This window comes from Oncorhynchus mykiss, chromosome 11, assembly GCF_013265735.2.
Source record: "Oncorhynchus mykiss isolate Arlee chromosome 11, USDA_OmykA_1.1, whole genome shotgun sequence".
Lineage (NCBI taxonomy): Eukaryota > Metazoa > Chordata > Actinopteri > Salmoniformes > Salmonidae > Oncorhynchus > Oncorhynchus mykiss.
The window spans coordinates 26894937-27011412 of NC_048575.1; the positions used below are offsets into that span (position 1 = coordinate 26894937).

At 42.3% G+C, this 116476-nt stretch overlaps 1 protein-coding gene across 1 annotated transcript; it reads right to left on the bottom strand.

Moving 5' to 3' along the window:
* Positions 1 to 7049: 7049 nt before the first annotated feature.
* odad2 (outer dynein arm docking complex subunit 2) lies at positions 7050 to 75612 on the bottom strand. Its single transcript, XM_021620611.2, has 20 exons — positions 75529 to 75612; positions 74976 to 75236; positions 67496 to 67653; positions 66908 to 67106; positions 66587 to 66693; positions 65666 to 65802; positions 64647 to 64763; positions 60314 to 60531; positions 59565 to 59693; positions 56653 to 56806; positions 43796 to 43942; positions 43155 to 43364; positions 41891 to 42124; positions 41565 to 41675; positions 41260 to 41414; positions 33845 to 34087; positions 29970 to 30084; positions 25128 to 25316; positions 24617 to 24838; positions 7050 to 8122 (listed from the first exon to the last, which is right to left on the bottom strand). The coding sequence occupies exons 2-20, from the start codon at positions 75197 to 75199 to the stop codon at positions 8009 to 8011; spliced, it is 3183 nt and encodes a 1060-aa protein (XP_021476286.2). The 5' UTR covers positions 75200 to 75236; positions 75529 to 75612; the 3' UTR covers positions 7050 to 8008.
* Positions 75613 to 116476: the final 40864 nt, after the last annotated feature.

The window sequence follows — 116476 nt, forward strand, 5'->3', positions numbered from 1 at the left end:
CATCTGCTTAGATTACCAAATGCTTCTCATTTAAACGTTTCCTAAAAATCTGTTTTCATATACGGTATGTTTTTTGAAAGGTCGTAAAGTGTGTCTGCATGAGTAATAAAAGTGCCATTAATCACCGGGTATTTATTTGTTTTGAATCGGTTCGATACTATGTCTCAGCCTTGGCCCAGCTCCTCGTTGTTGGAATATTTGGAAGGAGTTCCCTCTTCAAAGTAATCAAGTCAAAGTTCACTCTCTCTCTCGCTCTGTCTGTCCGTGCTCCCACAGTAACCCTCAGTCACAGCTGGTACTGTTTACATCACAGGAGTGAAGATTTCTTAACCACATATTTTTGATGTTTTGCTAATTTTTTACTTTAGCTCAGCCAGGCTGATATTATTAATCATGTCCCTTGATGTTTTATGGGAGTCAGGAGGAGTAAGTAGTCTCGGTGTGTGCGTCCCAAATGACACCCTATTCCTTATGTAATGCACTAGTTTTGACCAGAGCCCTAAGCACGACATAGAGAATAGGGTGCCATTTGGGACACACCCAGTGGCTCAGTGGCTGAGTTGTGGAGTGCTACAGTAAGTCTGGGAGGCTAATTAGGAGCAGGACACTTGAGCAGACAGACCAGAGAAGAGGAGAGGAAAGGAGGAACAGCACGGGCCTGAATGCAGCCTATTGTGCAGGCTGGTCTCATAGACTAGATGTAACATAGTAAACTAATTAGTATGATATGTTACATTTGGTATGGTTACATAAGACAAAAGGTTACTTAAAGCAAAACTGAAAGGAGGGTAGTCGGTCTGGGCGGGGAAAAAAAAGGGTGGGCATATAACACAAATGTCTAGTAACACAAAGGTTGTGTGTCGAATTTCACCATGGACAACTTTAGCATTTTAGCTACTTTGTAACTACTTAGCATGTTAGCTAACGCTTCCTAAGCTAGAGACATCTGTTTTTTTTTACATGGGCTTCGTCTCAATCCACCACATCCAACAAGGGTGGCCTTCTGTAGTGTGACCACTCTATGGAAAGATGAGACTCGCACGGACACGATAATGATCTCCGTTTTTCCTCTACAACCCTCACAAGCATCTCATCACTCATCTGACGTCGGTACGGCTGATCTCCCAACGTCCGAACAGTTTGGGCTACACACTAATAGAAAGTTGAGGCTCTCACAAACACGTACATGTCGTTTTGCATTAGGACGCCCACAGGCCTCACATGACTCGTCTGAAAGTAGCCCGGTACCAGTTTTAAAAATGAATGGAAGTATACACTGAGTATACCAAACATTAGGAATACCTTCTTAATATTGAGTTGCAACCCCTTTTGCCCTCAGAACAACCTCAAGTCGTCGGGGCATGGACTCTACAAAGTGTCTGAAGTGTTCCACAGAGAAGCTGGCTCATGTTGACTCCAATGCTTCCCACAGTTGTGACCATTCCATTCCTGATACACACGTGGAACTTTTGAGTGTGAAAAACCACTCAGCGTTGCAGTTCTTGACACGCTCAAACTGGTGTGCCTGGCACCTACTACCATAACCCATTCAAAGGCACTTCAATCTTTTTGTCTTACCCATTCACCCTCTGAATGGCACACACTCCATGTCTCAATTGTCTCAAGGCTTAACATTTTTTCTTCAACCTGTCGACTCCAATCATCTACACTGGTTGAAGTGGACATCAAAAGGGGATCATAGATTTCACCGGGTCAGTCTATGTCATGGAAGGAGCAGGTGTTCCTAATGTTTTGTACACTAAGTGTATACAGTGCCTTGCGAAAGTATTCGGCCCCCTTGAACTTTGCGACCTTTTGCCACATTTCAGGCTTCAAACATAAAGATATAAAACTGTATTTTTTTGTGAAGAATCAACAACAAGTGGGACACAATCATGAAGTGGAACGACATTTATTGGATATTTCAAACTTTTTTAACAAATCAAAAACTGAAAAATTGGGCGTGCAAAATTATTCAGCCCCCTTAAGTTAATACTTTGTAGCGCCACCTTTTGCTGCGATTACAGCTGTAAGTCGCTTGGGGTATGTCTCTATCAGTTTTGCACATCGAGAGACTGACATTTTTTCCCATTCCTCCTTGCAAAACAGCTCGAGCTCAGTGAGGTTGGATGGAGAGCATTTGTGAACAGCAGTTTTCAGTTCTTTCCACAGATTCTCGATTGGATTCAGGTCTGGACTTTGACTTGGCCATTCTAACACCTGGATATGTTTATTTTTGAACCATTCCATTGTAGATTTTGCTTTATGTTTTGGATCATTGTCTTGTTGGAAGACAAATCTCCGTCCCAGTCTCAGGTCTTTTGCAGACTCCATCAGGTTTTCTTCCAGAATGGTCCTGTATTTGGCTCCATCCATCTTCCCATCAATTTTAACCATCTTCCCTGTCCCTGCTGAAGAAAAGCAGGCCCAAACCATGATGCTGCCACCACCATGTTTGACAGTGGGGATGGTGTGTTCAGCTGTGTTGCTTTTACGCCAAACATAACGTTTTGCATTGTTGCCAAAAAGTTCAATTTTGGTTTCATCTGACCAGAGCACCTTCTTCCACATGTTTGGTATGTCTCCCAGGTGGCTTGTGGCAAACTTTAAACAACACTTTTTATGGATATCTTTAAGAAATGGCTTTCTTCTTGCCTCTCTTCCATAAAGGCCAGATTTGTGCAATATTCGACTGATTGTTGTCCTATGGACAGAGTCTCCCACCTCAGCTGTAGATCTCTGCAGTTCATCCAGAGTGATCATGGGCCTCTTGGCTGCATCTCTGATCAGTCTTCTCCTTGTATGAGCTGAAAGTTTAGAGGGACGGCCAGGTCTTGGTAGATTTGCAGTGGTCTGATACTCCTTCCATTTCAATATTATCGCTTGCACAGTGCTCCTTGGGATGTTTAAAGCTTGGGAAATCTTTTTGTATCCAAATCCGGCTTTAAACTTCTTCACAACAGTATCTTGGACCTGCCTGGTGTGTTCCTTGTTCTTCATGATGCTATCTGCGCTTTTAACGGACCGCTGAGACTATCACAGTGCAGGTGCATTTATACGGAGACTTGATTACACACAGGTGGATTGTATTTATCATCATTAGTCATTTAGGTCAACATTGGATCATTCAGAGATCTTCACTGAACTTCTGGAGAGAGTTTGCTGCACTGAAAGTAAAGGGGCTGAATAATTTTGCACGCCCAATTTTTCAGTTTTTGATTTGTTAAAAAAGTTTGAAATATCCAATAAATGTTGTTCCACTTCATGATTGTGTCCCACTTGTTGTTGATTCTTCACAAAAAAATACAGTTATATATCTTTATGTTTGAAGCCTGAAATGTGGCAAAAGGTCGCAAAGTTCAAGGGGGCCGAATACTTTCGCAAGGCACTGTATATATATATATATATATATATATATATATATATATATATATATATATATATATATATATATATATATATATATATATACACACTGAACAAAAACACAACATGTACATTTTTGGTCCCATGTTTCATGAGCTGAAATAAAAGATCCCAGAAATGTTCCATAAGCACAGAAAGCTTATTTCTCTCAGATTTTGTGCACAGATTTGTTTACATTCCTGTTGGTGACCATTTCTCCTTTGCCAAAATAATCTATCCACCTGACGGGTGTGGCATATCAAGAAGCTGATTAAACAGCATGATCATTGCACAGGTGCACCTTGTGCTGGGGAAAAATAAAGGCCACTCTAAAATGTGCAGTTTAGTTACACAAAGCAATGCCACAGATTTCTCAAGTTTAGAGAGAGTATGCAATTAGCATGTTGACTGTAGGAAGGTCCACCAGAGCTCTGGTCAGAGAATGGAATATTATTTTTTTGTTCATTGTAGTTTAGAGACTTTTTTTGTTGTTAAATATAAATCCATTAAATATGGATCCAAAAAAGGAAAATAATGTCCTGATCTTTCTTATATCTCTCATGCGTATATAGGTCACACATGTATATTTTTTAAAGAAGTCATTTTTATTTGTTTTCTGACTGTTTTTCCATGTACAGTATGAATCTGTTATTTAATGTGTTTTTATGGGCTAATAGAAGTAATGGCTTAGACTCTAAAAGATCAGGGGAGCCCAATTGAGAACAGGGTCTCATTTTCAATGGTGCCCTGAGGACATGACATAAAAGGTAAAACTACAAGATAAAATAACAAGTACATTACAGGCATCATAAACACATTTTTAAAGTCAATCAATCAAAACAATTGCACACCTCAGTGGACTCATTTATCATCAGGGTTTTAAACTGCCCTAGTGGCACCAAGGAATCCAAAGGTTTAAGAGTAGTGGCTGCTGCATTCCCATAAATGGTGTCACCGTAGAGAAGAACTGGCAGGAAATTTGACTGTACATATCATACAAATTTGAGTGTCCCAGATTTTTGTTTACTATACTACGTCTGCCCTGAGTCCAGGTTGCAGGGTGAAACAATGAAAACTGAAATGTTTGTTTTTTCTAAGGACACGGGACACAAGACGGAGGTGGTAAAGGAGGTCACACTCACTCATCAAGTTTCCTACTACAGTGGTAGGGATGTCTGAGCTTAAGCAGAAATCCATTCTCATCCAATCCCTTCTCTTTTGTTATGTTTTGTATTCTCTTCAATAAAAAGCAATCTATTCTCTCTTTATTAAGTTCATGTTATTATTTGTATGAAAAAGCAGCAGAGCAGTTATTGTCTTTAATGGGAAAAAAAATGCAGTTGTTTATGAGTCATTTAAAGGGTATTGTCGAGCAGAAGCCACACTAGGGTTTTGGTTCTGAGATGTGTATATACACTACCGGTCAAAAGTTAGAACACCTACTCATTCAAGGGTTTTTCTTTATTTTAACTATTTTCTACATTGTAGAATAATAGTGAAGACATCAAAACTATGAAATACCACATATCATGTTGTAACCAAACAATTGTTAAACAAATCAAAATCTATTTTATATATGAGATTCTTCAAATATCCACCCTTTGCCTTGATGACAGCTTTGCACACTCTAGGCATTCTCTCAACCAGCTTCATGAGGTAGTAACCTGGAATGCATTTCAATTAACAGGTGTGTCTTGTTAAAAGTTCATATGTGGCATTTCTTTCCTTCTTAATGCGTTTAAGCCAATCAGTTGTGTTGTGACAAGGTAGGGGTGGTATACAGAAAATAGCCCTATTTGGTAAAAGACCAAGTCCATATTATGGCAAGAACAGCTCAAATAATCAAAGATAAACGACAGGCCATCATTACTTTAAGACATGAAGGTCAGTCAATACAGAACATTTCAAGAACTTTCAAAGTTTCTTCAAGTGCAGTCGCAAAACCCATCAAGCGCTATGATGAAACTGTCTCTCATGAGGACCGCCACAGGAATGGAAGACCCAGAGTTACCTCTACTGCAGAGGAGAAGTTCATTAGAGATAACAGCCTCAGAAATTGCAGCCCAAATAAATGCTTCATAGAGTTCAAGTAACAGACACATCTCAACATCAACTGTTCAGAGGAGACTGCGTGAATCAGGCCTTCATGGTCAAATTGCTGCAAAGAAACCACTATTAAAGGACACCAATAAGAAGAGACTTGCTTGGGCCAAGAAACACGAGCAATGGACATTAGACCGGTGGAAATTTGTCCTGTGGTCTGGAGTCCAAATTGAAGATTTTTGGATGCAGAGTAGGTGAAAGGATGATCTCCATATGTATGATTACCACCATGAAGCATGGAGGTGCTTTGCTGGTGACACTGTCTGTGATTTATTTAGAATTCAAGGCACACTTAACCAGCATGGCTACCACAGCATTCTGCAGCGATACGCCATCTCATCTGGTTTGGGCTTAGTGGGACTATCATTTGTTTTTCAACAGGACAATGACCCAAAACACACTTCCAGGCTGTGTAAGTGCAATTTGACGAAGAAAGAGATCACCTGACCTCAACCCAATTTTGGTATTTGGTATTTTATTAGGATCCCCATTAGCTGTTGCAAAAACAGCAGATACTCTTCCTGGGGTCCACACAAAACATGACATAATACAGAACATCAAGACAAGAACAGACCTACATATATTTTTTTTAAAGACACACAAAGCCTACATATCAATACATACACACAAACTATCTAGGTCCAATAGGGGAGAGGTGTTGCTTTATCTGTTTTTTGAAACCAGGTTTGCAGTTTATTTGAGCAATATGTGATGGAAGGAAGTTCCATGCAATAAGGGCTCTATTTAATACTGTACGCTTTCTTGAATTTGTTCTGGATTTGGGGACTGTGAAAATACATGTCTGGTGGGATAAGCGTGTGTTTCAGAGCTGTGTGTAAGTTGACTATGCAAACAATTTGGGATTTTCAACACATGACTGTTTCTTATGAAGAGAAGAAGGGATGCAGTCAGTCTCTCCTCAACTCGTAGCCAAGAGAGACGGGCATGCATAGTATTTATATCAGCTCTCTGATTACAATTAAGAGCTAAACGTGTCGCTCTGTTCTGGGCCAGCTGCAGCTTAACTAGGTCTTTCCCTGCAGCACTGGACCACACGACCGGACAATAATCAAGATTAGAAAAAAGTAGAGCCTGCAGAACTTGCTTTTTGGAGTGTGGTGTCGAAAACGCAGAGCATCTCTTTATTACGGACAGACCTCTCCCCATCTTTACAACGTAAAGATGTTTTGACCATGTTTTGATCATGACAGTTTACAATCTAAAGTAATAGCAAGTAATTTAGTCACCTAAACTTGTTCAACAGCCACACCATTCATTACCAGATTCAGCTGAGGTCTAGAACAACTTGAGATGGTTTGGGATGAGTTGGACCGCAGAATGAAGGAAAAGCAGACAAGTGCTCAGCAAATTGTAGGAACTTCTTCAAGACTGTTGGAAAAGCATTCCAGGTGACTACCTCATGAAGCTGGTTGAGAGAATGCCAAGAGTGTGCAAAGCTGTCATCGAGGCAAAGGGTGGCTAGTGGTTACATAAAATATATTTAGATTTGTTTAACACTTTTTTGGTTACTACATGATTCCATATGTGTTATTTCATAGTTTTGACGTCTTCACAATTATTCAACAATGTAGAAAATAGTAAAAATAAAGAAAAACCTTTGAATGAATAGGTATGTCCAAACTTTTGACTGGTACTGTATATACATACATTTTCCCAATTACTTATAATGACTATGCCTACCCATAATGCAACAGGAAAATACATTAAGTAATTGTGATTAATAGGAAACTGCGTGTACCAATTACACGTTTAGATTCATATTTTTAGTGCAGGAGGGACCTTCTATTGCATTATGCAATGTTATCGCTGTGTTTTGCCCGTTTATGTCAATGTTGATTGAATTTCTGAGTATCTTGAGTTGCATACAGACAGACCCACTGTTGAGCAAATAAGCTCAGCTCATATAATATACTGACACAACAATGCATTGTTTCCAATATCTCTCAAGGGCTCATTGGAGGTTGTGTCTGTGTTTCGCAGACATATTTACAGTTTTAAGGTGCTTGTGTTGAAGTGAGTAACACAGCCAGATGTGGTCTTGTTTAGATATCAGTGTCTCATGTGGATTGCGTAAGGAATGTGACTGCACAGTACATGCTCTAAACTGCTTCACTCTCAGGAACAGTGGTGGGGTATCTGGCATGGGCACAAAACAGGAGAAAGAAAGCATTTATTGCTATTATCAAATTGAGAGGAGACATAGTTTTCCTATACAGTATGTTTGTATGAAATCCAAATGAAATAATCATCCAAATTCATGGGTAGGATAGAATAAACGCTTCCTGCTATTACAGATGGAGGCAGAAGGAATCACTCTTATATTCTGTGGGATGGGTGGGGAGGATAGAGGGATAGTGAGATGAGTCTCTGTGGATGGAAGGCTACTGGAGTAGATCTGGAACCATGACATCCAATCGTAACCCAGAAAGTGATGATGAGGTCATAGTAGCATCTGGGGGGGAGGGTTCATGGTGGTTGTTTAACCGTACCGTGCCTTTTCATTGGCCAGGGCCAGGCGGCGGATGTTAGCCACACAGCCAGCGGCAGCTTCCTGAAGGACCTCGTCAGTGGAGCCCATCATACCCAACAGGAGCTACAGTACAGGGAGAGAGGAGAGGACAGGTTAAAGATGCTACTGTAACAATCAGAAGCAGGGGAGATAGGGGAGACAAAGTCGCTAATGTGGGAGACAAAGTCGCTAATGTAACAATCTGTTCATTCTCATTCAATATCATGATGAAGCTGTCGGTAAATCAATGGGGATATGGCATTTACATTACATTTATTAATTTAGTGGATACTGTAAGTATCAAGTAGTTTGTACATGGTCAGCACTACAACTCACGATTGCTGAGAAATGCAAAGTCTGTATACAGTAGCTGTGAGTAGTCTGTCAGGCTGCAGTGGCGTGTCTTTCTCTGTGTGTCCTGTTTTAACCTCCTAACCAGGCCATGAGCATGGGGCATGGGTTACAGCTGCAAGCAGCACATGCCTGCCCGTCTCTGCAAAGTTTGTTTAGATGAAAGTGTTTGTCTAGCAGGCAGCAGTGTGGCTACGCATTAAAAACCTGAGCACGAAGCAACCACACTACTTGACATCCTTCCACTGCTCCAAAGGTCAGATTATATCCGACTATTACTGCCACTTGTATAATGGATCTGCTGTTTGATCTGTTTGCAGAACATTGGGTTTTTCTCTCCCCAGAAATTCTGCTTTTTTTGGGCCCCACATTTAGGGTTTTACATCAAAATAATACATTAAAACGTTTTTATTGTGTTCAAAAGAGTTACTTATTATACTGTCACAACATGTAAACCTTTGGAGATGGAAAAGTCTGCCAATAAAACCCACTGTGGCTATGGTATAGCATGGGTTTTAGTATGCTATCTTTGCCTATTTTCGTGAGCAAAAAGTGACTACATCAAGCTTGTGGGCAGCTGCAGTCCCAAATCAAAATAAAAGTAAATACAGGCACAAACACTCCGGCGCAATGGGCATTTTAAATTTGTTCAATGTGTGCTCCTTCATGAAATCACAATGTTGTACCATTGAGCTCTCTTAAGCCACACTCAACTTAGTTTGGAGGCTTTCTGGTTTGCATCAATAATGAACGAAACAGGCTCATTTAGATCTCAAAGCTAAACACTCGAAAGCTCACGAGTCCCAAACAAAATTATTATTTGACAGTGCATTAATCATACAGTATATTCTAGATATTTTTCAGGCTCTACATTGAGTACTAACTCAAAAGTAAGCTTTAAAGCTGTAAAATGGCAAGTTTTGTTTTTGAAGTCTTGTATACCAAGAATATTGACGTAGGCTTGGCAGCGGTGTTTGAACAGCCAACCAATTGTGTCCCAACTTGTCAGTGTTGAAATGACACATCCTGTCATCTGAGGATCCTTTAAGCACAGCAAACAATATTCTAGACAGTATCCTGTGTACAAAGGAAATTATCCTTAAGACCTTCTTAAACAGCCAAATCCATGGAATAGATTCAGACATTACATGAAACAGTCCTATGAAGGAGAGAGCTTTAGATATTCAGTCTCTCTCGGGCTGTATAGGCTTCGATAGGCTATGAATATGACTATATTAAGAGAGGACGACGCAGCAAATAAAGCCATCGTCTCTCTGTCTCTCTCTCTCTCTGCGTATAACGCAAATGTCTAGCGGCCCAAAGGTTGCGTGTTCGAATTTCATCACCACAACTTTAGCTACGTAGCATGTTAGCTAACCCTTCCCCGAACCTTAACCCTAATCTTGACCATTTAACCTGACTCTAAACCATAACCCTTTCCCTAGCTAACGTTGGCCAGCTTGCTAACGTTAGTGTTTGCCAGTTAGCTAACGTTAGCCATAAGAAATTGGAATTCGCAACATATCATACATTTTTCAAATTCAGATTATATTGTACAAATTGCAATTCGTAACATATCATACAAACTCTAATTTGTAACGTACACTACATGACCTAAAGTATGGGGACACCTGCTCATCAAACATCTCATTACAAAATCATGGGCATTAATTTGGAGTTGGTCCCCCCTTTGCTGCTATAACAGGGTCGAGGTCTGGGCTCTGTGCAGGCCAGTCAAGTTCTTCCACATCAGACTTGGCAAACCATTTCTGTATGGACCTCGCTTTATACTCAGGGGCAATGTCATGCTGAAACAGGAAAGGGCCTTCCCCAAACTGTTGCAACAAGGTTAGAAGCCCAGAATCATCTAGAATGTTATTGTATGCTGAAGCGTTAAAACAGCTCCAGACCATTATTCCTCCACCAAACTTTACAGTTGGCACTATGCATTGGGGAAGGTTGCGTTCTTCTGGCATCTGCCAAACCAGATGGTGAAGCGTGATTCATCACTCCAGAGAACGTGTTTCCACTGCTCCAGAGTCCAATGGCGGTGAGCTTTACGCCACTCGAGCCGACGTTTGGCATTGTGCATGGGGATCTTAGGCTTGTGTGCGGCTGCTCAGCCATGAAAACCCATTTCATGAAGCTCCCGACGAACAGTTCTTGTGCTGACTTGGAAAGATGGCATCCTATGGCGGTGCCACATTGAAAGTTACTGAGGTCTTCAGTAAGGCCAATTTAATATAAATGTTTGTCTATGGAGATTGCATGGCTGTGTGCTCAATTTTATACACCTGTCAGCAACAGGCGTGGCTGAAATACCTCAATCCACTCATTTGAAGGGATGTCCACATACTTTTGTATGTATAGTGTATCATGCGAAATGGATGGATATCCACAAATTAAAACATACAGTTGAAGTCGGAAGTTTACATACACCTTAGCCAAATACATTTAAACTCAGTTTTTCACAATTCCTGACATATTATCCTAGTAAAAATTCCCTGTCTTAGGTCAGTTAGGATCACCACTCTATTTTAAGAATGGGAAATGTCAGAATAATAGTAGAGAGAATTATTTATTTCAGCTTTTATTTATTTCATCACATTCCCAGTGGGTCAGAAGTTTACATACACTCAATTAGTATTAGGTAGCATTGCCTTTAAAGTGTTTAACTTGGGTCAAACATTTCGAGTAGCCTTCCACAAGCTTCCCACAATAAGTTGGGTGAATTTTGGCCCATTCCTCCTGACAGAGCTGGTGTAGCTGAGTCAGGTTTGTAGGCCTCCTTGCTCGTACACACATTTTCAGTTCTGCCCACAAATTTTCTATAGGATTGAGGTCAGGGCTTTGTGATGGCCACTCCAACATCTTGACTTTATTGTCCTTAAGCCATTTTGCCACAACTTTGGAAGTATGCTTGGGGTCATTGTCCATTTGGAAGACCAGAGGACATTTCTCCAAAAAGTACGATCTTTGTCCCCATATGCAGTTGCAAACTGTAGTCTGGCTTTTTTATGGCGATTTTGGAGCAGTGGCCTCTTCCTTGCTGAGCGGCCATTCAGGTTATGTCGATATAGGACTCGTTTTACTGTGGATATAGATACTTTTGTACATATTTCCACCAGCATCTTCACAAGGTCTTTCACTGTTGTTCTGAGATTGATTTGCACTTTTCACACCAAAGTAGGCTCATCTCTAGGAGACAGAATGCGTCTCCTTCATGAGCAGTATGACGACTGCGTGGTCCCATGGTGTTTATACTTGCGTACTATTGTTTGTACAGATGAACGTGGTACATTCAGGTGTTTGGAAATTGCTCCCAAGGATGATCCAAACTTGTGGAAGTCTACAATTTTTTTTCTGAGGTCTTGGCTGATTTATTTAGATTTTCCCATGATGTCAAGCAAAGAAGCACTGAGTTGGAAGGTAGGCCACAGGTACCCCTCCAATTGACTAAAATTATGTCAATTAGCCTATCAGAAGCTTCTAAAGCCATGACATCATTTTCTGAAATTAAAGGCACAGTCAACTTAGTGTATGTAAACTTCTGACCTACTGGAATTGTGATACAGTGAATTATAAGTGAAATAATCTCTCTAAACAATTGTTGGAAAAATGACTTGTGTCATGCACAAAGTAGATGTCCTAACCGACTTGCCAAAACGATAGTTTGTTAACAAGAAATTTGTGGAGTGGTTGAAAAACAAGTTTTAATGACTCCAACCTAAGTGTATGTAAACTTCCGACTTCAACTGTAACATATCATATTAAATCAAGTGTTTCAGATTTACGTACAGAATAATACGAAATGCTCTGAGACGAGGTTGGATTCTTCTGTCTTTCACATCCTCCATGGAGATCCTTAATGGGGTTTGTACTGTATCAATAATATAATAGTGTGTGTCTGTGTGTGTGTGTGTGTGTGTGTGTGTGCGCGCGCGTGTAAAGTACGTCACCCTGCTTGCTTAGCGAGTACCAATTCCTCCTGATTCGTCTCAGACCCAGAACCTCTGGCTTACTAGCACACATGACTGCCCTCCTGAAACATCTTACCAGTCGGCACGAAAAGCTAGCTATTCGCTGGTGCAAGTGTGGACACCTCAGGATGAGGACTACGCTTCACGAATCCCCATGTGCTGCATGTGCACGTGTGTGTGTGTTTGTACGTGTGTTTTAACGTGAACATCTGCCTCGAAAGTAATCTAATAGATCCTCACATCATGCTTCACTGACTCTTATCTCCATCTATTTCAACCAGCCTGCCCTTGGCCCTGACGGTGAGTTTACCACTGGTCGGGACATTACAGGACATTACAGGTCTCTGTTCTGTTCCCATGCTATCATTGTGTTCATAATGTATGTCAGTGTGAGGTTGAGGTTGAACTCTGACTCTTTTTGTGTTACATGCAAACTAAAAAGGCTGCGTCGCACATTTGTGTGGTTAGCTAGCGGCCTAGCGCAGTGCCAGAGAGTGGAGAGAAAGACATTCCCAGAATGTTCTGCTCAAAGATAAACAGTGAAAGGAAAACAGATGAAAGACGAGGCTTCTATCTCCTCTCCGTGTATGAGCAGTGAGCACACAAACTGACACACTCCGGGAGAACATTGACAACCCTCAAAAAGCTGAGAAAATAATACCACCAGTCCATTCCCTGCATTGGAAAAAATAAAAAAATGGATGTTGGCCTATGAATACGGGTCTCTTTCAATGCATCAGTGTATCAGTTAGTATTTCTGTGGTAGTAACATCAGTTTATATGGTTTTTATACGGGTTTTTAAATAGCATCCAAAACACCTCTGAAACGCAAATGTTATATACACAAGGTCCAGAAAACATGCAGCTAGGCTCAGACACAAGTCTCTTTTGTGAAAAGAGAGGATGCCTGCAAAGTGCCAGAAGCAGCGTTTTGCCAACATCATAGCATGTTATTCAGACGAGGCCAAATAAGGTCTCCCCAAGCGCACAGTTATGGGCTAAGATAAGCGTGTCTCTTTGCATTTTTTCTCTCTTCCTCCTCCCCAGCTGGGATCTCAAAGACTATAATACACCACTTGTTAGAATATTCCCAACCATGGTAACATGAACACTTGCTCTCGCTCGTTTGAGAACCGAATCAGGAGAGTGAGGTTTTTTGAACTTCAGAGGGACTCTTGTGAGTCCTGCCCTCCTAAAAGAGAAGCTGCAGAAGCAGAGCACGCTGCCGCCCCTGGCTGCTTTCTGGCTCTCAGGCTGAGCTGGGGAGGGGGAGGCCTGCCCTGCTGCACAGTGTTGCATTAGCATGTGCAATGCACGAACACACACATCCCCTCCCATCACACATGGAGGTGTCCCAGTGTTAAGTGCTCCGGTGTTGGGCTGCTGCTTCCTGAGGAGTTAGGATCTCTAAATCCCCCTAGAAAAGCTCCTGGGTCTGACAACCAACCAGGCATTACAGACTCAGACCCCTGGCCCAGCGTTCCCTTGGATACGTCCCAAATGGCACCCTATTACATTTTGACCAGAGGCAAAATTAGTCGACTATATAGGGAATGGGGTGCCATTTGGGACCGAACATCCTGGTTCAGCCTCCTGCTCTTTCCATGCTATGGGCAAACAACACAAACAGGCTGCATTTAGCTGAGCTGAGCTCTGGGTCGAGGGGAAGAGAAGTTACTAAGGGAAGTCAAGGTAAACAACGTTCCCTATGGCCTCCAATGAGCCAGGACCATTTAGCTGTGTTCCCCTCATCTCTTTCTCAGAAGAGAAAAACCCAGCTTCATATCAATGATTTTGGGGGGTTTGACTCATGGAAAGTTTACTGTACTCTAAGACTACTCTAAGTTTACTGTACTCTCTAAATCTATGGTTTCACACACACACACACACACACACACACACACACACACACACACACACACACACACACACACACACACACACACACACACACACACATACACACACACACACACACACACACACACCCACACACACACCCACACACGAGGAAGTCCAACCTGAGAGGGCTGCTGGAACTGGACATTCCTCCTCCTTCCAGACAAGACTTTAGAGAAAGGCTTGAGTCATATCGTCAGACAGGCCTAACACATAACACACTAGGTATTTCATACATACAGTAGCTAGCTGCAGAGAGCAGCACCAGTGGTGTATGCTAGCGGTATCATCTGCACACCACATCCAGTCCACAACCTGACATTCTGTTACAGACAGAGCATGACTAAGAGGAAACTTCAGAAATCTTTCTTCTGAGATGGTGCTGTGTTTGAAATTCTGACTGCTGCTCTCACTCTCACTCCTTCCCTCCCTCTATTTATTCTCTTTTGAGATTTAAAGCCTAAAATACATACGAGCTAGGAGCTGGCAACGGCCATTCTCTGGAATACCTACCACGCGCATTTTGTAATTTACATCATTTTACTTCACAAAGCTTGTCTTATGAAAGAGCCCCTTTAATACAGAAAGCTAGCTGAAGCTGTCCACAAGGATTTACGGTTTCAGCAAACAATCCGCGGCCCTCTGGAAGCGACGTAAAGCAAAGAGGAGGGCGTGTTGATTTTGTAAAAGGGACAAAATAAAGCACCATCCTTATAAAAGTGTGAGATACCAAGTGTAGATGTCAACTCAAACAGGAAGGACAATTCATCTTGGCGCTTTTTCTGTTTAGCTCTGGTAGACACTTCCTCTGGGAAAGCTAGCAGCCCCTGAAAGCTCCACTCTCCTGAACAAGGCTTGTTCACAGAGCTCCCCAACAGAACCAGGGAACGAAGGACAAAACACACATTAACACTATGACAAAACACACACTAACACTATGACAAAACACACACTAACACTATGACAAAACACACAATAACACTGTGATAAAACACACACTAACACTATGACAAAACACACAATAACACTGTGACAAAACACACAATAACACTGTGATAAAACACACAATAACACTATGACAAAACACACAATAACACTATGACAAAACACACACTAACACTATGACAAAACACACAATAACACTGTGATAAAACACACAATAACACTATGACAAAACACACACTAACACTATGACAAAACACACACTAACACTATGACAAAACACACAATAACACTGTGATAAAACACACACTAACACTATGACAAAACACACAATAACACTGTGATAAAACACACACTAACACTATGACAAAACACACACTAACACTATGACAAAACACACAATAACACTGTGATAAAACACACACTAACACTATGACAAAACACACAATAACACTATGACAAAACACACAATAACACTATGACAAAACACACACTAACACTATGACAAAACACACAATAACACTGTGATAAAACACACAATAACACTATGACAAAACACACACTAACACTATGACAAAACACACACTAACACTATGACAAAACACACACTAACACTATGACAAAACACACAATAACACTGTGATAAAACACACAATAACACTATGACAAAACACACACTAACACTATGACAAAACACACACTAACACTATGACAAAACACACAATAACACTGTGATAAAACACACACTAACACTATGACAAAACACACAATAACACTGTGATAAAACACACACTAACACTATGACAAAACGCACAATAACACTGTGATAAAACACACACTAACACTATGACAAAACACACAATAACACTGTGATAAAACACACACTAACACTATGACAAAATACACACTAACACTATGACAAAACACACACTAACACTATGACAAAACACACACTAACACTATGACAAAACACACACTAACACTATGACAAAACACACACTAACACTATGACAAAACACACAATAACACTGTGATAAAACACACACTAACACTATGACAAAACACACACTAACACTATGACAAAACACACACTAACACTATGACAAAACACACAATAACACTGTGATAAAACACACACTAACACTATGACAAAACACACACTAACACTATGACAAAACACACAATAACACTATGACAAAACACACAATAACACTGTGATAAAACACACACTAACACTATGACAAAACACACACTAACACTATGACAAAACACACACTAACACTATGACAAAACACACACTAACACTATGACAAAACACACACTAACACTATGACAAAACACACAATAACACTGTGATAAAACACAATAAATAACACAATGACAAAACACACAATAAAACGGCGACAAAACACACAATGACCAAACCCACGACAACACAATGACCAAACATACGATAACACAATGACAAAACACACGACAACACAATGACATAAAGCACAAGACTGAGTCATTCTGAAAAACGGGACAGACACGAAACCTCTAAGTGAAACATTTTGAATGTCTAATGAAATCGCCAAGGCAAACACGCTGTAAAAAAATGTTGTGGTTTTTATTCTGCTCATATAAAGATGTTTTCATATTTTTCATGCAATATTACAAGGTTTTAATACAGTTTATGAAATTTGAAGAGATGCAATGAAATGGCGTTTGGATATTTTTAAGACCGAGGGACATAAAAAATTAGAAAAAAAAACTCAGACGGGTCACTAATGTGTTTTCCAGTGTAAAATATTTTCTTTTCAATGCTTAATTTCCTCTGCTAAGCTTAGGGGACTAAGTTATACACCATTAAGAATGCTGGGGAGGAAGGTTACATACAGTACTGAACAGAATGTTAGGAGAGAGGGGCAATGAGAGAAAATCCTACAAAATCATTATACAACTTGCGGGTGTACATGTTTTGAGAGCTTTTCAATGGCAGAGAAAGGCACTTTGAAATACGGTTGCAATAACACAAGAGGCAGTCTTTAATTTTACACTGGGCCGTAAATTACACCGACAGAGAGCCAAGCATCGCTCCTTGATAAACCCTTCTCAAACCCATTAAACAAACAAAAAAAGTCAGGAAATATTGTTTCGAACACATTCTCTGTCAAACCAATCCATAGATCAGAAGCAGGATGTACATAACACAGCTAGGCCTCAATGCCTCTCTCCAGTGTTTAACTACCGACAGGCTCTTGCGTCGTAATGTTTCGCAATGTTGTCTAGGGATCAGGCAGGTATATATCAGCAGACTGTTAGTATGAACCCAGGCAGACTGAAACAATGCAGCCGCCTGTGTGTTTCCTTTTCACCGCTCAGATTAAGAACAAATTAAACACGCAATAGTGCTGTAACGTAACCTGCCTTTTTTCCCCCTCGTAATTAAGCTCTTTATAATCCCAAAATACATTTTGGAGTTGTGTTGAAACAACTTACTCTGCACTGGTACATTAATAAGAGCAAACAGAAAGAGACTGATTAAAAGAGTGGTATGCAGGGCATGCAGACACACAAGCGCACGCACGAACATACGTACACACTCACAAGCAAACATGCGTACGTACGTACACACACACACACACACACACACAAACACACCCACACAGCTGTCCAGGTTTTTGTGTTGGCTTGAAGTACAAAAAACATTCTTCTTAATGACTTTTGCAAAATTGGACATTACTCTTTCGGAACACCCAATGTTCAGTCCAGCTACCAATTATGGGTAGTGTTGAACCACATATACTGCAACAGTAGATCAAGCTAAAGTGCACCATTAAATGAACATGGGAAAAAATATTTGGCTGCAATGGCAGAACCCCTTCATAATTTACATTGCAGTTGTTGTCGGAAAAAAAAGTAGGTTAACCCTATGTGGTCACAAAAGATTTTCTCACGTGACAATCTCCTTCTGAAAGTAATGTGATAAACTAATTTAAAAAACATTTCCCCAAAAATTGCATTACGCCGTTCTCTACAACATGACATTAAATACAGTTTCAATCTAAACATAAAATCTTTACTTCAAAGTCACGTATAAATATAAACACGACTAATTTGGGAAAAAGGATTGGAAAATGAAAATAATAAAATACTATTATTCTGTATGAAACACTCACTGTTCTCTATTCTCAGTCACTTATGGATTAGAACCAAGGGACTGCAACGGCGTAGCTTAGACTGCTTCTAACTTAGTAGATGTTCTTCTCAGTGAAGCCGTGCTTTCGTTTGAAAGTATATCCATCATAACATAGTGTTGTTCTCCTTGGCCCTGTTCCTTGGCCTAAAACATGTCACTGACACATTCTGCTCTCATGTCCAGGGACAACTCTTAGCAACAGTTACCCAAGATACACCCTTTTGACTTGCTCTGTAATGGCATCTAGGGTTTACAAGGGAAGTGGCACTTCGCACACACTGAGTTGTTTGCTTTTCTGAACTCCCATGACAGTTAGAATGTGGAGTCATGTTTCGGACGAGAATAAAACTACCTTTGTTTCTGCTCCTTTGGTCAAAGGCTCTGAAAATAGTTACAGGTTTTCAAAGTTTATTATCAGTGTTTTCACACATCGCTTAAACATAGTAGAGTGATGGGGCTCCAAGCCCCATTCATTAGACGTGTTGTGTTAAATTACCAACTAAAACTGCAAAAACTAACTTCATGTGCACTAACAGAATGCTGAAAATAAAAATAAATTATATAAATATAAATAAAAATAAATTCTATGAAGGTGTGAGGAGAACGTTTGAGGAATTTCCACATGAAATAGCACATATTGAGCTTAAATTTCACATGGAAGCCACATTTTCACACGTATTAGAGTTCACATGTTAATATCACCTTTCACATGTGAGAAGATAAACACATTTTCACCTCCCATGTGAATTGCAGTTGCACATTTGGAATTTGCAGTTTCACGTTAAAAACATTCCCATGTGAAAATCGGATATGCAGTTTCATGTGAACAACCATGATTTTTTTCAATCACATTGTCTGAAAGCGTTCAAAATACATTGAAAACATCCTAAACATATAATATATACAGCTAAAAACAACAACACGATGTCCAAACAAGTCGACTTTGAGGTTAAATAAAGTGTTTATCAATATTCCTGATTTTGCTAACCGATGCTTTGGACAAAATCAAAACGGCAATATTCTTGTAATGCTTTCTATATAAAACTCTTAAATTACAGCTCAATTTGACCAAATTATGAATATGCGATAACCGTGATTAATCACACCAATGTTACGTCTGTCGTTAAATGAAGACCAAGGTGCAGCGTGGTAGGCGTACATTTTCTTTCATTTTAAATGCTCTACCAAAAACAATAAACAACTCAATGAACGTAAAGCTAGGAGTGCAACACATGCAACACAAAAAGACAAGATCCCACAACAGAAGGTGGGAAAAAGGGCTGCCTAAGTATGATCCCCAATCAGAGACAACGATAGACAGCTGCCTCTGATTGGGAACCATACTCGGGCCAACAAAGAAATGTAAACATAGATTTCCCACCCTAGTCACACCCTGACCTACCAAATAGAGAATTTAAAGGATCTCTAAGGTCAGGGCGTGACAAGCAAATCCTGAGAAACTCAATAAATGTTCTGAATCAAATCAATAACATTTTGTTTGTCACGTGTCGTAAACAACAGGTGTAGACTAACAGTGAAATGATTATGGTCCCTTCCTAACAATGCAGAAAGCGAGAAAATAGAGAAATAATAGAAATGTAATAACGTAATAAAATAAGTAATACAAAAATAAGAAAACTTAGCTATATACATAGGGTACCAGTACTGAGTCGATGTATGGGGTAATTGAGGTAGATACTGTATGTACATATAAGTAGGAATAAAGTGACTAGGAAACAGGATCAGGTAATAAACAGTAGCAGCTGAATATGTGATGAGTCAAATGCATATATTTAAATAGTTAACCAAATAGCTAGCTGGACTAACTATTTAGCAGTCTTATGGCTTGGGGGTAGAAACGGTTCAGGGTCCTGTTGGTTCCAGACTTGGTGAATCGGTACTGCTTTCCGTGCGGTAGCACTGAGAACCGTCTACGACTGGAGTCGTTGACAATTTTTAGGGCCTTCCTCTGACACCACCTGGATGGTAGGGAGTGATGGTCCCAGTGATGTACAGGGCCGTACGCACTACCCTCTGTAGTGCCTTGCGGTTGGATGCCAAGCAGTTGTAATACTAAGTGGTGATGGACCCAGTCAAAATGCTCTCAATGATGCACCTGTATAACTTTTGAGGATCTGAGGGCCCATGCCATTTTTTCAGCCTCCTGAGGGGGAAGAGGCGTTGTGCCCTCTTCACAACTGTGTTAGTGATGTGGACACCGAGGAACTTGAAGCTCACGACCAGCTCCGCTACAGCCCTGTCGATGTGAATGGGCCAGCAGCATACCACCCTGCATACCACTGCTGGCTTGCTTCTGAAGCTTAGCAGGGTTGGTCCTGGTCAGTTCCTGGATGGGAGACCAGATGCTGCTGGAAGTGGAGTTGGAGAGCCAGTAGGAGGAACTCTTTCCTCTGGTCTAAAAAAATATCCCAATGCCCCAGGGAGGGTGCCGTCTTTCGGATGGGACGTTAAAAGGGTGTCCTGACTCTCTGAGGTCATTAAAGATCCCATGGCACTTATCGTAAGAGTAGGGGTGCTAACCCCGGTGTCCTGGCTAAATTCCCAATCTGGCCCTCGAACCATCACGGTCACCTAATAATCCCCAGTTTACAATTGGCTCATTCATCCCCCTCTTCTCCCCTGTAACTATTCCCCAGGTTGTTGCTGCAAATGAGAACGTGTTCTCAGTCAACTTATCTGGTAAAATAACGGATACAAATAAAATGGGGGCGTGCTCGGCCCTCCATTTCCTACAGTCCACGATTAGCTCCTTTGTCAGGCTGAGGTTGTTGTCCTGGCACCACACTGCCAGGACTCTGACTTCCTCCCTATAGGCTGTCTCATCGTCATCGTCAGTAAACGTAATGATGGTGTTGAAGTCGCAGTTGTGGATGCACATGGAGTACAGGAGGGGACTAAGCACACACCCCTGAGGGGCCCCCGTGTTGAGGGTCAATGTGGCAGTGTTGTACCCTCCCCACCTGGGGGCGGCCCGTCAGGAAGTCCAGAATCCAGTTGCAGAGGCAGGTGTTCAGTCCCAACTTAAGGATGAGCTTGGAGGGGACTATGGTGTTTTATGATGAGCTGTAGTTAATGCACAGCAATCTCACATACAGTAGGTGTTCCTCTTGTCCAGGTGTGAGAGGGCAGTGTGAATGCAATAGATATTGCGTTAACTGTGGATCTGTTGGGGCGGTATGCAAATTGGAGTGGGTCCAGGGTGTTTGGGATGATGGTGTTGATCTGAGCCGTGACCAGCCTTTCAAAGCATTTCATGCCTACAGATGTGAGTGCTACGGGGCAATAGTAATTTAGACAGGTTACCTTGGAATACTTGGGCACAGGGACTATGGTGGACTGCTTTAAACATGTAGGTATTACGGACTTGGTCAGGGAGAGGTTGAAAATGTCAGCAAAGACATGTTTGAAAGCAAGAGTTGACATTGAAATGTGAAAATGCACATGTGAAAGTGTAGTAGACTGCGACTTTAAAATGAGTGTGAGTCGAATGGTCATGACGTTGGTTTCTCTCGTGGGAGACCCAGGTTCTAATCCCGCCAGTTGCAAAAGCACACGTGAAACGTGAAATGTTGGGAAACCACATTAGAGCTCTGCTACCCAACACGAGCCTGACGGCCCTGATATTATACATCCGGGTAGAGCCTGTTTTTTCATCAATAATTAGGGTACTTGTAGGGCTCAGTTATCATTAAATTGATCACTAACACTTTGAAGCTGAGCCATTTGTGTGTGCTCTGCTGCGTAGTACAATTATATCTGAATAAGATCATAACATGGAGTCAGAAGTGCTTCCAACCTCGTGAAATATGAGACAGGAGAGATTATTTCACAGAAAATAATAATGTTCCTTGAGTTATGTTGAGTATAGAGTGACGAAAAATAGCTAACAGCTAACTGCTCTCTCATGTCTCTTCATTGAGCAGAGCAGCCCGAGCGTAGCCGTTGCTATGGATACTCAATGACTCAGAGCGCCATGAACAGAGCGCATGCAGAACGAGCTGTGTGCACGGAGCAAGTGACAGACAGAGAGGAGCAGCTAATGGATTTACTACAGGCACCCAGTGTCTGGTCTGGAGGGTGAAGTCATAAGCTCTTCTGGTCGGCTACTGCGTAGCAACCTAGCTGTATCAAAAGTCCTAGAAAGCCTATGTAAATTACGGTCGCCAGATGGGCCAAACCAAAAAAATGTAGATGGCCGTTTATGATGATCAAATTCAATCCCCACAGTGAATTATTTTAAAGTTTGCTATAAATCGAGATATTTAATTAAATAGTGATTCTATTTATTAGAATCACTAATTCTGACTGCTACATTTGTGACCCGTTTCAATGTATGTCGCAAGTCATGACTTCACAGGAGAGCCATTTTAACGTTTCTTTAGTTTTTTTTTTATCAAAATTTGTTTTTTGGCAGAAATGCCTTCTGGAACTTGTGAAATTTCATGTGCCTTAATAATAAACTTGTATGCCATCTGTAAATACGAATACAATTGTTAAATTACGAGCCTTTTTGGTTAAGCCACAGAAAAAGTCAGCAACCTTCCCACTAGACATGATTGGCTGAGATAATGAGTGGGCTGGACATGCCGAGTTCAGAGTTTGGATTGGTCTGCCATATAGAAGGCTTCTGTCTATTTGAGCTGGGCAGTCTGTGTTGGTAATCCTGTCGAACGCAGCATTTAAAAAAAAAAGTATTGTGTAGTGGAGCTGCATAAGTGTTGCTCTCCACTTTCTGGAGGATCAAGTTTTGAAATCAGTGGAATTAGAGTATGATAGCTAAAGAGATGGAGAAAACACCTGTCTCCAGTTTACATCTTCAAGCTATTAGCAACCGTGGCATGACATCCGTGACAGGGAGTGGCGTCCATCATGCATGATGATGTATACAGGTAAGACAGTCTAGCATTAGCTAGCTACATTTTCAGATATTACACATTTCTAATTTTGCCAGAAAGTGGTTTCATTTCAAGCTAGTTAGCTAGCTAACGTTAGCTGGCTGGCTCCCTAGCTGACGTTATTACTCGTATCCCAGAGCCGTTTGCTTTTCTAGTTAGAGCCTAATATTAGCTAGCTAACATTGAACCTGGTTGGTTAGCTCCCCAGCATTTTCATGCAGGGTAGTAACGACATGATTTGGCACTATGTTCATTGTTGTTTAACTAGCTAACGTTAGCTGGCTGGCTCGTGTGTGATCTTACACGTTGTTTACCTAGCTAGGTTCATTGTTCTTAAGCTAAAGTGTACAGCACGCATTGAATATGGCTGGTGTCAGGAAACATCTGCAAAAAAAGTGTAATTAAATTGTTGCCAGCAGAACTGGTTAGGTTGTTTTCATGTTATCCATAGGTAAACAAATCATCAGCCAGAGCGTCAAGTGTGCGCTCAGAACGCTCCGAAAGCGAAACGAGATGGGTGGGGCTAAAGCATAAGAGGGTGTGAACGGTGCTGAATGGGTGTAGACAAAGAAGAGCTCTTCACTAGATACATTCAAAGGCCAGTTTCTCAAAAGTGAGTTTAAATGTTTAGCAACTTTTCAAAGCAGAATTGCTTTCCCATTGTTCCTCAAAAATGCAGTGTATGATATACCATTTTGTAGCTCTGAGTCTCTACTTTTATCCAATGTAAAAACAACTATTTCAAATTTTGCCTCATAAGACCGAATCCAGGTGGTGAGTTAATCAATCACAGGCCTGCAGGCTACTAGGAGACTCCATGGTTAACTCTCTCAGGCAGGATGATAACGACTACATCGACCATGATCTTTTGCTAGTTACAGCCACTTTCACCATGATCCTTAGTTATTTTTTGGTACCATTCAGCAATATGGCGCACTTCAAATCACAAATTCAAATCTCTGAACCACGTGTCATGTGAAAAATGTACATGTGAAAAATCCATCACACGTGTCCATAAACCACGTGTCTGACTCACGTATCTGTTTTTCCCACATGACATGTTTCATGTGATTTGTTGGCATGTGAAAAATTGATGTGAAACGTCACACACGTGTTTCACACGTGTCCGAAAACCACACGTTTTATCAAGTGTTCTTTTCATAAGATTTTTTTTTTTTTTTTAAGTGAATGATCATGAGCAAAGATATTAATGAACATACCTTGAACATACCTTGACCACTAGGTATGGAAAGGACAAGTGGTTGTGAGCTAAAAAGTGAATGAAAACATCAGGGGCCAAAGAACATACCTTGACCACTCCGTTGTCGTGCATAGTGATGCAGTTGTTGGGGTCCTTGGAGAGCTGGAAAAGGGCCTGAGCTGTGGCCTGGTGGACTGAGGTGTCCTTGGACTTCAGGTAACGGACGAGGGGGGCCACGGCCCCCGCCTCCCCAAACAACACCCTGTTACTGCCCCACATGCAGCAACGGGCAATGGCCTCAGCCAGGTGACGACGCAGCTTATCATCAGTCTGTAAAACAGAGAAAATAGGACAACAGACATCTATGCCTGCATCTCAAATGGCATCCTATTTCCTATATAGTGCACTACTTTTGACCAGGGCCTAGGCTATGCATACTACTCAATAGAGTTTGTTTCAAACACTACAGTGAACTTTTACATTACAAATCAAATGCTTGTAGTTACATTACAACTGAGATGATGGTATCATAGACAGTCCATTTACAACAGGACTGAAGATTCCCAGTAAACACACAGGCTAATTGAGTAGGATTATAAGTATTTTGAGGTGTACTTACTGTGTTTGTCAGCTTGGCCAGCATCGGTACAACCCCGTGGTCAGTGATGACTGCCAGATTCTCTTCGTCTTTGGCTATTTTGGCTATGGCGGCACACACGCTCGCCAGTACCTCTTTGTTTGTTGATTTCAGCAAATTAACAATCAGTTCCAATCCACCGACAAATGAGCGCACCATTTCCCCTGAATCCTAAAAGTAAAAAGCCTCTTATTAGCTTGGTGTTCTCAATCTGTGAAATGAAGTGGCGCAGGGAGACTGTGTAATGGGCAGGGAGGGAAGCAAGGGGCATTTGAGCAGAGCAGAGAAAACCAAAGAAACACACAAGCTAAGGAAAAAGAAAAAGCCTTTTCATCAGCCTTAGCAACAATCAAAACCCCATCAGTGCCAGTCAGCCCAATCGGAGGTAAGGTGAGTAGCCGTGGCTCTCTCCTGCTTTCCACTCTACTGATAGGGACATTGTAAATACGGATGGGCTGTGTGGTGTGCCAGTAGCTATTCCTCATCAAGCATGTCATAGGGGAGATATAGTCCGTTTGTTATAAAAAGCCATTTACAGGAATCAACAGCGCAAAATTGATGGGATTTCTTGCTAAGAAATGCAAGGGCCAAGGGAAACTAATCCTTCTACAGCAGACCTATCTAATGGTTAGGTTCCATTTGGATGAGGAGTTATTTGGACTCCCTTTTCTACACCCCCCGGTAGGCTTACATTGTTCAGAACACTACTTCAACATAAGGCCTATCTAATGACCTCTTCATGTAGGTTACACTGTTCGGAACACTACTTCAACAGAAGGCCTATCTAATGACCTCTCCATGTAGGTGACATTGTTCAGAACACTACTTCAACAGAAGGCCTATCTAATGACCTCTCCATGTAGGTTACACTGTTCAGAACACAGGACCAAAACATGGTGTCGGAATCAGTGTGCAGAGGAACTGAAGGAGTCGGTGTGTTTCCCCGACCATGCAGGCCAGGCTGGCACCGTAGACACTGGTTTAAGTGCATGGCACCAGTGGGCTAGCTGGTACCACAGGACTCTCAGCCACTTATGGGGCTGTGCCGTCCAAGCTCTCTGAGGAACCACAGCGGAAGAGAGTGGGCACATACGCAGCCTTCAATGAAGCTTGGCAGATCGGGCCTCTTTTAAAATCACAACTCAACAAAATCGGCACCAAAAAGAGGTATATATCAAGGTGGCATACACAGCCACTGCCAGCCTTTCTCCAGCAATATGAAAATAGTAAACCAAGATTATGGAAAGCGTATAATTAGAGATGGCTGAGTGCAAATCATCACAACGCAACGCTCCATTTCCATATCCATCAACATTATATCTCCATCTAGGACATTGAGGATTTAATATAGCTTGTTTCTTCGTTTTTTGTACGTAGACATGATTGTCTAGGTAATGAATCATAACCCCCTCCCTTTGGGGGCTGTGTGTGGTTGTGCCAGGCCAAGGGCTCCACTTGTAAAAGAGATTTGCATCTCAATGGGACTCACCTCGTTAAATAAAAGATAAATGCGATAATAACTGCCCGGTTAACCACACTCACACTAGCCTCAATGTGAGTGGCCTATTCAACCAGGGACAGGAGTGCAGGCATATCCAACCGAAGCAGTGACAATGGGACACTACCACAGCAGGTATCGTGGCTGTGCACACTGCACAGTGAGGAGTGTTGAATGGAACCTTCTAGCTCTGACAGGCCAGGGCTCAGAGAGCAAGACGGAACACGGTGGTGTGTCTCTCTCTGCTCCCCTCAGATGTGGTGCCAGAGGAGGGGCAGTGTGTGTGTGCCCGGGCCAGAGCCAGGAGCTGACCCCCCGCTCCGCCTCCACACAGCACAGAGAGCGCACACAGCACAGGAAGCCTTTCCTCAGGAATACTGATGATGCCGCGACTCACCAGCGACAGAGGAAGCGCTTCTCAAGTCACCAGCTGCGGACTAGTGAAGATCCCTTTCATGGCCTGGACAGAACCCCAGATCCCTGGAAACCACAGCATTATACAGCTACACACGGAAGGCCCCGGCCATCCTGCTGTCCCTTTTTACCGAAGATGAAATGAAATAGAAAACACATTATCTGGTCGGTGTGCGTGATTTGGCCTTGTCTGAGGGAGGGGGAAAGGAAGCCGGCCCAAGCGGCACTGCAGAGTAGTTTGCCCTGACCCTCTCCAGCAAGCAAGCAATCAGGCTCCTACGTCCATGGGCTACTATGTAAATGGTAAATAAACCAGGTTATCGCAAGTTGCCCGTGTCCAGGCAACTTAATAATGCACTTCATTACATGAGCAGCAGGGCAGGTTACCTCCTTGATTGAGGGAACAATGCTAATTGACTGATTCACTGCAAAGCCCCTGCTGACTGCAATAATGACTAGGGCTTTACTCACAGAGAGAGCTGGCCAGGCAGGCCGGTACAAGTGGGGCGTACTGTTCTTGTATGTGTCTGTATATGCCTGAGTAGGAGTAGAGGTAAGGACTGGAGCATCCAGCAGCTGCATTTACACCATGATCCTCTCATAAATCCACTGTGGAGCTGCTAACTAAAACCACATGGGGCTTTTATCTATATAACTACTACTGCACCGAGCAGTATCAGGTTCCCCTCGCTCGCTCGACAGGCAAAACCAACGCACTATTTAGCTTTCGTCATTGCCCCTGTGTCAGAAATCAACCAAAGAGCATGTTCATGTATTCACTACAAAAATTGGCACCGTAAAGTCCAGACAAACATGGTCAAACTTTGTTAGTGTTCAAGCTGCAGCCAGCCGGCACTCCTCTTCCATATGGTTGCCATAGATCATTTTTGTCACAATTTTGGTCCGGAAAAATTCCTTGTAGCGAGTGAAAAGCTCCCCTCACCCTGACTGAGACACCTGCCTGAGCTGGGCCCAATGTATCTGTATAAACGTCAACAGATTGTCCAACTGACAAGCTGTTTACGTTCATCTTGGCTATAATCTAATAGAACTATGTTACATTTGTATTTTGGAAAAATTATACAACAACCCTGGGAATCAAACCCACTGACAGAAATATTAGGGGGGGGGGGGGGGGGCTGAAGTATAGCTATATGAATGCAATAGACTGAGTCTCATATGGCACCCTATTCCCTACATAGTGCACTACTTTCGACTAGATCCCTATGGGCCCTCTGGTCAAAAGTAGTGCACTATATAGGGAATAGGGTGCAATTTGGAATTCAGAAAGCATATGAATGCTATACAGCAGGCCCTATGCCATGAGGACTGGACAGTAGAAGTATGTACCCCAGCCTTTATGTGCAGAATGGGGTCACAGCCTGTCTGTCTGGCACCCTGCTCGTAAGAAGAAGCTGCGGCTGGTTGTATGACTCTGTAACTCAGAGCATGTTGAGGATTTTCAACAGAGGAGTCAGAACAGGATATTACTCCTCCAAGTCTCTCCCTGCATGCCTGCCTGCCAGCTGCCTGTTTCCCAGTTCACCAGTTCACCAACAGAGAGCAGCGTGTTCTGTTTTGTATTAGAGGAGGGTTCATGTAAGCCTCCAGTGACACAACGTCACCCCTGCAGCAACCTCTCGACACCAGATTGTCTTTAAGGAGAGAGAGGCTTAAGGAGGCTGACCTGCATGATGATATAAACAGGCTTCTGAACAGTGTGAGAGAGGGATTCAACCAAGATAAACATGATGAACATATTACAACCACGATAAACATGATGAACATATTACAACCAAGATAAACATGATGAACATATTACAACCAAGATAAACATGATGAACATATTACAACCAAGATAAACATGATGAACATATTACAACCAAGATAAACATGATGAACATATTACAACCAAGATAAACATGATGAACATATTACAACCATGATAAACATGATGAACATATTACAACCATGATAAACATGATGAACATATTACAACCAAGATAAACATGATGAACATATTACAACCAAGATAAACATGATGAACATATTACAACCAAGATAAACATGATGAACATATTACAACCAAGATAAACATGATGAACATATTACAACCAAGATAAACATGATGAACATATTACAACCAAGATAAACATGATGAACATATTACAACCAAGATAAACATGATGAACATATTACAACCAAGATAAACATGATGAACATATTACAACCAAGATAAACATGATGAACATATTACAACCACGATAAACATGATGAACATATTACAACCAAGATAAACATGATGAACATATTACAACCAAGATAAACATGATGAACATATTACAACCAAGATAAACATGATGAACATATTACAACCAAGATAAACATGATGAACATATTACAACCAAGATAAACATGATGAACATATTACAACCAAGATAAACATGATGAACATATTACAACCAAGATAAACATGATGAACATATTACAACCATGATAAACATGATGAACATATTACAACCAATATAAACATGATGAACATATTACAACCAAGATAAACATGATGAACATATTACAACCAAGATAAACATGATGAACATATTACAACCAAGATAAACATGATGAACATATTACAACCAAGATAAACATGATGAACATATTACAACCAAGATAAACATGATGAACATATTACAACCATGATAAACATGATGAACATATTACAACCAAGATAAACATACACATATAAACCTGTAATAGAACATGAGAACTTTTGCAGAAAGGTTGAGACTTAATGTTATTTACAATGTTATGTAAATATGTATTACATATGTATTACATGTTGTTAAGCAGTGTTGCCATTAGAGAATAATAAAATAATTAAAACAAATGCCATTTTCTTAGGTGTACTGTACCTTTGCATTTTCAATGCATGGACAAATGGCCCATGCAGCACTGGCCTGGACATCTGGGTTTGGGTTTTTCAACAAGGACCAGAGCAGACGCACTCCATCCAGACGGTCAATGATCCTGTAGTAGAAGAGCGAAGAGAGAGAGAGAGAGAGGGAGATAGAGAGCAGTAGAGAGAGGATCGAGAGAGATAGAGAGACGGGCAGAGAGAGAAAGAGAGAGATAAAGAAAGATAATAGAGAGTGATATTACAGTGGCCACAGTGAGTGTGATATACTCTGAACAAAAATATAAATGCAACATGTAAAGTGTTGGTCCCATGTTTCATGAGCTGAAATAAAAGATAACAGAAATTTTACAAACACACAAAAATAGTATTTCTCTCAAATTTAGTGAAGACATTTGTTTACATCCTTGTTAGTGAGCATTTCTCCTTAGCCAAAATAATCCATCCATCTGACAGGTGTGGCATATCAAGAAGCTGATTAAACAGCATGATCATAACACAGGTGCACCTTGTGCTGGGGACAATAAAAGTCTATAAAAATGATGCTGTTGCCAGAAAATGTCATGTTAATTTATCTACTAAAAGAATTTGGCTGTACATCCAACTGGCCTCACAACCGCAGACCACATGTAACCACGACAGCCCAGGACCTCCACATCTGGCTTCTTTACCTGAGGGATCGTCTGAGACCAGTCATCCGGACAGCTGATGAAACTGTGGGTTTGCACAACCAAAGAATTTCTGAACAAACTGTCAGAAACCGTCTCAGGGAAGCTCATATGCATGCTTGTCGTCCTCACCAGGGTACTGACCTGACTGCAGTTCGGTGTTGTAATCGACTTCAGTGGGCAAATGCTCACCTTCGATGGCCACTGGCACGCTGGAGAAGTGTGCTCTTCACGGATGAATCCCGGTTTCAACTGTAGCGGCAGATGGCAGACAGCGTGTTTGGCGTTGTGTGGGCGAGTGGTTTGCTGATGTCAATGTTGTGAACAAAGTGCCCCATTGGTGGCGATGGGGTTATGGTATGGGCAGGTAGAGATACAGTGATGAGATCCTGAGGCCCATTGTCATTTCATTCATTCATCCACCACCATCACCTAATTTTTCAACATGATAATGCACAGCCCCATGTCGCAAGGATCTGTACACAATTCCTGGAAGCTGATAATGTCCCAGCTCTTGAATTGACCTGCGTACACACCAGACATGTCACCCATTGAGCAGATCCAGCAACTTCGCACAGCCATTTCAGAGGAGTGGGACAACATTCCACAGGCCACAATCAACAGACTGATCAACTCGATGTGAAGGAGATGTGTCACGCTGTAAGAGACAAATGGTGGTCACACCAGATACTGACTGGTTTTCTGATCCACATCCCTACTTTTTTTTAAAGGTATCTGTCTTTTTAAGGTATCTATTTCCAGTTCTGTGAAATCCATAGATTAAGGCCTTCAATTCACTGATGTCCTTATATGAACTGTAACTCAGTAAAATCTTTGAATTTGTTGTATGATGCGTTTATATTTTTGTTCAGTGTAAATACTTTCACAGTCAAGAGGAACATTTGAGTGCTCGTCTTTCTCAGAGCTCTGGCTGGGCCATACAGTAGTATTCATTTGTCCAAGCTCTGAAAACCCATCACAGGGCAGAATCAAAAGGTTCTGCATGGGTTTTCAATGACAAACCAACCTTCACCAGCCCCATTCTGTTTCCACCACAGCTCTAAAAACTCACTCTCAGTCTGGTCTGGTCTGGTAAAGTGGATCTTCATGAGAAATCACTGAGTGCCTATGTGACGGTAGGCCATAGGTTAACTTAAATCAAGGTAAAGTGAGAGGTCTATACAGATATTTATATATAGAACCAAAACAACATTATACTGTACAGTGGGTGGGTAGTCTGGGGATACCTCTTTCCAAATCAAACAGAGCCAGTAGACAGGTCTCTCTATATTTCATGGCGTCCGAGTTGAAGTTTACTTAAGCATAAGCCGTATTTCATGCTGCGTACATGACTGTAGTCAAGGCTGTAGTCAGGGTCTGGGAACCCAAAGAATTACACCACAATGTGCCCGTTGTCTGGTATAAATAACATGTAACGTTTTTCCCATGTGTGCTTCCACCAACAAGGCCGACATTGAATGCTGTCATAATTACTTAAACACTCCCTAATCACGGTATCTCCGTGACTGGCAATGAGCGAGCACTCATCAAGAGAAGTCCCCTGCGCCATCTGTCTTCCGTTTGCACATAAATCAGTCTGGGGGATCATATCGTAAGATTCCAGTCAGAGGGGCCTCCTAAATCCAGCCCAACAACAAACTAAACTTCATATCGAGCGCCAGAAAAGTTCTGTCCTCACAAGAGCAGGTATGAAACACGTTAGCATGAAGGAGACAACTGACAGTTGGATGAGGGATGGAAACAAGGAGACCACAAAGCCTCAAGGCATTTGCAAAACGTGCGTTCTTTCTTGTAAATTACAGAAAGTACTAGGAGGGAATGTAATGTGATATTTTCCCCATATTTTGTCTATGATATCATTAGCCACACAGTGCAATAGCTTAGGATAAAAATACGCTTATTTTCAAAAGGATTTTAAAACAAACAGGTAGGCGTAGATCATCGATTAGCTAGTTTTGAAAAGTTACAACTATGGCCAGGACGTTTTCCTGGCCATGTGGCCTGGACCAGGAAAACAAAGCTAAACAAAGCCAATAACTGACATGGATTTTGCAACGAATTTGGAGCACCATGTAGAGTTTGGAGCAGCACAGACATACATCACCCTGTAGTCCAGTCAGTCAGGCAGGGAGTGACAATAGCAGGCCTGGTCAGGCCCTTAATCTGAGAACCAGCTCTGACCAAACGTGGTCTGGAGCAGGAAACAATCAAATGTGAGCTATGTTAATTGCTCGGCAAACTACTGTACACACAGGTCCTCAAAATAATTCACCCTGCCACAAGACATACAGAAAGCACTTGTGGAAATAACGACTTTCTGTCCACAACTAAGTGTAAATGCTTAAAAAATGACAAGGCCTAAATATACATTCCATGAGAAAACATGGCCCCGAGTGAATGGGTTCAGATATAACATTCTGCCTGGGTGAATGGAGAAGTTAGGCTAGCTAGCCTAATTGCTGAAACGGCCTTATTTCTTGAAAACAACAGTTCTGCAACTTTTATTGCACCACTGTGCTTATCAACACCATATTACTTATTCTTACAATGGCATTAATGGCTAGCCTAACAAAACATACTCAGACATAAAAGTTATTTATTCATGTCCAGTGTTAATTAAGTAAGGGTCTTGCAGTCTGTAACAACCTTGTAATAGCAATGAGATTCAAATGGGACTATATTGTATGCAGCGTTTAGGAGCATTGAAGCCAAATAAGCGGCACACACTGTAGTTAGCAGAACTGGACTGTAGCTGTGTGTTCACTGTTGATGTTTTTCCAGCCACGAGGGCTTGGACGGCTGAAGGTATGCTACTCTGACCAGTTCAGCCACATGAATGACCACAGACGTACAGTAAAACTGTGGGACGCGCCACCACAACCATATTTATCGCAGCAGGTACAATAAACAAGGCTTTTAAAACTGTCACTCCGCTGAAGACGAACATGAAACCTACCTGGTGAGGATGAAAGATTAAGATCATAGCCGGACACTATCACCAGTCTGTTATCAACATTAGAAGGACCAATTACGATGATGAACGACCGCTAATGATACAGGTTATGAACCATTTTGAAGTGCTTAAGAGATGGCAATACATGGGTCTGTTGGGTCTGGGTCTGTTGATCATCTGAACGGAGTTGGTGGTTTACGCCACAACATTAAATATATCTCTATGATTTACGTCATATTCTCAAGCTCGGTGGCGCAGGCTCCCACAGCCTTGGTGACGTTGACCAGCAGGGCCTGGTTGGTTCCCGTCAGCAGGTTGACCAGGGGCTGGATGCCTCCACACTTCCTGATGGTGGCCCTGTTAGCAGGTTTCTGGGCCCCCTCACCCAGCGCGCCGACCACGTTCACCAGCACCTCCTCAGGCTGGTCTGTCAGCAGACCCACCAGGGTCTCCAAGGCCTTGTAATCCTGGAACCTGGGGAAAGGCACAGCACCAGGGTCAATCAACCAATCACTTTATTCAACCAATCACTTCCATCTTTTTTTATAGCCTCATATGTTATATGTAACTTTGGACATACTGTAAGTGCAGGGGCTTCAAGAATAGGACACAATTCGGAATCATAATCAATATCCTGTAGATGTTTCAATGTGTGTGGAGCAAGTCAAAATGTCTTGGATTGGCCAGGTGACAGTGTGATAATATAGAGAGTGATATATATTTGGGAACGGATGCATTTTTTCCAGCACAAATCACTTGACCCAGTAACAACAGGACCGTTTTCCCACGACTGCTCAAAGGCCTCTCCACACATGTACTTTGCATGACCGAGGTTCACTGTGGCTTGGACTAGATCACTCCCTGTTTTACTGTGATTTCATTTTGTTTGCCAGCACTACCGAGTGGGTAAACGACAGTAAACATTTAAGAGGCATATAATGTGGTTGCAGAAAGCCTCAACAAACCTCTGATGTACGGTTACGTTCTATGACTGTTTTCCCTCACAGTTATGGTTGCTGGCAACACAGTCCGTAGGCTATTGTAGAAAGTGTCCAAGATCATTTGGTTTTTGGTCATGATCCACCGAAACATATTCTTGCAAGTATAACAGTAATGAACGGAGCGGCTGCCAAAGCAAACTTTTAGTGAATTTAGCGTAGAACAACGATGCTATTCATATGGCCACCATTGAAGTTGTATCTGCATGGTGCTCCAACAGCAGAATTTAGTGATGGGGGATATCATTTATACAGATATTACAAATACTATTTTGGACAATATTATATGGATACTTTGACTCCGGGTATGGATTTGATACTAGGTAGCGTTAGCTAGTGCTAGTTGGCTGTACATGCGCCAGAACTCGGCATTTTCCATCCTCTAGCTTGTCCATCTTTTTTAAAATAGTGAGCCAACATGTTTATAGGACTTTTATTTCCATGACTGATCAAAACAAATGTTATCATGCTCTCGCTTGTCTCTCTCCAGCAGACAGATAGTGAGCAATATGTTTGGAACATCAAAGCGCAATAAAATCGCAGTATCGAATCACAATACATATAGAATTGTCATATAGAATTGTCTCAGCCACAAGGGCCACGGCCTGTTCACCCCGCTGCCATCTAGAAGGCGAAGACAGTAGAGGTGCATCAAAACTGGGACCGAGAGATAGATAGCTTCTATCTCCAGGTCATCAGACTGTTAAACAGTCAACACTAGCCGGCCTCCACCCAGTACTCTGCTTAGTCACTGTTACTAGCCGGCTACCACCCAGTACTCTACCCTGTACCTTAGAGACTGCTGCCCAAGAGTTATTGAACACTGGTCACTTTAATAATGTTGACATACTGTTTTACACACTTTATATGTTTATAATGTATTCTAGTCAAGGATTCATCCTATATAACTACTGCTGTACACACCTTATCTATTCATAAACTGTCCATAGTGTGTATACACACTATAATAATAATAATATATATATATATATATATATATATATATTAGTGTGTATTAGTGTGTATATATACAGTGGGGCAAAAAAGTATTTAGTCAGCCACCAATTGTGCAAGTTCTCCCACTTAAAAAGATGAGAGAGGCCTGTAATTTTCATCAACTATGACAGACAAAATGAGAAAAAAAATCCAGAAAATCCCATTGTAGGATTTTTAATGAATTAATTTGCAAATTATGGTGGAAAATAACACCAGAAACAAAATTGTAGACCTGCACCAGGCTGGGAAGACTGAATCTGCAATTTAGGTAAGCAGCTTGGTTTGAAGAAATCAACTGTGGGAGCAATTATTAGGAAATGGAATACATACAAGACCATTGATAATCTCCCTCGATCTGGGGCTCCACGCAAGATCTCATCCCGTGGGGTCAAAATGATCACAAGAACGGTGAGCAAAAATCCCAGAACCACACGGGGGGACCTAGTGAATGACCTGCAGAGAGCTGGGACCAAAGTAACAAAGCCTACCATCAGTAACACACTACGCCGCCAGGGACTCAAATCCTGCAGTGCCAGACGTGTCCCCCTGCTTAAGCCAGTACATGTCCAGGCCCGACTGAAGTTTGCTAGAGAGCATTTGGATGATCCAGAAGAAGATTGGGAGAATGTCATATGATCAGATGAAACCAAAATATAACTTTTTGGAGGACAAAGAATGCTGAGTTGCATCCAAAGAACACCATACCTACTGTGAAGCATGGGGGTGGAAACATCATGCTTTGGGGCTGTTTTTCTGCAAAGGGACCAGGACGACTGATCCGTGTAAAGGAAAGAATAAATGGGGCCATGTATCATGAGATTTTGAGTGAAAACCTCCTTCCATCAGCAAGGGCATTGAAGATGAAATGTGGCTGGGTCTTTCAGCATGACAATGATCCCAAACACACCGCCCGGGCAACAAAGGAGTGGCTTCATAAGAAGCATTTCAAGGTCCTGGAGTTGCCTAGCCAGTCTCCAGATCTCAACCCCATAGAAAATCTTTGGAGGGAGTTGAAAGTCCGTGTTGCCCAGCAACAGCCCCAAAACATCACTGGTCTAGTGGAGATCTGCATGGAGGAATGGGCCAAAATACCAGCAACAGTGTGTGAAAACCTTGCGAAGACTTACAGAAAACGTTTGACCTCTGTCATTGCCAACAAAGGGTATATAACAAAGTATTGAGATACACTTTTGTTATTGACCAAATACTTATTTTCCACCATAATTTGCAAATAAATTCATTAAAAAATCCTACAATGTGATTTTCTGAAAATTACAGGCCTCTCTCATCTTTTTAAGTGGGAGAACTTGCACAATTGGTGGCTGACTATTTATTATAGTGCGTATACGCAGTATGGACAGTATATGAATAGATGTGGTGTGTACAGAAGGTGTGTACAGTAGTAGTTATGTACAGTAGTAGTTGACTAGAATACATTATAAACATATACACATATAACATAATACATTATAAACATATAAAGTGTGTAAAACAGTATGTAAACATATATATATATATATATATATTCCGGATTCTAAAATTGCTCATCTTTATTTATTTATTTGTGTAAATGTTGGATTATGTGTGTATAGTCATTGGATTGCTAGACATTTCTGCATTGTTGGAGCAAGAAACATAAGCATTTCTCTGCACCTGTGTTAACATCTGTAAAACTGTGTACCAGACCAATAAATGTTGATTTGATAGAATCTAAATACATATCGTATCGGCTCTTAAGCATTGTGATAATATCGTATTGTGAGGTCCCTGGAAACTCCCAGACCTAGAATTCCCTGGTAATTGCACAAATAACTTTTGATAAATGTACTGCAAGTCATGCCTATTTTTGTTCAGCCAATCCCAGCTCGCGTAATTGGCAGAAGTAACACGAAACTGGCTGAATGAGCTCCTCGTACAAACAGTAGGCTCAATACAAGTGGAGGCATCATTAAGGCCTATCAAAAGGCACAGGGACCAAAGAGAGGCTTCTGTGTAGCAGTTCTATGACGAATTGTGTTGCTCTTTTTCTAAACACATCTGTTACAGTAAGACATTCATTCACATTGGTGGTGCAAAGAATTTGAATGCTGCCTGTCTGTCATTTTATACCACAGCTGCCTGTCTGTCATTTCAAGGACTACGGGAAAGGAAGAGAGCCTCGAAGACGTTCAATGGGAATCATAAAGGGCCTGGGAGACTTTCAGAAGGATACATTCTACTGTCTAACGTTGAACAGAAAAACAAACTCACTACAAAATGAAGGAGAGTGAACTGCTGCCTGAATAGGCCTAGAGGTCGGGTGAGCATAGTTCTGTAGATAGAAATGGGAGGTAAGAAAGAAGTATCATTATGATACATAATGATGGTGTTCTGCTCATCTTAGACTCTGGAAGAGAGGTAAGAGAAGGAGGACTGGATGCATAGTCAGTAATTGTAACTGAACCATACAATCTTGACCTCAAACATTATTGCGTTGGCAAATACAGTCCGAGTCTTGGCGAGGACCACTTTCCATTGCAAAGTTATTCCCTCACTTGTTTGCTACAGGGCTTAGTTTTTACACAGCTTTTGTGTGTGTGCATAACACTTCCACATATAAGGTTCAAGGGGAGACGTATCAATGCACCTATACATCTGCTTTTAAATCTGCACAAAACAACAGTCCAAAACGTTCCTAGTGCGAGACAAGAGGTTTGAGAGGCCTTTTTATTAAGGCCTTTCATACATACAGGCTATAGGCTCCATATTGCAGGTCTTAGGAAAATGTCAATCTCTCGGCATTTAGCCGATGTAGACCTTTAAAACAAACACACTTAAATTATGAAGATAATTATATTTTTTGGCCATCAATGATCTCTTATGTTGATGCATCATTAATCAGGAAAATAGCTAGCACATGTGTCTTCTTCTGGACTTTAGGGGAGGTCTCCCTCTCGCTCCACATATCTCAGGCCTGCATCCCACACACCCCTACTGTACAGTACAGCCATGCCATGTTAAAGATCACTCACACGAAAGCACACTGTCTGCTATTGGCCACAACGGCTGTTTGAGTTGTTCATTTACTACTTGGGAATAAAAAAAAAGCTCAACTCCCTCTCATTACTGTTTCTGTCAAATATATTCTAAAACGATTTTCGTCTCGAAACACCACTCGGCCCATGATTGATTCTGAAATGAACACAACGGCCCTTAACAACTCTCAACAAAAAACTCTATTACCGCTTGCAGCCGTTCCTTTTTGACAGTAATGACTTGGTCATGTGATTCCAAACCTGCGTCTTGACATTTTTACATGTTTTTCAAATAACCCTGGGAGAGTTAAAAAAAAAAAAAAAAAAACAGATCCACTCGCAAATGTAAGTGTGGATTAAAACAGTCTACTTTTTATAATGCTGGTTTCCTCTCCGGCCTTCCTGGAGAACCCACGGCCAAATTTCGACCTTTATTCACACCAACCGCCCGAGCCGTCCAAAAAACTAAACACAAACACTACACAGGAAGGCAATGAAACATTGTAGTGGGTGATACGGCCCTTTTGGGTCACTCTCTCACTGACTAGATTCCTTAGTTATCTATCACATTCCCCTTAATGAGTGTGAGGGTTTGATGCTTGCCAATGAAGTGTCAACCAATTGCGGTTTTACATGTGATTATCAGTATCATTATTTATTGTTATTATGGACCATTTTTTGCATAGCAACAGTGTTATGAGTAAGTACGCTGAGACAAGCGGCCTGTAATGGGAGCAAGTGCACAGGGTGCCACATTACTCATTGCCAGTGTAGTTCACTTGTTTTATCGCCGTGCCAGGCTGCACTCTAAAGGGCTCCCAAACTCTGCCATTTTTGTGTTATTCCATATGCATCTGAACTGGACTGAACAGGAAGGCTTGTTAAGTAGCCAGAGGACTGAAAGGGCAGTCTGAAAGGTTCACTTTGTTTCTTGAACTCTCTCCTGTATGAATTCTTTAGTCTTTATAACTAAATCTGTTGTTATCCAACACTCCTCGTTCTATGCAAACAGAACAGATGCTTTTGTTTATAAAAATAACCACTGGTCTGGTTGTCCACCATGAACTTGGCAACAGAGATAGTAATCTATATCCACCTGTTTTAAAGAGAGCGTTATTGGCATGCTTCTATAATGGGATCATTGCTTAATTGACTGTGGCAACAGGCACTTGCTTCCAGTTGGGAAGACTTAACTTAGACTCTAAATGTAGGATATCATTCTGTCAGTTATGAAATATGAAGTGGAGAGAGACCGGTGTGAGTGCTACTGGGACATTTTACTATTATTTTTTAAATTCCTCTGCAATTTTCAGGCCTACAGAGTTTTTGCGTCAGATGCTAGACATTTCCACATGATCTTAATTCATCACATAAAACTCCAAAAGCCTCTTTTATCGTAAAAACGTATTTAAAAAAAAAAAAAAAGCCACAGCCTTATCAGTTTGTTGGCTACGTTTCTGAAAATGAGCCTTGAATTTATTAAGAGGTTACCGTGGCATAAATGAATGCATATGGCTTGCATTGTCCCGAGTCACTCTGACAAATAAAATAAATACAGCAACAACAAAACAAGTCACGGGAGTACCTTTAGCAACCATTGAGCGCTGCCGGGGCACGGTTTTCAGGCATTATTTCTTTTTGAGGGAAAATGACTGATTTAAAAAATCATCCCACGCAAAATAAAGCCAGCCAAGGAAAGATTCCAGAAAGTGTGACTGTTGAGGGGAACTAAATGACAACGAAATAAACGTGGGTATGCCGTAACATGACAAATGATTTAAGAGTCTGTCAGCTTACATTTCCAACATTATGGAGGAGTCATTTTCGAGGCAGCTTTCTCTCAGTCCGCTTGCCCATGTTCATTACTGATGGGAGGAGAGCTGCTTTACACACCAAAGGGTGTCTATAAAATAAACTCTTTACTTCATCTTTTGTTAACGGCAGAAAAGCGCACATTCCTCCTGCTAACAGTCACATAAAAGATCAGCGCTAATAGAATCTGTGTAGCTGCAAAACTTAACATTTTGTCCAAATAATCACTTCGGCCAGACACAACGTAAAGGACGAGACGTGACAACTTTTGGGAGTGGAAAAAGTGAGACTCACATATGAACACATGAGAGGTCTCGTAAAAACGCCACGTGATTGCAGCATACCATCCAAACCGCTATCACTAGGATTTCCATTGGAACGTACTGTAGACCCATCTCCCCATACTTTAAAGTTAGCTCTCTAAATTCCCATCAGACTCGTGACACTAAGTTTGCAAACATATTATCTGAGTATTACGAGCACCTATGGCTGCCCACTCAATACATGCTAAGTGGACATCAGTCAAAACAAAAATGTACTTCTGTGTGGGTAATTTGTCAAAGTCAGGGCCAGGCTAATTTTATAGGCTACCAGTAATTACACCGACCTACCAATGACATAAGACATGCCCCACTCTAAAGTACCCCCCCCCCCCCCTCCCCCTACAGTAAATATGGGACCACGACCAGCAACACACAGTTTACCTCTGGTGCTGGTCAGGCTCCAGTCTGAGTGGGGCTGTAGTGATAATGAGGGTTAATAATAATGGGAAGGAGAGAAGGAGGGAGGGATGCCTGGATGGAGGGAGAGGGAGGGGTAACGTTACTTAGCCACGTTCTCCATGCTGATGGAGCACTTCCAGATGGCCCCAGTGGTGGCAGCCAGGAGCTGCTTGTTGTCTGCCTGGCTCAGCAGAGTCACCAGGGGCTGCAGGCCCTCGCACTGACGCACCAGGTCACGGGTACGCTTGTCTTCTGCACACTGAGACAGACAGACAAACATTGCTAGACATATTTTGGGATGCTTCTTGACCTAATGCTTGTGCATTGTCCACATTCCCAGCCTCAATTTATTCTTGTTTGTTTATGATGGACTGAAAACATTCTTAACATGAGTCATAACCCTGGTTACCTTGAAGATGGCACTGGCACAGTGCATCTGTAGCTCGTGGTTGTCACAGTTGAGGTTTTTCACCAAGTCCTCAATCATACCCTCCATCTGGATGGCAATCCTGTAACTTCTCTGGAAATGGAATGTTCAGGGAAAACACATAGGCAGTCAATGACAGTGTTTTGGTTTGCAATGATGAATCACTAGGTGGTCCTCTTCAGGGTAGCACTCCATACCTTCATCTGCTACACATGCTGCCCACTAAACCATAGGTATACCCGACATGGACACCCTATTCCCTATATAGGGCACTTCTTTTGGCCAGAGCCTCAAAGTGAGCCCCTCACCTCGGAGGCACACTCCTGCAGGGTTCCCACGACAGGGATCAGCATGTTCTCGTGGGGAGACTTGAGCAAGCGAGCCAGAAGAGGGATGCCCCCGGCCTTGCGGATGGCCTCTTTGTTCCTGGTACTCTTACTGCAGCTCCAGAGGGCCAGGGCCCCGCAGCGAGCCACCTCCACGTCCTTCTCCTGCTCCTCTGTCAGGGCCGCCGAGTCAGGCACGCAGTCTAGTAACTCTACCTGGGAACGAAAACACACACACAGAGAACACACACTCAACGATCCCGTGTGCATCAAATAAAATATCTATCAGACATTGCGAGAGTGAATGTGAAAACCACAGGAAATGCTGTAATGATAGCTGTGGTTTCCGTTGACGCAATGTATTAAATGAGATTAGCAAAGTTGCTGGCCATGATTAGGTGCATAATTAAATCATATTACTATGTGGGCTGACAGAATAAAAAAACAGAGATTCAGAATGTGGAAAAAGAGCAGGTCTGCGTGTTGATGTTACAGTGTTGAAATCCCAGAGTGACCCTTTATGAGCGTCGGTCTGTGTGTCAGGGCTGTGTTAAAGCCATAGTTCCTGCACGGCCACTGAGACAGAGCAGGCAAAGCTATTACACATGTTATGCAGTTCAAAGGTGGTCTCAGTCTGTAGTTCAGCGTGAAATTAATCTCTCCACTGCAATGACTGCAATGAGCACATCCGATTTGGTGCTTGAGGATAAATATACAAGGCCCACAGGCTTTAATCACAGGTCGCTCTGTCAATAAACATCAACACAGATCCAAGGATGTCAAAGGACATTCTATCCGTTCCCCCCCCCCCCAATGACTTTGATGTTTTGTAACATAAAACTAGGGGAAAGGTGGGTGAGGGTGGCATGTATCAGGGAACCCAGTGTATGGAAACTGGAGGTACTTAGAAGAGCCAGTGCTGTGAAGAGCTGTGTGTTGCTGGGCAGTGTTCTGTAGAGGGGAGCCATGATTTGACTATATTGGACTATATTGCCTAAGGTTCTGCTTTGCTATAGCATGTGACTCCAAATTGGCTCTGTAGAGGGTCAGTTAGAGAGTGCTGCTGGGAACATCAGCAGGGCTGTGGGTTCATTTCCCGCACGGAATACATTCCCATATATTTATGTGTCACTGTCAATGTTTTGGATCAAAGCGTCTGTCTAAATAACATTAGCATTATGTTCCCTTATGCAAGGCTATGCGCTGCTGTGTTACAGCACATTATATATCTTCCCACTAGACTCACCAGTCTCTTGATCCCTCCGTGCTGTCTGACTGTCCTTCTGGCCCGTCTGAACTTGGCCACGTTGGCGATGGTCTCTGCGGCCAGGTATTTTAGGTCCTTGTCTGGGGAGTCCAAGATCTTCACCATGGTCTGCAGGCCCCCCAGGTCAGCGATGGCCCGGCGGATCTGAGAGTTACGGCTGATCTCCTTCAGAATCTTCAGAGAGCCAATCTGAACCATGCACGAAGATGGTAAGTCCACAGAGTACATCTCGCTAAATCTCCTTAGCGGGTAAAAAAAACACTGGCTTGTATGAAGAAAAACAGCAAAGCCAATGTCAACAACATGGGCTAAACATCCATCAACAAGAGCACAAATAAAGAGGATTAGGTAAACCCCCAAAACGGGACCCCTAAAAATAGACAGCAGTTTCTAAAGAGGCTCAATATCAAGGCATGCTGTATAAAAAGCGCCCACACATCTCATTAGGTCTATTGAAGTCGAATTGCTTCCCTGTGTCTTTAAAGGACCTCCAGTCAGTACTCTGGGTATCTGAAACACTAGGCTGGCACACACAGCACAGGGGCAGCTCTGTTCCCCCCCCCCCCCCAAGGGCATCCAGGTCCGCTTGGCAGGGAGCAGGGACTGGGAGGGCTACTCACTTTGCATTTGATTTCTTCTGTATCCAGCAAGTTAATGAGGACTTCAAGGCCACCTACATCCCGGATGGCCAGTTGGCACGTCTCCTGGGCTAAATTAAAGTCCCTCATGGAGCACAGAGCAATCACAGTGGCCGTCTGGTTGCCTCCCTGAAATGAGAATGAAAACCCGGCACCAATGACTAAAACGGCAGAGAAAATAATTAAAGAGACATTGAGAAAAATGAGGACACAGCGTCTCCCCTCCTTCCCTCTACTGATATCTCTCTTTAACCATGCCTGCTGGGGTTATTTTGTGACAGTTAAACACCGATCTGATATGGAATGGCATTAACTCGGACTCAAGATGCCTGTGGCCAGAAACCATAGACAATGACCCAAGTTGAAGATAAAAGAGAAAAATTAGCATTGAAATGTTGATTGAACATAATGATGAGTAAGCATTTCAAAAGACTCTCTGTTATGACAGTTGCTATACACACATAAAATAACTCAAAGCTTGTTTCTACCCAATTAGCTACTTAGTAACTACTACTAAGCAAACAAGTGGTTTGGGAGTAAAAAAAAAAAAATCTTCTTTGATTTCACTTCAAGTGCCTCAATATATAGGAAGAGGATATTGAGCCAATTTGGGTTTATTGCCTCTTGAGTGCAACGTGTGCAAAACAATGTAAAGATCTAAAACAGGTGACTGGGGTCATTCTCTGACCTATATAATGATAGGTGATTGGGTTGACAGTGTTGGAAACATAACCAAACAATTTAGTTGAGATTGAGTGTGGCATTACACACATAAAGAAGGAAGTTGGAGGAAGGTAGATACAACAATTGCAATTCTCAGACACTTAGTCTGTATTGTGTCTTCTTCCTGCAGTGTACCTTCTGTTGATGTGAAATATACTGAATAAAATACAAACACAACATGTAAAGTGTTGATCAGATGTTTCATTAGCTGATCACTGAAATGTTCCATACACACAAAAAGCTTATTTCTCTAAAATGTTGTGTACACATTTGTTTACATCCCTGTTAGTGAGCATTTCTCCTTTGCCAAAATAATCCATCCACCTGACAGGTGTGGCATATCAATAAGCTGATTAAACAGCATGATCATTACACAGTTGCACCTTGTGCTGGGGGCAATAAAAGGCCACTCTGAAATGTTTTGTCACACAACACAAAGCCACAGATGTCTTAAGTTTTGAGAGGGTGTGCAATTGCCATGGTGACTTGTAGGAATGTCCACCAGAGCTGTTGCCAGAGAATTTAATTTTCATTTCTCTATTATAAGCCGCATCCAACGTTGTTTTAGAGAATTGCACAACCAGCCTCACAACTGCAGACCACGTGTAACCACGCCAGCCCAGGAGCTCCACATCCGGCTTCTTCACCTGCGGGATCATCTGAGACCAGCCACCCGGACAGCTGATGAAACTGAGGAGTATTTCTGTCTGTAATAAAGCCCTTTTGTAGGGAAAAACATGTCCGGATTGGCTGGGCCTGGCTCCCAAGTGGCTGCGCCCCTGCCCAGTCATGTGAAATCCATAGATCAGGGCATAATGAATTGATTTCAATTGACTGATTTCCTTATATGAACTGTAACTCAGTAAAATCATTGAAATTGTTGCATGTCACGTTTATATTTGTGTTCAGTATAGCTTAGACAGAACAAAACCCCTCTGATTCCAGATTGAAACAACAGTACCTCGCAGTAGGTAGAAAATACGCTGGATGTAAGCTGGATGTGTTGCATGACTTTGAAATGTGACACGGCACCCTGAAGTCAAAATCTCCTGGCAAGTGAACAATCCAGATCTTATTGTTTCATTTTCTTTCTTTCTGTTCTTCTTTTAAATGAACCACAGATAGACGTGGAGATCAGTGAGTTCTTAGGGCACTACTGCAAAGCTGCTTTATTAGTTACACACTTCACAAACATCTCCGACTCAGGACCATCCCAGACAGATTACTCTGCCCACGCAGAGGAGACTCAAATCTCTTATGTAATGAACGCACTAACGTGAGATAGAAGTGCTATTTAAAAGGGGGGGGGGGGGGGGGGGGCGACTATGGATAACTACGCAGTTCATGTTATGGGAGTACAGTTAAATCACTGTATCTGGGTGAACCGTGATATGAAGGAGTTCCCAAAAAAGAGGTAGCCTGAAACACTGTTGTGAGCGGGATAATGGACACATGTGTTCCCCATATTATGACGTTGGCCTAAATGTGAACCTTTTGTCTATTAACAGCAGTGGATCTACTGCTTATGTAGTCTCCACCACCCCTTCGCACTCTTCAAAGGATTCAGGGGGGCTAGGATCCTACCTTGTAAAAACAAAACGCTATGTTTAGAACTGATACCAGAGAGAAAATATCATATGCTTCCAGTTTTGTTAGCTTTGGTCTAGAAGTATTGTAGACATTCTTTAAAACATTGACAACATCTGACAATCTGTTAAGATGGATGTCTCTGACTCTCATCCAGCTAGCATGATAGGGGCAGATGTGCAGGCAGAGGGGGCAGATAGCCTACAACTCAACAACTGTCTGTCAAATGGCACACTATTCCCTATGTAGTACACTACCCTATGGGCCCTGGTCAAAAGTAGTGCACTATAAAGAGAATAGGGTACTATTTGGAAAGCAACCTCTGTCTGCATCTAAAGACTACAGCTTATGAAAGACACATGAATAAACTGTAAACATAACCAATGACTAGGGTTTACATAACATGATGAGGACATTTTTCGACAGTATTTATGTGACTTTGGGGCATTTGTGATTCGCCACAGAAAATAAACAATACTTCATAGATTTACACTTGTCACAATAGGGGGGGATAACAGGGAAGACTGCAGAGGTTAGGCTGCTATGTGTTTTGTTTATAGTAGTTTAAACCCAGGTGAACACGTCTGCTCCAAAACTGGGGAGGGACTCACTGCTCAATACATTTCACTACCAGCGGGATTTGGCAATAAGGATAGAGATGACTAAATGTCCTCGTAAATTATATCCAGAGGAAAAATATCTTTAAATATTTCACATTACAAAGTAGGGAAAGAATGAAGGGAATTCAGTATTCATAAATACAGTATATACTCTCGTGATTTGGTGAATGCAGTCGATTACCAATATTAACGTAGCCAAAAAAAGAAACGTCCTCTCACTGTCAACTGCGTTTATTTTCAGCAAACTTAACATGTGTAAATATTTGTATGAACATAACAAGATTCAACAACTGAGACGTAAACTGAACAAGTTCCACAGACATGTGACTAACAGTAATGGAATAATGTGTCCCTGAACAAAGGGGGGGGGGGGGGGGGGGGGGGGGGGGTCAAAATCAAAAGTAACAGTCAGTATCTGGTGTGGCCACCAGCTGCATTAAGTACTGCAGTGCATCTCATCCTCATGGACTGCAGCAGATTTGCCAGTTCTTGCTGTGAGATGTTACCCTACTCTTCCACCAAGGCACCTGCAAGTTCCTGGACATTTCTGGGGGGGAATGGCCCTAGCCCTCATCCTCTGATCCAACAGGTCCCAGACGTGCTCTATTGGGTTGAGATCCGGGCTCTTGGCTGGCCATAGCAGAACACAGAACACACGCACAAAATGAGCAGTATGGCTGGTGGCATTGTCATGCTGGAGGGTCATGTCAGGATGAGCCTGCAGGAAGGGTACCACATGAGGGAGGAGGATGTCTTCCTTGTAACGCACAGCGTTGAGATTGCCTGCAATGACAACAAGCTCAGTCCGATGATGCTGTGACACACCGCCCCAGACCATGAGGAACCCTCCACCTCCAAATCGATCCCGCTCCTATCATGACACAAGGTGAGACCCAGATGCAGACACATGAGGCAGATGGTTGAAGTCTTACAATGTTTATTAATCCAAAAGGAGTAGGCAAGAGAATGGTCATGGTCAAGGCAAAAGGTCAAAACCAGAACAGAGTGGCAGACAGGCTCGTGGTCAAGGCAGGCAGAATGGTCAGGCAGGCGAGTACAGAGTCCAGAACAGGCAAGGGTCAAAACTGGGAGGACTAGAAAAAGGAGAATGCAAAAAAGCAGGAGAACGGGAAAAACACTGGTTGACTTGAAAAAACAAACAAGACGAACTGGCACAGAGAGACAGGAAACACAGGGAAAATACACCGGGGAAAGTCAGCGACACCTGGAGGGGGTGGAGACAATCACAAGGACAGGTGAAACAGATCAGGGCGTGACAGCACTTTTTGCCAGTCCTGTCTGGTCCAGCGACGGTGGGTTTGTGCACATAGGCAACGTTGTTGCCAGTGATGTCTGGTGAGGACCTGCCTTACAACAGGCCTACAAGCCCTCAGTCCAGCCTCTTTCAGCCTATTGCTGACAGTCTGAGCACTGATGGAGGCGTTCCTGGTGTAACTCGGGCAGTTGTTGTTGCCATCCTGTACATGTCCCACAGGTGTGATGTTCGGATGTACCGATCCTGTGCAGGTGTTGTTACACGTGGTCTGCCACTGTGAGGACGATCAGCTGTCCGCCCTGTCTCCCTGTAGCGCTGTCTTCAGAGTCTCACAGTATGGACAATTGCAATTTATTTCCCTGGCTGCAGATGAGCAGGGATCCTGGGCATCTTTCTTTTGGTGTTTTTCAGAGTCAGTAGAAAGGCCTCTTTGGTGTCCTAGGTTTTCAGAACTGTGACCTTAATTGCCGACCATGTGTAAACTGTTAGTGTATTAACGACCGTTCCACAGGTGCATGTTCATTAATTGTTTACGGTTCATTGAACCAGCATGGGAAACAGTGTTTAAACACTTTACAATGAAGATCTGTGAAGTTATTTGGATTTTTACGAATTACCTTTGAAAGACAGGGTCCTGAAAAAGGGACATTTATTTTTTTAGCTGAGTTTATAAAACAAGCATTTCTTATGGTCCGTTAATTCAGACACATACATTAAAAACTGAGCAAGTGCAACAGGTACTAAGTAAGCCCTGGGAAGTAGACATCGCATAAAGGGAATTTACGTGTTAAGGTCGCTCTGGAATTCACACCAGACACGCAGCGCTGGATGATCATCATTAATCAACAACTCAATGGTCCTTCCTCAGGTAAATTATAGAGACCATTGTATAAAATATGTATATACTAATCAAATACCATTATGGAACTCAAACTGTTTTACAAACAATTAAAAAACTATCAGGGATACAATTTAATTAAAGGTGTTAACCTGATATCACCTATTAAAATAAAAAGTCTGCTTTTGTCTCCCCCATTGTTTAGACCTCCTCACCACCAGAAATGTCTGAAACCTTCACTGCTTGATACAACTAATTGCAAACAGCAAGGTAATAACCTGTGTGTGTGTGTGTGTGTGTGTGTGTGTGTGTGTGTGTGTGTGTGTGTGTGTGTGTGTGTTTGTGCCACAGAGCTGGATCTATGACATGTGGGGTGGAGCCACTATCTGTGTTCCTACTGCCTGTGATCCTACTGCCTGTGTTCCTACTGTCTGTGTTCCTACTGTCTGTGTTCCTACTGTCTGTGTTCCTACTGCCTGTGATCCTACTGCCTGTGTTCCTACTGCCTGTGATCCTACTATCTGTGTTCCTACTGCCTGATTTCCTACTGTCTGTGTTCCTACTGTCTGGGATCCTACTGCCTGTGTTCCTACTGTCTGTGCTCCTCGACCTCAGTCGGTGCAAGAAAGAATCAACCAGCTTGGCTGAGGCCACATCCCGGAGGATTCATGTGGTTTATACTATTCTGTCGTTTCTGAAGCAGACTAGCCATGTAGGGTACAGATGAATAAAATGTAGCCATCTACTGCCAAGTCCATTATGGGTAAGGAATAGGGAAAGAATGATTGGTGGTTCTCTCTTACTTAACATTGGACATAGGATCATGTATAAAATAAAATGTTGAGCATATGACTGGCCCTGCTGTCTTGTAGCGGCTAGTGAAATAATACAGTTTTGTCAGGCATCCAAACGTTTGTGGTATTTTCTGTCACTAAAAAGTTGTTTCATTTAAAAAGTATGGAAATAGGTACAGACATTCATAGTAAAAATGACTTTGTCTGGTGCAAAAGTAGCCCACTTAATTTCTATGAGTTTCCAAAATAATGGTTCAAACTGATGTGTGTTGTATTTCTATTTTCCCTTTTAGTCCGAGGCTTATTATCAACCATCATTTTTCCCTGGTAGTTAATTAAGAAACTATTTCTGAAAATGTCTTTATAACATGTTAACAGAGCTGAATACTCTGTTCAAAGTTCCGAAACACCTAATTCATTGGAAATAATGCTTCACTTGTAGAAATTAAGTTAATGTGAGTGTAGAGACTGACCCTGGCTCTTTCGAGTGGCAGGAGAACTTAAGGGGTCTGTAGTTCTGCTACTGACCAGCAGAGGGTGGACAACCTCAACCAGGGTTAAACAAAGTGTTATCATCGTGGATGGACGTGGGGAGCACTCTAGACGCTTAAGTAAATCATGACACCTACTTACATCACCGTCCTCTTTGCAATATCTTACATTTTACTTGGAAATTAATATACGTAATAATTCTATTGTTTATTATAAAATGATTGCATCAGTTACTTTTCCTCAGGACATAAAACAAAATATACTGTAATCTCATTGTTATAAGACAATATAAACTAAAGGACCTGATCTAATGCTAATATATGAAAATATATATTAGGGACAAATAAGGGATCCTCTAATGTGTTATTATGTGGCAGTAAAATGAAGAAGCCACTTATGCAACAAAAATGATCACATTCTAGCCGTCATTGTAAACACTTACACAATAGACAACCTTTGAGTGTGGTTTGCTAAGTAATAAACATGTTAATAAATTTGGCACCTAAATATTTTTTGTTAATCATCACTTAAGCCACTTATCGCCAATGCTTTATCAAAAAAAAATAGGGTAATTGGTAGCAGCTATGGCGACAGCATATTATATGAAACTGTTAAATTGCCATGTATCTAATTCTAGAAAATGAGGCAGTTTGGCTTCAGCTTGTGGTTACCTACAGTGCAAATTGATGGCAATTACGTGGTATGGAAACTTTACTGTATGTTCTTCAATCTGAGAGACCGCTACCATATAGGGAAATGTATTTATATTATTACCTTTTTTCTACTTTGTACACCTTTGTACGGTCTCGGGAGAGGCGAAGGTTGAGAGCCATGCGTCCTCTGAAACACGACCCCGCCAAGTCGCACTGCTTCTTGACACACTGCTTGCTTAACCCTGAAGCCAGCCACACCAATGTGTCAGAGGAAACACCGTACAGCTGGCGACCATAGTCGGCATGCATGCGCCCCGAAAGGACATCCCGGCCGGCCAAACCCTCCCCTAACCCCGACGCCGCTGGGCCAATTGTGCGCAGCCTCACGGGTCGCCCGGTCGCAGCCGGCTGGAATACAGGGTCTGTAGTGATGCATCTAACACTGTTGTAGACTTCTGTAACAGTTAGCTTACCTGTGCAATATTGACATAAGCTCAGAAACACTTTTCACAAAATGGTCCTGTTCTATCAATTTCTGTGCTGATCAGTGGGTAGTTGATTACCTCTGTCAAATGAATATGATTCAAGTTTAAAGTGATTAAATATTAAAGTGTGTATTTGTATTTATTTTTGCAATCAAGATGGTGACGCTACAACAATTAACATTTACAATAGGCCTATTTATAAAAATACATACAGCCTAATGATATACAGTATTATTTTAATAGCAGGACCCTGTGCATTCCATTATTCCACTGAAGAGTATGAATTAGGCAGTTTGAGAAGGTTTGAATCCTAAGCAACCTGCATACAAAATGTTTGAAGTAATAGATCAGCATAGCTACTGTAGTAGGTCAAAGCTGTGTGCTGGACAACCTTGGTAGAGCATGAGTTCAGTAGGCATTGTGGTGTCAATGACCTTTCTTTTTCAGCTTCAGACCAATGCCTACTCTTCACTTAATTTCCAAGGTTTTCATATCGGAAGGTGATTACACAACATAATTATACAACATAACACAGCAATATAGTCAAGTAAAAATACACCATCATGTAAAATGGCAACAGAAATAATGTAGTTATTAATATTTATTTAATATTCACAGCAAAATAATCAACATGTAGCCTACCCGTTAACAATTTACTGTACATGCATTATTGACTGTCACTTTAGGTGGCTCGGAGAGCAATGCATGAAGTGGCACAAATTGCTCTGTGTTCTGCGCCAGCAGAGGGCCTGTGCTACTTCTCTCCCTGACATCCTAGTTATACATCTTGGTGGAGACGACTTGGGACGCACCAAAGGGACGGCACTGGTGCCTCTGATGTGCGGATTTAGAGGTGGTCATCCGAATGTTTCCCGGGACAGCGGGGGTCTTCTCTGATATGGCGCAGCGGAGGAGCTGGATGTTCCAGTGGGACCAGAAGATAACCAAATGCATAGAGTGGGCCCAGCACGATAAACATTTCAGGGAACACAATCCACCACCCAGCCATGAAGCGGTGTGTTCCTGGGATGTACCATAGGGGTTGGAGTGCATCTGACGGATGAGGGCAACAACGTATTCCTTGAGAGTTGGTCTCTCCAGTATCCACCGTTCTCTCCTCCGTAGTAGCAAGATGGAGTAGGGTGCAATTCAGGGTGGTCCTACATGTGGGCATTCCTTCATCTGCAGGAACCTCTCTTTATACTTCTTGTGGTCCATTTTTTAGAAAAGCTAGGACTCCGGTACACAGGCGAGAGCGCTCCAGGACAGTAGGTGGCAGTAACGTGCCATAACGTCGGATGCCAACAGCCGATAAACCCCACAGAGGGACAACGGTAGACAGTGTCCATCCCCAAAAGTCGGGCACTATTTTTCTGCAGTTCTTCTAGTTAGCTAGCAAGCTAGGACTCAGCAGGCGGGCTAGGTAGCTAGCTAGCTAACAATAGCTAGGACACCGGTAGACATGGTATTTCACGCTCCCCTCCTGTTGTGCACTGTTTCAGAAGGTCTGTTAACGATGGCAAGGGCAGGTGTTCTGCAGGTGGGAGTGAAGGACACTGTGTGCTAGCTAGTTACCCAGCTAGTTAACTAGCTAGATAGGAGGACTCACACAGCAGGCGGGAGGCAACACCAGGTAGCTACGCAGGAACCAATGGGATGCTCGAATGGAACAGGCCGCAGTCGTAAGCACCACAGCCCCTGTCCATTGCCATTCAACGATGCTCTTTTAAGAGCAACCTAATCATTGAAAATAAGCACACACCATACGTGTGTGGGGCGGTGTGTGTCGGGACTGGGAGGGGGGTGTCAACACTATACATGAAAGAGAATGCTAAAAATGTCTCCTCAAAGAGGGGCGAACCCAGGGCCTTCAGATCTCATGGCGGTGATGGTAACGCTTACGCGACAAACCCTGTCATTAATGCATTATCTTGACACTATTTAAAAGGACAGTTTGGTGAGGACAGGAAGCTTTTGTTGTTGTTCATTCACTCGGGACTGATTGAACATTTATTTATCTTACTTGGTTAAAGTTTTTTTTGTCTAAAACAGCCTCCCTCTTTTTCCTCCAAACATAACGATGGTCATTAAGGCCAAACAGTTCTATTTTTGTTTTATCAGACCAGAGGACATTTCTTTGTCCCCATGTGCAGTTGCAAACCGTAGTCATGGTGTTTATACTTGCGTATTATTGTTTGTACAGATGAACGTGGTACCTTCAGGCATTTGGAAATTGCTCCCAAGGATGTAACAGACTTGTGGAGATCTACATTTTTTTTTCTGAGGTCTTGGATGATTTCTTTTGATTTTCCCATGATGTCAAGCAAAGAGGCACTGAGTTTGAAGGTAGGCCTTGAAATACATCCACAGGTACACCTCCAATTGACTCGAATGATGTCAATTAGCCTATCAGAAGCCATGACATCCTTTTCTGGAATTTTCCAAGCTTTTTAAAGGCACAGTCAACTTAGTGTATTAAACTTCTGACCCACTGGAATTGTGATACAGTGAATTGCACAAAGTAAATGTCCTAAACGACTTGCCAGAACTATAGTTTGTTAACAAGAAATGTGTGGAGGGGTTGAAAAACGAGTTTTAACGACTCCAACCTAAGTGTATGTAAACTTCCAACTTCAACTGTACTCTACTCCACACACTCAAGTCTCATCTAAAGTGTTTAAGTCATTGCGGCAAGCAACATGTTAACATCATTATAACACAACTTATTATATGGCATACTGTATGTGTATTCATCGGCACACAAATATAGATATTAGTATACATATTAGCACGTTCCAATGTCGGCACACATATTAGCACTCTGGCTAAATATCCTTAGATAAATAACCATTAAAACGCAACACAGATCATTCATGTGTTGCTTTATGAAAGTCTCAATCTTCCTGAAGTACAAATGTCTGTCTATACCGCTGAAAAGACGAAGAAAAAACTGTTCTTACTCCTAAAATAAAACAGATATTTAACTTGGCTCTGGATTACATTTAGCTTCTGATGGTAATGATATTATAAAATGACTACTGGACAAACCCCATAAATAACTCCAGTGTGTGGTTCCTAGACAGATATAATACTGCCTGGGAAGTACAGGTTTACAAGTGCATATTGTTGAAGGCACAAAGTATCACTACGAATTCACTTCAATCCCACTGAAAAGTATAACGTATACAAACAAAATGAAATTTGAAAGTTCTCTCATTTTCTTTCTATATCATTTACATTTTAAATCCTTTTTTGGAAAAGAGAGTAACTGCTGCTTTCCTAAGAGGGAATTTTCATTAATTATCTGATGTTTTGTTAAGCTAAAAATATCTACCTGGAACTGAACTTTGCATGAATGTTTCATTTAGAGAACCACCGATTGCCCTATGAATGATCTTATTAGGGGGTACCGATTGCAGTAAAGTATATAAAAACACGGACAGAGCCAAATACTGCACCACAGCTAAGTTTCTGCTAATATTTAATATGCCTAGATCATAGAGGTACGAAATAAAGTAATTCATATTGAATTATTATACCGTAAATCAATTTAATTTGTATTAAAAAATATATTTAGCACACATTTTTTTAAATTTTATTTACTACATTTGAAATGGCCGATTCATAGCTGAGAGAAGCTACCTTAGGTCATGATTATCATTAAAGTATAGGGGCCAGATATGCAATGAATGACTAACCACAATATCATATGATTGCAGTTACATCATGTCATGGGCCTAAACGGTATCTATCCAAATAAACTGACCGGTAACCACAGAGTGAGAGAAGGGAGAAATCCTTTCAAATCAGGCAGTAGATGGAGGTATTTCCAGTCAGTCTGGGTCACTGGAGTATTTGGTCCTTTTGTGTTTTGACACATTAATATTCACCATATGCACTGTCAGACCTTTCAGAGGCGCGTTTCATTTATGCTCTGTGGTGTGGGCAAACAGCGTGTCCAGCTGCTGCGTTTAGACAGCTCTCTTCTATCTCCTAAGCGTTGGCTCGCACATGCACCCAAACAGGCCTAGTGTGTCAGAAACAGGAATTCCACAGACCCAGGCCAACCACTTCAATAAACAATCTACTACAAAGCAGGCGCTTTAAAACAGGAGCACCTTATACAATGTATTCAGACCACTTGGATTTCTTCACATTTCATTGTGTTACAAAGTGGGATTTAATTGTCATTTTTGGTCAACAATCTACACAAAATACTCCGTAATGTCAAAGTGGGAGAAAAATGTTAACATTTGTTTTTTATGAATAGAAATTAAATAACTCAAATATAGTCATTGCATAAGTATTCCGCTCCCTGAGTCAATACATGTAAGAAACACCTTTGGCAGCAACTAAAGCTGTCTTCTTGGGTAAGTCTCTAAGAGCGTTGCACACCTGAATTGTGCAATATTTTCCCAAATTCTTCAAGCTCTGTCATGATGTTGGGGATAATGGCTAGACAGCAATTTTCAAGTCTTGCGATAGATTTTCAAGCAGATTTAAGTCAATACTGTAACTTGGCCACTCAGGAACATTCACCTTTCTTGGTAAGCAACTCCAGTGTAGGTTATTGTCCTGCTGAAATATGGATTCCTCTCCCAGTCTCGGGGCTAAAGCAGACTGAATCTGGCTTTCGAAAAGCTCCCCGGTCTTTGTACAGTAGTTGAATCTGTGCTTGAAATTCAACACTTGACTGAGGGACCTTACATATGTTGTATGTAGGGGGGACAGAGGAAGGGGTAGTCATTAAAAAATAATGTCAACCCCTATCATTTCTCACAGAGCGAGTCCATTATTATGTGATTTGTTAAACTACATTTAGGCTTGCCTAAACAAATTGGCTGAATACTTATGCAACAACTATATTTTAGTTATGAATGTCTTTATCCACCCCCTAAAAATATGGTTTTCTTCCACTTTGACATTACAGAATATGTATTTTGTAACAATAAAATGTGAGGAAATCCAAGGGGTCTGAATACTTTTGCAATGCAACGCATACTTTTTCCAACGTCAGTTTGTTGACAATGACATAAAATGTACGCAAAGCAGGCATGTGGAATTATGTTAAGGTGATAACATTATGTTTCTCTCAGGTTGTCACTATTGTGACTATTACAATACAACAGACACAGAGAAATACCTTTAAAGGCATTACTACTTTTTAGACAATTGAAAAAATATTGACTCAACTCCTCATAAAACATTCCTGTACGGATCACAGGAAAATAACCTGGATTTTTTTCCCCTGTCTGTTGTGGACTGCTGGCCTGCTAGAATAGTACATGTTTTCGAAACAGAATAACTTATTTTCAGTCAAATACCCAAAGCAGAGGAGGGCCGGGCCTCTACAGGCTTTACTGTACTGTACCTTGAGGTACTTGACCAGTTTCTGGATCTGCCAGTACTCTGAGGGCAGGTCTGTGTTGCTCTCCGTGCGGCGCTCTGGCTGCTCCTCATCCTCCTCACTCTCTGATGAACTCTCACTGAAGTCATCGGCGCCACCAACTCCTCCCGGGGTCTTACTGAGGAGCAGGACCCAGCAGGAGATAACAATCAACATCTAGGCTGTGTGTTCATACTCATACACAAGAAGAGTTTCAATGTCGGCATGTGATAACAAAATATGAAGGTTCATGTCCAGGATTTACTTTTGTCATTTAAAATAACTGAAAGGTTATTCTATACAACAAGCTAAAATCACTATCTAGACCTAGTGTGTGTAATAACTATACAAGGACTGGATGGTCTTCAGAAATAGATGGGAGCGGTTGAGGCTAGCAGAAAGGTTAGGAGTAAAAACAAACTAAAGATAACTCTTGTAAAATAGATTGTGTCCCTAAAATGTATATACTATGTATAAGGTGGTAGGGTTAGTGGAAAACAATAAAATAAAATATATTTTTAAAAGATCTGTGTACATCGCTGCAGAATGCCGTGGTAGCCATGCTGGTTAAGTGTGCCTTGAATTCTAAATAAATCAAAGACAGTGTCACCAGCAAAGCAACCCCACACCATCACACCTCCTCCACCATGCTTCACGGTGGGAACCACACATGCGGAGTTCATCCGTTCACCTACTCTGCGTCTCACAAAAACAGTGCTTGGGACCCAAAATCTCAAAGATGGACTCATCAGACCAAAGGACAGATTTCCACTGGTCTAATGTCCATTGCTTGTGTTTCTTGGCACAAGCAAGCCTCTTCTTATTATTGGTGTCCTTTAGTAGTGGTTTCTTTGCAGCAATTCAACCATGAAGACCTGATTCCCGCAGTCTCCTCTGAACAGTTGATGTTGAGATGTGTTATACATGAACTCTGTGAAGCATTTATTTCGGCTGGAATCTGAGGATGGTAACTCTAATGAACTTATCCTCTGCAGCAGAGGTAACTTTGGATCTTCCTTTCCTGTGGCGGTCCTCATGAGAGCCAGTTTTATAATAGCGCCTGATGGTTTTGCGACTGCACTTGAAGAAACTTTAAAAGTTCTTGAAATGTTTTCCGCATTGACATGTCTTAAAGTAACGATGGACTGTTGTTTCTCTTTGCTTATTTGAGCTGTTCTTGCCATAATATGGACTTGGTCTTTTAGGGATATCTTCTGTTTACCACCCCTACCTTGTCACAACACAACTGATTGGCTCAAACGCATTAAGAAATTCCACAAATGAACTTTTAACAAAGGCACACCTGTTAATTGAATTGTATTCCATGTGACTACCTCATGAAGCTGGTTGAGAGAATGCCAAGAGTGTGCAAAGCTGTCATCAAGGCAAAGGGAGGCTACTTTGAAGAATCTCAAATGTAACTTATCTTTTGATTTGTTTAACACTTTTTTGGTTACTACATGATTCCATATGTGTTATTTCATAGTTTTGATGTCTTCACTATTATTCTACAATGTAGAAAATACTAAAAAATAAAGAAAAACTCTTAAATGAGTAGGTGTGTCCAAACTTTTGACTGGTACTGTATATATTTACAAAGAAAATATATGGGGATTGGAAATGATGCAGACAATTAAATTGATGGGAGCTACAATTTATATGCAATATTAAAGCTGATCTACCCCCTAAAATAATTAACTATACAAGTACATACACAGGAAGGATTTAAATAACTCTAATGATACACATAACAATATTTGAGGTTTCTCCATTTAAAATAACGGCAATGTTATTCTATGCAACAAGCACCATTAAAATAAATGGAAGTGTCAGGTTTGAACGTCCTCGAGATCTAAGCAGCAGCAACCAGGCATAAAGTGAGAGAGAGGGTCCGAAAGTAATGGGGGAACTGGAGTATTCATCATCATACTACACAGAGCGGGCCTCTCTCTACCGTCGCCTTCCTTCCATACACGCAAACAGAAATGCAGATGGATTTTAAAGTCAGCTGGGCCACTCAAATAAGTGTATCATTAAAACGGCGCACCGCAGAGCAATGAAATTTGGTACACGTTCTAATGGGTCCGCGGGGAGATGGTTCCCATGTACACAGATAGAATTTCCAGAGAAGGCCATTATCAGAGAAAACCAGCCGATATGACCATTTCCCAGGCAGCGTAGCAAAGCCATGATAAACACTGAACCAAGCCTTAATTAAGCAGTGAAGCACGGTCCCTGTGTCTGCTATCACTACTGTCCATAAGTAATGTCAGTAGGCTCCCCGAGGGAAAGGGGGATACCTAGTCACTTGCACAACTGAATGCATTTAACCCACACCTTCTGAATCAGAGAGGTGTGGGGGGCTGTCTTAATCAACGTCCAGGGGAGCAGTTGTTGTTGGGGGTTCATTTCCTGGCAGAACGGTATATTTTTCACCTTTGCCGGCTTTGGGATATAAACCAGCAAACTTTGGGTTACTGGCCCAACGCTCTTAACCGCTAGGCTACCTGCCTATGGTCCCCTCCTGTACGTGTACCAAGTTTCACTGGTGCAAGTTGGAAAAAAGCTCATCGGCAGAACAGTGTCTACAGTCGACCCAGTAACTTTACTAGAGGTCCTGTATATACTGGCCTGTCACAATTATGGGGACAGCTGGAAACCTCGCTGCCAGGCGCCAGAGGAAGAACAGGGAAGGTGTACATCAGACCCACACATTATCTTATATAAGAGATATATTCCACAGAGAATATCATCCTAGAACAAAAGAGTGTTGCCAATCTTTTCTTTCTGTCAACTCAGCAATCTCCTGTTCTGTCGGCTGCTGCTTTCTCTGCTGTACTGTGGAAGCTCTGTCATTTGTGCAGCGCAGGAAGAGAAATCCCCATCAGGTGGCTTACGTTTTATTAGATGACTGCCGACCAGGTAAGGAGGACACAGAGACGTCGGCTTTCTTCTGCATCTTCTCCTGTGCCTCGGCAAACTTTTCACTCACTGCATTCTTTTTCGATTTCTTGTCATCTGCTTCACTAAAAAAAAAATGAAATAAAATAAAAAGGCACACATCATTAGCCATTCGTCTGTTTTTAAATAGTTATTTATCGTAACATAACATCATCATCATCTAAGGCATTGAGGGAAGAGAGGCGCAGGGATTTTAGGCTTTCTTAGCCGTTTAAGGCACTTTTATCTGGAGCCAGTTGCCTCTTAAAAATGGGGACACTTATCACAAGGTGCAGCTGCAAATACTCAAACCCCTGCTAGATCTATTTATCAATCAAAGAACATATGCGATAGATCATTTCTGTGAATTTAGACTCCCGCGCCCAAGTTTTCGGTCTATAATTGAGCTGAGGGGTTCAACACAGTGAACACATCCATTAGCTGGGATCGTCCAGATAATCAGGAATATTTGTGCCCTCCCTTAAATGTATACGCCATATAAAACCATATCTTTATAATGTGTGACTGCTGGCATGTGGAGAAGACACAATGAGACAAACGCAGCCATCGGAGTGCTTGACTCCAGCATCACCCCCTTCTTACTTAAAAGCTTCAAATCTATTGGAGCAGAAAGTTCCCGCCACACATATCACATGCATTGCAATATTTCAAGGACATTGTATATCAGGGTGGAATTATCACATACTCATAGGGAGACGCGAGACCGAGGTTCTTCCATTTCAAAGATGGTTCTAATTTCTTTTTGCCGCCTGGCTTGTTTTGCACAAGCTGTTGTCTCGCCTTCTCATGCACATTCTTTTCCTGATGCTCGTAAGACCTCTGGGGTTGGCCTTGTTCCTCTGCATCAACCAATTCCACATGTTGGACCTTTTGTGTTGGAGGTTCTTCTTGAACGGCAAAATCCTGTTGAGGGGGAAAAAAAGACATGAGGAAATAGGACCTCTCTTAATTTGCACCAAAATGCTAGCAGTGAAATAAATTTGGGTCGTAAAATTATATGGACTTGGGTCTCTAAAAAAGTTCTTCCTCTGAATGATTGTTCTTTTAACAAAGTTTTCGGGCCTATTGTGATTCCTTTAAGTTATAAAGCATATTATTTTCCATTGTACATCTGATACGTTGCCTCTTTATTCATTTATTTGAGAGACATCACACACTGGTGTCTGAAAGGGTGTCGTTCAGTTCTTCTCAGCCCAAGAAGAACCCTATAAAAAACGAATCAGGGTTATAAGTCTGTATCTGGGACTGTTCATGATAAAAACCGTACTTTCTCATCATTCCAAGCAGCAGAATAACAATTCAGCCTTTATTACTGAGCGAAGGGAATAAAATGACACATTCCCAGTGCTTTACAACACAGAAGAGGTCCCCCTCTATTAATTGGCTGAACAATATCAAACGTTTATTGTTTCTTTACATTCCTCACGCTAAAACCTTGCAGTTTGGCATGGAGAAAGTAGAGCCTTTGTGTCACTGTTATTCAAAGATGATTTTTAAAGTTTCTGAAGGTCTTTTTACCCAACTTTACAACCTAACATAAGAATGCCAACAAGACACACATGAATGGATTGCAGGCAGGGAACGTTTTATAATCACAGACACCTGCTAGGCAGAAAATTGTTCGCCTCAGACTGCCATTGCTCCCAATGAGCTCATTTTTGATTTGTGATTTTCAGAAGTAAAAGGGGAAAAATAATTAACATGGAATACTACGGCTGTGTTCGTACGTTCGGCCCAACCCCGCTCGGCCACTTTTTAAAAGGCTTGTGTGTCTTAGAACCCAGAGTGACCTTCCAGCTACTGCAGGCCAATTCAGTCCACCGTGGCTGCATTTCAGGTGTCCAACCCTACCTCTTTTTATGATACCTGAAATGGACAAACTCCATATGCTAAGACCGAAGGAAACATTCCAAAGTCTATGGCACACGACAGCAGCGCACACAGCACAGGGATGGGCTCTGTCAGAGCAGTTAGAGGGCCAACAAACAAGTGCACACTTTAAGCAAGTCTGACGCCTGCCTGCCTGCAACTCTCCTCAGACTTCTCAGCGACAATTTAAAAACATTTTTTTTTACTACAGCTGACTTCCAAATCATTGGAACAATTATTATTTTTGTGCCACGTTCCAAGCCCTCACTGAGACACCTGAAACTCCAAATATTTACACATGTTATGGACTTGTATCGATAATGACTTGATCCACACAGTGATGGAAAATCAGAAGAGGTGCAACAAATGTGCAGCTGTCAGCTAATGGGTAGCTGTCAGCTAATGGGTAGCTGGCAGCTAATGGGTAGCTGGCAGCTAATGTGTAGCTGTCAGCTAATGGGTAGCTGTCAGCTAATGTGTAGCTGTCAGCTAATGTGTAGCCGTCAGCTAATGTGTAGCTGTCAGCTAATGGGTAGCCGTCAGCTAATGGGTAGCCGTCAGCTAATGTGTAGCCGTCAGCTAATGTGTAGCCGTCAGCTAATGGGTAGCCGTCAGCTAATGTGTAGCCGTCAGCTAATGGGTAGCTGTCAGTGGCGGAGCTCCGCGAGACTCCGTGTGGAGAGTGAACATGACAGCAGAGATAGATTGATTTCGGGACATTTGAATTGCATTTTTGCATGTGATCGCGCATGCATAACACAGACACCATGATGTTCAACTTCTAATCACGTTGTAATTTTCAGAACGAGTCAGTCCAACACTCGTTCTGTCAGTCCAACACACCAAGGAAGGGAGTAGCATTATGCGGTACGCTTCCCAGGTGCTGCACTCTTCTCCTCTGGCTGCCTCTTGCTTATTTGATTGAGAATGTCTGATCTAATAAAACTGTGAAAAAAAATCTGCTTCCGCGATGCTGGGAACGAGTAGATCATGTTCAGAGATTGGTGTTGTTATCTTTGGCTATCACCCTGCCAGGCTTCATGTTGACTTGGATCACAACCATTTTGGGCTCTTGGTGATACAATCAGAGAGCAGGTCCCGGCCGGAGCAGTTTCAGACGTACAGTTTTTTGTCCTCAAGATTGAGAGCAAATACTTTTTTGCTGTATGTCTGAACAAGTTACAGATATTCCACCAATCAATACAAAAGGCTTTTGATCTGCAATCAGCCTTCACTGAGTCAAGCTGACCCTTTCTCATATAAGAAGTGTGCTTCAGTATTGCAGAGGGAAAATCCTTTGGTGGGGTGTAAAAAGGCCAGAAAGACATTGCCTGATTTGAGTGCAAAACACTCCCTTTATATCACCTCACCGTCACAATTCAATGTTTTTCTACATAACTGTAGAAACTTCAAAGGGCAAAAGAAGTAGGCAGAGAAATCCTGTGACTTGATTTGTATCTCAGCTACCTCATTTACAGTAGTGTTTTACGGCCTACTGTCCAACATCCTCAGACCGACAGGTTCAACCTCATGGCATCACTCCTCACAGACACAGGGCTCATAAAACATTAAAGCCTGGATGGCCATTTTACACAGCACAGCACAGCGGCCTGGCACTGCTCATTGGGGTTTATACTGCCTCACTTACCCGCCACTTAACCTAACCTGTCTCTCTGTGGCACTAAGTCACACTGACTGGCCAAGCACAATTCAATTTAAAGTAATGAGGCGGCTCTTTCTCCTTGATAATATCGTTATTTCCAAATGGGGAGAACAATGGTTGTTATAGGCCACTGTAGTTACATGATGTAAATGGTAAATGTCTCAGGAACGACCATGGATTATGGAGGAGGGGCTATTATGGCAGATCGTACTTCAGACAACTCTTGTATGTCAAACAAGACATTTCCTTTGTCTTAAGCTTATTGTCCATAAAGCAAGCACGGACTTACCAGTTCCTGAAATTGATATATTATTGTCTGCCAGGCTTTACATTTGCAAACTACAATATATTAGTGTGACAACGTCCCACTGGTTGAGTTGTCAAGTAACGTGAATTCAACGTGAAATCAACCAAACATTTCACCATGTCATTGGATTGAGGTAAAAAGTTGGGTGGGGGAAAAAAGACTAAATTCTCTTACGTTGGTGATTTTTTTGCAAATCCAATTTGTTTTCCACATTGATTCAACGTCCTCACATAGAATTGTTGTTGTTGAATTGACATGGAAACAACGTTGATTCAACCAGCTCCTCATTTTAAAGAGCAAGATTTACAGAAAGGGGTAAAAGGAAATCAGTGTTAATCACATTTCCGTTCCAATAGCTCAAGGACAGAATGATCGTGAATATAAACCAGCCCAGGAGAAACCGGCAAGAGCAACAATGACCATAGTCTTTGCTAACAGAAATGAACGATTTAAAGTGGGAAAACACTCTTATTTGTTTAGCTAGTCTACTTTGTTGTAACTACTCATAAGACAGTCCAAATAGACACGAGGAAACTAATAAATACTCAATATACTTGTTGAATCAATTAAATAAAACATTGTGTCCTTTCCTAGAACATAAATAAATGTACAAAGTTTCTCCGTAAATATTTGGCCCCTGTAGCTGTATAGCTAGCATGCCTGTAAATTATACAGCATTTTCCAACAGTACATTATCGAGTCACTCGTGACAAAAAAATATGTCCAGATATTCAGATGATAAACACATTTTTTTCCCACCACAGCTTGAAGTCATTATTGGGGTGATTTGTTAATTCATCAAATCACTTAAGCAGGAAACAGCACTACTGAATGAATCACTGGCATTTCAGGGCAACACATGACTCTGTCTGTGTGAGTAACTGGACTGTTTTTTAAATTGTATTTTTTTTACATTCTTTTCAACTGGTGTGATTTGGAAAGTAAGGTTAGGTAGTGCTGCAATAGCTTCAGAGAGTTCTCACTGTGCACCGTGACAACCAGACACTAGCTCACCGGGGAGGACAAGCGCAGACACTGATTCACAATCCTAAACGCACTCTACTATGCATTACATTACGTCATCTGTGATCAGTTCGAATGCATACTGCTTCGTGGGGTTATCGGCAGAGCAAATATTACTCGGAGAAAACCCGCAACCTGCTTCACGTGAAACCCTACCTGTTTATTTATGTTCTCTGCAAAATGGGGAGACTTGCTTTTCAGAAGGGTTACCAGGTCTCTGTAGACATCGCTTGTTCTGTCATAGGCATTTTCCTCACCCTCCTGCCTTATGCCCTGTGAAGACCAAGATGACATTTTATGTATCAGATCAACACTACTAATACATAATACCATGAAGCTATTCACTGTTACTGGCAGAGACCCCTAGAGACTAACTATAGGCTCAGTTGGATATCTGTCAGAACAACTGAGGTTAGAGAGGGTCAAGGTATCAAAACGCAGCTTCACAGGCTGGAATTCAAAACCAGTGTGCACCGCCTGCACCCACAATATGTTCAACTGTCATCTTTTAGGTGTCATTTTTGTAAATATGCCATCAATGTCATACATGTCGGAACACGGGTTTCAGTGTCCTGAATTGAACCATTTCCAGGTGAGCAGACGGGGAGACAGGAAATGTACTAACTCGGGCAAATCAGGCAGTGACGGAGAGAGTGAAAGACGCTGAGGCATGTAAAATGTTTTCTTATGATTAATTGCAGACACGTTAAGGTCAATGGGGTGGTTGTAAATGTTTAACAACACAGGGCAAACTTGGAATTCGACCATACAGCTAACGCTACTTCAGTACATAAATCGCAAAACTTTTCAGTGACACTTACCTAATGTTTTGGAAACTTTACGGGCTATCATTAACAGAAACGTTTTATATCATAAAAATGTAGATTAAGATTATTTTTAACTTGCCGTGCTTGTTCATAACAATTGGCAAACATTCTGTGCTAAAATATCTTGACTATTAATTGACCGATGCCTAAAGCATTTATGACAAAACACATCCTGTAGACTAAAAATAATATCTAATGCGGAGAATGGAATACTGTTGACTGAAAGAGCGTTTCTTGATGCAGGATTTCTGTTTGACAGTTCAGACATAATCCACAACTAATTTGCTTCTCAGTCTACTGGAAACTGGTGGTGATTCAGTGACACTAATCTATCTCTAGCTATCTTACCCCGTTGAGAAAGACTCCAGCTGTGCTGCAGGTGATGTGCAGGGGCTGAGTGTCACACGGCTTTATCACTAGGTAGCAGATCTCACCATGCACCTGCCTCCAAGGAGGAGTTCGACAGCCATTGGTGAACTCATAATCTGCAGAAAAATAAGAAGAGCGTACCAGAGCATGTCAGTTCAGTGTACAATGTACATGAAATCAATAGGATTTCACCATACAGTAGTAATGTCTCTATAGGGAATTAGGCCACATTGTGAGTTTTCCCTGAAGGTACAGAACGTATGAGGGGATCGAGGATTAGAGGGAAAATACAGATCCAATACGGGTTCAAAGTGTGCAGCATCACAGGAGAAATCCTCGCTGGACGACGGATCAACTCCACCTCAGAGAGAGCAGTACAGGGGCTGGCGTCCCAAATGGCACCCTATTCCATATTTAGTGCACTACTTTTGACCAGGGCCCATAGGGCTCAGGTCAAAATGAGGGCACTATATAGGGGACAGGGTGCCATTTGGGACGCATGACAGGTCTGAAGACAGAAGACCAGGTTATTTAGAGCTCGCTGTGATTTCACTCCCTGATAAATCATCCTCTGAAAACAGCTACCCCGCAGAGCATCGTGACACACATACCACCCTATTTTAATGTGCTCGATATGACAGGTTGGAGACTATTTGCATAGAAGTTTTTTTCAAAAGACTGCATTTATCACTGGGGTGGTGCGTTTCCCACTGAACGGTTAATTGTTATGTCATCGCAAATGTGCCGCGCCGACTGAGGCAAGTGAAACAATTGATTGTCTCAGTACATCTGACATGTATAATGACTAACATGTTTTTCAGGGTTGAACACAGATATTTTGTATATCCCAGTATTACCCTCTAATAGCAAAAGAAAGAAAATGGGAAAGATAACTCAAACCTGATGTGTATTGAACAGACGTCAACACCCTTGTCTCCCCTTCACTGCAGAAGCTTTTCAGCAGCTCAACATCATTCTTCACTGCGGCAGGACTGAGCCTAACCTCCCTGTACAAAAAAAACAAAAACAAATACAGACAATTCATCTTGGGCCCATTTGTGGTTGTTCTGTCTGGTAAGAAACTGTTTTTTAATCAGTGAAACCCATATGTTTGGACTTGTCTGAAGTGGGAGTGGGAGTCAGTGTGTGAATTAAGATAGATTGATTTGTTATTGATAGAGATTGCAGACAGAGTGAGGAGGAGGAAGGAAAGGCACCCACTGGGAGATCTGCTTGAGGGAGCTGCTGAGGAGCTGAGTGTCCAGCTGCTGCAGTAGGATGATCAGCTTCACTTTGATCTCAGTCTCCTTGGCCTGGTCCCCCTCCTTTACCTCCTCCAGGAGACGCAGCACAGAGCTGTCCTCCCCCTCCACTGTGGCGAAGCTAGGTCCCAGCATCTTCGCAACAGGGTCTCTGTTGGCTACAAATTACAGTAAAAATGGTTAAGTCCATCATTTTTTTTTTCACTTTTCACGTTTATTTTGCCAGATTGTCCCATTGAGGTCAAACGATGTAGGCCTATTTTAAGAACGTCCAAGCCTAGGGTATTATAGACATACAGTAGATTAATGTTTTCTTTTCTCAAACTAACATAGCTATTAGCAAGTACCACATTATGGCTTGGAGGGTACAGTAAATATGACTGAAGAATTGCAAACATAATCTGATGCCAGTTTCTAATTGGATGAAAGCAGACGATAACAAGGAGGACAAACAAATTATGCCTGTGGCTTATGGGAAGTATGCAGCTTTGACTATTTAGGATGCAAATGGGATGCAAAGTCTCATTCTGTGGTTGACATGGTTTACCTTCCAGGCAAGCTCGGACCTCCTTCAGCTTCTTATCCGTTGCCAGCTGCACTATTTTGGACAGCTGACTGAAGCTGTGCACAGAAATGCTCGGAGGGGTGAGCTGCAACATAGGATGCCCATCCCTGTCTGTTTCCTGTGACTTTACAGTGGGGCCACTGAAAATAGAGAAACACACATATTTTTAAGCATAAACTGGCAACAAGCACACCGTTTTCCTTCTCTATCTAGGCCTAGATACTTTTTCCATTCTGTGTCTATGCTAATGTCATAAATATGCTTTTCGGAAGGAAAGGGGAATGTTCTCAGAGTTAACAAATGCGCACTTTTGTTATCAGTGAAATCTACAGTAAATGCACCTGTTTGGTTTCCCTTAGAGAAAAAACACGTGTTCCACATGTGATTGCATGTGATCACGTGATCTTAGTTGAAGTTAATATGATAACATGTAAAAGCAACATGCACAGAACATTGGCTAGTTTGACCCAGAGTGGATTTTTCCATGTAACATTTCTAGTGTTGAGTCAGGTGTTAACTCTGTAAGTGTGAAATTAACACTCATTGGTGTAAACGAACCCCAGTGTTGGTGGTAATAAGAAGTGTTAAACCAAAACCACGGCCATCATTATCTTATTTCCCAGCATGCTCTATTGCAGGTTGATTATTAGAATTGTTTGTTTCAATATCTATATTTTTGCATGTATATTGATTGATTAATGAATCTACTTATTTCTAAACTAATCCAATCTGTTACTTGGACTTATTGCACCCGTTACTGAAATGGTTGTTCCAGTTTCTCTGTTTAAGTTAGTCTCATAGATAAATAATCATTTTAAAAAGTATAATATTGAGCTGACAGACATGATAGAGGTGGTGGAGTGGCCATTTTTATAAAACATATTTTCTCTGGCTCTTTACTGAAATCCATGTCTCTTGCTAAAGAAATGACGATAATAACGAGCAACTATCTTTAAGACTTTGTCTGGGGAAAAATGTATCTACAACTGTTAAAGGGATCTATCGTCCTCCTTCGGCTAACCTTAGTTAACTCGTTTGTAGTCTTCCTTTACTAATTCAAAAGTTATTATCCTGGGTAACGTAAATTATGATTGGGAAATAGAGGCTTCGGACAATCGAAAAGACATGTGTAATGATCTAAACCTAACCCAGCTGGTGACTAAGCCTAATCTGATTATTATGTAACACCTCACATTGTTATCAGGAAATATTCCAAAAGTATGGGAATCAGCTCTTGTGCTGCCACTTCATAAGGACGGGGATAGTAGGGATTTTCATCATTGTCACCCCCATTTCAAGGCTTCCTTGTCTAGCTAAGATTCTTGAATCCTTGGTAAATGTACAACTTTGCTCTTTTTTATCTGAGAAATGTATGTAAAATGTAAAGCAATCAGGGTTTAGGCCTGAGCATAGAACTAGTACAGCAACCACTTCAGTTGTTAATGGTCTTGTCAATGCTTTAGACACCTAAATGACATGTGCTGCTTTGTTTGTGGACCTGTCAAAAGCTTTTGATACTGTTGATCATGCTGTTCTATTGAATAAGATGTCCTCGATAGGCCTGAGGTCTGACGCGTGTGAATAGTTTAATGATTATCTTAGCGACAGAGCTCAGGCCATCGTGATTGATGGGGTTATGTCTGCATTTCTTGATGTGCATAAAGGTGTACCACAGGGGTCGATTTTGGGACCTGTTCTTTTCCCTATTTAAATAAACACCATTAATCCATCTGTAACAAATTGTAAACTTCATCTACAGTGTATTTACCCCCTTTTCTGATTTTCTCTATTTTTGCATATTTGTTATACTAAGTGTTATCAGATCTTCAACTAAAACATAATATTAGATAAATGGAGCCATACAAAACAAATTGATACTTCTTTACTTAATTAACAAAGTTCTGCAACACCCAATTCCCCAGTGTGAAAAAGTAATTTCCTCCTTACACTCAATAACTGGTTGTGACACCTTTAGCTGAAATGACTGCAACCAAACACTTCCTGTAGTTGTTGATCAGTCTCTCACATCGCTGTGGAGGAATCTTGGCCCACGCTTGCATGCAGAACTGCTTTTTTCAAGTCCTGCCACAACATCTCAATTGGGATTAGGTCTGGACTTTGACTAGGGCATTTCAAAACTTCAAATGTATTGCTTTTTAACCATTTTCATGTAGACTTCATTGTGTGTTTTGGATCATTGTCTTGCTGCATGACCCAAATTAGCTTCAGTTTCAGCTCATGAACAGATGGCCTGACTTTCTCCTGTAGAATTCTCTGATGCAGAGTAGAATCCATGATTCCTTCTATTAAGGCAAGTCGTCCAGTTCCTGAGGCAGCAAAGCATCCACAAACCATCACACTACCACCACCATGCTTGACCATTGGTATGAGGTTCTTACTGTGGAATGCAGGGTTTGGTTTTTGCCAGACATAATGGGACCCATCTTATCCAAAAAAGTTGACTCAAGTTTGTCAAAAAGCACCTGGATGATCATCAAAACTCTTGGAAAATATTCTATGGACAGATGAGTCAAAAGTATAACTTTTTGGACGACATGGGTCCAATATATATTTGTGTATAATGTGCATATTCACAAGTGCATTCTGATAGTATTCAGATCCCTTGACTTTTTCCACATTTTGTTACATAACAGCCTTATTCTAAAATTGATTAATCCCCCCCCCCCTCTCCTCATCAATCTACACACAATACCCCCATAATGACAAGGCAAAAACAGATTTTTAGATTTTTTGCACATTTATTTTAAAAAATAAAATAAAAATGTAATATCACATTTACATAAGTATTCAGTCCCTTTACTCAGTACTTTGTTGAAGCCTCTTTGGTAGCGATTACAGCCTCAAGTCTTTTTGGGTATGACGCTGCAAGCTTGGCAAATCTGTATTTGGGGAGTTTCCCCCATTCTTCTCTGCAGATCCTCTCAGATCTTCTCTCGGTCAGGTTAGATGGGGAGTGTCGCTGCACAGCTTTTTTCAGGTCTCTCCAGAGATGTTCCATCGATTTCAAGTCCAGGCTCTGGCCGGGCTACTCAAGGACACTCAGAGACTTGTCCCGAAGCCACTCCTGCATTGTCTTGGCTGTGTGCTTAGGGTTGTTGTCCTGTTGGAAGGTGAACCTTAGCCCCAGAATGAGATACTTACTTACTTACTGACTTTATTGTCCCCATGGGGAAATTTTGTTGCAGTGTCATGTACACATTTAAAGTGGCGTTTAAATACAAAACAAGATTGACAACACAACTATCATAACAGTTACGCACCAATAAAAATAATAATAGTAAGAAATAAGAAATACAACTTTTTTTTTTAAATAAGAAAAGACTAGCCTGCTGGCCTTACGGTGTCAATGGGAACATTCCCTGAGCTATTTAGGAGGGATATCACACCTGGCACAAATGATTGTCTCGTTCTGTTTTTCCTGCTGAGGGGTGCCCTATACCTGCACCCAGAGGGGAGTAATTCAAAGTCCAGGTACAGGGGGTGGCTTGGGCCTAAAATGATTTTGTGAGCCTTACAGAGGGCCCTGACCTTAAAGATCTCATCCAGGCCTGTCTGTTTGACTCCAAGTACCTTGCTTGCTGTGGTAATACTCCTTCTCAGCATGTTTCTCTGGCTGACAGTGGCATTACCAAACCAACAAACAATACAAAAAGTTCAAATACTCTCAATAAAGGATTTGTAAAACAGAGTCAGTATAGTACAGTCTATATTAAAAGATCCCAACTTTTTTAGAGAGTACAGTCTCTGTTGGCTCTTTCTGTAGATCAGGTCTGTACATTTACTCCACTGAAGCTTATTGTCCAAAAGGACACCCATATATTTATATTCCTCTACAATTTCTATATTCTGACCTCTGATAGATGTTGCAGAGGTAGGTGTTGTACGCTTCCTGAAGTCTACGCACATCTCTTTGGTCTTGTTGGTATTGAGGACCAAGTGTGATTCCTCACACCACTCTACAAAGTCATCTAGGACCGGGCCATGATGTTCCTCGTCATCATGCAACAGGCTGATCAAGGCAGTGTCATCAGTGAACTTAACGAGTTGTCTGTCAGTATGGGAACTAGTACAACTATTAGTGTACAAGATGTACAGAAGTGGGGACAAAACACATCCCTGAGGAGAGCCTGTGTTGGTATTGCGTATATCCGACACAGGGGGACCTATTTTGACTCGTTGTGAGCATTGGCTCAGGAAGTCCAACAGCCACAAATCCAGCCCCCCGTCTAAGAAGAAGTCCCGAATGAGTCTCTGTGCCAGAATGTAAGGCTGGATTGTGTTGAAGGCAGAAGAAAAGTCAACAAACAGAACCCTGACATGGGATTTGGCACCCTCTAGACGTCTATAGACCATAAGAATGATATCATCAACTCCTCTGCTAGGCTGATAGGCAAACTGAAATGAGCACTCTGGAGAAGGTTTTCATCAAGGATCTCTCTGTACTTTGCTCCGTTCATCTTTCCCTCGATCCTGACTAGTCTCCCAGTTCCTGCTGCTGAAAAACATCCGCACAACAGGATGCTGACACCACCATGCTTCACCGTAGGGATGGTGCCAGGTTTCCTCCAGACATGACATTTGGCATTCAGGCCAAAGAGTTCAATCTTGGTTTCATCAAACCAGATAATCTTGGTTTCATCAAACCAGATAATCTTGTTTCTCATGGTTTGAGTCCTTTAGGTGCTCTTTGGCAAACTCCAAGTGGGCTGTCATGTGCCTTTTATTAAGGAGTGGCTTCCATCTGGCCACTCTACCATAAAGGCCTGATTGCTGGAATGCTGCAGAGATGGTTGTCCTTCTGAGAGATTCTCCCATCTTCACAGAGGAACTCAGAGTGACCATTGGGTTCTTGGTCACCTCCCTGACCAAGGCCTTTCTGTTCCGGATTTCTCAGTTTGGCCGGGCCGCCAGCTCAAGGAAGGGTCTTGGTGGTTCCAAACTTCTTCCATTTAAGAATGATGGAGGCCACTGTGTTCTTGGGGACCTTCAATGCTGCAGACATGTTTTGGTACCCTTCCCCAGATCTGTGCCTCGACACAATCCTATCTCAGAGCTCTACGGTCAATTCCTTCGACCTAATGGCTTGGTGTTTGCTCTGACATGCACTGTCAATTGTTGCACCTTATGTAGACAAGGTGTGGACATGGACTCCAATCAAATTGTAGAAACATCTCAAGGATGATCAATCGAAACCGGATGCACCTGAGCTCAAGTTCAAGTCTCATAGCAAAAGGTCTGAATACTTATAAAAAACAGAAATACCTTATTTACCTTGGTAATACATTTGCCAACATTTTTAGAAACCTGTTTTCGCTTTGTCATTATGGGGTATCGTGTGTAGATTGATGAAGAAAAATACTAATTTAATCCATTTTAGAATAAGGCTGTAACATAACAAAATGTGGAAAAAGTCAAGGGGTCTGAATACTTTCCGAATGCCCTGTTTGTTGTATCATACAGGGCTCAATTGAAAAAAAAAAAGATTTGAGTCTCTATATGTCTTCCCTGTTAAAATAAAGCTTAAATCAAAAATATATATACTGTATATATTTTTCTTCTCAACCGAAAAGTCATTCTGAATGCAGGTTGGAGGTGAATAAATGGATTTCCCCATTGTGGCTGGATTCCAATAGGAATTACTCATCACTTTGCAAGACAGCATTGAATGACTTGCAGGCCAGATATGGCCTGTAAACCATGAGTTTCAGGCCACTGTATTAGGGTAAATCTAGTCCCTCAAAATAAGGCCGTATGAAATATGTGTTGTATTGTCTTCAACAATTACATTTTAATGATAACATATTTGGTTAGGATCTCTCTTGGTTAAGGCCACAGGACTGAAAATGGATGAATGCAACCATGTCTCTGTCACTAACAATTCACTCAAAAGACACTCTGGGAAATATGGAAATAAAGTATTTTCAATAAGCAGTGTGTTAATTTAACAGAGGAAAGTGTGGACCCGTATAGACACTGGACCAGTGTTAAATATAACACTCTCAGTGTTGATTTAACACCGGACATATAGCTGTGTGTGATAACGTGAAACTATACACGTGAAAACATGATCGCATGTGAAATAAATGTGACAACATGGGAATGCAACAATTCAACAGTTTTTTCACGTGAAAATGCAATTCCACATGCGAGGTAGATTTTCACATGTGAAAATGCAAATTAGATTTTCAAGTGAAAGTTTTTTCACATGAAACTGCAAATTTCACAGGTAAACAAACGCACATTTCACGAGAATCTGCAATTCACATGTGAGGTGAAAACATGGTATTCCCCTCATGTGAAAATGTGGTGTTAACATTTGAACTTAAAATGTTACACATGTGAACAACTGGTTTCACATGTGAACAACTGACGTGTCTCTATTTTATTTACATGTGAAAATGTTAACGCAAATGCAATTTTCACATATATTTTTTTTAGAAGGGAATCATATGATATGGTGGTTTTAAAGTAAGTGGTACACTGCTGAAATAGAGTAAAAAATGTAACATGATCACTTAGTTCTGACTTTTCAATATGACCCTAACTAGGATTTGAACTCACAACCTCTGGATTTGACTATTCTCTCATCATTGATTTCATTTACTTATTTTAGCAATTTGAGGATTTTCTGTATAGTCTGTTGGTGAGGCATTTTAACATGTTTTAATGTTACCCCCTAATTCACTAAGATAAATATAATGGTTTTTCTTGAGTTTATATTTAAGCAGAGATTCACTTTACTTAAGTCCCAAGTGTAGAAAGACAGGTGAAATCAGTCATTGACACAGGCGTGGCGGCATACCAGGAAGATCGGAATGCAATGAACCAAGAGGTTATGAGTTCAAATCCCAGGTGATGACATGTTGAATAACAAGTATTGTACAAATAAAAAAACACAATTGAATAATGTATGCCAAAATGTTTCAAATATGTAAGTTGAAAACACTATGTTAAAAGTACTGTTTGTGTGTGTATCCTAACAACTCATTTTTGTTCGCACCTGTGAAATCTCATGTGGGAAAAAATATGAATCCGCATTTGGAAGGTTATATCGTCACATGTGAAGTGTTCCAAAAACACACGGTTTCACATGATTTCAGATGTGGAATTTCAGATCTGAAATCAAATTTCACTTGTGCAAAATGTGGAAAATTCACATGTGAAATCATGTTTTTTTCCCCCCCGCAAGGGTTACCATTTACCAACTGTAGAATAACAACTAATCACAGGCAGACAGCCAGGGAAAAAAAGAACAGACTTTTCTGATGAAGTAGTCTAGATGTTTCCTGTCCTACTGAAGTTGAACAGAAAACAAATACATTCAAGAACATAAATATGAGTCCTGCTGCAGGGCTCAAAATACGTTTAGACTCCATGACAACATCCCCAGTCAGTAACATTACACCAAGCACACAGGCAGCACCGTTTGCCTCGTGATTACCTTATGTCATACTCGGTTTTGAAATCAGAAGCCTCCAAAGAGGTAGTCCACTGCAACGGCTCCTTGAACACATGCTTGGCCTCCTGAGGGTGTCTGGAGCTGAACTGTTCCACAAACTCCAGGATCTCTTTCAGCAGAGACTCGTTGACTGGAGTGATCTCCAGTTTTCCAGTCCCAGAACTTGCTGTGGTCCATTGCGCTGCTCTGGTCAGCGCTACCCCCATGGTAGCAGCTGTGTGGGACTGGCAAAGTCCTGAAACGCTATGTGGGATTAATTGGTGACAATTACACTTTTAGCAACAAATGTCAACAAAATATTGAATCGCTAGCTACAGTTATAGTAGACTGGCAGATAAGACGGTATCGACCTAGCTATGTTAACAGCCGGTTATTCACTAATGTAACGTTAGCTAGCCAGCTGACCCCCGCGTTGCTTACATCCATCACATCCCAAACTTTTGAAAGGTGTTGAAGCTTTCATACACAAAAAAACGTATAAAATGTTTTAGCTAAGTGTACAGTAAACATTTATCTTTTACATATGACAACTTACCAGCTATTTGAAATTGTCTTCTAGAGAACCCCGAGCTAGCTACCAATCAATGTTAGCAGTTTAGTCGGTTTCCTTGGAAACAGACAAGCACCACTGCCTCAAGTTGCTAGGATACCTCTCAACAACGTTGCGGGAGGCGTGTCAAAAATAACATGAGTCAGAAACGCAAAACTCCATTCCTTCCTGCCTGCAGCCTGCTGGTGTGATATTTGCTTTAGCACAGCGTGAGTCTGAGTATGCCTTCATAAGAAAAGTTAATTTTTTAAAGTAGAGTGTCCCCAGAACCACACATGTGAGAGCTTCTTTAGAAACATCCTCTAGGATTGCTGTATGGTTTGGCACTGCAGTGTTACGCAGACAAACAATCTGGGCAAACTGGAAATAGTCTATTTGAAGTAGATTTTTACCCATTTTGGCTCTGCAAATCAAGTAATTCAGACTTCATTCAAATAAAGTAATTCAGACTTCATTCATTCAGTCATTGAGAGCAACATCCTCTTACTGTATAAAAAGTCTTAATTTTCAAAACAAAAGCCACCTCACCTGGCTGTAATTTCAAAAGCTGAGTATGGAAAGGATTTCGTTATTTCAGGTTGGCAAAAAAAGAAGAAAGAAAAATCATCCAGGAGAGTGAGATAAAGGCATTGGTATGTTTTGAGACTGGTAGGCCACCCAAAAACCAGGCCTAGTTGATTAACCAGATCCGATTGCATATTTTTCCTTTTCAGGTAGATGCAAAAGGAAAATAACCAGAAGACTCTAAACCTTTGATTGTGCACCACTGTGGAACCTTCCATTCCTTTAGCCACTCAGCCCACCAGAAGTGAGCTATGAGTCAGACAGTTAATGGGGAGATCCACCCTCCACAGAAAGGTATCACAACTCCATGGTTGCATCCCAAATGGCACCATATTCCCTGCATATGTACCATGGGCTCCTCGTATTGGCTAAGCATGCCCCAGACCATGATTGATAACACTGGAGTATGTTTTCATTAGATTATAACCCCCCTTTCCTACGCTGAATGAACGGCAACAATTTGTGCAAATCAACACTGTGTGTCTTATTGTCTGGCAGCTGCCCTCCCGGTCCGTGGTGTCCCGTATTTGTGTATCGCTCTCTCTATGTGTGTGTCTCTCTCTCTCTGTGTTTCTCTCTCCCTTTGTGTGTGTGTCTCTCTCTCTCTCTGTGTGTCTCTCTCTCTCTCTGTGCATCTCTCTCTCTGTGCGTCTCTCTCTCTCCCCCTCTCTCTCCTTCTGTGTCTTTCTCTCTCTCTCTCTCACTCTCGTTCACTCTCGTTCACTCTGTCCCTCTGTGTGTGTCTCTCTGTCCCTCTGTGTGTGTCTCTCTGTCCCTCTGTGTGTCTCTCTGTGTGTGTCTCTCTGTCCCTCTGTGTGTATCTCTCTCTCCCTCTGTGTGTATCTCTCTGTCCCTCTGTGTATCTCTCTGTCCCTCTGTGCGTGTCTCTCTGTCCCTCTGTGTGTGTCTCTCTCTACCTCTGTGTGTGTCTCTCTCTCCCTCTGTGTGTGTCTCTCTCTCCCCGTGTGTCTCTCTCTCCCTCTGTGTGTGTCTCTCTGTCCCTCTGTGTGTGTCTCTCTCTCCCTATGTGTGTGTCTCTCTGTCCCTCTGTGTGTCTCTCTCCCTCTGTGTGTCTCTCTGTCCCTCTGTGTGTGTCTCTCTGTCCCTCTGTGTGTGTCTCTCTCTCCTTCTGTGTGTCTCTCTCTCCCTCTGTGTGTGTCTCTCTCTCTCCCTCTGTGTGTGCCTCTCTCTCCCTCTGTGTGTGTCTCTCTGTCCCTCTGTGTGTGTCTCTCTCTCCCTCTGTGTGTGTCACTCTCTCTTTTTCTGTGTGTATCTCTCTCGCTCTGTGTGTGTCTCTCTCTCTGTGTCTCTCTCAAATTCAAATTCAAATTTAAGCTGCTTTATTGGCATGAAAAATATTGTGTCAATATTGCCAAAGCAACACTGTATACAATATACATTGTAATAAAATTATAAATAATAAAGAAGAATAATATAAAATGGTAGTAAATAATAATACAACAATTAAATACAAAAATAATAACAATATAATGGTAACAGTCAATAGTAGAAATTTAATAAATGTACAAATCTAACTATGGAAAATGAAACTGTAACTAACTTATAACTAAAAATGGTCATCTTCACCATTACATCAGTACTACAACTTCCATCACCATCATTAAACTGCTATCATTACCATCACCCTACTACCATACCACTACTGTTTGGAATGAGAAACAACAATAATGGTAATAACAATAATAGTAATAATAAGTAAGTTACTGTTTACTATGCGGATGTTATTATTCAGTGTCCCTCAGACTATGGCAGGGAAATACATATTTGGCTGCAAGAGGAGCCATTGCTCCTTCGCCCATGATTATTTTTAGTTCTTCCTCTGGTTTTAATAAGTTAAAATTTGGAATAAATGTAGTCATTTCTGTGAATAATGAATCTCTTTGTGAGGAATATTTCTCACAGTAAAGGAGAAAGTGCATCTCTGTCTCTCCCTCCCCTGTCATGCAGTGACCACATACACACTCCTCTTTGGTTAGCCATGTCTTTTTATGTCTGCCGGTTTCTATTGCCAATCGGTGGTCACTCAGCCTGTACTTGGTAAGGATCTGTCTCTGCTTCGTATCTCTGACAGAGTAGAGATAATCAGCCAGTTCATATTCACTGTTTAGGGTCAGATAGCAATTTAGTCGGCTTTGGGATTTTGTTTAGTTTTTCCAATGTTGTAAATATGAGTCCTTTGATTGGTTCATGATTTTGTTTATTGGAATTCTTTCTTTTGAAGCAGTGCTGGTGTCAGCTTGGTTGTTGAGGTCCAACACCAGCTGACTGAGAGGGCTCGTTTCTGGGCTCAGCTCTTGGGTTTGAAGTGCTTTAAATTGCAGACTTGAATTTGCACTTGAATTTAGGTGTAGCCAAAAAATGTATGATCTTTTCTGTATTTTCATTAATACTGGAAAGCGGCCCAGTTCTACCCTACATGCATTAGTTGGTGTATTTCTCTGGACTTGTAGAATATTCAGACAGAATTCTGCATGTAGGGCTTCAATTGGATGTTTGTCCCACATTTTAAAGTCCAGTTTATTGAGTGGCCCCCGAACCTCACTTCCATAAAGAGCTATTGGTAGGATTACACTATCAAATATTTTGGTCCACATTCTAATTGGAATTTTGATTTTGAATAATTTCCTTTTTATTGCGTACAATGCTCTGCGGGCTTTTTCTTTGAGTGCATTCACTGCCATAGTAAAGTTTCCCGATGCAGATATGGTCAGACCAAGATAGGTGTCATTTTTAGTGTGTTCAATTATGGTGTTGTTCAGGGTGAATTTATATTTGTGTTTCTGCCATCTTTTTTTTGTTGTTGAAAATCATGATTTTCGTTTTTTGGAAATTTACTGCCAGGGCACAATTATGGTAATATTGCTCTAGAATGATAAGGATCTGTTGAAGACCTTCTTTGGTTGGTGATAGAAGTACCAAGTCATCAGCATATAGCAGGTATTTCACCTCTGTGTCAAATAGTGTGAGTTCTGGCGCTGGAGATTGGTCCAACATGTCTGCTAATTCATTGATATAAACGTTGAAAAGATTTGGACTCAAACTGCTGCCTTGTCTCACACCTCAACATTGTAAAATAATTCTGTTCTTTGGTTTTTGATTTTTATTGCACACTTGTTTTCTGTGTATATACATTTTATGAAGTCATACACCTGACCACCAAGTCCACTTTGTAGAATTTTGAAGAATAGCCCTTCGTGCCAAATAGAATCAAATACTTTTTCAAAGTCAATAAAACAAGCAAAGATTGTGCCCTATTTTTTTTGGTGGACGTGTTTATTAACATGTTTATAAATTAGTGTGTGTAAGGTGTATACAGTGGGGCAAAAAAGTATTTACTCAGCCACCAATTGTGCAAGTTCTCCCACTTAAAAAGATGAGGCCTGTAATGTTCATCATAGGTACACTTCAACTATGACAGACAAAATGAGAAAAAAAATCCAGAAAATCACATTGTAGGATTTTTAATGAATTTATTTGCAAATTATGGTGGAAATAAGTATTTGGTCACCTACAAACAAGCAAGATTTCTGGCTCTCACAGACCTGTAACCTCTTCTTTAAGAGGCTCCTCTGTCCTCCACTCATTACCTGCATTAATGGCACCTGTTTCAACTTGTTATTAGTATAAAAGACACCTGTCCACAACCTCAAACAGTCACACTCCAAACTCCACTATGGCCAAGACCAAAGAGCTGTCAAAAAACACCAGAAACAAAATTATAGACCTGCACCAGGCTGGGAAGGCTGAATCTGCCTGAAATGTAATGATTTCTATCTGGAGATTGTCAAAAAACTGATCATCATAATATGATGAATCTGAAGGAGGAGCATAAGCTGCACATATGTATACATCATTGTCACAATAGATTGTACCTTTGTTAAGTTTTAGCCAAATGTGATTCATACCTTTTTTTCATTTCATTCAGTGCTAAGTCCTGCTTATGCCAAATGATGATTCCACCTGAGGCTCGGCATGGAATAAGAATGCACAAAAAAGTACAACGCAATCTGCAACCCTGTGTGTGTGTGTGTGTGTGAATTAAAGGGTCTGTCTAGCTCAGTGGTCTGCATATTAGATGCAGTAGTTGGCACACCTCTCCAATCTCTGATTGTTCTAGGTGTCTTTTGCCAGAGGTTACCTCAGCATCTCTCTCTCTCTCTGTGTATGTCTCTCTCTCTCTCTTGTGTGTGTGTGTGTATCTCTCTCTTTCTCTGTGTGTCTTTCTCTCTCTCTGTGTGTCTCTCTTTCTCTCGCTCTCTGTGTGTGTGTCTTTCCCTCTCTCTCTCTGTCTGTCTGTCTTCTCAAATTCAAATTCTAGCAGCTTTATTGGCATGAAAAACATTGTCAATATTGCCAAAGCAACAATGAATACAATATACATTGTAATAAAATGGTAAACAATAACAAATAATAATATAAAATGATAGTAAATAATAATATTAAATGAAATACAAAAATAACAATATGTTATAAATGTAATAAATATAAAAATATAAATATGGAAAATGAAACTGTAACTAACTTATAACTAAAAATGGTCGTCTTCACCACTACATCAGTACTACAACTATCATCACCATGACTAAACTGCTATCATCACCATCACCCTACTACCATACCACTACTAGTTGGAATAATAGTAATAACAATAATGGTAATAACAATAATAGTAATAATAAGTAAGTTACTGTTTACTATGCAGATGTTATTATTCAGTGTCCCTCAGACTATGGCAGGAAAATACATATTTGGCTGCAAGAGGAGCCATTGCTCCTTCGGCCATGAGTATTTTGAGTTCTTCCTCAGGTTTTAATAAGTTAAAATTTGGAATAAATGTAGTCATTTCTGTGAATAATGAATCTCTTGGTGAGGAATATTAACCTCTATCTCTGTGTGTGTGTCTCTCTCTTTCCATTTTCAATTCAATTCAATTCAATTTGCTTTATTGGCATGACGTAACAATGTACATATTAATAATGAGAATCAAAATTGTCAACACATTTTGGGAAATAACGCTCTCTAATTGTTTTATATTTTTGACATTTTGTCAGGAAATGCAGCTCCGTCTCAGGTTCTGCTGTTGTGCAGTGGTTGCACAGCCTTTTCTCTACAGGGAGCCAGGTTTTCCTGTGTCTATCCTTCTCAATGGCAAGGCTGTGCTCACTGAGCCTGTACTTTGTCAAGGTTTTTCTAAGGTTTTGATCAGTAACCATGGACAAATAGTTAGCCACAGTGTACTGTCGATTTAGGGCCAGATAGCACTGCATTGTGCTTGTGTTTCCCAATAAGCAATGTAGTTTTGTTTTGACTGTGTTGTAATTTGGTTTATTCTGATTGATTGGATGTTCTGGTCCTGAGGCTTCAGTGTGTTAGTCGAACAAGTTTGTGAACTCTCTCTCTCACTTTGTGTGTGTCTCTCTCTCTCTTTGTGTGTCTCTGTGTGTGTGTCTCTCTGTGTGTGCGTGTCTCTCTCTCTCTCTGTGTGTGTGTGTCTCTGTGTGTGTGTGTGTCTCTGTGTGTGTGTGTGTCTCTCTCTGTGTGTGCGTGTCTCTCTCTCTGTGTGTGTGTGTCTCTCTCTCTGTGTGTGTGTGTCTCTCTCTGTGTGTGTGTGTCTCTCTCTGTGTGTGTGTGTCTCTCTCTGTGTGTGTGTGTGTGTGTGTGTGTCTCCCTCTCTCTGTGTGTGTGTGTGTGTGTCTCCCTCTGTGTGTGTGTGTGTCTCCCTCTCTGTGTGTGTGTGTGTGTGTCTCCCTCTCTCTGTGTGTGTATCTCTCTCTCTGTGTGTGTGTGTCTCTCTCTCTCTGTGTGTGTGTCTCTCTCTCTGTATGTGTGTCTCTCTCTCTGCACGTGTGTCTCTCTGTGTGTCTCCCTCTCTGTGTGTGTGTCTCTCTCTGTGTGTGTGTGTCTCTCTCTCTGTATGTGTGTCTCTCTCTCTGTATGTGTGTCTCTCTCTCTGCACGTGTGTCTCTCTGTGTGTCTCCCTCTGTGTGTGTGTGTGTCTCCCTCTCTGTGTGTGTGTCTCTCTCTCTGTGTGTGTGTGTCTCTCTCTCTGTGTGTGTGTCTCTCTCTCTGTATGTGTGTCTCTCTCTCTGTATGTGTGTCTCTCTCTCTGTATGTGTGTCTCTCTCTCTGTATGTGTGTCTCTCTCTGTGTGTGTGTCTCGCTCTCTCTGTGTGTGTGTGTCTCTCTCTCTGTGTGTGTGTGTCTCTCTCTCTGTATGTGTGTCTCTCTCTCTGTATGTGTGTCTCTCTCTCTGTATGTGTGTCTCTCTCTGTGTGTGTCTCTCTGTGTGTGTGTGTGTCTCTCTCTCTCGTATGTAACATGCTGGACAGAAATTTGAGATATCCCTGGGGAGAAGCCGTAGCTCATCCCGAGAAGAAAAGGAAATCAAGAAACATCATCCTGAGTGTTGTTGTTGTTACAAGGGAAGATTTATTAGTTCCCCGTTTCAGGTATTTCATTTGGAACAAGGTAGTCTGTCTAAATTAAGAAGCATGGAGAAAAATCCCCGTAGCCACAGCAGGGTGCCGGAGCAGAAGTGGTTTCGGGTACAGGAGGCCAGACAGGCTTGTGTAAGAGTTTGGAAAGAAGCAAGGGCGAGAGAGAAGTGTAGAGTATGGGGTACAAAGAGAAAAGGTGAAATCCACGTAGCCACAGCAGGGTGCCTGATCAGGCCAGTGGTTCGGGCAAAGCAAGAGCCCAGATACACATGCTTGTGTATAGGACATAGAGGAAAGGGGGGGGGGGGAGTAAGAGAGGAACAAAGAGAAGGAGAAATCCACATATCCACAGCAGGGTATTAGGTCAGGCTAAAAGGAGAGAGAGTGTACAGACTCAGGGCACAGGAGTCCAGACAGGAGTTTGGATAGAGGAAATGGGAAAAGAGAATCAGAGACAAAAGGATAAGGAGAGAAGGAGAATGAAGGACTGCCTTAATATTTCTGGCTCAAGGACTCATTAGCAACTATAATTTCTGTTTGTTAAAACGCCTAAATGGAACCGTCTGGGGCTTCCAGAACCTTTTCAAAACAAATATGGCTCTGTGGTCTAGGGCACCTGCTGGGTCTTAGATGCACTTAGCGTTTAACGTAATACACCCAAATAAACAAAACCAGTCTCCATGCTTCTGCTACAATGCTTGACTGGAGCTGTTGAATGAATCGCATGGTAACATGCTGAGGACTACTGGAGAAAGGTATTGTGTGCCAGGTACATTGCTATCGGATTCCATCCGTCTACAGTGTATTCGATACTCAAACCGTTAACACTGAAATGAAACAAATGATGAAGAGTATGGACTACTGTTCCTCCTCCTGTTGAGGAGGTATAACACCATATCTCCTGCTCTAGTCTTCCTCCTGTTGAGGTAGTATAATATATCTCCTGCTCTAGTCTTCCTCCTGTTGAGGTAGTATAACACCATATCTCCTGCTCTAGTCTTCCTCCTGTTGAGGTAGTATAACACCATATCTCCTGCTCTAGTCTTCCTCCTGTTGAGGTAGTATAACACCATATATCCTGCTCTAGTCTTCCTCCTGTTGAGGTAGTATAACACCATATCTCCTGCTCTAGTCTTCCTCCTGTTGAGGTAGTATAACACCATATCTCCTGCTCTAGTCTTCCTCCTGTTGAGGTAGTATAACACCATATCTCCTGCTCTAGTCTTCCTCCTGTTGAGGTAGTATAACACCATATCTCCTGCTCTAGTCTTCCTCCTGTTGAGGTAGTATAACACCATATCTCCTGCTCTAGTCTTCCTCCTGTTGAGGTAGTTTGATATCATATCTCCTGCTCTAGTCTTCATCCTGTTGAGGTAGTATAACACCATATCTCCTGCTCTAGTCTTCCTCCTGTTGAGGTAGTATAACACCATATCTCCTGCTCTAGTCTTCCTCCTGTTGAGGTAGTTTGATATCATATCTCCTGCTCTAGTCTTCCTCCTGTTGAGGTAGTATAACACCATATCTCCTGCTCTAGTCTTCCTCCTGTTGAGGTAGTATAACACCATATCTCCTGCTCTAGTCTTCCTCCTGTTGAGGTAGTATAACACCATATCTCCTGCTCTAGTCTTCCTCCTGTTGAGGTAGTATAACACCATATCTCCTGCTCTAGTCTTCCTCCTGTTGAGGTAGTATAACACCATATCTCCTGCTCTAGTCTTCCTCCTGTTGAGGTAGTATAACACCATATCTCCTGCTCTAGTCTTCCTCCTGTTGAGGTAGTATAACACCATATCTCCTGCTCTAGTCTTCCTCCTGTTGAGGTAGTTTGATATCATATCTCCTGCTCTAGTCTTCATCCTGTTGAGGTAGTATAACACCATATCTCCTGCTCTAGTCTTCCTCCTGTTGAGGTAGTATAACACCATATCTCCTGCTCTAGTCTTCCTCCTGTTGAGGTAGTTTGATATCATATCTCCTGCTCTAGTCTTCCTCCTGTTGAGGTAGTATAACACCATATCTCCTGCTCTAGTCTTCCTCCTGTTGAGGTAGTATAACACCATATCTCCTGCTCTAGTCTTCCTCCTGTTGAGGTAGTTTGATATCATATCTCCTGCTCTAGTCTTCCTCCTGTTGAGGTAGTATAACACCATATCTCCTGCTCTAGTCTTCCTCCTGTTGAGGTAGTATAACACCATATCTCCTGCTCTAGTCTTCCTCCTGTTGAGGTAGTATAACACCATATCTCCTGCTCTAGTCTTCCTCCTGTTGAGGTAGTATAACACCATATCTCCTGCTCTAGTCTTCCTCCCGTTGAGGTACTTTGATATCATATCTCCTGCTCTAGTCTTCCTCCTGTTGAGGTAGTATAACACCATATCTCCTGCTCTAGTCTTCCTCCTGTTGAGGTAGTATAACACCATATCTCCTGCTCTAGTCTTCCTCCCGTTGAGGTAGTTTGATATCATATCTCCTGCTCTAGTCTTCCTCCCAGACACACTCACACAGTCCAGAGAACTCTTATTATTGCAGGCTTCATGTCAAGTGCAGTTCAGCACAGTTCAGGGACGTGGTTAACTTAACTTGGGTTGCAGCACAAATGGAAACCTATTCCCTATATATTGCACTACTTTTGACCAGAGCCCATAGGGAATAGGGTGCCGTTTGGGACGCAAGCCCATAGGACGGGCCAGGCAAGGAATGAGGTGACACTGGTCACAATAATGAGCAAGTGCAAGATCTGTCACACACATTTCAGATATATGACCTTTCCAAAATAGAAAATAGTATAAATAGCCTAAACAGTTCTAACAAGAGGAGAACATTGTATCACCGTATCCTCCTGTTTTAAAGCTGTAGACCTTCTATAATCTGCTGAGTCTTGTAGGGACAGGGAGTTAGTGGGGGCAAATGTTGCTCTGAGAGAGATTCAGGTCTGAGTGACTAACGGTATGATGAACAAGAGACTTGGTGACTTTTTCCAGGGAACAATTTAGAGTGGGCCTAGAGTACCGTGCCCAAGGGCACTGCAAATAGGGTTATTTCTTTTATATTTTACTACCTCACCCCCGTAGCAGCTTGATTTTATCATTAGATATAAACGGGGTATAAACAGGATTTGGGTCATTATAAATAATCACCCAGTTTATTGACTGTTTGGACAGGCAGCATTATAGATGAGTTACTGTGGATTCCCACCAACATGGAAAATACATAAGTGCTTCTGGTTCTTGGTTCAGTGAGGACGGACTGATAGGTGAGGCAGACAGACAGAGGTGCCAAAGAAAACTGCACTTCATTTTACTTCACTGACAAACCCAGGCTGAGGAGCATCTCATTATTAATGGGCTGTTAAGTATGTGTGTGTGTGTGTGTGTGTGTGTGATGCGATTCACGGGTGCTGCTTAGTGAAATATTTTCAGATGGTTTGATATGATGGTAATATAAATGGGTCAGTGAATCGGAAATACCTCGATATCTATATAACCTTTGTTTTCTCTAAATAATAGCTACATTAGTAAAGAATTAAGAACTCCAGCCAAACCTCTAGATTAAGACCCAATCAGATACTGCCCATGAATCAGAACATTGTGAACCAATGGCGATGAAGGGAAATCAAGGGCAACTATGAAATACAAAGCAATAAAGTCCATTATATCTACACTAAACTAGTCTCACTGTAAGAAAAACAAAACCAGATACTGTTGAAACAGTTTGCTCTGTAACAATGAATATCATTGCTTGGGCTTCTTATGGATGTAAACCTGTAATTGTGGTATTTCAAGTGCTGTGTATATATTTCAAGTTGTTGGTGCCAATGCTTTCTTTGGAGCAGCTGGTTGCTTGTCAAATATAGAAGTAAAACAAGATTCATGAATACATAGATTTATGGAATGGAACGACTTTGAATCTGTATGTATTAAAACCAATTTTTGTTTATTTTGCTATTTGGTGGCATTGGCAAAACCCCACCAATACCTCTGCTAAATCCTGTACCACTTTCACAAGTGGTTTTGAATTTGAAAAAGAAATTGAACTAGCACTGTCAAACCTCAAAACATATCTTTTAGAAAATGGTATCACCATGAAGTTGAACGTTTCCAGCCATTTCAAATGATTGATGTCCACACTGTCATCACCAGAAATGTATTTGAAATCCACAAGCTGTCATTTAATGTACAAATAGAATGAAAAAGCTGACCATGTTTTTATCTGACCAGGTTTCCCATGACATCAGCAGGTAGCCCAGCTGTTAAGAGTGTTGGACCAGTCACTGAAAGGTCATTGTTTTGAATCCCTAAGCTGACTAGGTGAAAAAACTGCCAATGTGCCCTTGAGCAAGGCACTTAACCCTAATTGCTCCTGTAAGTCGCTCTGGATAAGAGCATCTGCTAAATGACCAAAATGTAAATATGTCACCCTGTATATAAATGTAAATGCATTGTAGGGCCTAACAGACAGTATGAACATATATCAGCATGATACTACAAGCAACGTTGTTAACATGTTACTGTGAACAAATCCAATTATTTAGTCCTAAAAGTTTGTCATTTAGTTGTTTTGAGATTAAGAGGAAAACCTCAAAACAACTGTACAAAATGATATTGGACTTCACAGATGTTGGACAGTTGTCGTAACCATTGTTGGGGAATGTCCCGTATCCTGCTTCCTGATTGGTTCATCTGAGGTCAGACAGGTCAGACACCTCTATCCCGGAGCTCAGCTGGTATCCCTGAGCACAGCTAGTATCCCTGAGCACAGCTAGTATCCCTGAGCTCAGCTTGTATCCCTGAGCTCAGCTTGTATCCCTCGTTTGACCAAGTACCACTCTGCCATCCCTGTTGCCTCTCACCATCCACCCCCCCCCCCCCCTCTCTCACCTGGGGCCCTCATTTATAACCATTGCCGAAATTTCACACAAAATGTCTGCGTGTGCCATTTCTGAAAGGTTGAGATTGAGATTTATAAAATTCGCACAGGCCATAGGAATGTTTCCCATTATAAATCAGTTATGTCCTAAAACTGTGTGAGTGTGAAAGAGCATTATAACTCAGCCTGGAAAACACCATTTGTCTTTTAGGGTGACAATAACACCCTTTATTTGCTGCAGAAATGGGAACTACTGGCATAAGGCCACGGCATGCAAAATACGAATGGTTTGTCTTTCAATAGATTCTTGGATTTTTATGTCCTGCCTTGGTATAGGCTCTGCCTTGGTATAGGCTCTGCCTTGGTATAGGCTCTGCCTTGGTATAGGCTCTGCCTTGGTATAGGAAAAAATGTTGTTTTCCTATCGCACAGCAATACTGTAGCTTACCAATGCTTCCAAATATTTGAATATCTGACATATGCTAGGGGTCTATTGTAATTAGACTGTGTTTAATCTTTAGCAGTAATTTATCTGGAAAAGTTTCTGAAAGAGAAAACAATTGTATTGTGGACCTGTCAGTGTAACAGTATAGCTTCCGTCCCTCTCCTCACCCCTACTTGGGCTTGAACTAGAGACCCTCTGCACACATCAACAACAGTCACCCACGAAGCACCGTTACCCATCGCTCCACAAAAGCCGCAGCCTTGCAGAGCAAGGGGAACAACTACTTCAAGGTCTCAGAGCGAGTGACGTCACCGATTGAAACACTATTAGCGCGCACCCCGCTAACTAGCCAGCCATTTCACACCGGTTAAATCAGCAGAGTTCATAGGAAATCAGTCAATTTAAATAAATTCATTAGGCCCTAATCTCTGGATTCCACATGACTGGGAATACAGATACGCATCTGTTGGTCACAGATATCTTTTAAAAAAAGGGTAGGTGCGTGGATCAGAAAACCAGTCCGTATCTGGTGTGACCACCATTTGCCTCATGCAGCGTGACATTTCCTTCACATAGAGTTGATCAGGCTGTTGATTGTGGCCTGTGGAATATTGTCCCACTCCTCTAAATTGGCTGTGCGAAATAGCTGGATATAGCCATGAACAGGAACACCCTGTACTACATGTCGATCCAGAGCATCCCAAACATGCTCAACGGGTGACATGTCTGGTAAGTATGCAGGCCATAGAGGAAATTGTACATTTTCAGCTTTCAGGAATTGTGTACAAATCCTTCCGACGTGGGGCCGTGATGAATGGCACGACAATGGGCCTCAGGATCTCGTCACGGTATCTCTGTGCATTCAAATTGCCATCAATAAAATGCAATTGTGTTCGTTGTTCTGCCCATACCATAACCCCACCATGGGGCACTCTGTTCACAATGTTGACATCAGCAAACCGCGCGCCCACACAACGCCATGCATGCTGTCTGCCATTTGCCCGGTACAGTTGAAACCAGGAATCATCCGTGAAGAGCACACTTCTCCAGCGTGCCAGTGGCCATCGAAGGTGAGCGTTTGCCCACTGAAGTCGGTTATGATGCCGAAGGTCAAGACCCTGGTGAGGAGGACGAACACGCAGATGCGCTTCCCTGAGACGGTTTCTGTTTCTGCAGAAATTCTTCGGTTGTGCAAACCCACAGTTTCATCAGCTGTCCGGGTGTGCAGGTGAAGAAGCCGGATGTGGAGGTCCTAGGCTGGCGTGGATACTCATGGTCTTGCGGGTGGATGGATTATCTTGGCAAATGTAGAAATGCTCACCAGAAACACGCTTTTTATGCATATGGAACATTTTTGAGATCTTTCAATTCAGCTCTTGAATCATGGGATCAATACTTTACATGTTGCGTTTATATTTCTCTTCAGTATATTTACTAGGCTAATAGGTCCAATTAAATGACAGCTTCACATGATAAATTGTATTATGGCTCCTTTGGGAATGTGAAGCCATCATGGCCAGAAAAGGTGAGGAATGTATTACGGTTATGAAATTCAAATGAAATATACAGATTTTCCCTCTGCTCACTAACTGCACATGTCTGCATTCTTGTTAATATGTTTTCTAGTTTTTTATTTTTTATGAATAAGCTTTTCATCACATCCCAAATTTGCACAAAATACTTGCCAGCTTGCAATACAATATTTCAACCACTAGCAGATGTGTGTAGGCATGGTCTGAAGTTAGCGAGGAGGTGAGCACATTCTCATGTCAAGTTAATTTCCTATAAATGCCAACTTCTGCGTGAAAACCGGTGCACATTTTGGGGTCTATTTTGTCCTTATGTAAGGTTTATAAATGAGGTCCCTGGAGATACCAGCTGGTTCTACTATTTCAAAGTCATTCAGCATAACAAAAACACAGATCTTCACTCACTTTTCTCCTCCCCTCTCCCTCCCTTCCTCCATCCTTCCCTCCTCACTACCTCAGTCTCTCACAGCGTAATTATTATTTTGAAACTGCGGTGTGAAGAGCTGTCCATGCTTGGCGCTGCCTCACTCGCTAACACTTGGGGAGGTTTAATACAATTTGACTTGTGTTTTATAATCTTCCCTGGAAGAGATCAGGGCCTCTTTGTTCCTCCGCCTGTCTGTCAGTCTGTCAGTCTATCTCAGCATGAACAGGCAGAGAGAGGCACTGCCATGTGCCGCGCCTGGGTGTGGGGCGAGGAGAGAGGTGGAGAGAGGGAGAGGAGGAAGAGGAGGGGGGAGACGGGCACTGGCATGTGCAGAGAGAGGTGGATAGAGGGGGAGGAGAAGTACTGTAGGAAAGGAGAGGGGTTCTTGAGCCGGGCGCTCCTCCCTCCCAACCATTGGTTGAGGAGGTGCTTGTTGAGTGCTTATGTTGCAGCCGCTCCAGCGATGGTATAGCTAAGTGAGATGCAGACAGAGGGAAAAGAAACCCGTAAAGGGAAACTCTGACTCTCTGCAAATAATGGCACTTCAGTTAGTTAGGCAGGCAAGAAAAGTCACACGAGAAGACAAGGGTTTCCTGTGAACAGACAAGAAATGTTAATAAACAGAAGTCTGTATGTGCGTCCCAAATGGCACCCTATTCCCTATGTAGTGCATGTCTATTGACCAGGGCCCAAAGGGCATCCATTTGGGATGCATCATGTGTAAAGTCTGTTCGAAGGGGAAGTCCAATAGACAAGTCATGTTAAGGGAAAATCCATCAGTGCACTCACTGACTTTGAAGTCAGGAATGTGGAAATACGATTTGTTACAGAGTACATATAGTGAGCTGCTAAATGTTGAAGGCCTATGAACGCCAGAGGAGACTCTCAAGGAGTGGAGAGCGTTCCAATGCTAACAATGAAGCTAGTCTAATCACAGAACACAGAGGACCAATCAGTCTGTCTGCAGGCTTCGTGTGAGCCGCTCCGCTCCAGAGAGAGAGGGTGCAGGAACTGGACCCGGCCTCGTTCCTGCCGGCCTGCTCTGGGGACCTTCGATGTGGGCTGTAGACTTGGAGAGCCAGGCTGCTGCTGGGCCTCCCCAAGGCTGCGGGTAGTTCCCATTTCCCTTTCCAAAGGGCTGGGTTCAGAGGGAGGCGGTGGGGTGTGTGGGTGTGCCCTGTCTGTCAACCCACTACACAACCAGGCCAGTAGATGATCACTCATTATGGGCTGTTAGAAACCCCCTGTTCCCTTCAGACCTCAGCCAAACTCCACCACCACTTCACTCCCAAGACCACTCACACACCACTCCCCAACATCAACACCTGTTAATACATGACACACCGACCAGCACACTGAAAGACTGCCTTCACCTTCCTGCGTTCTGCTCCCACTTCTGTCTTTTACGAACTAGAACCTCACTGCATCTCCTTCCCCTTTCAACTGCATGCCGGTCTCTCAAAGAGACACAAACAAAACGGTCAGCCATGTTCTTTCAGGCTATTTTCTTCACTGGATTTGCTCACATATTAAGGAAGTTGAACATTGAAGGCCATCCAAAGGTGAGCTGCTGCTTCACAGCTCTTACCACCTGGTTCTGCTCATATGAGTCCTGTCCGGTTTGACAGTTTAACACGGTGGCGGCTGAGATCTTCTCACAACCCTGCACCTTACTATATAGTGTACTACTTTTGACCAGAGCCCTATGGGATCAAAAGTACTGGTCAAAAGTAGTGTACTCTAGGCCTCCCGGGTGGCGCAGTGGTCTAGAGCACTGCATCGCAGTGTGCCACCAGAGACGCGCCCAGGCTCTGTCGCAGCCGGCGACGCACAATTGCCCTAGCGTCGTCCGGGTTAGGGAGGGTTTGGCCGGTAGGGATATCCTTGTCTCATCGCGCACTAGCGACTCCTGTGGCGGGCCGGGCGCAGTGCACGCTGACCAGGTCGCTAGGTGTTTCCTCCGACACATTGGTGCGGCTGGCTTCCGGGTTGGATGCGCGCTGTGTCGACCTTCGTCTCTCCTGAGCTCGTACGGGAGTTGTAGCGATGAGACAAGATTGAATTTTTACCCCCTTTTTCTCCACAATTACGTGGTATCTAATTGTTAGTACTAACAATTAGATACCACGTAATTGTGGAGAAAAAGGGGTAAACATTTAATTGAAAAAAGTAGTGTATTACATAGGGAATAAGGTACCATTTGGGAGGCATCCCCTGTCCCCTCCAACTAGGTCTGGCCATATATCTGAGGACCCAGTCACCAGTACATATGGCCCTGACCCCGCCGATGACTCTTTACTGACGATTACATCACCTTGTAAAGGGACACGACCCAATACAATATCATACTGCTCCTTGTTATTCTTCCCCAGCAAACCAGACAGGTCTCTCTGTCTGGACCTCTCTCCCACTCCCTCCCACTTTTTCCACCTCCTGTGTTTTACACATTCATTGTATCATGTGAGTTCCCATCTTGTCGCTCAGGCGAGTCAGTCAGGGGGAACCACTGATTGGAAATAATAACACACTCACGTGTGTGCGTGCCATTGTTTGTGCGTGTGTGTCTGACCACCCTCCACACTCCTAAGAGAAATGAGAGGGACATCTTGTCAAAACAAGGCCTGTGAGTGAGTGTTCTTCCCTGGGTGAGTCCAGGGGCTCTGGGCTGTAGGCTTTGGGAGCGAAGCGAGACACGGCGAGGTGCGGCGAGGGACGTCCTGGTGATTGCCATGACCTGGCCCAGTCATCGTCACGCTAAGGGCCTCCCTTTCCATCTGGACCTGGGTCTCTGTTCACATCCCAAATGGCACCCTATTCTTTATTTAGTGCACTACTTTTACCAAGGCCCTGGTCAAAAGTAGTGCATTAAAATAGGGAATAGGGTGCCATTTGGGATTCATTTCTCTGTGTTACAGAGGTGTCAAACAGCAACAGCCTCAACCCTGCCTCTGAGAACACAACTGGCGCCACCGATATGACGCTACACGTCTCTCACACGTCTCCTACAAGGCCAGTCTGGCCAATTGTATCCCAGGAAAAGTATGGGTTTTATCAGCATGCCGTGCTTCGCTGGAATGTCTTGTTGCTTCCTGGTTTGGAACACGCCAGGCAAAGCATTTCACAGTTTCCTTGAGTTGAGGCAACGTCAGAATCGGAGGCTGAGCATACACAGTCTTTATAGGAGCAACTTGAGATCCTGTATGCCGATCGTCTAAAATGTAATTAGCACATGGCCATGGAGTTGAATCTGATTTCATTGCGTGTGATTTTTATCAGATTTCAGACCATTGAAACAATCCACAATCACTTTCTCTATTGAAAAACCCACTATTCATGTCTCATCTATTCCTATGGCCTAAGACAGTATCTTTATTATTGGCTCGTACAGTGGTGAACTTTGATATGACAACAGGATGTTTTTGTACTCTCACTTCACACGAGCATGGAAATAAAATATTCCATAAACACAGCAAACTATGGTATGAAATAAATGAGGAAAACCACGAAACAAGTTATTTTGAGTCGTCGCCACAGCAGAGCGCTGATGGCTCATCTAGATGGGCCTACAGAGACATTTAAACAGTAAAGGTATCGCCGGCAGAGCAGAGATCCGCGTCCGGTCCCAGTACTGGGTGTGTGCGTGTTTATTTGCGGCAGGATGCTGCTGAGACGTGGTGGTAACTCGAGAACCCTCGACAGTAGAACGGCTATAAACGACTGACGATCAGCCTTCGCCGTTATAACCTTAACACCATGACTGACTACCGGCCTACTTCTGCTCTGTATTCACATCCAAGCTGGACTGGGCCCACCAACACATTCCTCTGTGGATGGATGTATATGGGCTGCCCAAACAGAACAGGTTCATTTTTGTTGAATGTATTTTTTATATGTGGTCGGGCTAACCAACAAGTTCCAACCAGAGCATGGTTGTAAAGTTATTATAAAGTGGCATGATGAGAAACTTACCCATTAGGCTCTGAAACACAAAACCAAAGTAAAGTGACATAGTAAAAATATTTAAATAACATTTTTAGAGGTGGTCTTATCCCCCCCTCAAAACACCACAGAGACCGTGCTAATTTCTCTGCACAACAAGCCAGTCCTCCCTCGACCCCCATTCCTCTGACTTTAAACATGATAGTTTCTGTCTAAATAATTAAGAACTGGGTACAGAGAGGTTGAGGGGAACGGCACAGCGAAAGTTTAAGAAAACACAGGTGGACAGTTTGGTGTCGCCGTAACATAGTCAATGTGTTCACACAGCCTCGGTCTCTCGACCCTGTTTTACCTCCACACGTCAGAGGAAATTCCACTAATACTAACAATGGACCCACCACTTCCACCTGAACTTTTACCCCCTGCTCTCATTTTCACTTTACACAGGGTGCCTCTCTAACCATAACCTGCACATCCCTAACAGGGAATGCATACTCCAGCAGCACACCACCCAGCAGAACACCACCCAGCAGAACACCACCCTGCAGCATACCCCTGCTGGCTTGCTTCTGAAGCTAGCCAGGGTTGGTCCTGGATGGGAGACCAGATGCTGCTGGAAGTGGTGTTGGTGGGTCAGTAGGAGGCACTCTTTCCTCTGGTTAAAAAAAATATCCCAATGCCGCAGGACAGGGATTAGGGACATTGTTCGTTAAACGGGTGTCCTGACTCTCTGTGGTCACTAAAGATTCCCTGGCACTTATCACAAGAGTAGGGGTGTTAACCCTGGTGTCCTGGCTAAATTCCCAATCTGGCCCTCATACCATCATGGCCTCCTAATCATCCCCAGCTTCCAATTGGCTCATTCATCCCCCTCCTCTCCCCTGTAACTATTCCCCAGGTCGTTGCTGTAAATGAGAATGTGTTCTCAGTCAACTTACCTGGTAAAAATAACTTTAAAATAACTTTGGGCAAAAGTAGTGCACTATGTAGGTAATAGGACGCCATTTGGGACGCAGACATGAAGAAAGGTATGAAGGGCATCCTCTGTTCTCTCCTTGGTTCCCCAGACCCTGTCTGTAACTGTGTAATACAGCTCAAAGTAACGGGGCCTGAAGACCTTTGCCTACAGACATGAGGTAATGTGTCGTTAATTAGCAGGAGACACATGGTGGGCAGAAGCCCCAGCCAGCACTTGAGAGGTGTCCCAAACGGCTCCCTACATAGTGATCTACTGTTGTCCATAGCTCTACGGGACCTTGTCAAATGCAGTGTCCTACATAGGGAAAAGGGTGCCATTTGGAATGCAGCCTGGAACTCTCCCTCCGGTCAAGGTCATTTACCAGGGATGAGGAAAACAGAGCTGCGACGATGACGGCCCAGATCACAACACGAAAGTATGGACAGAACAGGATGGAATGGGCTACTATTGAAAAAGAGAAACAATGAAATAGTGAGACAGAGAGAGAAAATGGAGAGAGGGAGAGAAAGAGAAAGGTTATTTTAAGAAGAGAACCTTCATGAAAGAGATCTGATCTCAGCAGGAGCCCAGGACACGCCCTCTACCTCCCCTCCTCCGATGCGCATGATGTACAATTTGTCATGCAGCGAATGCAAGGACTTATCACGTTGAGCAGGGTTCAGGATATTGGCCCCGAGGTCGTAATTTAGAGCAGTAAATCAAACCAATTGGACTGTATATCAAATCGAAGAGGGCGAGTCACTTTGCTTTAATGGTTTCGGAAAAGCATCAGAGGGAACGCAGTAGGAACCTCTGTGACATGTCGCTGTGCCTCGCTGTGATGGCGGTGTGTCTGGCTTTTCCACAACATAATCTCCTGTTTTTCTCTCTCCACCTCGGCCCTAGCCCAGTTAATATGGGCATTTATGGACATGACTATAAATACATCAAAAGGCAGAAGGAGAGCGATTCATGAAAACGTACGACAGGCCCTGCGGAGTCCAACATTAATCTTGTGGATCAGAGACAAAACAAAATGAGGAAAAGGGCAGCTTTTTGATTCTGTGAGCTCTCAGTCACATTCATATCATAATTGGGGAAACCAATTAAAAACCAACAGTCACATGAGAGAGGAAGATTTGTTTTCTTAAATCAGTCATGGACTAATACAGGCACGCATGATGTTTATTCACCTTTATAAGGATGTATTTAAACTGCAGATCTCATCACCTCGTTAGGGCTGTGCAACTTCAGATTCATGCTGCCTAGACACAAACACACAATTAATTGATCGCTGTGACGTCACCATCTGTCAAATCAACCCTGATTCATGTGATTGAGGGTGAGTGAGAGAGAGAGAAAGGGGGAGAAATGTGGGGGATAGTTCTGTCCTATTCCATCAGCAGCCCCCTTCTTGTCCCGTGGCAGTGGGAGAAACGTAACAGTGGGAACAAATGATGTTCTGGGCCTCGCACCGACATGACTTACATCTGACTGAGCAAGTGCACTTCTTCCTTCCCCATAGGGCCTCTAGAAGGTGTGACAGGAGGACTTACAGTACATCTACATGTCAGTGTGCTGGGAGAGAAAACGCTGTGTCAGTCAAACCCCCCCATGACAGAATGTCTTAGAACATCAGATACTAGGGTGTTTTGTTGAGGAGAACCGTTTGGAATTCACATGGAACCCATCACCCTCATGTACATTGTTTTGAGTGTTATCAAAACATACGGGAACGGGCAAGAGGTCAAACACTCAAACGTGGACATGGTCAAATAAACAGGCAAGGATGAAACACTATCTAGTGGGTGAGGTAGTGGGTTAACAAAAAAATTAAGGTTTCAATCTAATGAAGTGTACTGTAGATTGAAAGCGATCTGAGCCTTTTGTGTCCTAAATGACACCCTATTCCCTTTATGGTGCACTACTTTTGACAAAAGCCCTATGAGCCCTGGTCAAAAGTAGTGTGCACTATGTAGGGAATAGGGTGCCATTTGGGGCACATACTTTGTGAGCCATTCAGAGAAGATCTAAACCAGAGAGGACAGGAGAGTGGCGATAGAGGAGATGGACGTGGCTCCAGTCACTTTGGCTCGTTGCAGGCTGGAAAGAGAGGGACATTTTTACCCAGAAGAGCTAGCCAGCAGGCCCCAAACTGTGTGTCTGCAACCTGTCTGGCCCTAGTCAAAAGTAGTACACTATAAAGGGAATATAAAGGCGCACCCCAGACAGTGGGCACCGTTAACGTAACTGTTGACGTGGAGGGAAATGGAAGTAAAGTCAGCGCTTTACTTAGAAGTCTCTAAAAACCTTTCTTACCTGTCACTGGGCCCGCGCTCCCACGGCTCTAGTTTCCCACGCCCAAGGGACGATGTGAGGCGGGTATTTTTCTGCTGTTAAACATGGATCATTGAGCTTGATGGCTTTTGGAAGGTAACACCAAAGTGGAACTCTGTCTTCTTTCCTCTTTCTTTCAGTCTCCCTCTCTGTCTCGTTCCCTCTCTCTCTCTCTTACCTCTAAAGCCTGGCATGACAGGCCAGCTCCAGCACCTTGTCATGTCCCCACTTACAGTATTGAGTCCAAAATGGCACCCTATTCCCTTTAAAGTGCACTACTATACTACCCTACGGGCCCTGGTCAAAGACGTGCACTATAAAGGGAATAGGGTGCCATTTAGGACACAACCAATACTGTGGAGCCTGGTGAGTAAGTGAGTGAGTCACTGCTTAATTCCAATTAAGGGGAAGAGGACAGTGAGTCCTCCTGAAAAACTGTTTTCAGCCCTTCCTCTTGGCCTCCTCACAGAGTACCATTACCTCTCCCTGACCTCCCCCCACTCTCTCCTCCCCCACTCCTCCCTCGGCATGTCTCCAGCCACCTCTTTCCTCCTCGTCACCCTTCAATCAGGTTTCAATCAAATGTATTTTTTAAAGCCCTTCTTACATCAGCTGATGTCACAAAGTGCTGTACAGAAACCCAGCCTAAAACCCTAAACGGAAAGCAATGCAGATGTAGAAGCACGGTGGCTAGGAAAAACTCCCTAGAAAGGCCAGAACCTAGGAAGAAACCTAGAGAGGAACCAGGCTCTGAGGGGTGGCCAGTCCTCTTCTGTTTGTGCTGGTTGGACATAGTACATGGCCATTAATGGCAGATTTGAACATCTTGAAGAACAATGTTCATAGATGACCAGCAGGGTCATTCAGAGGTTGAGACAGCAGGTCGAGATAGCAGGTAGAGAGAAAGAGAGTGGCCCCGTCCGACCAGGCAGGATAGACACTACAGTTCAAAAGTTTGGGGTCACTTAGAAATGTCCTTGTTTTTGAAAGCACATTTTTTGTCCATTAAAATAACATCAAACTAATCAGAAATACAGTGTAGACATTGTTCATGTTGTAAATGACTATTGGAGCTGGAAACCGCAGATTTTTAATGGAATATCTACATAGGCGTACAGAGGCCCATTATCAGCAGCCATCACTCCTGTGTTCCAACGGCATGTTGTGTTAGCTAATCCAAGTTTATCATTTTAAAAGGCTAATTGATCATTAGAAAACCCTTTTGCAATTATGTTAGCACAGCTGAAAACTGTTGTACTGATTAAAGAAGCAATGAAACTGTCCTTTGGACTAGTTGAGTATCTGGAGCATCAGCATTTGTGGATTTGATTACAGGCTCAAAATGGCCAGAAACATAGCACTTTCTTCTGAATCTCGTCAGTCTATTCTTGTTCTGAGAAATGAAGGCTATTCCATGAGAGAAATTGCCAAGAAACATGAAGATCTCGTACAACGCTGTGTACTACTCCCTTCACAGAATAGCGCAAACTGGCGCTAACCAGATTAGAAAGAGGAGAGGCGACTCTGGGATGCAAAGAAAAAGCCATATCTCAGATTGGCCAATAAAAATAAAATATTAAGATGTGCAAAAGAACACAGACACTGGACAGAGGAAGACTGGAACAAAGTGCTATGGACAGACTAATCTAAGTTTGAGGTGTTCAGATCACAAAGAAGAACAAAAGATGCTGGAGGAGTGCTTGACGCCATCTGTCAAACATGGCGGAGGCAATGTGATGGTCTGGGGGTGCTTTGGTGGTGGTAAAGTGGGAGATTTGTACAGGGTAAAAGGGATCTTGAAGAAGGAAGGCTATCACTCCATTTTGTAATGCCATGCCATACCCTGTGGACGGCGCTTAATTGGAGCCAATTTCCTCCTATAACAGGACAATGACCCAAAGCACAGCTCCAAACTATGCAATAACTATTTAGGGTAGAAGCAGTCAGCTGATATTCTGTCTATAATGGGGTGGCCAGCACAGTCACCGGATCTCAACCCTATTGAGCTGTTGTGGGAGCAATTTGAAGTGCCCATCAAGCCAATCCAACTTGTGGGAGGTGCTTCAGGAAGCACGGGGTGAAATCTCTTCAACATATTGACAACTAGAATGCCAAAAGGTCTGCAAGGCTGTAATTGCTGCAAATGGAGGAATCTTTGACGAAAGCAAAGTTTGAAGGAGACAATTATTATTTCAATTAAAAATCATTATTTATAACCTTGTCAACATCTTGACAATATTTCCTATTCATTTTGCAACTCATTTCATGTATGTTTTCATGGAAAAACCGGTGCAGCATCCCTCCTTGGGACGGCACGGAAGAGCACTTAGTAAGCCAGTGATTAAGCCCCCGTAATAAGATCAGAGGCAGAGAACCCCAGTGCAGAGGGGGCAGCCAGCCAGGCAGAGACAGCAAGGGCGGTTCGTCGCTCCAGTGTCTTGCTGTTCACCTTCGCACCCCTGGGCCAGACTACACTCAATTGTCTTCAGTAAAGACTTAAAGGTCGAGACCGAGTCTGCGTCTCTCACGTGGACAGGCAGACCATTCCATAAAAATGGAGCTCTATAGGAGAAAGCCCTGCCTCCAGCTGTTTGCTAAGAAATTCTAGGGACAATAAGGAGGCCTGTGTGTTGTGACTGTAGTGTATGTGCAGGGTTGGGGAGTAACGGATTACATGTAATCCTTTACACGTAAGGGATTACCAAAAAAACGGTAACTGTAATCAGTTACGTTACCAGCAAAAATATTGTAATCAGATTCCAAATATTTGAGAAAAACTAGATGATTACTTCGAGGATGACTTCTAAATTCCGAAAGGATGTTTGCGGAACATTTTTTGACACTTCTCTGTTTCCTGTATGACATTCAAATCAGCATTGAAAAAAGGCACAAGTTATTGATATCTACATAGCGCACTGATGTGAATCACACTGCTGCTCTCTCACCCGATGTCACAGGAAGGCAAAAAAAAATAAAAATAAATAAATAAATAAATAATCAGGGACAACAACCACCCGAGCCACTACCTGTTCACCCCGCTACCACCCAGAAGGCTAGGTCAGTACAGGTGCATCAGAGCTGGGACAGAGACTGAAAAACAGCTTCTATCTCAAGGCCATCAGATTGTTAAACAGCCACCACTAACACAGAGAGGCGGCTGCCTACCCTACAGACTTGATATCATTGGCCTCTTTAATAAATGGAACACTAGTCACTTTAATAATGCCACTTGAAGAATGTTCACATATCTCATCTCATATGTATGTATAATGTATCCTTCACTATCTATTCTTTACTATCTATTGCATCTTAGCCGCTCTGTCACTGCTCATCCATATACTTTATACTTATTTATTCTCATCCCATTCCTTTACTAGAATGTGTGTATTAGGTTTTGTTGTGGAATGGTTATATATTACCTGTTAGATATTAGGTTTTCCTTTACTAGATTGTGTGTATTAGATGTTATTGTGGAATTGTTAGATATCACCTGTTAGATACTGCTGCATTGTTGGATCTAGAAGCACAAGCATTAAGCTACACTCACAATAACATCTGCTAACCATGTGTATGTGACCAGCACAATGTGATTTGATTAAGCTATTTGCACCTTACAGATTGTGGTTGTTGTGGATGGCTGTTCACAAATCTAAAATGTGTATTTGAACCCATTAATGTTTGAATTCAAGAAGTTTAAGCTGCCTATCAATCACTGTTTTTGAAACCAGTGGACAGTGAGTGAAAAATAATGCTCCTGCAACAGCTGCATAGTGCAGATCCAAGCCTATGGAATATAGTTGGGGCTTTTAGTGCTCAATCTAATTCATGCTGATAAAAATAAATAAATCCATAGGCCTAATGGACATATGCTCAAACTCACACTTTTAATAGACTTAAAGGGTCAATCTGTAGCTGCTCCATACCAGTCCAAAGTTTGGACACACCTACTCATTCAAGGGTTTTTATTTATTTGTACAATTTTCTACATGGTAGAAGAGAAAATATGAAGCAAAACCCTGGAATGAGAAGGTGTGTCCAAACTTTTGACTGGTACTCTATTTCAAAGTGTGTCTAAAACATACATTGAAAACACTCATGTTAAAAACACTGTGTGTGTATCAAAATGACTCATTTGCAGGGCATCACCTGTGAAATCTCACGTGAAAATTTGAATCCACAAAAGTTAGGTAACCACGTGAAAATCCACATGTGAAACTTCATGTGAAATATCATCACATGTGAAGTACTACATTTGATATTTTAGTAATTTAGCAGGCGCTCAGCTTCTACCCCCAAGCCATAGGACTACTGAACACCTAATGAAATGGCTTCCCAGACTATTTGCATTGACCCCCCCCCCCTCTTTTACACTGCTGCTACTCTCTGTTATTATCTATGCATAAGTCACTTTAATAACTCTATCTACATGTATATATTACCTCAATTACCTCGACTAACCGGTGCACCCGCACATTGACTCAGTACCCTGTACACAGCCTCGCTATTGTTCTTTTACTGCTGCTGTTGAATTATTTGTTACTATTATTTCTTATTTTTCTTTAGATATTTTTCTTAAAACTGCATTGATGGGTTAAGGGCTTGTAAGTAAGCATTTCATTGTACGGTCTACACCTGTTGAATTCGGCACATGTGACAAATACACTTTGATTTGACTTACAATTAGTGCATGCATCTTAAAATAGCTAGGCGAGAAGACAACCTATCAGAATCTTATCAAGTACATTTTCCGCCAACAAAGTATTTATCAGCAAAGTCAGTGCAGGTGGGAAAAGGGCTTCAGATGTTTTCAGGTTCTCCGCTGTCCTGACTTTAGGGGGAAGCTTGCTCCACCATTGGGGTGCCAGGACAGAGACAAGCTTTGACTGGGCTGAATGGGAGCTGCCCTCCTGTAGGGGTGGGAGAGCCAAGAGACCAGAGGTGGCAGAGCAGAGTGCTCGGGTTGGGATGTAGAGTTTGAGCATAGCCTGAAGGTAAGAAGGGGCAGCTCCTGTGGGGTGACAAGGGAGAACTTAGGAAGGTTGAACAACAGGCTGGCTGAGGCATTTTGGATAAGTTGCAAAGGTTTGATGGCACAAGCGGAAAGCCCAGCCAACATAGTTGCAGGAGTCTAGATGGGAGTAGGACCTGCGCCACATCCTGTGTGAGGAAAGGTTGTACTCTACCTGCAGGAGTGAGTCACTACTTTGATGTTTGAAGAGAATGACAGGGTGCTGTCCAGGGTCACGCCGGGGTTCTTTGCACTCTGCGAGAGGGAGTAAGAGCAGCTCTGTTTTGTCTGTTTTTGGCTTGAGGTGGTGGGCCGACATCCAAGCTGAGATCTCTGGCAGGTATGCACAGGTGTGTCGCCACTTGGGTGTCAGAAGGGGGGGAAGGAGAAGAGTAGTTGAGCGCCATCCACATAGCAATGATAGGAGAGACCATGTGAGGATATGACAGAGGCAAGAGTCTTGGTGTAAAGAGAAAAGGGCCTAGAGCCGAGCCCTGGGGGACATCAGAAATGAGAGCATGTGGTGCAGACAACTCTTCTCCACTCCACCTGGTAGGATCAGCCTGCCAGGTAGGATGCAATCCAGGAGTGTGCAGAGCCTGAGACGCCCAGCCCTGAGGGGGTGGAGAGGAGGATCTGATGGTACACAGTGTCGAAGGCAGCAGATAGATCTAGGAGGATGAACAGAGGACAGTCATCTTTGTCACAGCGTGGACCCTCTGTGACACAGAGGAGAGCGGTTTCAGTTGAGTGAGCTACCTTGGTCAAGAAGACCATTCTGAGACAGATAACAAGAGAGACATCACGCTAAAGTGTTTTGGACAGAAAAGAAGGGATACTGGTCTTAGTGTTTTCAAGTGCAACAGTTCAGAGGAAACAGTTTAGAGATTTAGCGAATGTTCTAACGATAAACTTAGCCTTAAGATGCTTTTGGGGCCCTGTTCTGTAGGCAAGCAGTAGGTCACTAAGCCCCGGAGCATGAGGGGAAGGTTGAGCCGGCTGGGAGGAAAGGGGACAGTCAAAGGATGCGGAAAGGGAGGAGAGTAGTGTCGAAGAGGCAAAGACATGATACAGGAGGGAGAAGGATCTAGCAAACAAAGTAGTGATCAGGAAACAAAGTAGTGATCAGCGACATGGAGGGGGGTTGTAGTGAGATTAGTAGGCAAACAGCCTCTAGTGAAGTGTGAGAAAAACACATGGTTTCATGTGATTTTACATGTGGAAATCAACATGTGAAACTTCATGTGAAATATCACCACATGTGGAATCATGCGATTTTCCGTAAGGGGTTACATCCCAAATGACACCGTATTCCCGACACCTTATTCCCGACATAGTGCACCACTATAATCAAAAGTAGTGCACTATTAAGGGAATAGGGTGCCTTTTGGGACACATTCTCAGTTCTATTTACACAAGTGTGCACTCCGTGTAGGTGTTTTTCGTCTTTATCGGAGCGAGCGAAAGTTGCGCTAAATGGCTCAGAAACAAATTCTAGACATACAAGATCGTGACAACCCCAAGCGTCCCATGTCACTGTCGTGATCCTATGAGAGGAAAATGAACTCATGGCTACAATCATCATTCACTTGCCATATTACAAACTCTAGTTTTCCATACGGGTTATTAGCATCTTAGAAAAATACACATTTGGTTTAATATTTTTATATAAAATGTACAAATAAAAAAGAAAAAAGTGAAATCACACAATTTGCCTCACAGTAATTGAATGTACAGTCAGAAGGACAATATCTGCACAGACAGAACTCTGATACGGCTGGCTGGAGGGTAAATATGAACCTAACATCATATAAACATGAAATAAAAGAATGAGGAAACTAGAGGGTTAAACCTGTAGTGTAGATAAACATGGTAGTGTAGTGGCTTAACCTCAAACAAATATATTTGTTTAAATAGATACACAATCTCCTGATAATCAGAAAAATACAGAACAGGTGTGTATCTGCGATACTAAGAACATTTGAAATGAACAAAAACACTGGGATAAAGGAAGCGAGGGATAGAGGGAAACCTGCTGTAAAAGAGAAGAGACACCAGACAGCGAGATCGCTCTGGTGCATCGTCATGACTCATGATGACCTTAGCTCAACACAGAGCTAACGAACTAACGCCACATGATTGGTGATGTGAGAGTGTGAAATCACGGAGAGAGACAGAGAGAGAACATAGGGGCACTGAGGTCACTGCACCCAGCAATTTCGCAACCCTAGATATGGTACACACAAATATTCTCTCATCAAACAATCGAAGACAGGCTCTAGTCTAGACACATAACCCTAGGATACAGCCAGCATACTGTATAGGAGGAACATGGTAGAGGGATAGACAGGAGGGTTATCACATTTTACATATACACAAGTGTCCACAATTAATGCAATTCATTTGAAAAGAGAAGAAAAACAATCATGTGTTAATGCTTTAGTGGAGAGGCTTAGCTTAGCCAGGTTCTTCAAAAGACAGCACTGGAAAAAGTTTCCAGCAGGTTTATTTTTCCAATGGAGATCCCTTTCAACTTGACATCTTCTTTGTGCGGTTTTTATGATGTTAGCCTTGTGGCACAAGAGACGTTTTTATTCTGCTCTAAAGTAGTTGGAATTAAAACGGCAGGTTCAATGGTTGTCAGTGTCGGTCGGGTCGGGTCGGGTCGGGTCTGGTCTGTCTGTCTGTCTGTCTGTCTGTCTGTCTGTCTGTCTGTCTGTCTGTGTGTGTGTGTTCTGCAGTGCAGGAGAGGAGAACCGTGGTGGCAGGCAGGTGAACATACTGTATGGTCAATCACGCTCCATGTTCATCTAATGTGTGTTTCCTTTCCCGTCATTTCCATTTGGTTGTTTCAAACTAACTAGGATGAGATAGGATGGCAGCACGTTCAAAAATGGCATCATTCTTAATGTCAGTTAACATTTCAAAATGTAGACTTACCCTTGGTTTGATGTATTAATGATGGTAAGTAATACGTACAGTATATTAGATATCATAAAAAAGGACACGTATTCCTCAAATTGAATGCAACACATGTAATTGTTCAGTCTCTCAGGGACTGAGCTGATACTTGCCATACACCCTCCTCTCAATATGGAACTAAACCAACCTTCCCTTTTTAACGACTCTAATCAGTAAAGAAAATACAACCTGGTCTTTCTTATTCATGTAGCTTGACCTCCAAATGAAATCTTAAACTCTACAGTGTTGGAAACAGAACACAAAGTGTAATCTAGGCCTAAATTGATTATGGATGGATGCCTGCTCCCTTCAAGAGCAGGCACTGCCAGAGTAATGAGTGCTCGACGTCCTGCTGAAGAGGGTATTTAACCTGGGGAAAAGTGCCAGTTGGCCGGTCACCTGGCCCGATGCAGAATATTAACACAGACCAAGTAAATGGTGCATGAAGCAGAAATCCATTTTACAATCCGTCACCACAGAGACTAATTCCTTTGGGTTGGCAACTTGGGGTTTCTGCACAAGCCTGTCCTTGTTTCACTATACTTTATCTGCCTCGCTGAGTTCCATGTCTACACTCCAATGACTGAATAACAGATGACAGAACATTAGTCCTTCCAAGACTCTGGAGTGTGTGGAGGATAACATATGGAATATTTTCATTTCTCTAGGTCCACAAATTAAAACGTGTCACAGTGCCCTGATAGCAATCAGTCAGGAATTCAAGCATAGTTTGGCTCGTTTTCTGGTGTAGGCTGTCCTGAATGTAAAAACAAGGGACAGAATCTATTTGACTGGGATGACAGTCCATTGGATTTAATGACCTGACTGCCTGATGACAATGAATGGATATATGACCGCTAAGACTCTAACAACCCTGCTATAAATTGCTACAAGATTGCTCCAAGCTATGCTATTATCACTCACAGTATGCATTTTTATTCAGAACCAATCATTTTATGGTTGCACGATATAAATATTGCGATTGCTATTTGACTTGCGATATAGATCAAAACCCTCGGGTGAACTCAAAAACAAAGAAGGACCAAGGCAGTCTTCGCATAATTAATTCAAATGCCTTTATTTTTAATGGCATGTTCAATGGAAACAAGATTTTAAAACTCAGAAGCGTTTCGGCTGCATGGCCTTCCCTTTTAACCAAAGAGTACCTTCTATCTACAAAGACACACTATTGTGTATCCTAGTAGCGCTTCCCTTCCTTCTATTTTTCTGTTGGAATCATACAAATAGAATAATTTATATTTAAAGCGAAGTGGAAAGCAGCATTGTTCTTGTTTGAAACAATCTGTTGACTGCATTTGACCTAACAGAATAGAATGCAAACTTCCAGTAAATCTAACAGCGAGGAGGTACTGTGCTGCTTGAGTGACAGGGAGCAGGGCTTGGTGTGTGTGGGAAGCAGCCGCAAGAGGATAAAACTATAAAAATGTATGTTACATGAGGCTGAGTGACGTTTTAAAATGTTGCATGCTATATGAATCGCTTGCAATATGGATATTGCACATCAGTTTTGTAATTTTGATTTGAATTCTGTTAATTCTGCAGCCCTAAATCATTGCAAATATGTTTACCACCATGCCATAAACAAATTGCAACTCAACACAAGTTTGTGGGAGGCCCACTGCCCTGAATATGAAACTTAAGCTCAGTGTATGATATACAAGGAAGAGGTATGCAGTGTAACAAATCTTCTTTCCCATCTGTTCAAGTTCTCACTCCACCACTCTGCCACTGAGTCTTAAAATTGCTTCCCAAATGGCACCATATCCCCTATCTAATGCACTGCTTTTGACCAGATCCCATAGAGCTCTGTTTAAAAGCAGTGCACTTTGTAGGGAATAGGGTGGCATTCGAGGCACAGGCTTAAGACTCTCACACATACAGTCATACTGCAAATCACTGGGTCATATTTCATCATCAGCTGTCAGTCCAGCCCACGCCTGTCCACTGTGGAGGTGTCAGTTGTGACAGAGAGAGGGACCTGGGGTGAAGAGAGAGAGGGGGTTGGAGAGGGAGAGAGTGACAGAGCAAGAGGATAGCGGGAGAGAGCGAGAGAGAGATCGAGGGGAGATAGAGAGGCTGAAAGGTAGAGAGAGAGAGAGACAGAGATAAAGAGAGTGAGAAATAGATAGACATTGGTGAGAATGTGAGAATATGAAGGAGAGGTATGTGGTCATAACACGCTATGTCATGAACTTAAATTCATATGTACCAATGGGGTTGTGCTCCGCTTCAACCCTGTGAGTGTTGGTGAACCTGTGTGAGAGTACAGCCATGAGGTGATCCTGCGTGAAAGTATAGCCATGCCGCACAACAACTTTTTCTCACAGTCTCAGGTGTCCCTCAGCCCCACCACTGACCCTAAAAATCAGCTGACATAAAAATATACATAATTAGTACCACATCACATAACATTGTTATTGCTTACTGTGCATCTGATAAGCAGCTCTGTCACATAACCTGACTCCCATATGTCTGCCTCAACATATTGCATTCATAGAGCCGAGACTTGGTCAGTAAATTGCACTGTTAAAACAAAGTAACACCAAAACTTGTGGCAACTGATCTGCCACCAACTTAAAGGAGCCGAAACCTTACATTTGCTGGAGTATTGAAACACATCATCCTGAGATGTTTTGAAATATGACACTGTGTGTTGTAACACCACTTAAGGCTCTTAGACCTTAGTGCTGCTTTTGATACCATCGATCACCACAACCTTTTGGAGAGATTGGAAACCCAAATTGGTCTACACGGACAAGTTCCGGACTGGTTTAGATCTTATCTGTCGGAAAGATATCAGTTTGTCTCTGTGGATGGTTTGCTTTCTGACAAATCACCTGTACATTTCGGTGTTCCTCAAGGTTCCGTTTTAGGTCCACTATCCCTGCATATTTGACCTCTTGGTGATGTCATTCGAAAACATAATGTTAACTTTCACTGCTATGCGGACGATACACAGCTGTGCATTTCAATGAAACATGGTGAAGCCCCAAATTTGCCCTCCCTGGAAGCCTGTGTTTCAGCCATAAGGAAGTGGATCGGCAAATGTTTTACTTTTAAACTCGGAAAAACAGAGACGCTAGTTCTAGGTCCCAAGAAACAAAGAGATCTTCTGTTGGATCTGACAATTCATCTTGATGGTTGTACAGTCATCTCAAATACAATTAAAAGGACCTCGGCATTACTCTGGACCCTGATCTCTCTTTTGACAAACAATTTTCAAGGACAGTTTTTTTCCATCTTTGTAACATTGCAAAAATCTTAAACTTTCTGTTAAAAAATTATGCAGAAAAATGTATCCATGCTTTTGTCACTTCTAGATTAGACTACTGCAATGCTCTACTTTCCGGCTACCCGGAATAAGCACTAAATACACTTCCGTTAGTGCTAAACACGGCTGCTAGAATCTTGACTAGAACCCAAAAAAATTATCATATTACTCCTGTGCTGGCCTCTCTACACTGGCTTCCTGTTAAGGCAATGGCTGATTTCAAGGTTTTACTGCTAACCTACAAAGCATTACATAGGCTTGCTCCTACCTATCTTTCCAATTTGGTCCTGACATACATACCTACACTTACGGTCACAAGATGCAGGCCTCCTTACTGTCCCTAGAATTTCTAAGCAAACAGCTGGAGGCAGGGCTTTCTCCTATAGAGTTCCATTTTTATGGAATGGTCTGTCTATCCGTGTGAGAGACGCAAACTCGGTCTGGACCTTTAAGTCTTTATTGAAGACTCATCTATTCAGTAGGTCCTATGATTGAGTGTAGTCTGGCCCAGGGGTGTGAAGGTGAACGGAAAGGCATTGGAGTGACGAACCGCCCTTGCTGTCTCTGCATGGCCGGTTCCCCTCTATCCACTGGGATTCTCTGCCTCTAACCCTATTACAGGTGCTCTTCCATGCGTCACTTGAGTCACTGATGTGATCTTGCTGTCTGGGTAGGCACCCCCCTTGGGTTTGTGTCATGCCTTGTCTCTATCCTCGGCCTTGTCTCAGGGTAGTAGGTTGGTGGTTGAAGATATCCCTCTAGTGGTGTGAGGAGTGTGCTTTGGCAAAGGGGGTGGGGTTCCTGCCTGTTTGACCCTGTCCAGGGGTATCATCGGACAGGGCCTATAGTGTGTCCTATAGTGTGTCTCTTTCTCTCTCCTCAGAGAACCTGAACCCTAGGACCATGCCTCAGGACTACCTGGCTTGATGACTCCTTGTTGTCCCCAGTCCAACTGGTCATGCTGCTGCTCCAGTTTTAACTGTTCTGCCTGTGACAAACCTGCTGTTTTGGACTCTCTGTCTTTTATTTTATAGCTTACCTTTATTTAACGAGGCAAGTCAGTTAAGAACAAATTCTTATTTTCAATTACGTCCTCGGAACAGTGCCTTACTCAGGGGGAGAACAACAGATTTTTACCTTGTCAGCTCGGGGATTCGATCTTGCAACCTTTCGGTTACTAGTCCAACGCTCTAACCACTGGCTACCTGCCGCCCACTCTACTGCACCTGCTGTCTCTAACTCTGAACGATCGTCTATGTAAAGCTCAGGACATTTACTCCTGAGGTGCTGTCCTGTTTCACCCTCTACAACAACTGTGATTATTATTATCTGACCCTGCTGATCATCTATGAACGTTTGAACATCTTGGCCATGTACTGTTATAATCTCCACCCGGCACAGCCAGAAGAGGACTGGCCACCCCTCAAAGCCTCGTTCCTCTCTAGGTTTCTTCCTAGGTTCTGGACTTTCTTGGGAGTTGTTCCTAGCCACTGTGCTTCTACATCTGCATTGCTTGCTGTTTGGTGTTTCAAGCTGGGTTTCTGATGTAAAAAGGGCTTTATAAATACATTTGATTGATTTGATTGAGTTAATCAAGTGTTGTGCAAGACTTTGCCAGGGACTGGGAGCACTACCGGAAGAGGTTGAAACACTATTTTGGTGTTTCAAGTTCAGTTTAGTGCAGAATTAGATACCTTCTGTTTTAGTCCTCAATCTGAAGCTTCCAAACACAATCATGATGTTTCAAATCCTGTCCTGTGCAGATTTAGATCATGCCTTCTGGTGTGTTTTTTATTGGTTTATGTATCTGATCATGTGTAAAACATTGTGTAAAAGAATCATAAATTCAAACAATTTTGAATTGCCCGTAATCCTCTAAAAACAGAGCCACGTGGCAAGATAGGAAGATTAAAACTAGACGTTGAATTACGTAGTTTAATCACTCAATTTTCTCTATCTTTGGTTAAACTCATAAAATATACAAAAATTAGGAAATCATTGAAACGACATGTATTAATTTTAAATGAGCACATGTTGGTTGTTTTTTTGTCAATTTGAATTCCCCAGAGATTTTTTTTTTTTTTACAGTGTGGTTGTGTTGAGTGTGTAAAATTCCAATGTTTCCAATGAAATATACCATCTTACTGCCCAAGATGCCGGGGGTCTAATTTCCGTTTCCGCCTGTCCCATTTTCACCCCTTCTCTTTCAAATCAAATTGTATTTGTCACATGTGCCGAATACAACACCTTACAGTGAAATGCTTCCTTTACAAGCCCTTATCCAACAAAGCAGTTAAAAAAAAGCGTTAAGTAAAAAATTGTTGAGTACAAACACAAAAAAATAACAGTAACAAATAATTAAAGAGCAGCAGTAAAATAACAGTAGCGAGGCAATATACAGGGGGTACCGGTACAGAGTCAATGTGCAGGGGCACCGGTTAGTCTAGGTCAGGGCTGCCCAACACTCTTCCTGGAGATCTACTGTCCTGTAGGTTTTCAGTCCAACCTTAATTTAGCATATCTGATTCAGCTAGTTAAGGTCTTGTTGAGCAGCTAATTAGTAGAATCAGATGTGTTAAATAGGGTTGCACTGAAAACCTACAGGACAGCAGATCTCCAGGCAGAGGGTTGGGCAGACCTGGTCTAGGTAATTGAGGTAATATGTACAGTCGTGGACAAAAGTTCTGAGAATGACACAAATATTAATTTTCACAAAGTCTGCTGCCTCAGTGTGTATGATGGCAATTTGCATATTCTCCAGAATGTTATGAGGAGTGATCAGATGAAATGCAATTAATTGCAAAGTCCCTCTTTGCCATGCAAATGAACTGAATCCCCCAAAAAACATTTCCACTGCATTTCAGCCCTGCCACAAAAGGACCAGATGACATCATGTCAGTGACTCTCTCGTTAACACAGGTGTGAGTGTTGACAAGGACAAGGCTGGAGATCCCTCTGTCATGCTGATTGAGTTTGAATAATAGACTTGAAGCTTCAAAAAGAGGGTGGTGCTTGGAATCATTGTTCTTCCTCTGTCAACCATGTTAACCTGCAAGGAAACACGTGCCGTCATCATTGCTTGCACAAAAAGGGCTTCACATGCAAAGGTATTGCTGCCAGTAAGATTGCACCTAAATCAACCCTTTATCGGATTATCAAGAACTTCAAGGAGAGCGGTTTAATTGTTGTGAAGAAGGCTTCAGGGCGCCCAAGAAGTTCAGCAAGTGCCAGGACCATCTCCTAAAGTTGATTCAGCTGCGGGATCGGGGCACCACCAGTACAGAGCTTCCTCAGGAATGGCAGCAGGCAGGTGTGAGTGCATCTGCACGCACAGTGATGCGAAGACTTTTGGAGCGTGGCCTGGTGTCAAAAAGGGCAGCAACGAAGCCCCTTCTCTCCAGGAAAAACATCAGGGACAAACTGATATTCTGCCAAAGATACAGAGATTGGACTGCTGAGGACTGGGGTAAAGTAATTTTCTCTGATGAATCCCCTTTCCGATTGTTTGGGACATCTGGGAAAAGCTTGTCCGGAGAAGACAAGGTGAGCGCTACCATCAGTCCTGTGTCATGCCAACAGTAAAGCATCCTGAGACCATTCATGTGTGGGGTTGCTTCTCAGCCAAGGGAGTGGGCTCACTCACAATTTTGCCTAAGAACACAGCCATGAATAAAGAATGGTACCAACACATCCTTCGAGAGCAACTTCTCCCAACCATGCAGGAACAGTTTGGTGATGAACAATGCGTTTTCCAGCATGATGGAGCATCTTGCCATAAGGCAAAAATGATAACTAAGTGGCTCGGGGAACAAAACATCGATATTTTGGGTCCATGGCCAGGAAACTCCCCAGACCTTAAACCCATTTAGAACTTGTGGTCAATCCTCAAGAGGCGGATGGACAAACAAAAAAATTTGTCAGGATGTGGCTCAGAAGTTAATTGACAGCATGTCAGGGCAGATTGCAGAGGTCTTGAAAAAGAAGGGTCAACACGGCAAATATTGACTATTTGCGTCAACTTCATGTAATTGTCAATAAAAGGCTTTGACACTCATGAAATTATTGTAATTATACTTCAGTATTCCATAGTAACATCTGACAAAAATATCTAAAGACACTGAAGCAGCAAACTTTGTGGAAATTAATATATGTGTCATTCTCAAAACTTTTGGCCACGACTGTAGGTAGAGTTAAAGTGACTATGTATAGATAATAGACAGAGAGTAGCTGCAGCGTAAAAGAGGTGGGGGGGGGGGGGGGGGGGGGGGGGGGGGGCAATGCAAATTGTCTCGGTAGCCATTTGATTAGATGTTCAGGAGTCTTATGGCTTGCGGTAGACGCTGTTAAGAAGTCTTTTGGACCTAGACTTGGCGCTCCGGTACCGCTTGCTGTGCAGTAGCAGAGAGAACTTTTTTCAAATCAAATCAAACTACTTTGTCACATGCGCCTTATCGTAAAAATCTTGCTTACAAGCCCTTAACCAACAGTGCAGTTCAAGAAGAGTTACGAAATATTTACCAAATAAACTAAAGTTTAAAAAAATAAATAAAAAGGAACACAATAACTTAACAATAACGAGGCTATATACAGAAGGTACCGGTACAGAGTCAGCGTGCGGGGGTACAGGTTAGTTAAAGGAATTTGTACATGTAGGTAGGGATGCATAGATAATAAACAGCAGCCGTGTACAAAACAAACGGAAGGGGGAGGGGGGTAAATGTAAATAGTCCGGTGGCCATTTGATTAATTGTTTAGCAGGCTTATGGCTTGGGGGTAAAAGCTGTTAAGGAGCCTTTTGGTCCAAGACTTGGTGCTCCGGTACCACTTGCCATGCGGTAGTAGAGAAAACAGTCTTTGACTTGGGTGACTGGAGTCTCTGACATCTTTATGAGCTTTCCTCTGAAACCGCCTATTATATAAGTCCTGGATAGCAGGAAGCGTGGACCCAGTGATGTACTGGGCAGGATGCATTACTCTCTTTAGCGCCTTACGGTCAGATGCCGAGCAGTTGCCATACCAGGCGGTGATGCAACCAGTCTGGATGCTCTCGATGGTGCAGCTGGAAAACTTTTTGAGGATCTGAGGACCCATGCCAAATCTTTTCAATCTCCTGAGGGGGAAAAGGGGTATGATGAACTTAATGATGGTGTTGGAGTCGTGTCTGGCCATGCAGTCATGAGTGAACAGGGAATACAGGAGGGGACTGAGCACGCAACCCTGAAGGGCCCCCGTGTTGAGAATCAGTGTGGTGGGTGTGTTGTTAACTACCCTTACCACCAGGGGGCGGCCCGTCAGGAAGTCCAGGATCCAGTTGCAGGGGGAGGTGTTTAGGCCGAGGGTCCTTCCTCCACCTGTTTCTAATCTGTCTAAATAAAGTAATGTAAAAATTAAGGTGGAATTACGCAAAATAAAATATCCACAGGCTCTTATCAATCAATATTTAGGCTATAAACCATAAAGCATTTCTTAACTGTTTGATTGCATGAGAGACAGTCTGAAAAAAATAATATTTTGTGTATTTTGATGCTGCCTTCAAAATGCACTGAAAATCCCAGAAGTGTTTTCACAACACTCTCTTAAAAACACCAATATTCAGATTGAAGAACCTCTTTCTATGTATCATAGCACTTACATTGGGGTTTCATTCAAACACCCTCCAAACACCAAATCTCATATTTAACACATTACTTTTCATGGTTTCAATACGCAATCATGGTGAGTTTTTCTATTTCTACAGTGTGGTACTGTGTGGCTCAGTTAGTAGAGTATGGCACTTGCAATGCCAGAATAGTAGATCAGATTCCAGTTGGGGCCACCTACATAGAAATCTATACAGGTAAGTCGATTTTGATAAAAGTATCTGCCAAATCTTCTAATATAATAATAATAAAACATATTTTGAAAGGCATGTTCAGGTCAATATCTACTTAATACTTTGACAAATTGATTAGATTGATTAGTAAAATCCTCGACTGGATCCATCCTGCAAACATCTGAGATCCAATATCATTAATGACACTGTGTTAACATTCACATAAAAAAAAAAAACAATTATCAAATAATGTATATCTTTACCAATTATGTCTAAAGGATTCTTCGAGTGAATTTCTATATTACATTTACAGAAACTGTATCTTTCTCCAGGCTGAGTTCACCAACTGTCACTTCCAGTTTCAGATTTCTCTGCTGGCAGATGTTTCTTGTATGAAGAGATCCACAGGCACTTTGGTGACAGTATGCTTGTCCAACTCAAGTCAAAGGTGAACTATAAAACTATCCATAACACTACAGTACAGTATGGTCAAGACTGATCATTCAGTGATGTTCCAGTCTAGTTTGTTGCTAATGTAGTTATGGGGCTCCTTAGCTCTTTATGCTAATATATTTCCTCCATGAAGCAAGATCGAGAAGCAACAGCAAATACCGTATGTATTTTATAAAAACATTTTTAGAACCAAATGTGACCTCTAACAACCACTTTAGCAAAGGCTACACCAGGTGTTCCGCACTGTGTAAATATTTTACACGCTCTGGAAGAAAAATATGAATTTTAATAAGTCCCTTTAGGAGCAGGTCAGCATAGAACCATGGGAAAATGGATGTGCTGTGCTCTATGTTATTGAATTGTGAACGTAGCAGGAGATAATAAACGTTGAGCGCACTGTATCCATCACCAGATAATGGTGTAAATTAATGCATTTACCCTCTGTTACTGAAATGGACAATGTTGAGACTGGTGGTCCGTTAAAATTTATGGGGTGCCTTCTGTTTCACACCTTATTTTTCACGTGTATCTCACTTTCCTCTTTAATTTCTCCTTACATTTCTGTGATTGTTCCAACTTGAAATCTAGCACTACAATTCACATAGCACTAGGAAATGATGGAATTCAAGATTATAATCAAGAATTAGCTACTTTAAGCCTACAGTATAAGTACCTGTATGAACAGAAAGGAGATAATACTGTTGCTGTGTAGTATAGGCAACCACACACACTGAAATCTTGGTTTAGTCAGTTTTGGCTGTACACAGGGCTACTATTCAGTGCCATTTCCTTCACATGGTTGCTTAGCTTTAGCCTCAGTTATTCAAGCCTCAATCAATACACCCAACAAGCTCCTGTGAGACAAAACTGAAGGAGAGAGAATTTGGATGTGGATTATAGATTGGTATAAATTTATATGTCCACTCAACCACAAAATGTGTGTAAAATGCACACAAGTCTAAGTGGAACAGGCACAGAGGCTCCTTCTTCCTCTGTCCATTTTATTCCCTAGTTCCTTTCTGTCCCGTTTGTTTGTAGCCAATTATAGTACAGCAAGCTCTGTCTGTCAGATAGGAACTTCTCATTAGACGACCTCTAGTTCACTCTGGAGAGGTAATGAACAGTCCCTCTATTACCACAAGTTTACTTCATGGCTTAAAAACAAGGTCAGTTTGAGTCCTGTCCTGTTGCACACAACACACCATCAAAAGTCACACATCAATGACATCCCTAACAAGAGAGTGAGAAACAAATCCACTGTGTCTTATAAGTGGGCAAAGTTGGGTTGGAGGTTTAACTTTTTTAGGGAAACAACATTGAGTACTCAAAACATTAGGAACAGCTGCTCTTTCCATGACAGACTGACCAGGTGAATCCAGGTGAAGTCTATGATCCTTATTGATGTCACTTGTTAAATCCACTTCAAAATCAGTGGAGATGAAGGGGAGGAGACCGGTTAAGTGAGGGTTTTTAAGCCTTGAGACAATTGAGACATGGATTGTGTGTGTGTGTGTCAATAAGAGGGTGAATGGGCAAGACAACAAATGTAAGTGCCTTTGAACAGGGTATGGTAGTAGGTGCCAGGCGCACCGGTTTGTGTCAAGAACTGCGACGCTGCTTGGTTTTTCATGATCAACAGTTTCCCATGTGTATCACCCAAGGGACATCCAGCACACTTGACACAACTGTGGGCAGCATTGGAGTCAACATGGGTCAGCATCCTTGTGGAACGCCTTCGACACCTTGTAGAGTCTATGCCCCAATGATTTGAAGCTGCTCTGGGGGGAGAAGGAAGGATCAACTCAATATTAAGAAGGTGTTCCTAATGTTTGGTGTACTCACTGTATGTGGCAATGTGTTTTCATGCTTGTCTCTGGCCCG

What these genes read in the sequence shown, in the direction of transcription:
- odad2 (XM_021620611.2), bottom strand. Translation starts at nt 75,199, where the DNA reads ATGGGGGTAGCGCTGACCAGAGCAGCGCAATGGACCACAGCAAGTTCT. An exon ending in GGTCTCGCGTCTCCCTATGA is followed by an intron (nt 59,694 to 60,313) that starts GTATGTGATAAT and finishes TTTTTTTTTTAG; the next exon opens with TGAAGCAGATGACAAGAAAT. An exon ending in TGCAGGAGTGTGCCTCCGAG is followed by an intron (nt 41,676 to 41,890) that starts GTGAGGGGCTCA and finishes TTCCATTTCCAG; the next exon opens with AGAAGTTACAGGATTGCCAT.